This window comes from Suncus etruscus, chromosome 5 (assembly GCF_024139225.1).
Source record: "Suncus etruscus isolate mSunEtr1 chromosome 5, mSunEtr1.pri.cur, whole genome shotgun sequence".
Lineage (NCBI taxonomy): Eukaryota > Metazoa > Chordata > Mammalia > Eulipotyphla > Soricidae > Suncus > Suncus etruscus.
In genome coordinates, this window is record NC_064852.1 from 62,235,555 (window position 1) to 62,379,733 (window position 144,179).

Sequence of the window (144,179 nt, forward strand, 5' to 3'; positions counted from 1 at the left end):
TAGTGTTATTATGCAAATATATTCTATATATTTATTTTGCTTTTAAAATATTAACAATTTTTATAATCATAGAGTAGCAGAAGCTCTTTTAACCAGTCAATTTTTATGGAAAGGAGCACACACACATATATGTAAAATAGACTAAATAAGGATGACATCTTGTAATTATAGCAACTAGCACATTGTTTCTATCTAAAATATCAATAACATTTTTTAGAGATCAAATGGCATCTCACTGACCACTTATTCTACCAATTAAAAAAGTTAGAACTATTATTTCTAAGTTATTGCATTTCAGAGAAATAGTTTGAAGATGTTAAATTACAGGTGATAATGTGTTATGTTAGAATTGCTGGATAAAATAAACTTGAATGAGAACCGTAAAGAAAGACTTCATCCTAGGCTGCATTCGTTGACCTGTGAAGATACCAAGATCTCTAGATACAAAGGTCTTATTTTATCATCAATGATGGAGCAAAAAGTTTCCATACACCACAAAAAAACCTAGGGGAGAGTAAATCAACATGTATGGAGTCTATAGTTATTCCCATGACAGTATGCTTCAAGAGCAGAGAAACCTTGTATCTCTTAGGCCAAGGGAATTCCCTTTCTGATCTCCCCTAATATTTACTGTGCTTATGCAAAAAAAAGAAAGAGAGAGAACAAGCACAAAATAATATTTTTTGGTTTTGTTATTGTTGTTTGATTTTTTTCCATTTTTTGTGCTCTGTTTTGTTTTTATTTTAGGACCATGGTTATTGTGTGGTGGTTGTCTTTATTGCTGTGGTGCTTTTTGGATTTTTTGTTTGATTTTTATTTTTGTATTGTACTGTTTTTCTTCCTTTCTCACTTTCTTCTCTCGAATTGATTTTTATAGCCTCTAGAAGGACTCCGCCTATTTTTTGCTTGTTTTATTTTTGCCCCATTTTATTTTTTTCCTTCAAACAGAACCACATAACTTGAACCATCTTGTTCTGCCTCACAAATTAAGGGGGGAAATAATGGTGGGTACCAAGACCAAACAGTTGTATGATCATCAAGTAGAAATACAAAAATGATCAGACTTAAACACCAAACTTAAAGCCAGCTACAGCAGAATTGTTACCCAATCTGCAACAAGCTAGACATAGAGGAGACCACGTATTCTAGCAGCCCAGTGGGTAAAGGAGGAGATATGAGATGCATGCTGGGAACAGGGGTGGAGGGAGGACAACAATTGGTGGTGGTAATGCCCCTGATTCAATGTCACTATGTACCTAAAATATTACTGTAATAAAAAATTTGAAAAACTAAAAAATAAACTTGAATGTTGGTTTAACAATGAATGATATTAAAGTACAATGGTTATATTTTAAAACAAAATCCTGCTTGAAACTGCCATTGAAGTGTTGACAACCAAGTCAAATTTGGTTAAAACTTAAAAAAGATCTTTTTCAGGGTGTACTCACACTAAAAATTTAAGTGTGGACTTGGGATTTAAATCTAATTTGATTTATTTGCTGGGTGATCCTAATTATAGAATTAGAATGTGATTTTTTTCCTGCAAGCATCATTTATATTATGGAGTAAAACAAACAAGCAAATGAACAAGATAAATATTATAATGAAAAATAGGACATAATGCTAATGCACTGATCACTTCTTTCAAGGGTGAAAGAGTTGGGAAGAGAGCTTGATACACATGTATACTAAAATTAATAGTGAAACACTTGAAGCCAACAGAAGAATGGCAGAGGGCTTAGTAATGCAGAGACCCTGGGTGAAAATAAATTTGGCACATGTAAAGAACAGGGAATAAGGTCTTCTGTGAGAAGAAAGGGCTGTAGGCAATGAGATCAAGAATGCAGGATAGAATCTGATCTTAAAATTGGCAATTTGAAGGTTGGAATTTCTGTTTTAGTTTAGATGTAATAGGGAATCATGGAAAGGCCTCAATCAGATAAATAAAAAACTCTGAAAGCTATGTAAAAATAGGTTATATCAATGCTAGCATAGATGCAGGGTGAGTTAGGACCTTATTACAGAAGTATGGAATGATAATGATTGGGATAAGATGAAAAAGTACTTCAAGTACTAGCATATTTCAAAGGCGGAGACAGCAAGAAGTACTGTTGGCTTTGACGTAGATTTTGAGTTAATTTTTTGCTTGTTTGTTTGTTTGTTTTTTGGGTCACACCCGGCAGTGCTCAGGGGTTACTCCTGGCTCTATGCTCATAAATCACTCCTGGCAGGCTAGGGGGATCATATGGGATGCCAGGATTCGAACCACCATCCTTCTGCATGCAAGGCAAATGCCCTACCTCCATGCTATCTCTCCTGCCCCAGATTTTGAGATAATATTAATGTGAGCAATGGGATAAACGTTAGTGATGTTCACTGGGATGGAGAATTAGTCATTTAAGGAGGAAATGGATCATTCTAAAATTTAAATATATTTTGTGTGAGAAGTCTTTGATTATCAAAAGGTAACAGTGGAATAATCTCAGACTGAGAGATTAGGGTGAAATTGAAGTAAAAGCTGAGGCAATCAGAACCTCATGGGTTACAAAAAATAATTTAATTATTTTTAGTCAGACAATATCTGGAAGGAGTTTTTAAAATATAGGTATAAAGTAATTTAACTTTTATTTTAAAAGATCACTTTATCAGATGGAAAATAATTGGTGGATGGGTAAGATGGTAAGTTTAGGATTCTTTATTTTTTTAACATAATTTTTATTTTGATCATAGTGGCTTACATATTGTTGACAATAATATTTTAGGTACATATTTACATAAAATCAAAGGGGATTCCCATCACCGGTTTGTCTTCCCTACTCCTCCATTTTTGTCCTACCACCCATATCCTCTTCCTTCACCCCCAGGGCTGATAGAATATGTGGTCCCCTTTGTACCTATCCTATTACTTCGTAGTCTTACACCTGTTTGGTCCTGATGCCTCCTTTATTTCCCCCTCTAGTTGGGAGGCAGGAGTAGGTAGTTCAAGTTATGTGGTTTTGTTTGAAGAGGAGAAAAGTGATAAACTGGGGTAAAAGTCTAATACGCCGGAAATAAGCAAAATTCTTCTAGAGGCTCTCGTCATCGGTTTGAGAGATGAAGGAGAAAAAGAAGGTGAAACACTCCACCCCTACGAAATGAAGTGTCAAATATCTATTAAGAGTTCCAACGATAACGCTAAGCACCACCAAAACAGAACAAAACCAACAAACAAACGACTAAAAAAACGCCGTGGTCTTGAGATAGGCACCATGGCATAGCACATGAAGAGGGAAAAGAAGGGGCCAGAGAGATAACATGGAGGCAAGGCGTCTGCCATTCATGCAGGAGGTCATCGGCCCGAATCTTGGTGCCCCACATGGTCCCTCGTGCCTGTCAGGAAGTTTAGGATTCTTAACTCAGAGCTTCTTCACCTCTGAGAGAACTTTTTTATGTTTCAAAAGCAGTGCTCAGAAGGTTAAGGATAATTTCTGGTGACATTTAATCAGACTAGATGATTCAATACTAGGAGTCAAGGATATGAAGCTGATTTGACCCTGTAGTGCTGAACCACTAAGGCATCAACTAAGGAAACAAAATTCAAATTGCTTTCCAGAGGACAGAAGATTCTGAATTTCTAGCAAACTCCTAAGGACACATATAAAGTTGGTTGTGGATCATACTTAGAGTAGCAAGGTAGTAGACCATTTTAGAACTAGTGAGATATTGGTGGCTTAGAGATTCAATAGATCAAAAAGGTTGGAGATAAGCATGTAGATCTGAGGCATAATATAATATAGGATATGTAATAATGAGGTATCACAAAAAGAAAAGTTGCTGGATTATATGTAAAAATTATAGAAATGGAAAAATATGACTCAAAATTATAACTCAAATAACTGGAAGAGTCTTAATGTCATTTAATGAAGTGCATGATTTGGGGGATGAGAGGAAATGAAATATGCTTTGGTCACATTGAGGATGAACTATTTATAAAGTAGCAAAATGGACTTGCCACATACTTGAATATCTAAATCTACTATTTAAACATATAGGCTTATTAAGCATCAATTTCTAAGTCAGGTAACCCATAGAAGACAAAAATCCTGGAGGTTTATTGCATGTGAGGCTTTGAGTCTAATATTTGGTACCACAGCAACACAAAATAAAACCCCAAAAACTCACGCAGAGGAAATTAAAAACAATGGAAGTTGCATGAGGGAAGAATATAGACAAAGGAAAGAAAATAACAGAATTGAGTGAAAGTAGCATAGGTGTGTATATGTGTATTCAGGAAAAAAACAAACAAATATACTCTCTAGATCAGGTCAAATACTTAAAAGTGCATCACTATTTGGAAAGTCTGCTCAAAGAGTAAGGCAGCACTTCCGTCAAGGACCCTAGTTAGAGATGTGTATGATTTGACTAAAGGAGTAGCTGCCCCTCAACTCCTCTGGCTCATTGATGTCAAGGAATAACTTCAGACTCTCCACATTTTAAAGAGAAGTTAGAAATCCAGCTTACTTACAATACTTACTTACTTACAATACTGTGTTGGACAAATACTTACAATACTTACTTACTTACTTACAATACTGTGTTGGACAAATTAAATATGTTACTGGAGGGAACATAGGCCATAAGCTTCTAGACTATAGCCTCTGGCATAGATCCTGAAAAATATAGATTTAGCATTAGCTGTTTTTATTATAAATTTGGGGTGTGACTGGAAATTGTAGATGTATATATCCAATCTCATAGAGATATATGTAATTATCCTGAGATTCAAATGGGCTTCTGTAAAATAAAAATATAACCATGGATTGGTGAGACCATCCCAGGCACTGTGTTTCTAATCCCTTAGGTGGACAGGTGTGATAAAGAAGGGTAGTGGTGGAGGAAAAATACCAAGCCAATCAAAAAATTCATTGAAGTTAGCCTGCTTTTACTTCATGGTCTCTCACTGCTATGTGCTGTCTGTCTGCCAAGTGCCCTTTCTCTTGAGCTCAAACTCAATACTTTTTTTTGGGGGGGGGTTGGGGTCACACCAGGCATTGCTCAGGGGTTACTCCTGGCTGTCTGCTCAGAAATAGCTCCTGGCAGGCATGGGGGACCATATGGGACACCGGGATTCGAACCAACCACCTTTGGTCCTGGATCGGCCACTTGCAAGGCAAACACCACTATGCTATCTCTCCGGGCCCACAGTACTCTTTTCTTTATTCAAACCAACTCCCAATCCCAGGTGAGGGAAGGTCAAGTCAGACACAAAAGCAACTATCCGGTGGGCTTTTACTTCTTAAAGAAATAGATTAGGGAAAAAGGAAGTTGGGGGAAAACCTTTGTTTAGGCTTTCACCTTACAGGTTTGCAGTTTTGAGTAACTTCAGCAAAGCTTTACCCACACATTGCCATAGAACTGTGTAATTCTTCACTCTTGGTGATAAGTAATTCTTGTGACACAAGAAAATCAAACTCTGTTTTTCTCTTTTTAAAAGGAATGTCTACATAAAACTCTAGGTTATAAAGAAGTAAACTTTGCATGGGACCTGTGCATTGGAAACGTGGTTCTTCTTGGAAATGTGATTTAGGGAAAAGTTAGCAGCCTAGATAATAAGATTTCCACAGCCATGTAGGGGGTTTAAATACAGAGATCTTTAGAGGTTTCCCTGGAGAATACTTGGGAAGATTTCTGAACACAAAAGGGATATAATATGTGGTTAAGTTAAACATAAAGACTAATTTAAGAAGACCTGATAAGAATCCATTTGTTTCTTCAACATTGGACAGATGTCTTCTAATTTGGGGGCCAGAAGGTAAAAATCATGATCATTATTTTTTTTTAAAAAAAGGAGAGACTAACATAAATAAAGGGTAGATAACTAAAGGTTCTCTCTGTGTGTGTGTGTGTGTGTGTGTGTGCGCGCGCGCACACGCGCGCTTGTGCGTGCATATGAGTGTATGTGTGTTCACTTGCAAATAGTCTTTGCATCTCTAGACTCATGGCCATCTTGGAGCACAGTAAGGGTGGAAGGTAATAAAACCAATTGTTTTGATTCAAGGTACCTTTTTAAAAATTAAAAGCCCTATTCATGATTCCCCAAGTTGTCCACAAGAAAACAAATACATGCCAAATCTACAGTGAACATTATATAATTTTCTTGTTTTTTTAGCATCCTGGCTCCAATGTCCCAATCTGTGATTCAATTATCCTAATGGGGGAGGAGAGAGAAAAGGAGAAAAAGAGAAAGAGAGAAAGAGGAAGAGAGGGTGAAAAAGAAGGAGAGAGGCACTTGCAATTGGCAAGAAAAACCCAGTGCAAATGATTCTGTCTACCAATCTAAACAGAAGATTTTTATTTCTCCTAACTGCAAACAGAAATGTAAAATTCATAGGGATTAAAACATATAGTCCACCAATTGTACTGAGTAGATAGTCAATCATTTTTTCTCCTGCCACTTTTTTCCTCATTTTCACTGTTTGTGTGCGTGTGTATATGTATGTATGTGTGCAGAGGAGAAGGAATAACACCTACTTGTGCTCAGGGCTTCATTCTGGCTTCGTGCTTAGGGATTATTCCTGGCAGTGTTCAAGGGGCCTTATGCAGTGCTGAGAAACATCTTAATCCCTGTACATTTTTCCAGACCGCTCATTTTCAGTTTTTAACCAATCTCCAATTTTGGAATCCAAACTGTACCTCTCCAATTATTCAGTAGATCCCTCTTTTCCCAAAATACAAACTTCATGACTCCAGAGTTCCATTCTAATATCCAAGGATTCAAGGAGGAAGCCAAATCACATTGAGCAGGCTTTTTTTTTTTTTCTGGGAAACCCTGACCTTTGTTACACTTCATAAATCAGTTTGTAAGCATGACCCATTTAATCTTCAAACTTTTATTCACATACCATATGCTCAATGTAAGACATGATCTTGGCCCATGTGGGCCTGGTCTTTTGATGGAGAAGATCTGACTTATAAACAAAAAAAGTGCCATAAAGCATTGCAAATATGTATTGGGTGGCAGATGTTGGAGCCAGATCACCCTCACATCTGGAAAAAATAAGAATTGCAACATTTTTTGAGCAATGTCTCACCCCCAAACTCTGTCCAAGTGCTCAGCATGCTGGACACATGCAGCAAGATGGTGGCCTTGTTTCACCCCACACCTGTAGGAGTTGGGGTCTTCCTTGCTTCCGTTTGTCTCTTTTTCTACAATAGACAGGCTGGAGATTCTGGAGCTCATCATCTCTCTATCTATGGTCTTGACTGTGGTGTTAAACTTGGTGAACCTTGTTGTAGAGGCTATAGAAAAAATACTGGCTGCCCTTAAAAAAAAAAAAAAAGGTCAACCTTAGTCAAAAAGGGTCAAGTCTGGTGACTAGGTTTCATTTGGCAAACTGAACAAACAACTTTTTTTCCTGACAGTTTCTGAGGGAAACACCACTCCTCCAGCTGACAGGGCTGGGAAAGAATGGCATGCAGGCTCCTGTTTTCACACAGTACATCAGGTCTAAGTGAAAGGTTTGTGCTGCTGCCAAGAGCAGAAAATGATGGCTGATGTCACTTTGGGAGAAGATGCTATAAAGCTGACCCACGTTCCCAGAGAGCTTGGAAGACTGAAATGCTCACTAGGGGGCCTCTAGGACATCTGGTTGGCAAGACCCAATTCAGTGCTGCCTCTTTCAGGCAACTCTCAAGGCTGTGGGGATGCCTTGCATGCTTTAGACATCTGGGATGTTACTAAGTTCTATAGCTTAGTGAAGAAGAATATGGTTCTTTAAGTGAAGAGTAAGTACAGAAAAAATGAAGACTTTTATAATGGACGTTTGTCATTGGGACTTCCAGGGTTTTAATTCAGTGAACAGTTATCTAGCCTGGTGGTTAAGGCAGGTTAGCCTGACTAGTGCAACCAGCAACAGTCATGGGTGAATGCTTAGCTTACACCATCATCATCTGACCTAGTTATCATAGCTCTGAGGATCCATAGTTAGCCATACGTGTTTAGTTCTCCTGTAGACCTGCTCTGCTGCTGTCTTTGTCTTCATCTTAAGAGCTATCAGGCCATCCACAGAACTCCAACTTTTTGACTCCTTTTTTTGGTTCCTTCATAAGGGATCCTTTTCTTTCCTGGTATTAAATATCACTTAATTTTCTCATGATCTATCTGGCCTGCATGTTCTTGTGGAAGCTTTCCCTCTTTTGGGGGGCACTTATCCTCAATTTAATGCATCATTTTATAATGATAGCCCAACAAAAAAGGTTTAGTAGCCTCTAATCAGAACCCAAAGAACCTGAAGACAATTAGGTATGTATGTTGGAGTGGTGGCAACTGGGGCAAACTAAAGTGTATGGCAATGTTAGAGTCTGTTGCCTTCTGGTAAGTAGGGTCCACGATACCAGTTCTTCTGATTTTCAATGAGAAATTAGAAAACTATATTTTATAATATTTTCCCATTGAATGTTTTATTAAGTTAATATTTAGACATGTTGATAAAAAACAAGCCTGTGTCATCTTGGCTGCATTGGAATGAGTTTCTGAAATCACCCTCCCTGAATGATTGGCCATTGTAGCCATTCCAGGTAATATTTGCATAAGATCTAGATGTAAATATAAATATATTATATTTATTTATTATATTTATTATTATTTATCTATTTATTATTTATATTATCGTAAGTTATTATATTTTATATATATATAAATATAATGACAACCATTATAAGGAGAAATGACTGGAGAGAAATGGAGCAAGGCACTTGCTGGTTCAGATGTGTCCTCCTTCCTCTTTCACACCCTCTCAAAATTCTCTATGTCTGTTTCTTTCTATTAATCGTGGCTGTACTACTTAATAGTTGCCCTAGACCCACCATGAGATGCTTTACAAACTCCTCAAAGCAGGGTATATGAAAGAATCAGCAACCTTCTTGGACTTCTATTCAACAATGCTTTCCAGTCTCACCCAGAAGCACAATGTATCTGACAATTCTAATTTTTCCCATCTGTACCAAGGATTGAGGACAGCTGGTTAGGGTTTTTCCTGGAGCCTTGGACTCCACTTTTCAGATAAGATTTATAGAAAATCCCACATGCCAGGATTACTGCTCCTCTTCTACTGGCATGGCTGGGAATCTGGACAGACAGCTGGCCAAAGGCCCCCAGGACTGACCAGTTAGTCCTGGAGACCGAGAGCCCCCCACGCCAAGCTGGCTTTCAAGGCCAGGTCTGGCATCTGAGCTCTGGGGGGGATGGGAAGAGGCAAACTCCTCCCCTATGCTTTTTCATACTGGAAAGGGAGGCTGCAGCTGGACCCAGAAAATCCCACATGCCAGGATTACTGTTCCTCTCCTACAGGTATGGCTGGGAAACTGGGCGGACAGCTGGCCAATGGCCTCCTGGGTTTGACCTACTAGTCCAGGAGACCAAGATCCGCCCATGCCAAACTGGTCTTCAGGGCCAGGTTTGGCAACTGGGCTCTGGGGGGAGGCGGGAAGAAGGAAACTCCTCCCGTATTCATACTGGACCCCCTGCAGTGGTGTCTTTTCTTACTAATACTCATTTTTATAACCACGCGGGCACATTTGCATTTGAGCATTATCTAAAAATGTTCTTCATTCTAGACGTTTCCTAGGAAAGGAAACGGAATACCAAAGATTTGGTTGATAACACTCAAATAGATCTTTAAAGTCAGTCTTTATGGACGTGACTTTCCGCACTGACTCCAAGCCGAAATCACAAACAATTCATATATATGTATTGTGTATAGCCCCTGTCATGTATTGCCTCTCCCCTTCCCCTGTGTCTCCTCTACCCCCTCATTTTTCAATCCTGATCCATTATCTTCCCCTACTTTAACCCTCTTTACCCTCAGTTTCTAACTCGGTAGGCACCAAGATTAACCTCCTGCCCCAACAGACCACCTTCCAGCTCCTCAGTGAAAGACACCCTCTGGGTCCCCGTTCTCATGCATTGGCAAAGAACTACAATCAGCATGCCTTAATGCTTGATGGCCCCTCTCACCCCCACCAAATTGTGGACTGTTGCACGATACAGGAATCAGCCTCAGCAAAACTCCCAGCTCAAAGACACTATATGGTCTCGTAATGCAGCAAAGCATCTCTCAAACTCAATTCCAAGGCCTGTGAATTGAAAAGTACCTTGGCTTTTACTCCCCACAAGAATATATCAAAAGACTTAATTGGGAGTCTTATATTGCCTATTGGAAGCTCAATACCTGTATAACAATACATGTTAAGATGTGTATACCTAAAAATACAAGTAGCCTCCTCCACCACTTGTTTTATTCGAATACCTTTTCTTTTAAACTCAGTTTTATTTATTTGCTCTATTTTAATATATACATTTTTTTCCTCTATCCTTACCATTTTCGGTGCTGCTTGGTACAAAATACCTTGACTGGGATAAAAGCTCAGAACAAAACCAGACGACAGAGATTGTGTGTGCAGCCTGTCATCCTTACCCAGAATAGCACCAGCAACACAGGACACCATACGTTTTTGTATGGGCACAGTAAAAAAGGGGGAAACCATTGACACAGAAACAAGATCTTATCTTTTAGGGATAAGAACTCGTTTTTTATAGCAGAAGGGTGCCTCCCATCCTGAACATGTGTCATGTGGATACAACCAGTCCCCAGTAGATTGGACAGTGTTAGTCCAATCCAAAACCCCAGATCTCCAACGTAGAAATGATACAGCCCCAGGCAACACCACTAGGAACTAAGGTCCATTGGGAGATTTATAACACTACTCTGGCACCAACTTGTGCCAGTTTTGATATGACAACAAGGAAAGGAAAACTTGACCTAAGACCAGGCTGTCCTATCACATCACCTAACACTAAATGGAAATCAGAAGAGCTATCGTCCTTTGAACTGTGAAAAATAAGAGCACCAACAACAGAAAACTGACTTTTACAACTGTGACTTTACAGAGCCTACCTTGGGACTAATAAGGAAAATGCCACCCTAGGCTGTAGTTCAGGACACATAAACAACAACAACAACAACAACAACAAGATGTCTTATTGCAGAGGTCCAACTTGGACAACAGAGACTGAGCAGAACGTTTGGACCCATAATATCCTAGGCTTCAGCTTAGGGACTGAATGAAAACAGGGAGCAAGTGTTACAGAAAACTGAACACCACAACAACGATGGATAGGAACCTCTAGAACCTAGAGACTCTATCCTAGACCCTGACCTATAACCTGCGCAAATACCAAGATCGCTAGCTACAGAGGCTTGATTTTCTCATACACAACTGAGAGGAAACTTTCCTGGCATCACAAAAAAAGCCTTCGGGATGGGGTAATGAGTATATATGGAGCCAGGAGTTGATCCCATGATGGTTTGCTTCAAGGATGAAGAAACCCTGAATCTCTTAGGCCACGGAAATTCCCTTTCTTCCCCAATGCTTACTGTGCCTATGCAAAAAAAAAAAAAAAATGGGGGGAACACCAAACCCTACCACTCCAGCACCCATACTTTTTCTTGTTTTGTTTTGATTTGTTAGTTTTTGACTTTATTTTCCTTCTCTTTGTTCTTCCACTTTTCTCTTTCTTTTTCACACTTGTGGTTATTATTTAGAAATTTATTTTTATTTTTATTTGCCGGGTCCATTTTTTTTCTTTTTTCTTCCATTTTTCTTTTTCTTTTTTCTCTTTTCTCCTTTCCTTTTTTGGTAGTTGTTACCAATTTTTTTTCTCCCCTTTTTCTTATCCTTTTTTATCTCCAATGACGGTGGAATGGATGCTCAATCTACAACAAACTGTAAAGTGGAGACCAGTTGCACTGGCATACTGGGGGGTAGAGGAGGGAGATGTGGGATGCATGCTGGGAATAGGGGCGGAGGGAGGACAGCACTGGTGGTGCGAATGCCCCTCATTCATTGTCACTATGTACCATAGTGACATGATGCAGTGAAAAATTTGTAATGCACTTTGGTCACAATAAAAATTAAAAAAAAAAGATTTATATCACCTTATAATTGCATAAAATAGATATTTCTCTTTAAAAATATTCTCTTTCTTATGAAACCAGAGAGGTAATATAGGGAGTAAATTCTTGGCTTAAAAATGACAGGGCAGGGGTTTGACATTTTATTTTCTAGTATCCAGAGAACCACCGGAAGTAATTCCCAAGAACAGAATCAGGAGAAAGCTGAGCACTACTGAGTATGGCTCTAACACAATAACCAAAGTATTCCTCTTTCAAAATATTTATACTAATTTTATTTTCAGGTATGAACCATTACCAAGGCATATTCCAGGTTTAATTTGTAGATAGATTCCTTATCTTCCGATACCTTTGGTTGTTATGGAATCTTTCCACCATTGTCTACCAATATCTACCAATTGGGATTGTCTACAAATCCCAGAATGCTATTTTATTTGCAAGGAACATCTTTGCAAATGATATTAGCTAAATTAGTATCAATTCCTACTGGAGAACAGTCACCTCTACAACCATTACCGGCCCTGTATAGATACAGAGAGACATAGAGAGGAATAGATTATAATAAAAGCAGAGATTGGAATGTTGTGTCTAAAAATTCAGGGAATAGATGATTATCAGCTACCACTGAAGTTTGGGGTTAGGCCTGAAATAGACTTGCCTGTTTTATGCCTGACCCAGGACAGAAGAACCAGCCTTGCTGACACCTTGATTTCAGATTCTTTTTCAAATGGTAAAAATAAAAAGTTCTGTAATATAAGCTATACAATTTGTGGGCATGTATTGTGGTGGCTCCTGAAACTAATATATGTATATAATTTTTGCTTGTTTTAGGGTCATAGACAATGGTGCTCAGGGCATAATTTTGGCTCTGTGCTCAGGAATCACTTCTGGCTGTGTTCAGAGGACTATAATTTGTTGTTGGAGATTATCTTGGCTCATCTGAGTGCAAACCAAGTGACTTAATTCCTATACTACATGTATATATACATATCATATTATTGATGATTCTTTAAAAATTCATTTCTGGAACTGAAGATATAGATAAACTGGCTGAGCATATGCTTTGCAAGTAGGAGGTCTAGATTTGATATCCAGCATCTCATGGTCCCCTGAGTACCACTGACAGTGATCCATGACCACAAAACTGGAACAAGGCCTTGAGTACCACCAGATGTAGCCCTAAAGAAAAAAAAAAGATCATTTCTAATTCCTAAATAATCTATATTTCCCTTTTCTGATTATTTTTGCCTTTCATTTTTTATTAAGAGTTTTTCAAATAATTGGTAATCCTTATCTAACTTTTCACTTTTAAGAGGAGGGAAGTAAATTTCAGTCAGAAGCTCTATATATTTGGTGAGACATTTTGCCAGTGGACTTCTCTGTTCAGCAGTTAGACAGTAGGCTCATTTTTACTGAGAAGGAACCCCTGAACTCAGCATATTCCTGTGGCATTTCTGTGAGACTATTCAGTTTATCTCAGGAATTGTTCTTAAGCATCTTTTAATCATGAGTTAGGCTGCCGGAATTTTTTAGAATAGAAGGGAAAAGTTTTGAGAATAGTCATTAGTGTACAGCTTCTCAGTGTCTCAGGGTCCTCAATTTTCCTATGTAACCCCGCTTGGGTGAGTCTCAGCTTCAATATCCTCAAAGAAAAAGCTAGACTTTGCAATCAAATGGTGAGAGGGGTGGTATTTCAGCTATGAAGATATATCAAAGCTCCAGCTATTCCATCAGTGACTCACTAACCCACGCAATTACCTTCAACTTTTCACTTCATCTCTTCTTGTTGAAGTTCAAACTTTTAAAGTTCTGAATATTTCCAAGGGTTTTGGGGGTAAAGGGATCACACTTTTCCTAAAATTCCTCCTCCATAGTCTCTGAACACAGATTTCTCCACTTTATATCACAAATACTCCCTTATCTGTTTCTGAAGCCTTTGGAAATGTTCTGTCTTCTATTATTTCTTCTTTGTGGTCTGAAATCTTTGCAATTGATCTTAGCGAAAAGGCCGCAGAGCAATATGTGGTCTGAAACCTTTGAACAGCTTTCTTTTGCTGATTTTCTACCGGCTGGGAGAGCAACTGAATTCCTATGGTTATTTCATTGAACGAAAAAAAAAACCCTTCAATTTTCAAATAAAAGCTTGCTTTAGGTGCTGGAGAGGTGGTGCAGTGGTAGGGCATTTACCTTGCATGCGGCTGACCTAGAAGAGACTATAGTTTGATCCCTGGCATCCCATATGGTCCTCCATATGGAGCAAGGAGCAATTTCTGAGCCCATAGCCAGGAATAACCCCTAGACTCACCAGGTGTGGCCCACAAACCGAAAAAAAAAAGATTATTTATCTGGGGGGGGTGTTATAGTCATCTTGCTTAGGGCTTACTCCTGGCTCTGTGCTCAAAGATAATTTCTGATAAAGTTTGGGGGAACCATAGGGTTTTCCAGGGATAAAACTCAGCTCACTTATGAGCAAGACAAGTGCCCTACCTGCTGTACCATCTTTCCAGCCCCAAACTCACATCTTAAGACTTAGCTATATCCTAGTCAAATGAAAAATACTTATGGCCATGCTTAAGTAGCAACACAGAGTCTAAAGCTCCAGTAGTGAGTGGAAGAGTGAGTGGAACTTCTACTCTCAGGATGGACTAGAGGAAAAGGGCACCGTAGCCATTTATTGTGCAGGGAAAAGAGTGATAGCGGGCTCTTTCCTCCTGGAGCCTGTCAACAGTAGATGAAAGAACTTGCCAGAGGAAGCAAGGGAGCTTTGACCTCAGGAGTCCCACATAGTCTTCTTTTTTGTTCTTTGTTTGTTTGTTTGTTTGTTTGTTGTTGTTTTGGTCACACAGGCAGTGCTCAGGGGTTACTCCTGGCTCTACGCTCAGAAATTGCTCCTGGCAGGCTCGGGGAACTATATGGGATGTCGGGTTTGGAACCATCATCCTTCTGCATGCAAGGCAAACACCCTACCTCCATGCTATCTCTCCAGACCCCCAGATAGTCTTCTTAACACAGGAGGAGCTTTGAAGTTGTTGTAGTGATCTATTTCAGCATTACAACTTTAAAAAAATTAGTGTAAATCAAGATATGATATTTTAAAAATATACTTGTACAGCACTAACAATGATTTAAAATAAAATAATTTCAGGTACACAACAATACAATTTATAACATATATAACATTATCACCACTGAAATTCTAACTTTCATCCATTATCACAGACGTGATCTCTTTTGCTCATTATATAACCCCCACCCCATACCCCTTTTCCTCTTGTGACTACCAATTTTCTCTGCATCTCCTACTTCTTTTTTGAGTTGCTTTGTTCATTAGTTATATTTTATATTCCACATATGATTGAAATAATCTCTTTGGCTTTGCTTGTCTGATTTACTTTACTTAGAATAATATCCTTTAGGTCCCTCCAGAACTGTGAACACTTACATAGCATAGTTAGTAGGCCAAGAATTTGGAAGTTGTGCTGAGAAGTTCTGGTTTATGATCTCTTGTGAATTGCAGGCCTGGAGATTTGTCAGAGCTAGAGCTTAGGTCAATGGAAAACTTTCCTACTGTCAAAGGATCCACTTTTTGTGGGGAGGGGGTTGTTGGGGTCATATCCATCAGTGCGCAGGCTTACTCCTAGCTATGCACTTAGGGATAACTCTTGGAGGGACATGAATAATCAAATAGGTCCTGGGACCCAACTTGGTCTATCAAGTACATTAGGTAAGCACCTTTCCTTATATACTATTGCTCCCATGCTCACCTGCTCCAAGAGAGTCAGTCTAGAAGCTGACGTGAATGGACATTCAAGGAAAAGTCCATGACAAGAGTGGAAACAAAAATTAGACTATGTCAGAGGTCTGAGTAGAGTTCAAGCTGAAGGAAGCAATTTCAAAAGTCAGGGGTGAAAGGGAGGAAGGAACACTTGGATTTCCAGATGGGGCGGGCTGATTCAGAGCTGCTGTGTCTGGGTGGCTGTTGAGAGCTTTTCTGCTCTGTTGCGGTTGTAATTACAGCATCTGAAAGCTTGCGTGACATTGCTAATTTTAGAGAAAATGGGACACTGATATCTGTAAGAACACTCAGGCTCAGGTTGCTGATTAGTGCTTCCACTTATCACAGAATCAAACCCCGAAATAGTGTAGGCATTAGGAAATATTATTATTAGAAGAATGTTCGTAACGATGGAAATGAGAAATGTAAATGCCAACTCTTTAGAGAGGTTTAAAGAGATTAATTGGAATAATAAAACAACTGGAAGTCAAATTGGTTATGGAACTGTGCTTCGAAATGATGAATTCTATTTGAAGTCTGTTTTTCTTTGGCACATTCTCTTTTTGGGGACAAAAATGTAAAATAAATTAGTAAAGCCAAGTGGTATATGTGAGCTCCTCAAATCCATGAAAGGTTATATAATATAGGATATGCTGACCAAGTATATGTTGTAGGAAGATACATTATTTTTAAAGTAAAAAAAGCTATTCTATGAAAAATCTAAGCTAGATATGTAAGCAAACCTGTGTTCAGAAAGTGAAGCCCAGAAATTGGTCATCAAAAATCATTTAGGGGAAATTTCTTGTAGAAGTTCTGGCTATGTTTCTGCTGAAAGCAGAAAAACAATGTCATCAATTTAAGATCACAACTTGAAATAGAAAATTTTAGAAAAGGCATTGAAAGATAAAAAAAAATAAAACAGATAACAAAACTGGAAAAAAACAATTGAATAATATTGAGGCTCAGAGTAAAAAATTCAAAAGTTTATTGGTTGGTTTTGATAAGAGAGAAAATTCATGAACTAAATTGAAACTTTATTTTTTGTTATAATAGCTTGAAACAAGTTTCTCTAAAGGTTATATCATCACATGGATGCAGACTGAAGTTTTCAGACATTATAGTGATCATAGTTTTTGTTTAGAAGTTGATCTGCCAAAAAGGCTGGCAAGAATAAAAATTTTGAAGCCAAATGGAACTGGGTTGGGTCTGTATATCTTTGTGCACACTTTAATTTGAAGTGTCCCGTTTTTCTGTGTAAAATAGAATAGCAGGTTAAACTTTCAGGATTGCTATGATTAACGAGGTAATGTACATATGGCATCTTGACACTTCTTGTATTCTCAGAGGGCCTCTTTTTCCCCTTGCCTAGAAGGGAGAAGTACTTGTAGAAGGAAACTCCTGATAGAGTGTGGTCATCACTCCAGTTGTCTGGGCCCCAAGTTTTAGGTCTAAACCTAAAACTAAGGTATTACCTAGCACTTCTCTAAAAGATCAGAAGTTGTCTTACTGAACTGTCTGTGACTCCAGAACACTTCACATGGGTTTCTGCAACATGTTTTAGATCCCATGTTGAGAAAGGAAAATTTCTAAGGCAATGAGGTCTAAGCAGAAGCATTGTGTTTACTATCTGTGATTCTTAACAGAAAATCAAAGTTGTTGAGTCATTTGAATTTATAAAACCTTTGCAGGGCTGGAGTGATAGCACAACAAGGTAGGGCATTTGCCTTACACACAGTTGAACTAGGTTCAATTCCCGGCATCCCATATAGTCCTCCATTGATCTCCAGGAGTAATTTCTAAGTGCAGTTCCAGGAATAGCCCCTAAATGCCTCTAGGTGTGGCCACCCTGCCAAAAAGCCAAGAACAAACAACAACCACAACAAAAAATCTTTGCAGGCATCCTGATATGTACCCTTCCTGACTGTGTGACTTCAGGAAAGTCCCTGGACTCCTCTTATCCTGAGATTTAAAGTGGGTATCACCATGGTCCCCAGTTCTCAGGGGTGCTGGATGAGTTGGTGTGTAGAAACAGAATGGAAGTTTTGGCACAGACAGCTCACTCACTCAGCACCAGATAAAAATTAATCTATTAAACAAGCAACAAATGAAAGTCCTAGTCCTTTTAAAGTGTCGAGGGCAAGTGGCAGTTTTTGAATGAAACTCCTAGCACTGTGGGGACTGTTGGCTCTCAGCCCTGGCCATATAATTAATCACAGTACAGTGAACTCTCGATTATCTGCACTAGTGAAGGGCAGAGGCATGGATAATACAAAACAAGGGGCAATCTAAAAGTCATTTATATCTTTGGCTTTGGAATGATGTCAGAGAAAGACACAAGTCTCGAGTATGTGTATGCACACACACATAGTTTTTCCCTGTCCTGGCAAAGGTTTTACAATTTAAATCGCTATCAGATATGAAGGCTTTTGCGGGGTAAGTAATAAGGAAAGAGACATTTGACATTTAAAAAAAAGAAGAAGAAAAAGAATATTATGTACTTTAAACATTTAAAAATATGCATTTATACATAAAGATATGGCTCATAAAATACACTTAAAGAAAGAAAATTTTATTTATTAATAGTTTATTTTCATTCCCTTGAGAGTTAACTTAATACACAAATAAAAACACAGTAGAAAAATTAGTCTTATTCACAGATCTTGGTAGCAAATGATCTAATTATCTACATGCCATACTACTTAACTAAAAACTGGATCCTGCACTGATTAAAGATAAGATATGATTCACCCTTATATTTCTTCAAAATAGAGGTGGACACATCATAGGAGATCAGGAAACATTGAAAGTATTCACTGATATCTTATATTCACTTTATATTTTATATAATTTATTAAAAATTTTTATTGGAATCAGAGATATAATACATCAGGTAGGGTGCTTGCCTTGTCTGTAGCTGACCCATATTCAGTCCCCAGTATTGATCACTGTCTCTCAAGCAGGAATGATTCCTGAGTGCAGAGCCAGTGGTAGGTAAGCTATAAGTTCTACTAAGGCTGGCCCCCAAAAACAAAAATATTGCATTTTGGTTAAAGTAAAATGATTATAAGTACCCATGTGCTATATGTTGTATGGCTATAAGTGCCCATGATTTGATGTACAAGTTACTAAAGCTTCACTACCACCGAAGTGCCCATGATCTCCCAACACTTATTGGACTGTTGTTGTGTTTTACAAAGTCTTCTCTTCAGTAAGAATGGCATTTGGAAAAGAAAGCAGCCACCCAGGCAGAGATTTCAGAGTTGTCCATTCCATCTGAGATGTTTTTCAACTTTTACCTTTTTAAAGATCATCATCTCTTTTGCAGAAGTTACTCTAATTCTTGTTGTTGCAATATTTGATGGTAAAAGTAAAGATGAAGAGGAGTAAAGACTAAAAAATGATCATAGAGGTGAAGATTGCTGTTTTTTACCTTTCATGTTAAAGGTTCCCAGATAAATCTCCATGCTAAAGGAAACTTTATTCAGCAAGCCAATATTTGTTCAGTATCTCATAAGCTAAGGTTAAGTCCTGTGCTCTTCAGGGAAATAGATGCTTTTCCAATGTGGTTTACCCCAGAATAATACTTGTTCTCCAAGCAGCACTGAGTGCAGCTCTGGAGGCTCTGAATCACCTAGAGGCTCTCAAACACTACCACAATGGCAGGTCATGAACCACAGCAACACAGGGCCCATTGTACTTTATGTGAGCACATTGAACAATTGGCAGGACAATGGAAGGATGAGTTGGCCACAGAGTCCCCTGTGTGTTTTGAGCATCCTTGAGAGACTCTCATGCATTCTACTTCTTTCCTCATACCAAAATTAAAAAAATAAATAAAAAGAATGGAGAAATAGTGTTTTGTCTTTTTTTTCTTCTTCAAGAAGATAGCTTGGGAACCAGAGCAGTGGTGCAAGCAGTAGGGCGTTTGCCTTGCAAACGCTAACCTAGGACAGACCATGGTTCTATCACCCGGCATCCCATATGGTCCCCCAAGCCAGGAGTAACCCCTGAACATCACCAGGTGTGGCCCAAAAGGAAAAAAAAAAAGAAGATAGCTTGATAGAAGGATCATGTCTAACAATGTTGACTAAATATCATCCACAGTGCTGCTTTTGAGACAGCTCAGAGAAAGACTTCATCAGTGTGTGCAGACTGAGGAGGATCATAGTTTGTTCCGTGAGTGACTTATTGAGGTATGAACTGAGATATGTGCCTAGAGGGTAGATGAGCTGCAGTAATAGGAGGAAAATGAGTAAGAGCCAGAGAGCCATTTGGCCCTTCATTCTTATCTCTGCACCCATGTGAATTGATTTATTAAAGGCTGATTGCTGGAACATTTTCCTGTGTCTCTTCAAAGTATATGTGACAAATCCACTCAGGACAGTCTTTTATGCCTTTCCTTTGCTCTGCAGCACCCAGAACAGGTCGGGGTATAGAGCATGCACATTCTATGTACATGTTCACCAGGGGCTAGCTGTCTACATGTGGCACTGAACTATGGGGCCACTAGTCATTTTTATAAGGTTTAGAGAAGGAATATACTCTTTATCTCACTCACTAACTCACTCTTACACATGCTTTCACCATTCCATTTGTCCATTGATACAAAAGTCAGAAAGACAGTCACAGGCTAACCCTTTTCTGTTTTGGATTTGGGGTTTCAGCTCCATGCTCAGAATCATTCCTGGTAGCTTGGGAGACTCTTAGTGGTACTGGGATCAAACATAGGTCAATTACCCACAAAGTAAGTACTTCACCATCTGTACTATCATCTCAGTCTCTGACCCAATCTTGAGAGAGAATTCATAAGCCAGTTGTATCTGTAGAGGTATCTTAAACAAATACCTAGCTTTACCTGCATCCTCAAGCATGGCTTCCTATGGTCAGTACTATCTACAAGAATCTAAAGCCTTGGTTTTCTGTTCTTTCCTCGGGTTCTTTGCTTCCTATCTCTAGTTGGCTAAAAAAAAGATGTTGATGTTCTATCAAGATCCCCAGGGTTGACAGTAGACAGGAAAGGTTTATCCAGAGATGTCATCTTCAATGGCAAGTGCAATGGCAATGGGAGATGGGAGGGGACAAAAAAGGGGTGAAAGAAGTTGCCCCTTTCTGTTTATCTAAGTCCTGCCTGGATACTTACAGGCGTTCTCTTTTCTTCAACCGGTTGGAGAGGTGTTTTCTCTCCACCACTAAATATTTAGTGCAGGGCCCCAGGAAGCAGAGGAGGGAGGGGTGCATCGAGAGGACCTTTGCCTCCCACCAAGGGAGTGTTGGGGGACTAGAAAGGACCCCGGCACGACATAAATATTTCCTATTATGGAGAAACTAAAGTCACAATGGAATCCGTCATGCTTGTGATATGAGAGATGGACAATATTTCGGGCCGCTGCCATGCTGGCACCTGAATGGAGTTTATATTTTGTTTATGGAGCTGAATCCGAAGCCTTTTATTTTTTTGGCCCAGCCTGTGTAATTCTTCTTCATGGGAGCTCGAAATGGCTGCGGAGCAGCTCAATATTCCATTTATTTTATTTATAAAAGAAATTCAAAGGCTGAAAAGATGAAGTAATTGACTTACTGGGATGACAGTTAAACCCACTAAATTTAATCTTATCCTCTCAAGTACAACATATCGCGCTTACAAATTATCGCCAGGCACCAGGCAGCCCCGCTCTCCTCACCTAATGCAAATGGAATGGAGGCCTCTGTTATTGTATTATCTGACTTTACTATCAGCATTAATCCGGCTTAGCTCACTTAATGATGCCACTTGTGGCACTCTGAAGGCAGCGGAGAAGTCTATAAACTACTTCCATTAAAATGCAAATCGGGCCCGCCGAGAAAATAAGTGGCACAAAAAGTGGGAGCAGCGGGCGGCGCGCGGCCCGGCCAGCGCTGCGGCGCGATCCCGGGATAATGACTGATGCTGTGATTACTCGGCGCGCGCGGCCCCCAGAAACGGAGCCAGCCTTGCACGCCGCGCCACAAAAGTGCTCCAACAAGCCGGGCCATTTCATTTCTGGAGAGATTTCTATTTTTTGTTGTCAGGAAATGAACAAATACTTATCAATGTAAAAACTGCTATCTCCCATCTCGCTGCCAGGTTTTTCATACTGATATTATTTGCACCCCATAACACAGGAAATGAAAATCTTCCCGGCCTTTCACGTCGCCACTGTATCTGCAAATCCTAGGCTCACAGGCTGGCCTGCCTCCCCCACCCTGCAACACACACACACACACACACACACACACACACACACACACACACACACACACACACACACTCTCTCTCTCTCTCTCTCTCTCTCTCTCTCTCTCTCTCTCTCTCTCTCTCTCTCTCTCTCTCTCTCTCTCTCAGGCCAACAGAAATACAAAACAAAAATATAAACATAAACAATGAACAACTTTGTGGCTTGGGAGAAAGAAGATATTCCAATGCTAGAATTTTCCAAGACTCCCCCACCCCACCCCACCCACACACAAAGGGAGGGTCCCTTCCATCCAAGTAAGGGGAGAAGTTGGATGAAAGGATGAAAAGGTTCCAGGCTGGGGGAGAATGGCACTCAGCTGGAACATCTGTTTTACTAAAACAATCTGACCCCCCCCCTTTTTTGTGGGGGGGGGAAGGTATTCTCTTTCAGCATGAGGAATCAGGGGCCTCAGGTCTTGTGCTGACTCCCAACAAAGCCTAATAAAACACGAGCAAATGATCCCATGTCATATTTTGATTCCCACATTTATTTAAAAGGTTTCTCTCAAGTTCTCCTGTGTCAGTTCAGAGGGCCCAGCCTCTCTGCTTTTATATAGGAGGGCCCCCAGGACCTGCTCGGCATAGCTTGGTCCTTCTATTCTTGAAGGTATCAGAGTCCATATTTCTCACAGCGTCCCCCACCCTGACCTGCCTCTGTGGTCAGGCACTCCAATAGGTCTAGATTTATGGTCTTCACCATCAGATCAATACTACACTTTAAATATTACAATGCTTTTGATAGAGACACTGTTTAAACAAAAACATTTTATTCTGTCATGGATGCAATCAAAATTGATTTGAGTTCTCTCGTTGGCGAACTCTCCACCACTCTGTATTTTCCATGTCTGAGGACCACGGGGAGAGCTGGTTCTGCCTGAAAGGCCAAGTGGGGATATAGCTACAGTGAGTGAGCAGGTAGGGGTACCTATTCCAGAAGGTAGAGACCACACAGTGACTATCTCAGTCATATTGACTCTTTCTTGATCAGTGTGGAGGGCAGAGAGAGCCTGTGTGGAAGAGGCTATTGAGAAGAGAATGAAATTTATCATGAAGCTTGGGAACCAGTCCTCAAACCTTCCTCTACCCTCAATTCTCTGTATACTTTCACTATACACTTACCATGCTGCCTTGTAGCTTCCTAAGACCTGGCTACACTTTTTTCCCCTAACTAAACAATGCCTGAAGAAGAGATTTGCATGTGTTTGTTTTTCTAGACCCTGGTACTTCCTACTATAGATAGCAGTGTGTCCTCACAGAAGGTGTGTTGAATGACTCTAAAAATAAATATGTGCTCAGTGTTCTGTTCTTATCCTGTGTCTGTAACCATGGAGGGAGGAGGGGAAATGCCTCTGAGCACAAATAGCATGTTGGTGGACAATTCCACACAGAGCAAGGTCTCTTCAGTCTTGACTAGATTTGTACTCTATCAGGTCATACCTGTTTTGGCCCTAACTTCTTGTGCCTTTTAAGAGTTAGTAAATAATCCTCTGCCTCAGTTTCCTCATTCCATATTTGGGAATGGGAAATTTTGTCATATGGATCTGTTGAGGGACTGATGGATACTGTGTGCTAATGACTATAATAGGAAGCATCAGTGATGACTCTGGATCAGAGGAGGCATGTATAGTAACAACGGATCATAGGTTGCCTATTACTCATTCAAAAGAAACAAAAATAAAAAATTCTTCTGCAGCTTAAAAGTTCAAATTGAGGGGCCAGAGAGATAGTATGGAGGTAGTGCATTTGCCTTGCATGCAGAAGGATGGTGGTTCAAATCCCAGCATCCCATATGGTCCACTGAGCCTGCCAGGAGCAATTTCTGAGTATAGAGCCAGAAGTGACTCCTGAGCACTGCTGGGTGTGACCCAAAAACCAAAACCAAAACTAAAAAGTCCAAATTGAATAGACTTATTTTCTTAAAGTGTTGACACATGTCTTTTATCAGTGACTCCAATGTAATAGAAACAGTATATCCAAGTTTCACAGTGATGTTCTGTCCCACATAGACTTGTTGTGTGTCTTCAATATTCATGGAAGACACTAGTGATGGCATACAGCAAGAAGAACATGATGAAGCTATCCAGAAACCTCTATTCTAGGTTGAGTGGTAAAGACAACAAAAAATTAACAAATAAAGCTAAAATTGCAAATAGTCATGAAAGAAATAGAAAGAGTGATGTGACAGCGAATGTCTCACAAAAATATATTATTGTTTCTGAATAATTGACTTCTCAAACAAATGTAGGATGGAAGCAAATGACATTGAAAACAGTCAGTTCCAGTTACTATTACTATGTACAAAATACCCCTAAACTTGCTTACTTAAAATACTAATATTTTGTTCTTGAGTTAGCAATTTGTTGGCATCCACCCATCTATTCTACTCGTCATCAGCATTGCAGATCAAAGACTGGACAGGGGTATCTGGAAGCTCTAATTTATACATTGGGGTGCCAGCTAGGAATTAGGACCTTAGTTAAGGCTGGGGTCAGCATTGGGGCTGGTTCCAAGGGAAGCATCCTAGGAAGTAGCCAGATGGAAGCTGTATTGCCTTTGATGAACTAGCCTTTGAAGTTCGACATCTTCACTTTTGTTGCACTCTATTAGGAATAGGCTCTGAGATGCTCTCAGGTTCAAGGGAGAGGAAATTGACTCTGTCTTTCCACATAAGTGACTAACAATATTTGGACATAAATCTATATTACCCAGATTCTCAGTGGGATCTATAAAGCACTAGTCAGAGAACTTTATTAAGTCTATTTTTTGCAAGGGAACGGGTAGGTGAATGTTAGGGACACAAATGGCCGTACTTCTTAAATCTTCTGACTTTGTGCTCAGGGATCATTCATGGTGGTATTTGGAAAACCCTTTGTGTTCTTTGGGATTGAACTGGGAGTGGCTGTAATACTCTCTTTCCATCCCATTTTACCTTTATACAGGCACCTCACAAGTTCCATCATGACACTTGCACTAACCTTCTGAATCCACCTCCTACACTTTGCTTTCCTTTTTGTCATTCCCTCTCTCCTTGTATAGGACATCAATGATCTTCTAGAAAAAGCTCTTTTTCCAAATATAGAAAAATCTGTATCTTTTTTCTTGTTTTAATTATTTCCTAAAACTACAGGTAGAAATTGAATTTAAAGATGAGATCACTTAGCATTTATTGAGTTTCTACTGTTGCAAGTTCACTATAAGTATCACATTATTTATTTATTTATTTATTTATTTATTTGGTTTTTTGGGCCACTCCCGTTGATGCTCAGGGATTATTCCTGGCTATGAGCTCAGAAATCGCTTCTGACTTGGGGGACCATATGGGATGCCGGAAATCAAATTGGGGTCCTTCCTGGGTAGCCACGTGCAAGGCAAAGTACTGCTTGCGCCATCACTCGGCCCCAAGTGTCACATTTTTTAAATTGTCATTCTCACAATAACCTGGCAATTTACTCCTTGACCATTGAACAGATGAGAAAACAGAAGCAAAATAATTTCCTCTAGGCTCCTAAGAAACCAAAATTTATCTGCGTGGCATATGAGCTCTTTTGACTTTCTATTAACATACATAAAAACTCAACCCTATCTTGTCTTGGTCAGTTCAGGTCTCTCTTGCTCTCTGACAGTCAAACCAATCAGTAACATCACAGTACTAGTCTGACATTACCATAGCATTAACAGGCCTATGTTAAATGGAAAGTTTTGTTTGTTTTCATTTGCCCGAGAGAGAGTCTGGGTCAGACACACCTTAGAACTAATTTTTGTGGTTTCTTTAGGCCACTCAATTACCAACAGTGGAAAGTAATGCTTTACAACCTTAGCAGAGTGAATTTTAAAGAGCTCAGTGGCCTGGAAGTTAGGTAGCTTGGCTATTCTATATTATTAGTTTTAAAATAAAGTTCAGTGGGTCTGGGTAAAATAATGATTACATTTTCTCTCCTTTCCTAGATAGATCTATTTACAATGTGTCTTTGTTGCTCCAGCTATATAAAAAGGTGGGAAGTTGATTTTGAATTGGTTTTGTGTCTTCTTTAAACCAATATATGGAAGCATTGACTAATAGAAATACTAAGATAAAATCGGAAGAGAGAGGCCCTTCAACTTCTGCTTCTCCTTCCTTGGAAAAAGCTGGGTTGAAAGACCGCAGAGGATGGGAGAACCAGTGGTCTCAGTTTTCTCAACTATCCCAGCTAATCTCAACCCCGGCTGAATGTTGCTGTGAAAGTGACAGCTAACCAGTAAACTCACAGAACCTTAGTAAGGGTAACTTGTTACTGTTTTAAGCCACCTAGGTTTTGATGTGGTTGTATAGATAGCACTACATCACCTGGTGAGAGTCCACAAAGGAAAGCAAATTTGAAGGTCTTGGGGATGATATGTATGGAAATGGACTTTGACTGTAGGAATTAAATAGAATAGGATAAGAGAGCAGACTCATTTTCTCCAGGAATTGGAAACAGTTGGAAGAAAATAGGCATAGAAAGCATGCTCTGGTCAAGAGTTAGTATTCAAATACTGAATAAAATGAGAATCATAGAACCATAGACTTTCATAAATGGGAGGGCCTTCTGGAACCATGTGATTCAAGGATGAGAAATAGGTTTCATCATTTGTTAGCCCCAATTGATTGGTAGTGGCTGCCTGGAGTGCTGTGCTGAGACTTTTGAAGTTTTATCTATTTTCAACAGAAAAGAAGACTGTGATTGATTAGTAATGTCTGCCATGGGTGCAAGTCTTACTTAATTATTATACTGTGCAAAACTCTTTCTAATCTCAGCACCTTTATCTCTGCTTCACAGTCTAATTGGAATGTTTCTTCCCACCCACATGACTTTATACTTTTGTCTAACTGGTTCATGCTTGAATTTCACCTTTAATGACACTTTCTTGGAATGACATTTCTTTTCTGCTTAAAGCAGAATAGTATCTATTAGTACCTCTTATTGCACTCATTGTAATGTGTTACATATTTGTGTGCATTTGTTTTCATTCCCTTTCCTTAACTTTCTCAAAATACATTCATTAATGGCAAAATTACTGAGGGCATAACCATCTCTAATTTTGTGCTCAGCTCTTATGCAACACCAAACACAATCCTGGGACACGATATAAACTCACTATTTGTGAAAATATTTACACAAAATACACTATTTGCGTAAATAATGATTGATGAAGACACCAAACTTGGATAGCCTGAATCATTCCAACTTTTTCCTTTAACTTGGAATAGATAAGCTATATGATTTGGCTCCATAGTCTAATTATTAATTCCTAGGGGCCAGAGTGGTAGTACCGGGGTTAAGACACTTGCCTTTTATGTAACTGATCCTTGTTCCATCTTCAGTACCACATGACTCCTCAAGCACAACTTATGTGGCCCTGGAGAACCCAAGTACTAAAAAGTGGGGTCCAGCTAATTCCCAGCACCACAGGATTTGAAAGAACCTCATCAATAGACCTTGAGATTGAATCTCTGACAGTTTTGCCAAGAATCATAGTAAATGGTACCCAGCACTCCTGAGAATCACTTGAATGGAAGTAAAAGCCCCTTTCCTCACAAGAAAACCAATGTTAATTCCTAATTCAGTTTTCTTTAAAAACACTAGGCTTATAATATTCACAGGCATATTTTAGAAGTTACAAACTATAAAAAAAAGGGGGGCTCAGATGGTGCTAAGATATTTAGATTGTGCTAGTGAAGCAAGCCAATTGAAAATCAAGTTAGCTGAAAATAGTCAACTTAGCTAAAATTTGTTTCTTTGAACTGACCATGTTGTGACAGGTACCATTTAATGGTACCTAGGGTAGGGAATATGAGGTGATACTGCTTTAGGTTTTTTTTGTCTATTCATGATGGCATGTTCAGAAGCTCAAATGGTATAGCTGTTAGTAACATAAAGCCCCAGGGGAATGTAATGAACTTTAAGTGTCCCAAATATCTTTTAGACACTAACATTCTGAAGAGAAAAATGAATATAGAAAGTAAGGACACAGTTTTCTGTGAAACTAAATTCTAGAAGCAGTAGAAATAATTAATTGGCAAGAATCCAAAGCAATCAATGTATTTGATGTAGAAAACTTGTGATCATTTTAGACCTCCCCAGATAGTGGTTTCCTTCCTTAGCAAAACTTTTTCTTCTGAGAAATAATCAGTGTTTGCCTGTCATCAGTCGATTTCTCATTGAGCTGCAGAACTGATTGAAGAAAACACTTGTCTTCAATGTTCTTTTGTGGAGTTTTGTTTGTTTTGTTGTTTTTGGTTTCATTTAGTGGGGGGGGGGACACATCCAGCAATACTTAGGTACTATGATTTTCTCTGTGCTCAGGAGTACCCCATGATACACACTGCCCAGGAAACCATATACAGTGCCAGAGACCAAACTGGAATCACCTGCATGCAAGGAGAATGTCTTTCTTCCTGCCCTCAGTATATTTTGGACAAAAAAATTCTGTTAAGTTTTATGATAGCTGCATTAATGATGACCTCAATCAATTACTTACTGACTTTCAAGGAACAGTGAGAAATTTTTAAATAATTTTAGTATTGCCCTAGTTAGAATCTTGATTCTCAAATTTGGAAGATAGAGTTCACTGACAAGAGTACATGCTTTGCATGTACTGAGTTTGGTCCTGAGCACCTCATAAACTCCCAGCAGCACTAGAGCTGAGTAGCACTTTGTCACTGGCAGGCCTGAGCATAGATCTGCAACAGTGGGGCAGAGGGAGGGTTCCCTGAAACCTCTAAGCACTGCTTGGGATTAATAAAAATAAAAGCAAAAAACTCAATAAAAATAATTAGAATTAGATGATTAGAATTTTCTCTTTAATGCTACCCTTTAGGATAGGGTTGGCACCTTTTCCTCTAAAGATGGTCTCTATTTGAAACTTTGCAAGCACATATGTCTTCTGCAGTTGTGTCATAAATGTGTGAAAACAGGGAATGTGATTTACAAACATAAGATTGGCTATGGTCTGCAGTGGGAGTTTTCCCATGGAACTAGTGTCTTTTTTTAACTCTGAAAGATGAACACTTTAACTGCTAATTTCCAAAACTTTTCTTCTCCTCTACTAATGTGTAATTAATCTAAGCAGCAAAGTATAGCCATATTTCTATGATTTTTAAATTGTTAAAACAAGAAGACGAGGCTCATTGTACCTCTAAAATGCAGGAAGGAACAGTGTCTAATCTAAGACACTATTAAAAATTAAAGCAATGTATAATTTCCAAATCCTGTTTCTCTGTAGCAGCCCTCTTGCATTTGAAATTTTTGAGTAGAATAGCTATTATTTCCCACTGATGAACCAAAAATGGGCTGAAGATATTTGCATACCTTTTTTACACACAATATACACCAGTACTCTAACCTTTGATTCTTCTTACCAAATTCCATTTAGTTTGTCATTAATTAGTAAATTGTTATGTGAAATGCTGCAAAGCATTTTGGGTAAAACAGCCAGCATGACGATTATTCTTCTTGGAAGCTATCTAAAATTGTTACTTCTGAGCAATTTCCATAAAAATAGAAGGGTCTTTGGAGCTGTTCTTTTAAAATAAGAATAAAATGAACCAAATGGGGGTGAATAAATAAAGGCAATAATAAATCAAGGACAAAAGACAAGAACTAGCCACCCCCCAAAAGAAAGATACAGGAAGAAATTATATTAGTTTATTTTTGCAGAAAGAAGATGCTTCTTCAACTTTTCTTTAAATATGTGATAAAAACAAAACAAGTTGAAAACAAGTCTAAAAGTCAACCTTTCGAAAAGCAGTTTATATCTGCCTTAAAAACTGTCAGGTCCTTAATCTACTCTCAAAGCCTTAATCTATGAGAGAAGGGGAAAAATCTTGGTAAAGAACAGGCAAGTTCAAGTTCCTTCATTCTTTTCTGTTACCCATTTTGTCAATGTTATGATCACTTTGAATAATTATTGTTGCTTTTCTCTTTCTTTGACTTGACTTCTTTCTTGCAATCCTTTAATTTTTCTCTCCTTTCACTTAAACTTTGGTAGCATGCTTCCTCTGGATAGAAGGGATTTTACCTTCAGGTCTTTTCCAATGTTTAATTCCTTCTTATATTAAGCTCCACAACCAAACCCAAATGAAAGAAAGAGGAGCCTTTTTGACCCTCTTCCCTCCCTTTCCTGCTTTCACTTCTCTGGGGTTTCAATGGTTGATTGAACAGTGTGTTAGGTTCACTGAACTTGGTCTTGGCTCCAGTTCCACCCAGAGACAAAGTAGGCTACCAGGCCAATTTCCATATGAAAGAAGTTGAAATCTCTTTCCCCATTTTGGAATTCCAGGCAGCATCCCAGGCTCTGACTTCTCAGACTCAATGTTTACGACCAACTCCCTCCACCTCCAATTCCAGCCCTCCCCTGATTTCCTCCCACTCCCATTTCTCTGTCCCCAGATCCCTTTCCAGATCTCCCAGCATTCATTCCTCTGTGTCCCCGAAAGCGACTGTGAACAGAGCTCCAGAGCAACTCCATGGTGTAAGAGAGGGATTTGTTTATTAGAGTTGGAGCTGGGCAGTGGGAGGCGGGAGATCTCATGCAGGATAGGGAGAAAGGGAAGAGTCAGTTCTTATTAGGGTTGAGTAGAAGAAAATTATATAATTCCCATTGCCAACTATTTAGAAACAAATATAGCCCCATTAAAGATTGTATCCTGTTTTCTGTAAATCTGGTTTGAGATCTTAGGCAAACTGCCTCCGAAATTACTACTTTACTTCCAAGATGTGGTTTTGCCAAACTGGAAAATGACAACAGAAGAGTTTACTTCTTTTCAATGCCCTTCTTGTGTAAGCAAATTACTTCTTAGGGCCCTTAAAATGCCATTAACAAAATATAATATCCCTAAGTTGGAAAGAGCTCAGGATGCCTGTCTCTGTTTGAAATCCGCAGAAACGTGGGTGGGTTGACAAATAGGAGCATCATCCTCAGATCTTCATCCACTGCAAATCAGAATGAGTTCTAAATTTGCTGGTGACCAAATTAATCTTTATTTGCTCATTTGTGCTAATACTGGTTTCTGCTTAGAGCTCTGTCCACTACTAGTACTTACTACCTGGTCACATTTTAGTTATGATATGAACAATTACTATCCTTCTCCCTTTTATTTGGGAATAAGTTACAGTGATTTATAGACTTCCTGGGGTGAAGTAAAGCTGTAATTGTTTTTATTATGAATCCGAAAGACACCCACTTCCCTACTGAGGTGCAGTCACATGGAAGATTAACAATATGGTGATAATTTGGACACCATAATCTTCTCAGAGAAGTCCCTCTGTGAGTATGAGGACCTATATATACTTATACATACAAGTGTGTCTGTATATGTGTGTATAGCTCTACACCTTTGTATTTTTATGACAATACCTACATCTATGATCAAAGGACACGTGTGTTTATAGCATATTTTCAGCTCTAAGTGCATATGTAGTGTGTATGCATGTGAAATATACTCATGAATGTGTACCTTCATTTGTACAAATAAGCACTTATGTGTGGCAGAGAGTATGTGAATGTGCAAATGAGGATGTTTTAAGCCCATGCAATAAGACTCCTAGAATCCTCCTAGCAGCCGCAGGCTTTCAAGACTCTTTGTTATAGTTGTATTCCCAGCGGACTCCAAACCTCAGCCTCAGCCTAGAGGTGCAGTATGCTCTCCTGAAAGGAGAAATTACTGAAATTTAGAAAGTCTGCTTTGTGAGGCCAAAACCTACTAAGTCCTATTGGCCAAGTCCCTGAAAAACAGTCTGGACATCACTGGAGATGTAGACCCTAAGCAAAAACATATGTGCTTGTGTCTGTCTTGAAATCATATGGTCTTTAAGGAAATGGATCTATCTCTGTGGAAGAGTAAGGGAAAAAAGTGCATCAGCTACACTGCTTGTGTTGAAGGTGTCTGATGTCATTTATTATGCTGCCCAGGTACCTTCTCTATGGATTATAATAAACTAATCAGACCTTTCTTTATCTTCCAGACCCTTTATTGTCCTGCACTTGCCTTTTGTACTGAATTCATAAATAGAAGGGTAACAACAAGAAAGAAGAGTTTTAAGTATTTTGACAGTGTTAGTATTGATCATGAAATAGATTAAATGACAGCTAGGAGGAATTTCTTCATGGGATCAAATTCTTTCCCTTCTCTCAAGCCCCAGAGACAGCCAGCAGCAGTAGACACCAACATTTGTCAATGCAACAATTTCAACTCTTGAGCAAAAAACCTCCCATCTCAGAAATTTTGCAACCAACAAATCACAGCAGTTTGTCCTTAAATTTATCCTGTGGCAACATTTTGGCAGGATAGCCGGACTGTGGGATAAGGAGATGAAGAATTTTCAAGAATGTATTTCCCACCCCCAACTGCTGCACACTGAACAGCATTGTCCAGGGAGAGGTGGTGATGATTAATCACATCCAGCTACCCCGAAACCCATTCACCCACCCTTTTTTTCCTCTCCATTCCTTTCCCTTTTTATAGGTTTCTATGACAGGGGCAATGATTTATTGACTACTTGAGGATAACAGATATCAGGTCTTAGGTCCAATCTAGTTTAGTGTCTTTTAAATAAACAGATCTGGCCTGACCTTGGCCCTTAATGGCATTGCCTTTTTCATGGCCTTTGTCCTGAATGGTTTTTCTCAGCTCCCAGATCTTGTTTGCTTGGTCCATGACCCTTGATTTGCTGTCTGACTGGGCACAGAGTCTCAGATTTGCAACTTAGATGGTACATGTTTTTCCTGGTGCTGGTCCCAGCCTCCCCTTTTCAGTGTTAAGGATTAGCCCTGGGCCTCACACATGTAAGACAAGAGCTACTACTGAGCGTTGTTAGTGTAGTTATATCTCTAACTGAACTCACCACTCTTTGTGGTAGGCTTCATATCTTGGGCCGGTCCTTCCAGCCCTCATCTCTATTGTCTCTGGGTATTACAATAATGTCTTTTATTTTTCTTAAATCCCACAGATGAGTGAGTCTCTTCTCTGTCTATCTCTCTCCCTCTGACTTATTTCATTTAGCATAATAGTTTCCATGTCCATCCTTGTAAAGAAAAATTTTATGACTTCATTTTTCCTGGTGAAGGGGGAGTGTTCTTTTTTATAACTGAAACCCAACTACAAACATGTTTATAATCATGGTGTTTAAATAAAGATATTAATTTTAAAAAATTAAATTTTAAAAAAAAATTTAAGAAAGAGAATGTCTGGGAGGAGAGTCCGGGAGAATTGACAATCAGATAGAAGGTAACATTGGAGTAGTAGTGAAGGAGAAATAGTGAAGTCTTGAGCATTTTGTTGGTGTTGGAGTGCAGTAACAACAACAACAACAACAAAAACTAGCTCTTGCTGAACTACAGTTTTGGCCCTTCCTACTTTTCCTCTTGGCAATAGTGCTTACAAGTCACTCTGCTTATTCTGTTAATGAACTCAAGAGAAAGTATTTTGCATGATCACACCCAGCACCTCTCATGGGGTTTCACTGGTCCCAAGATGGCACTACAGTTTCTAGCCAGTTCTAGCTGGGAATTAAAATTTAACTTAATATAAATTTAATGTGAAATCAAGAGAAATAGATTTATGGCTTATTAAGCAGTTAGGAAAGGCCAAATACTGTGCAAAGGAGCTTATATTTATTACTTAGAACTTACCAAAGTATGTGTCATTGTTTCCAGTTAAACTTTAGAGAGGTCAAATACAGGAGAGTTGAAACAATTTGCCTGAGGTCATTCAGAACAGCTAATGAGGAAAACAATTAGAATTTAACCCCACATCAAACTGTTTTCTATTATCTTGTTAATAATTCTTCAGATAGCCATAGTAGTTGCTGAGCCTTTATACCTACGAGGCTCTATGCCAAACATACTTATCTTTTACACTTTTATTTTTATATCCTTTTTTATAATTACAATTTGAGATATAATGATTGCACCATAACATTTTCCCTTTAAATATGTATATAGTTCAAAACTTTACAAATAAACTCTCAATGTTGTACAGCTATCACTGTCTCTACTTCTACCTTTTCTTCACTACCAAAGAAACCCTACAATCATTAGCAGAGACTCCCTATTTTACCACCCACTACCCAGCCTCCTACAACTACTAATTTTCTTTTTTTTGTGCCAGTGGATGTATTCATTTTGGACATTTCATGTAAATGGAATCATACAATGTATAATCTTGGCACCTGACTTCTTTCCTTCAGCCTGATGTTGAAGCACAGATTTGATTTCCATTCTTTTCCATGTCTCAATAAAGTTCCATTGTATGGCTGTACCACTTATTTTTTTAATTTTTGAATTGCACATGCTAGTATGTACTGCTGGAAAGTATATTTCACACATATTACTATAAGGTGCATTCTCATCATATAACTTTGTTTTTTGGGGGATATGTGATGAGGAGAGTCTAAGTCACATTGAATATGGTGGTGCTGAAGGGCTATTCTTGGGTCTGTGCTCTAGGGTCACTCCTGGCAGTGTTTGGGGAACCATATTCAGGGCCAGGAATTGAATAAGGGTTGACTGCATACAAGGCAAGTGCTTTAACCCCTGTACTATCTTCCAGGCTGAAAGAGAAGTAGTAAGTCAGTAGGTGGAAGCACTTCAATTCTGCTGATCCTTGAGAAATCACAGCAGATTTAGTGTCGTAGGAGCTTGGAGCCAGCTGTGTGTTTGGTTGTACACGAGCAACTGGAGGCAGTTTTGAGGAGAATTGCTGAGACTAAGCAAGTGAGCGAGAGATTGACCTAAGGTGGGGAGGGGCTGGTGCCACACAGGCAGCCAAGTGAACATTCTTAGTGTTTTGCAGAAGTTGAACTTCACTTCTTAGCCTTCCTCCCCTATTTTGTCACAAAGGTAAGATTGTACATCAGGGATAGAGAAATGATACTTAAGCTAGCACCTGGGACTTATTCTGCCTACACCAAAACTTGTAAGAAATGTGGTGATAATTCAGCTCAACATCTGGATGCTTTGAAAAGTTCAGTTTTAAATTGTCAGTGGGGAACTTTTCATGTTGTTGATTGCTCTCATTTCTAGGACTCATTTCAAGCTCTTTTCTTCTATAGGAGATTTTATAATTTTTAATTTATTCATTTGGATATGGCTAAGAGAGGTTGAGGAGCTATTCCAATATCCAAAAGCCAGCAAAGAAGATGAGCTTCTATGCTTATGCTCCTGATATCAAAGTCTAAACTAATTACTTACCTATGATTACATTCAGATAGGTTCAGATACTGAGTTAAGAGGCAGGCATCTCTGTTTATTTGTATCTCAGGCACCTGGCCTTTCAATTTCTTACTCTGTCTATGAGGAGTATGGTCCCTCACTATATTTCTTTATGCAATGTAGATACCAAAGACAAAGCCAGATTTAAACAATAGGAGATGAGTGTAGCTTCCCAAGCAAACAACAGTTTAATATGTATTTTCCTTTCTAATTCTTAAATATCATGTCACAATCAAGTGGTCCAACTGCTAGTGTTCCTATTTAAGAAGTTACTTTTCCCTTCTAAAAAATGGTATCATTAAACAGAAAAAGATATAGTTTGTAACTGTTTGAGTTTCTAGCCTTTTGGCTCAGAGGATTTGTGGAGCAAGAAAAGACCTGTGTTCACATGCGCATGTGTGATGTGTGTGTGCCTACGTATGAGCTTGTGTGTGCATGTACACATTGAGTCTGTTATTGGAAAGGAATGAATACGCAGGAAATGGGAAGTGGTCTGGCACTGAAAATCTCTTGTGGGTCTGGTGAAGTCCCCGTGGAAGCCATGCTACAGGGGTTTGTGTTGCCAGGGGTACAGGGTGGGGGAAGGGGCCTCCTCTGACCTTTCTACCCCGAATTCTGGCACCAACACTGACATTCCAAGCATCCTCTCCGAGGGCACTGCTTGGGGTATGTGCTGCTCACATCAAGTCAGGAAATTTCATCCATATGTTTCTGATTCATTTACACTCATAAAAATGTGATTTTCAAGAGCTACGTGACATGCAATAAGCTTTCAAGGCCTTCTCTCCTGCTCTGTGTCTCTGCTCAGAGGAGCGGACAGATCCATTTGGCCAAGAGAAAATGTATTCAAATTGCGGATGCCTCAACCTCAGAGGTAAAAACACCAGAGAGGCTCTCACAGATGGTCCCCAGCCAGCGGAAGGAAACTCCCAACAATACACCATCAGGCTGAATTTGTGCCCGAGATCTGGCTTCTCCTTCCCCAAGGAGCACTGATTCAATAGCCCGATGATAATGATGGCTTTTTTTTTGTTCTCTTGCTATTTTTATTTTCTCTATTTCTCATCCTTTCATTAGCTCTCATTACCTTCAGAGCATTGATCCTCCTGCTCTGCTTACTGTTAAAAACATTGCAGCTCTTCTTGCATCTTTGTTCTTTCCAATTTGCTCATCATGAGCCAATCATTATTTTGCTTCTTTTTGTTTTGTTGTTGTTGTTGTTGTTATTAAATGAGATATTTAAAATTGTCTGTATTTAGTGGAACTCTATTTATTTTTATATCCTCACTGCCTGTAAGACTGTAATGCAAGAACTGCATCTTGGGTGTTAATGAGTTTACCTACCCTTGCCATACATGATTCCCAGTCTGGGTTTATCTTGTGCTCTGCTGGCTTGCTGTGCTAGAGTTTCCTATTTCCTGCACCTGGAGATGGTGGGTGAAATCTTGTGCATCATTTCTCAGTTGTAGGAAACAATTCAGTGACCCTGTTTTACAGTGAGGAGCTGATAGGACCTTTTAGAGGCCCCAGGTTGGGAAATTGATCCCACCCCTCCCATTTTCTGGATTTTATTACTTTGAGCCTTGGTTTTCTCCTCTTTATAGGGAAGATGACAAAACTCTGTTTCTTGGAGTTGCTCTAATGCTTGTCCTTGTTCTAATTGTTTATCTATCTATCTATCTTCATGGCCTGGCATCTTACTGGGAATAAAGAAGGTATCATTTTATTTTAATGCCAATGTCCTAGAGCTAAAGGCCATGGGCATAAACCTTGTTAAGTCTATTACTCCTGCATTAGAAGAGAATGTAGAATGGGAAGCCACTGGGAACCCAGTAGGAAGGTATTTGAAAAGATTTATGAGTTTTAGGATTAAGTCATTTGTGAGGAGTCATTTTGGGGGAGTCTAAGCAAGTATGGATGAGATATTTCTATGTGGATATCTAGGTGAAGAAACATTAAGTAGGTAATACTTACAGTCTATGGATCAGTGTGTTTAAATTTCTCCATGGGTTCTCTGTAGATCAGTGATTTTTAAATTGTTATTTTCATGGACCAAACCAGGTCCTTAAACCAGTAGTTGAAAAATATTTTTTAGCCTCCTCTATTGTCTCTGTCTTATTTTTGATAATTAACTTCCTTCCCCCATCCCCAATTCTTACACTACGTAACACAATCCTATTTCCCTGATTTTTCCTTTTCTTAGCTTTTTGGTGGGGAGGAGTTGGGGCCACACCCAGCAGTGCTCAGAGGTTACTCCTCACTCTGCATTCAGAAATCACTCCTGGCAGGCATGGGGTACCATATGGGAAACCAGGGATTGAACTAGGGTCCATCCTGAGTCAGTTGTGAGCAAGGCAAATGCCCTATCACTGTGCTATCACTCTGGCCCCCATTTGCTAAATTTTTTAAGTCTTTCTCACTGGCTAGACTTAAAAACAGATCCACATTAAGGTGATTGGCCTTTGAGTCCAAAGTCTTGGGTTGTTAAGACTACCAGTATCAGTCCCAATATTAAACTATGTAACTCTGTTCTATACTCTGCCTGGCTCTTTTATGGTTCCTTATTAATATTTCCTTTATGGTTGTGATCCCTTTCACTTAAAAAAATAAGGGTATAATGAGAACATGTTCACCAAAGAATAATCCAGATTTAGAATGACTCTGACTAATCTCAAGGAAGATATATGGATGGAAAAATCAACCTTGTTGGAAGTTTATCTGGCTTGAAGAAGGAACTTCTCTGGTTCTTAAACAGGCCATCATGGTGTGATGCTTGAAACTCTAGAGAAACTATTTCCTTCTTGGTCTCCAAATATTTAGCATGTGTCTCTATTTAGTGTATGGTCTGTAAGCTACAGAGTTATGTCCACTCTTTTGAAATCTACTCATACTCATTAAATTCTTCATCATGGTTTTGCTTCCACTCTATCTAGTCCAGTTACATCAAGTTTTTAGCTGTGTCTTGAACTTCATTTATTCTCTTTTACTCTCCTTCTGGATCCTAATTTCCCAAATGTTCTTTTGCTCCCAGTATGAAGAGATTACATTTTGTGTCAAAAAATATAGAAAGGAGCCAGTTATTGGACTGCCTTTCATCATTCTATTGTTTTTTTTCTTTTTTTGGTTTTTGTTTTTTTTTTTTGGTTTTTGGGCCACACCCAGTAACGCTCAGGGGTTACTCCTGGCTATGCACTCAGAAGTTGCTCCTGGCTTGGGGGACCATATGGGACACCCGGGGATCAAACCGCGGTCCGTCCAAGGCTAGCGCAGGCAAGGCAGGCACCTTACCTTTAGCGCCACCACCCGGCATTCTATTGTTTTGTCATTCATGCCATTTTTTTTATCTTCTCCATTGAAAACAGGATATATTCTTCTTCCTGTGTAAGGCTACCTTTCCTCTATTCCCTAAAAGACCATTTAAAATTTTTGTTTTTCAAAGTCTTTGGATGGTGTAAACATTATTTTTAAATGTCTCCATTTTCTCCCAACTGACTTAAAATATCAATTTTATTATATATGAATTTCCATATGTCAAAGAAGTTTAGAATGTTTTATTGTAAAAGATAAAATTTAAAACTAGCTAAGTAGAAAATACAGATTTTAATAAATAATAGAATATGGCAATAGAGACAAGAATTCAGTGTTAATAGAATTCAACTTTCATGTGAATAGGGTTACTGGATGTTTTAAAGAAAATCAAGGAATGGTGGAAATATGTGTAATCAGTAGAGTCAAGGCTCAGGAGTGTGAAGCAGATGAAAAATTATGAAAGGGGAAGAGAGTTTTTTCCTTGTAAATCACATCTAAGTTTCTGTCACCTATTAAAATTAGGCTTCTACTCTCACAAAACCTAGGAGACAAGGAAAGTTTTATCTTTATGCATTGGCTGAAACAATCAGATGTTTCAGCTGTCTTGAGTTCTCATGGAGGCTTAAGGGATCTGAAGTCATTTCCGTACTGTGATGGTAAACTGTTAGAATCTAGAGTCTGTATAGAATTCTGTATAGAATATAAGAAACTAAGTGACTAAAACAAAGTAAGAACAATTTTAGAGATTAAAAGATTAAAGCAGTGATTATTAACATTGGAGGATATTCATTTGGATGAAAGGGACTAAGATATAGATTTCTAGTTATACATTAAATAAATCTCAATATATAATATAGAGAATATATAATATAATACAGAGAATGGGGTTTGGGGACAATAATTAAAGTATTACAAAGTGAAAAATTGCTAGGAACAGATAAAAATAAGAATTACTGTGGTGATCATTTTGTATTATATACAAATGTAAGAGCCAGAGAAATGGTATTGTAGGCACTTACATTAGATAAAACTCAGATTCGATTCTTGGCACCATATATGTATCCCCAAGCTCTCCCTGAGTACAGACTAAGAAGTAAGTCATAAGTACTAATGGTTGTGACTCACCCACCAAAAGAGTATATGTGTCAAATCATTTTGACATGGAAAACAAGTAATACTTTATGTATAAAATTATGTTTTATTTAAATAAAAAAAGAAACAGTCTTTCTTTTCAAGTTTGCTCAAGTCATTTACTAGGTTACTGTGATGACTAGCATAAAAATAGGGTCCAGAGTAGCCTGATTAATATTTGGTCAAAGATAGAATCTTTATCACTATGCATCATTGTTAATTGTCAGTGCCATCATGTTCTAAGTATCATAGCTTTATATTAGATTTCGTATTAATAGGTTATGATTTTTTAAAGATATACTCTTTTTACCAGCGTGTAATTTCTGTGAAGTGAGGATTTTGTTATTTTTGCTTACCATTGGGTCTCACATATGATGGAATTCAACACTCTTTGTTCAGTGAGAGAACTTCCTGTACTTTTAATCTCCTCCTTTTAATTGCTTTCCTTATCAGCATTTGAACAAGCGCTTTCATTAAAAAAAATTAAATAACTCTCTCTACCACATATACTCTCCTGTTACAGCTGTTTTATTCTCTAATTTCTTTACAGTTATATTATTTTGTACTGTTTTCTAAAATATGTTCTTATTCCATTTTCTTCCTACTTTCTGTGGTCTGACTTCTGTCTCTGTTATTTCTTGAAAATTCTCCTGCTTTAGGTACACAAGCTTTCTGCTCCTTAAATATTCGGATGCTTCAAATCTCAAATTAGATGCCTCCCCTAATACAAGAATCATGCATTCATTCACTCACTTCTAATAAACTTTCTATCTGCTTCCTTTAATTATGCTTAATTGGGTTAACTATGCCTTTTTTCTTTTCAAAATTGTTCTCTCTCTCTCTCTCTCTGCTTACTATCCGGAATCAGGCAGATCCAACATTCCTCAATAGATCCTTCGGCCTCAACTTACAGTACCTAATACCCAGATAGTCAGTAATTATTCCCTAAATATATTTGCAGGTGCTTCTCTTTGTTGGTTTAGGTCATAGTCACTGTCTGGTTCCTAAAACTACTCTCCTTTATATGCCTTCCTTCTTTGTTCCCAGAGATTTTCTTTCTTCTAGAGTCAGAAAGAAAACTCTATTCATTTTCTCCCACTTTAAAGCTATCACTAGCCCCCAAGTTTCTGTGGAATTATGCTCATCCCTCGAAGCAGTAGTTGTTTTTTTTTTTTATCTCTGATCTACACTTTAATAGTAACAGAAAAATTTACAAAGTCATTTTGAGACTTATTTTTCTTGATCTGTACAATGGCATGGACATAATGCTTGTCCTTCCTATTTATATCAAGGATGTCTGCAGGAACTGAAACAATGGCACAGTGGTAGGTCGTTTGCCTTGCATGCAGCTGACCCAGGACGAACTTCGGTTCAATCCCCCACCATCCTATATGGTCCCCCAAGCCAGGATCAATTTCTGAGCATATGGCCAGGAGTAACCCTTAAGTGTCACCCGGTGTGGCCAGAAAAATCCCCCTCTCCCCCCCAAAAAAGTCTGTGAACAAACATAAAGTGTTTATGAAGCACGGAGTAAAAATGCACTCAATGTGTGCCAATCAGTGGGTGAGTAAATCATTTTTGTCACTCTGTGGGCTATTCAGACCTATGAGATAGGGAAGGGAAAAGGAGTGAGAAGGGGAGACAGATCTCTAGCCCCTTACATTTGAGGAGATTCTGCTTCACAATCTGGGATCAGCATGTTTAGTGCTGACTTTCCTTCTCCTCAAGTGTCTTTATTGTATCCATCCGTAAATCCAGCTGTGGAAGAACCACTTCAAATAAGCTTTCCTCAGCGTATATCACCACCCCCTGCAGAGGGTATGTTCTGTGAAGTTAAGGAAATAAATATAGATTTTTCTAGAGGGGGAGAGAGAGAAAGAACTTTCACTTTTATTCAATTATCACTTCAGCAGCTGTCTACATGGTTTTGCAAATTCCTCTCGCATCTCTCGATGGATTTTCCATTGTTAAAATTTCCGTCTTCACTGGCTGACAGAGACTGGTTTCTAGTGCCAACAATATGTGATGTCAAAATAGAGAGATCTGTGACACCAGGATCTCTTACTCCACATTAATCTCTTCATTATTTCTGACAGAGACATTAGAACATCATCACAGATTTAATAGAGAATAATGGTTATAAAATTCAAATACCTTTGGTTTGATCTGGGGTGACTATAGTCTAAACTTTTAATATAAAATAGATATTCTGTATGTGAAGGTAAATGAGCTTGAACACAGTCTCATATAATGGCTATCACAAAGGCATTGCCTTCACAATAGGCAGTGAAAAATGAACTTTTCATTACTGTATATGATTGACATCTTTTTGTGTCCATTCATGGCTGCAAAAAATCCCAGTGTCAGAGCAGAGAACATGAAGAATTTCTCCAACAGCTGTGATGGAGACTTTAAAGCAGAAGTTAGGGAAGCTTGAAGTAAAATGTTTCCAAAAATGCACAGCAAAATGAAATAATTTTGCACCTTGCTGTTAGTCAAGATGTTTCCTTCTGAGGCATTTTTTCACTACACAGTGATATCTACATGATATATGTCTTTCCAATAGCCACAGGTGGTAGGTGTCTGTTCCACGGATTTCCCTTTAAATGTTTCCAGCAGGCCCCTATGGAGCTAAAGAAATGGAGAAAAATCACTATTCAGTTCTTCAGCTCCAGGCCACTCTGGTTTCCTAGAACGAACTTATTTCTCTTTGCTCTCTTTTTTTCTTTCTCTCCCTTTCATTTTCAATCTGTTCCTCTCTCATTCCTTGTTGCCTTTCATGTGGGTTTTGTATCTGGACTTCACTTTCCCCAGAGTCATCACCCATAATTGTTCCTCAAATGATGAGATTAAGTCATGGAACTCACTTTATGGATGGGAAATGGTCTTAGAAAGGTCAGATGAGAATATCATGCTAGCTTCCCAAGTCAATAGTTGGGGGGAAAAACAGGAAAAACAATTGGAATGGAGATAGTTACTTTTATGGTTCAATGCCAGACTATTTCAGAATACATGAAAATGAAGTTACACAGGTGTTGGTAGTTTCCTGTAACATGGACTTTAAGAATTTCTTCATTTCAATGTTTCTGGGGAGAATTCTGCTCCTGACTCTAACAAGAATGAAATATTGAGACTTGACAGGAAAATTTATTACCACAATAGAAAAAAAAAGAAAAAAAACTTACAAAATCTCTTAGAAATCTCATCATCATGAAATATAATAACATATCTTGCAAAAGCATGAGTGCTCTAACCGGTTTCTAACAGATCAATTTTCTATCCAGGTTTACAAGAAAAATAAAGGCCATTCTAGTATGTAAATTAAGATTTTCATACTTTGTCTAGTAAGGTGCTGGTCTTAAGTAGGGACTTGTAAGAAAAATTAGCTTATTCTTCAAAATCAAACTGCTAAATTACAGTTTTAAAACATAGTTGTTTCTTAGAATTGCTCTACTACACCAGTGACCAGTGTGAGATATTCTGCTTATATACAAGGAAAGAAACTAAAGAAAAAGATGTTAAGGTCCTAAGGAATATAATTACAAAGAGTAAAGACTGATTGGAGGGCCTACGAGGGTTGTTGCTCATGAGATAGCATGCTAATATTGCTCTAATTATGAATATATTAAGTTCTTAATAGTGCTGAATGATTTGTACATGGTATTTTTAATTTTTAGTTAACATTATTGGTGAAGGAGAGCTGGAACAATTTTCCTAAAGATGTTAGGGTGATAGGAAAATTCTTTAGATCTTCCAGTGATACCTATGATGTTTAAACTCCTGTGCAATCCCATACACTTGGTTGTTAGTAGGATCAGCACTATTCTTTCTTCTAAAGAAGCTAATATTAAAAAGTAAAGTAAGAGCATTTTTATGATTTGATGACAGCAGGCAGTTATTTTGAATTTCTCTTTTTTATTTTCTTTTGATTTTTGAGTCATATCCAGTGGTTTACTTCTGGGTTTACTTCTGGCTCTGAGCTCCAGGGCCACTCCTAGTATTGCTAGGGGAACTGTATGTGTTGCCAGAGATTGAATCTAGGTTATCCACATGTAAGGCAAGCATCCTATCTGATTTACTATCTCTTCAACATCTTGATTTCTCCTCCCTCATAGTATGTTTTCTGTTTTACTTTGTTTTGTTACTTCTGTTTTACTTTGAGTGTGTGGGGGGGGGGAGGATTTGGGCCACACCCGGCAGTGCTCTGGGGTTACTCCTGGCTATCTGCTCAGAAATAGCTCCTGGCAGGCACGGAGGACCATTGGGATGCCAGGATTCAAACCAACCACCTTAGGTCCTGGGTCGGCTGCTTGCAAGGCAAACACCACTGTGCTATCTCTCCGGCCATACTGTTTTATGTTTTTGATGCTATATTTTGATTTTTCTCTATGAGAAGTCCAGATGAAAAAAACTGAGGTAAATTCCAAAATTCTAGAAACTGAGATGTTAGTCCAACAGTCTACCTGGAACTAAGTTCATTCTATAATGACAGAAGTAAACTTACAAGTGGAATTCTTAGTAAGATCTAAATATGGAACAAATGCCCCTAGTATTTGCTTTGTTGTGACCTGTGAAAGACCCTGAGACAGAATCATCCAGATGAGATTCCTGACTGAGAAAATAAAAGTGTACTATTTTAGAGTTCTATGTTTAAAACATGATGATTCTTGCAGGAATAGATAGTGATTTAGCCATAAAGTGGCTAAGCTAGAATATTACTGCATGTTGCACATGGCTAAATTAGAAGCTGAATCTAAAACTTATTTTATCCTCCAACTACCATCTTTCTTCATTAACTTTAAATCCCACTCAATATTTATTCAACATTTTCTGTGATGGCCATCATGTTAGATATTAGTTATACAAAGGTACTGTTAATTCTCTTGGAGGAAGAAAATCTAGGTAAACGTATACAAGAATTAGAAATTGAATGGGCATTGCCTCAAATAAAGGATAATCAAGGAAGAAGAAGTACGAAGTCCTCAGTTTGGAAATGGTGTAAACATGGATATGTAACCTGTAGTTCAACTCGATTTGTAAGGAAGAGGTCAGCTGGACCAGTGTGGAGGGAGCCCATCTTGAGATTTAAAAAATGACCCCAGAGAAAAACTAGAAAATCTCCATTTCGTTACATATAATATATATACACTATATATAGAAACATTTTTTATAAATAAGAGGATTATGTTTATAGATAGCATTTTCTGATTACTGGTCTCTAAAGTCATATTTTAATTGATACTAATTAATTTATTTTTAGAGGGGTCTTACTCTCTCACAAACAATGCTGAGGAGGCTCAAGAGACTCCTCCCAAGAGGCCCAATGCAAGTGCCTGAGGATGTGGTGTCGCTCTGGATCTGTGGTACCAACCCATACCTGAGTTACCCCTATGAAGATGGGAAGTGGGAACTTCCAGGGCTGCACTTACTGTTGCTTAAGGGACCATTTAGTTTTGGAAATTAAAAAGGGTTGGCCACATAAAGGGTTGGTCATATATAAACCTCAACCTTAGTATCTCTCCAAAACCCACATCTATTAATTTTTATGATTATATAATATTTCCTCAATGTTTTTAAAATATTTTAAAGCATTGTAATATACAAACTTATTAATAGTTAAATTTCAGTTATATAATGCTCCAACAGTAATGACACCACCAGTGTCAACTTCTCTCCACCAATGTTCCCAGATTCCCTTCTATCTTCCAATCTGCCTCCTTGATGGGCATATTTTAAAGTTTGTCTTTGTAGTTTGGCTTTCATGCTTATAGTGTTGTTAGTCATGTGGTTTAAATATATACATATGCCTCATGTCTGCACCATTGATATGTTAATGCACCCAATTTCTTCCCTATCACCTTTTATTAGCCTCTTCTTACTCTCCCCTCTATTTCTTTCCTTCCTTCTTCTATGGTATATGTATTTTTAATGAACAATGCAAAGTTTAATATAGAGTAGTTTATCAGTAAGAATCAATAAAATTATAAATAACTAAGTGACTAAATAAATAATAGGTTACAAAAGTTGTCTTTGGGGAGGACAGTGGAAAGAAAATTACTAGAAAATGGGTGCTAGATTATTGCTTCTAATTGTGTGCTTTTATCTTTGAGTCTTGAAATTCTATATTGTCAATCAAAGAAAATAAAATGCTAATTTTGTAAAAGGGAAGCAAATATCTATATAAAATTGAAGAAGAGACTTACCTTGTTATTTAAACACAGTCTTTTGAGTGTATATGCATAGGGCATGGATTGGAACAACAGATGATTGACTCCATTCAGTGATCTTTTAATGTTAGAAGGAATACTAGTGCATGACTTTGAAAACTATTCAATTGATATAATAAAGCGTATAACATATGCCAGTGTTATCAGGAAGTAAATTTTTCTACATAAGAGAAATGTAATATGACAAGATGTTTCTGACTCAGTTTTTAGACAGTTCTGAGCCTGGAAGCAGCTATTTATTTTCTCTTACCAGAAAGAAGTACTTAAAAAAAATCTAATCAAGTGATAAAGGCTTATTTAAAAATCGCCAAAATGGCATTGCTTCATTCTTCTATTGCTGATAGCTCTTAGGTAGCAATTAATATTTTTTACCTCCTGTTCACAATGGGAGAAATAGAGGATAAGTTTGGAGAGCATGAGGGCTGCCAGATAGTAAAGGACATCAAAGATGTGTTATATAATAGTTGATCAATGGAGAGGAACAGCCGAAGTTTACAGAAACTTGAGGTACTGGCTGTTGATGGCAACAAAAAATAATGTTTAGTGAAATACATGCACTGTACTTCTTATGCCACCTGTTTCTAACACTAGTGTTCATAAGTTCCTTGTTTGTGTTACATAATTCATAAGAAGAATTAATCAAAAACTTTTTTTACTTCATTTAAAGAAAATGATTGCATAGCTGACATAGTTGACCATAATATATTTGTTTCCAAGTAAGTGAAAGCAAACTTATTGAAAAAATAGAAAAAAGAAGACAAAAAATTTATAACAAAGAAAGAAAAAAGTACAGTAGCAAGCACAATTGTGAAAATTACTGTAACTCCAACAAAGCCATTAATACAAGCCCTTGTTAGCTGGTTATTCTGTTAAGTTTGCATTTTTTTTTATAGAAATGACAACATCAAACAAATAGTCTAGAAATTCAGAGCACTATTACTGAAACTAAGACTAAGACTTTTAAGGATATATACTTAAAGGTCCGACATACCAGAAGGAAGATATGGCAAAAGGCTTCCTGCACTCACTCCATAAAGTCCTGGTAATATAAGTTCCCGAAGGATGTACCTGAAATTTGGTCAGATTGGTGTTCCCAAAGGGAATAGTAGGTAGGTGATGAGGTGGGACATCAGAAAAACTGTGATTGTGGGTGATGGAGGCAGCAGGCGTGGCTCCAGCAGGACAGGTCAGGAGTTTTGCCCACCTTCTCTTCCCAAGATGGCCAGTTTTCTGCTGTGTAGGCTCGTGTACCCATGACTTTTCACAACTCTCTTTCTATGTATATATGTATTTGTATGTATATATATACATATATATTACTTAAAGCCTTTTTAGTATATATATATATATATATATATATATATATATATATTAGGTTTAGTATATTTAGTATATACTTTTTGGGACACACCTGGTGGTGCTCAGGGTTTACTCCTGACTCTACACTCACAAATCACTCCTGACAGGCTTGGGGGATCATATGGAATGATGGAGATCGAACCTGGATTCATCTTGTTTTGACCAAGTGCAAGGCAAACACTTTACTGCTAAGCTATCGCTCTGGCCCCTAAGTAATATTTTTTCCACAAAAAGTATCAGATAGGAAGCCGGAGAGATAGCATGGAGGTAGGTCATTTGCCTTGCATGCAGAAGGACATGGTTTGAATCTCGGCATCCCATATGGTCTCCTGAGCCTGCCAGGAGCAATTTCTGAGCACAGAGCCAGGAGTAACCCTGAGTGCTGCCGGGTATGACCCAAAAACTGGGAAAAAAAGTATCAGATAGGTATAATTTTTACCTTGTATATATGAGAACATCTATTCCACCCTTCATTGATATTCATTGATAAGTTTTTTTTGGGGGAAACACAGAATTCTAATGTAATTACTATTTTATTTTAGAATAATGATAGATTGCCCCTTGCCCCTGACATTCAATATAATTTTACTTGAGGGGGCTTATTTTCTGTTCTTTCATTGTCATTTCCTCCCTTTTATGTCCTCTTTTCTTTTTGACTTGAAATACCGTTTTGGCAAAATTTGATATTCTGAATTATTTGTATACATTTCTTCTTTTAAATATTTTCCTATATACTATATTTTGATATATATTGCTAACTTTCCCTAGGAAATTCTTTTAATTCTTTAAACGTTTTAAATTTAAAACTTTGGGGAGTTTGTTACAGTTCTGGGATCACACCCAGAAGTTCCCAGGGCTTACTCTTGGCTCTCCACTCAGGGATTACTCCTGGCTGTGCTCAAGTGATCATATGCGATACTGGTGATTGAACCTGGGTTGGATTTGCAAGGCCTGCTGTACTTCAACCCCAAATCACCATATTTTAAGTATCCATTATTTATTTTAAAACTTACCTGATTCAGTCTACCTAATCTTAGTCTATATTTGCTTTGTACTACTTTAAGCATTCTTCTCTCTTTCTTCTAAAATCAGATATATTTGATGTTCCCTTTCTGTCTGCTGATTTCCATATACAGCTTCTGTTTATTGATTTTGTAGGTGTTGGCACAGAGATGTTTGATACAGATGGTTAACCCCAAATTTTCTCTGCTCTCAATTAAGTCTGATATTTTATACATACACAAAGACATTTTGCTTTTCATCTCCAAGTGGGGTGGTTTCCTGGAATATATTTTTTTGTGTCTGTGGCAGTTTCATAGCTTTACATTGCAAAGTTCTGGGGGTGGAAGAGATTATGTCCCTTTTCAAAGAAGAGCTCTAAGGAGCTTTCTTCAGTGATGCTGGAACCCACACAGAAGGTTCTGTGCTTGGCCCAGGTATATTTTTTCTGCCTAGAATGGGTTATCTGGTCAATCTCTCTATGCACTGTGGAAAGAGTGCATAACAAAGACAGTTTGGATATGGTTATTATAGAGATGATTTATTGGCATGATTCTGATATCACTAAGAAAATTCTATCTGCAGTCATCCCTCATCAATTCTAAATACACTATTAAGGTAAGTTACTAATTAAGAATTGATGGGTTTTGGTAGTTGGGATTGCCCTATAATTAGTCCCTCATAGGTAACCTGACATTTTCTCTAGAATGTGGGAGGTTTTCCTTTGCTTTCTGCTTTAGTGTCTCAGCAGGCACAAATATTAAAAGCATACCCAAACCTCCTTTAGCATATGCTGGCACAGAAAAATGCACTCTCTTGCATGGAGCATTCACAGTGGGACACTTTTTTCAGACTACAATCTTCAGGATTCCAGAAGATATAATTTCTGTTCAGTTCTATTCCCCAGTCAAACTAATGTCAGTGACCAGAAAGAGAAGATAAGAAGACTAATGGTGAGAGTGTGGGAAAGTGAAAAAGGATGAACAGAGGAGGGAGGGAGAGTAGAGGAATATTTGGGGCTGAGAGAAGTCCCTAAGGAGAACTCTCACAGGCCAGAAACCTAATGCTGGTACTGTCATTATCCCAAATCCCAAACTTTTGTTTTTTGTTTTATTTGTTGTTCTTGTTTTGTTTTTCCTGAGAATAATATGTCTGAGGCAATAGATTAAAATTTCTAAGCTGTCATGCTTTGTGGCAACAAGAAAAATTGAACACAAAGATGTCTCTGATGTGTGTAAAGTTCTGCTATGATTCCAACTGCAGTTTGAGCACCGTAGTGAGAGCAATTAAGCCTTCACTCTAAAAATGGTTTACCCTAAAAAAACTTCTGGTTCTCTTCAGCAGAGAACCTTTTTGACAGTTGCAAATGCTCAGTTAAAGCAGGCCTGTGTCTGGCAATTAGATAATACTTTGTTGGCTGGCATTCTGTCACTCCTGGGGTGACCCAGCCCCAGCAACTCTGCCAACCATGCCATCCAGAAGACAGAGGGAAAGACACCGGGTCTTGAGAAGGAAGTCTCACTCACACCCTGCAGTCCTCTTTACAGAGGAGGTCCTGTTACAGGAGAAAAAGAAACAGTCTCCTTGGCATTAAAACAAACGAGAAAGCCCGCTTCAATTTCGGCAGAGAAAAGACACCCCATTTCAGCACTCCAGATTCTAGCATGTGCCTGCAAGAAGAAATTTCCAGATGTCCAGGACATTTCTATTAACATTGTAGAGATCTTTGGAACTAGCAGGTTTTTTTTTTTATTATTGTTACTCAGCTCTTTCAAGCTCTGCTAGAGAGTGCTTTCAGCACATTATTTTATTCCATCTTTACACCCTTCTCAGAGAACATCTCCATCTCCCTGACTTGAGGAGAAGAACCTGAACATGAATGTGGATCTGATTGGCTCCAGAAAGCATTTTCTTCTTCCCAAATTTATGCTTATCTGTGAACAGAACATATGTCAAGCAATGGCATTAAAACCTCCTTTAACTATTAGTTAGCAGACTCTGGGAAATGAAATTTCTTACAGTTTTAGTTTTTTTTTTAACTTAGTTTGTTTCATGAAAAAGAAAACAATGAGTTTATTAATAATATTTTTATAAGCACTATGATTACAAATATGATTATAGTTGGGTTTCGGTCATGTAAAGAAATGCCCCCCTCACCAGTGCAACATTCCCATCACCAATGTCCCAAATCACCCTCCTCCCCACCCCAGCCCCACCTCTACTTTAGACAGGCTTTCTATTTCCCTCACTCATTCACATAGTTATGATAGTTCTCAGTGTAGTTATTTCTCTAACTGAACTCATCACTCTTTGTGGTGAGCTTCATGTTGTGAGCTGAACCTTCAAGCCCTCCTCTCTTTTGTCTCTGAGTATTATTGCAAAATGTCTTTTATTTTTCTTAAAACCCATTGATGAGGGATACGATTCTGTGAATATCTCTCTTTCTCTGGCTTATTTCACTCAGCATAATAGATTCCAAGTATATTCATGTATAGGAAAATTTCATGACTTCATCTCTCTTGATGACTGCATAGTATTCCATTGTATATATGTACCACAGTTTTTTTAACCATCCATCTGTTTGAGGGCATATTAATGGTTTCCAGAGTCTGGCTTCCAGAGTCATAGCGCTGCAATAAATATCGATGTGAGGAAGGGATATTTGTATTGTATTCTTGTGTTCCTAGACCTAGGGTATATCCCTAGGAGTGGTATAGCTGGGTCGAATGGGAGCTCAATTTCCAGTTTTTGGAGGAATCTCCATATCGCTTTCCATATTGGACTAGACAGCATTCCCACCAGCAGTGGATAAGAGTTTCTTTCTCTCCACATCCTCGCCAGCACTGCTTGTTCTCATTCTTTGTGATGTATGCCAATCTCTGTGGCATGAGATAGTATCTCATAGATTTTTTGATCTGCATTTCCCTGATGATTAGTGATGTGGAGCATTTTTTCATGTGCCTTTTGGCCATTTGTATTTTTTCTTTGACAAATTGTCTGTTCATTTCTTCTCCCCATTTTTGATGGGATTAGATGTTTTTTTCTTGTAAAGTTTCATCAGTGCTTTTTATATTTTGGATATTAGCCCTTTATCTGATGGGTATGAGTGAATAGTTTCTCCCACTCAGTGGGTGGCTTGACTTCTGCCTTTTCTATCTGGATGCCCTTGATATGTTTTTCTTGCCTAATCGCTATAGGAAGGACTTTCAGTACTATGTTGAATAGCAGTGGTGAGAGAGGACAGCCTTGTCTTGTACCAGAATTTAGAGGGAAGACTTTTAGTTTTTCTCCATTGAGGATAATATTTGCCATTGACTTGCGGTATATGGCCTTAACTATATTGAGAAATGTTCCTTTAATTCCCATCTTGATAATTTTGTATCAAGAATGGGTGTTGGACCTTATCAAATGCTTTCTCTGCATCTACTGATATAATCATGTAATTTTTATTTTTCTTGTTGTTTATGTTGTGTATTATGTTGATAGATTTACACCATCTTAAACCATCTTTGCATTCCTGAGATAATACCTACTTGATGGTAATGAATGATCTTCTTGATGAGGTACTGGATCCTATTTGCCAGCATTTTGTTGAGGATCTGTGTTCATCAGGGATATTGGTCTGTAATTTTTTTTTAGGCAGCATCTCTGTCTGGTTTTGATATCAAGGTGATGTTGGATTCTTAAAACCTATTTGGAAGTGTTCCCATTTTTTTAATTTCATGAAAGAGTCTGGCCAGGATTGGTAGTAGCTCCTCTTGAAAGGTTTGAAAGAACTCATTAGTGAATCCATCTGAGCCTGGGCTTTTGTTTTGGGGCAGACATTTGATTATCGTTTTAATTTCCTCAATAGTGATGGGGGTGTTTATATATGCTATATCGTCCTTATTCAACAGTGGAAGGTTGTAAGAGTCCAAGAACTTGTCCAGGTCTTCCAGATTCTCATGTTTAGTGGCATAGAGTTTCCCAAAGTAGTCTCTGATTACCCTTTAAATCTCTGCAATATCTGTTGTGATCTCCCCTTTTCATTTCTAATATGGGTTATCAAGTTTCTCATTCTCTTTCTTTATGAGTTTTGTCAATGATCTAGCTATCTTGTTTGTGTCTTCATTGTCATTGTTTCCAGGAAAGTTTTGATTTCCTCTTTGATTTCATCTCGAACCCACTGGTTGTTCAGTAGTAGGCTGTTTAATTTCCAGTTGTTAACGTTTTTCTTTTGTGTCCCTTTGTAATTCACATCTAATTTCAGAGCCTGTGGTCAGCAAAGGTAGCCTGCAAAATTTCTATCCTCTTGATTTTATGGAGGTATGTTTTATGTTCCAGCATTTGGTCTAGCCTGGAGAATGATGCATGTACACTGGAGAAGAATGTATATCCAGATTTCTGGGGATGAAGTGTCCTATATATATCTACTAGGCCTCTTTCTTTCATTTCTCTTTTCAGGGCTGGTATATTTTTGTTGGGTTTCAGTCTGGTTGACCTATCAAGTGTTGACAGGCCGTGTTGAGGTCTCCCACAATTATTGTGTTTTTAATGATGTCCTCTTTCAAATTTGTCAATAATTGTATTAGATAATTTGCTGGTTTCTCATTGGGTGTGTATATGTTTAGTAGTGTGATTTCTTCCTGTTGCAAATATCCCTTTATTAGTATTAAGTTTCCATCTTTGTCCCTTAGAACTTTTCTGAGTCTAAAGTTTGTGTCATCTGATATTAATATGGCCACTCAAGCTTTTATAAGGGTGCTGTTTGCTTGGATAATTTTCTTCCAGCCTTTGATTTTGAATCTATATTTGTTCTGACTAGTCAGGTGTGTTTCTTGTAGGCACCAGAAGGTTGGATTCATCTTTTTGATCCATTTAGTCAAGCCATACACTTTTAATTGGTGCATTTAGTCCATTGACATTGAGGAAGATTATTGTCATGGGATTTAATGTCATCTTTGTGTATAAGTTTGGTGTGTCTGTTGGTATGTCTTTGTCTTAAAGTAGACCTTTCAGTTTTTCCTTTAAGGCTGATTTTGCATCTATAAAGTTTCTGAGCTGTTTTTTATCCGTGAAAATATGTATCCTTTCTTCAAACCTGAACATGAGTCAGGCTGGGTGTAGTATTCTAGGTGAAGCATTCATTCGTTCTTGTCACAATATCCCACCACTGTCTTCTGGCTTTGAGAGTTTCTTGTGACATGTCTGCTGTAAATCTTAAGGATTCTCCTTTGAATGTAATTTCCCTTTTTTGATCTTGCTGCTTTCAGTATTCTATCTCTATCTTTAGTATTCATCATTGTGACTAGGATGTATCTTGGGTGTTTTTCTTCAGGTCTCTTTTAACTGGTACTCTTCAGGCATGCAGGATTTGATTGCATGCAGTCTTTAGCTCTGGGAGTTTCTCTGTGATGATATCTATTTTCTCCATGTTATGGTGGGATTCATCAGTCAGAAAGAGTGCACAACATGAAGCAAATTGGAGTGACTGGGATCTTCTGGGGCCTCTAGGAAACAGTTTTTGCTGGACCCTCCCTAGCCCTCTCAGGAGAGCTTCAGAACACAGAAGAGTAGAGAAATACATAATGTGATAGGTCCCCTTCATCTCTCCCTGAATTTTAGATTTTTTAATTTTTAAAATGAAAAAAACAACTGTACCAATGTTGGGATGTCTGAGCTTTTTTTGGGTTAACTGTAGATAGAAAGAAAGATCTATATATATATATATATATATATATATATATATATGTCTACATTTATATCTCAATTCATTCCCTGAATATAGAATGGATAAGTGTTAAATGATTATGAAACAAGAATAGGATTATTAAGTACTCATAACCTTACTATAAGCAAGTTTTCTAAGCATTGACAGTATTATTTTTGCAGGCATAAAGCTGGGAAATTTCTTTGTGAGGGGCAGTTCCCATAGAGGATGCTGAGCAATTGGCATCCCCACAACTAGATGCCATCAGCAACCTCATCCACTGATGTTAAGAGCCTACTCTGTTACATTGACAACTATAGTACATATAGTCTTTTTGGTTTGTTTGTTTGTGGACACTCCAGGAAGTGATCATAGCTTATTCTTTCTTTGTTCTCAGGAATTTTTCCTGGCAGTGCTGAAAGGACTATCTGTGCTACCAGGGATTGAATCTAGGTCAATTGCATGCAAGGCAAATACCCTACCTGATGTATTTTCTTTGTCCCCACAGTTTTATCTTGAACACCATAAAGAAGCAATTTGGAAATTATAAATAGATACTTATTTAGAATGCTAGTAACAGATAAATATTTTAGGGGGTTTGGGTCTCATATCCAAACATGATCAGGTTTACCCCCAGGTTAGTGCTTGGCTCTCATTTTTAGGTCTCCAAAGATTCTGGTTCCATAGTAAATAATTTAGATTCTATGTGTCTCTGCTGCAATAACTTAATTCTGCCATGGAGTACAAAGGAGGCAATAATGATACCAATAAAGGTTATTGTGTTTCAGCAAAACTTAATTTTTGATGTCATTTGTTGAATCCTCCAGAACAAATGCAGAAGAATATTAACAGAGCATCTTCTTTTAGACTAGTAATATAGTCTTGCATTTCAGAGGGGAATTTAACAGTCCTCTGCCTCAGAGGCTAGTAATGGTGCCCAATATTACATAATTAAATTATATTATAATTTAAAGGTAATATCATAGTAGTCCATCTTGACTCTCACTAGTATTCTCTTCTGAAGAGTACATTCCATTAAGAGGACTACACAATCCATTTGTTTCCAGAGAAGATAAAAACTTGAATGAATCTCTTTTTTCAGAGTGATTCTTGTCTTTGTTGCCACTGAGTAGGCCACAAATAAGAAAGCGAGACAGAAGAACAGAACTGGAATGGGGGACAAATCTACACGATATGTAGAAGGAGTAGTCCTAGACACAAATTGCTTAAATCTACTGACAAAGGCTACCTCCAGCTTAAATCGAAAAGGAAATGGCCCAAAAGCCAACATTGTTATTTGATGAGGGTGTAATTAGACTTACAAATAAAGCTTTATTAATAAGGAGCACTGAAATCCTTCTTTAAATAGTACCTACAGCCATGTGTCAACTGTCTACACATCAAATCGTGCCCATTGCTATCATGCTAGTGTGCTCCATATCTGTTTCAACAGACCACAAACACCAGGCTGCACAAGCACACTCTCATGGTTCTAAGCTACCCTTAGATTGTTTTTTGTTTGTTTGCTTGTTTTTTGGCCAAATGTGTAAAACAGGGTCATTGATGGAAAATAAAGAGTCAGTTAGGTTTGTTTTGTATCCACTAATTTCCTTGTATTTGTTTTTAAATCTTATTTAACAAGGAAATATTTAAAAATATTTCTTGTATGAGGGCATGCCTTTCTTTAGAACTGACTAGCACATCTTGTAAATGTGACTGTCAATGAATATAAGCAGTTCTCATAGATGTCTTAAATAAAAGCTCTTTAAAAGGACTGACTTAGTTGTTATAACTGTTTTTGCTGGATTTTTCCCTTTATTTCTGCCTGAAACTTAGTTGAATGGGCTTGTATTTCACAACCATCATGTATTCAAGCATCTGGATTGTTAGTATTAAAATGTTACCACAAAGCCCTGGATACCTATTCCTAATCCTAATATTGTAAGAGTGGAAAACAAAATTACATTTTGTTAGAGATTTTTGTATAACACCTGCAACAGATTTAGAATAACAAATTCTCTTTATTCTTGACAAAAAGAGGTAAATCTGTTTACCAATATTTTCCAGCATATAAGACGACCCTTCAACCCCTAAAAACTTTCTAAAAGTCTTAAAAGTAAGTTGCTTCTTAAAAGTAAGAGGGGCGGATCACTCATCCCTGAAGCTGGAATAAGTTTCAGCATCCTGTATACTGGCATATAAAATGACCCCCGACTTTTAGAAAGTTTTTTATGGGTTGAAGGGTCATCTTATATGCTGGAAAATATGAAATATGGGTAGTCGTTTTTTTGTCCTCTTTTTCTTTCTTTCTTTCTTTCTTTCTTTCTTTCTTTCTTTCTTTCTTTCTTTCTTTCTTTCTTTCTTTCTTTCTTTCTTTCTTTCTTTCTTTCTTTCTTTCTTTCTTTCTTTCTTTCTTTCTTTCCTTCCTTCCTTCCTTCCTTCCTTTCTTCTTTCTTTCTTTCTTTCTTTCTTTCTTTCTTTCTTTCTTTCTTTCTTTCTTTCTTTCTTTCTTTCTTTCTTTCTTTCTTTCTTTCTTTCTTTCTTTCTTTCTTCCTTCCTTCCTTCCTTCCTTCCTTCCTTCCTTCCTTCTTTCTTTCTTTCTTTCTTTCTTTCTTTCTTTCTTTCTTTCTTTCTTTCTTTCTTTCTTTCTTTCTTTCTTTCTTTCTTTCTTTCTTTCTTCCTTCCTTCCTCTCCCTTCCTTCCTTCCTCTCCCTTCCTTCCTTCCTTCCTTCCTCTCCCTTCCTTCCTTCCTTCCTTCCTCCCTTCCTTCCTTCCTTCCTTCCTTCCTTCCTTCCTTCCTTCCTTCCTTCCTTCCTTCCTTCCTTCCTTCCTTCCTTCCTTCCTTCCTTCCTTCCTTCTTTCTTTCTTTCTTTCTTTCTTTCTTTCTTTCTTTCTTTCTTTCTTTCTTTCTTTCTTTCTTTCTTTCTTTCTTTCTTTCTTTCTTTCTTTCTTTCTTTCTTTCTTTCTTTCTTTCTTTCTTTCTTTCTTTCTTTCTTTCTTTCTTTCTTTCTTTCTTTCTTTCTTTCTTTCTTTCTTTCTTTCTTTCTTTCTTTCTTTCTTTCTTTCTTTCTTTCTTTCTTTCTTTCTTTCTTTCTTTCTTTCTTTCTTCCTTCCTTCCTTCCTTCCTTCCTCTCCCTTCCTTCCTTCCTTCCTCTCCCTTCCTTCCTTCCTTCCTTCCTTCCTTCCTTCCTTCCTTCCTTCCTTCCTTCCTTCCTTCCTTCCTTCCTTCCTTCCTTCCTTCCTTCCTTCCTTCCTTCCTTCCTTCCTTCCTTCCTTCCTTCCTTCCATCTTTCTCTTTCTTTTCTTTATTCTTCAATTTCTTTGCCATATCAGGCAGTACTCAGGGATTTTTTCTAACTTTGAGCTCAGTCTTTAATGCTGGCAGTCCTCAGTGCCCTAAGGGGTATTAGCGATTAAGCCCAGGTTAGCCATAGTCAAGACAAGTGCCCCCCCATTCCCATGCTATATCTCTACCAGTTTCCAGTATCTTTAATATGGCTAATCCTGCAGCCTGTTTTGTCCAATAGAATATGGCAGCAGTGATAATCTTCCAGAACTGACCTTTCAAAGATAGGGAATGTATACCTTTGTCATAAAACCACCTCTTAAAACAAAGGCAATATGCTAAAAGAATCCCAAGTTATTTTAGGCAACATAGAAAAATTGAGACCCTTTAACCTAGCCCAGCTCTAGCAGCTACTGATTGACAGAAATAATATTCAGCCAAGCAAAAGAACATTTAAAAATATTTAAAATAGTGAAACCTCCATACATTGGAAGCCCTTGTTAATACCACACAAAGCCAAAAGACTGCACGATTGAGGTCAATCTTCTAGATAATTATGTTTCATTCTTTATCCAACTGTGGACCTCTTCCAGCCTTGTTTTCTGAGGCAAATTTTCCTACTAGCTAGCCCTCTTGTGACATAATTTATGCAATTTTCATAACCTTCCTGAACTATTCTAGAAGCCCACAAGAGATATGTACCTCCAGTTAAGAAAGATTGCTTTAGCTGATAATACAAAAGCTTCATGTATGTGAATGAATCTTCTTAGTTGTACCACTTCATTAATTTTCCAAATAATTTTAGTGTTTATTAATATAGTAAAGAGTTGTTATATTTTAAAGCCTGCCAATATAATATCTGAAAATTGGAATCATGGAAGCTACAATTAATATTGCAACCCAGAGACCAGAGAAATAGAACAGTGACTAGGGAGCTTTCCTTGCATGCAGCTGACTAGTATTCGATCCTTGACTTTTGTATGGTCCCAGAACCTGCTAGGAATTATCCCTGTGTGTAGAGTTAGGAGTAGACCTCAGCACTAGTAGGCATGCCTAGAACAAAACAAAACAAAACAAAAAACACAAACCTCATATTAAAGAAAAGATGTAGCTTGTTACAGAAAAGGTAGTCACAAAACACCACAAAAATCAAATATCAAATATATTTTGATAGTCTAAATGCATATTTTGAAAGTCTGATTCAAGAAATAAGCATAAAAATTGACTTATGAGTGGTCTATCAGGGCTAAACAACAATGAAACCATTCTACAAATCTGTGGCATGATTATAAGGTATATGACATACCTCTACACTTGGAAAATTACTCCTGTTGTTGAACTGATTAATGAGAATTTAAAAGTACATGAGGAAACATGTGTTCTACTTTTAGAATTTGCAGTGAGAGAAACTACAGTTAATGCTATGTAATAGAGAAAGGACTTGGAATGTAATATATTTAAAAGTAATATCTTTAAAATATTCAAAATTATAAAAAAATATTAACTATATAAGGTAAGGTGGGGGCACTGGGAGTAATAAGAATCATCAACAACATCATAACAGAAATTCTATAAATAAAAATAGTTGCTAGAAAAAAATTTCAATGAGAGCACATAACAGAAATTCTATAAATAAAAAATAGTTGCTAGAAAAAAATTTCAATGAGAGCACCAAACAGGCATGACTTGCAGGTAAGTGTCATGCGCAAACACTAACACAAAATTTGTGAGTTTGCAGCTAAAGCTGAGAAATCACTTAAAATCTAGCACAGTTAACTAAATAAGTACAAGTAGAAATAAGTAGAAATAAGTACCTTGTATAACATTTTTCTGAGAAGTTCCAAGACAAGTCTAATGGGATTTCCAGAGAATTAAACAATAAGTGCAGCAGGTTATATAATTTTCTCAGAAAAAATAACTGCCTAGCTAAATTTTTTTCCTGTGTCTATTTTCCTAGAATAGCATTTATTGTACAACTGAAACCATAATGGAGAATATGTTAATCTTTGTTTTTTATTTCTGCAGGTCCTTTTCCTTCTCTGTGACTTTGCTTACTTTTTTTCTTTTTTAAAAGCTTCTACTTATTGGGGCTGGCGAGGTGGCGCTAGAGGCAAGGTGTCTGCCTTGCAAGCGCTAGCCAAGGAAAGGACCACGGTTCGATCCCCCGGCGTCCCATATGGTCCCCCCAAGCCAGGGGCAATTTCTGAGCGCTTAGCCAAGAATAACCCCTGAGCATCAAACGGATGGGGCCCGAAACCCCCCCCCAAAACAACAAAAAAACAATGTGAGCTTTCAATAAAGGGTAGATCATTATTAAAAAAAAAAACCTTCTATTTATTTATTTAAATTAAAAGCATATTCTTGCTTTATTTAACTACTGTGGTTACAAAATTGTTCATTGTTAGGTTTCAGTCTTTCTGGAGACACTTAAAGCTGAGGCAAAAACACAGACAAATGTTTTGTTCTGGGCCAGAGAGATAGCACAATGGTAAGGCATTTGCCTTGCATGCAGAAGAAAGTGTATACCATTCTTCAACGATGCACCTTTCCATCATTGGTCCCCTGTTTCCCCTCACCCCAAACCCTCTACTCCTGCTTTGCTTTAGGGAAGGCAAATAGCTTCTCTCTCTCTCTCTCTCTCTCTCTCTCTCTCTCTCTCTCTCTATATATATATATATATATATATATATATATATATATATATATATTCTCTTTTGACATTGTTATTTGCACCATTGTTAATGAAGAGGTGCCTTGTGTGTTAGTTTCTCCACTTTCAGTGCTGAGTTCTTGTCCAGAGTGATCAGTTTCAACTATCATTGCCATAGTAGACCCTTCTCTATTCTAGCAACACTCACTGCTCTTTGTGGTGAGTTCTCTACCCTGGGTTGGACCACCTCACCTTTTGTCCTACTGGGCTGGATCTCCTCACTTTATTGTCTCTGGTTTTATTACCATATTATCTCTTGTTTTTCTTATATCCCACAAATGAGTGGGATTATTCTGTCTATCCCTTTCCTTTTGGCTCATTTCACTCAGCATAATGGTCTTTATATCCATCCATTATAAGCAAATTTCATGATTTCACCTTTCCTAATGGCTGTATAGTATTCTATTGTGTAGATGTACCACAGTTTCCTTAGCCACTCATTTGTTGTCAGTTTCCAGACTCTGGCTATTGTAAATAGTGATACACTGAACACAGGAATGCAGAGGGCATTTTTGTATTGTTTTTGTATTCCTGGTATGGTATGGTATGGCTGGGTCATATGGAAGCTCAATTTCTAGCTTTCTGAGTAATGTCCATGTTGTTTTCTAAAAGCGATGGACCAGTCTGTATTCCCACCAGCAGTAAATGGGAGTTTCAGGCTATCTGAATCTATCTCTAATGCCTGCTAAACTCTTCACTTCCTAGAAGTCTCCTTTGATCAGAGACTTCTATTAATTTAAAATGCTACAACACTAATTAAAATCCACCTCATTATCTGGCCCTTAAATTGCTGGTTTTAAAAAGAGCAATTTAGGGGTCTGGGGTAACAAAAAATAAAAAGAGCAATTTGGAATTTTATGTTAGGGGCTCCATTTACATTTCTCTAAGTTTTTCTGCCATTTATTTGTTCTTAGTAAAAGTTACTACATTAATCAATGACCACTCCTCTGAAGATGATGAAGAGAACTATTTGGGAAAATAATGTGTGTTGAAAGCTTTAGTGAAATTGTACCTGGGTTGGGTGTGTGCAAGGCAAGCACCTAACCTGATTTGCTATCTCTCAAGCCCTGAAAAATTTAGTATCATCAGAATATTACTGCAACTAGGGGCCGGGCAGTGGCGCTAAAGATAAGGTGCGCCTGCCTTGCCTGCGCTAGCCTTGGACGGACCACGGTTTGATCGCCAGGTGTCCAATATGGTCCCCCAAGCCAGGAGCAACTTCTGAGCGCACAGCCAGGAGTAACCCCTGAGTGTTACCGGGTGTGGCCCAAAAACAAAAAAAAAACAAAAAACAAAAAAAAAAAACCAAAAGAATATTACTGCAACTAGACCTCTACTAAGTAACAACTATTACTATTATATCACAACTATTATTTCTATTACCACTACTAATACTATAATACCCATCAATGTTTCACAAAGTCCTCAACATAAAACACAGAAAAAAATTTTTTCCTATCTTTTTAATAACATTTATTTAAGCACCATGATTATAAACATGTTTGTACTTGGCTTTCAGTCAAAAAAAAAGTAAACTCTCCTTCATCAGAACAACCTTCTCATCACCAAAGTCCCCTATCTCCCTCCTCCCCTACCCCCTGCAAGTATTTAAGATAGGCATTCTATTTCTCTCACTTGCATCTCTCATCTCTATTGTCTCTGTGTATTATTAACATATTGTCTTATTTTTTTTAAATCCCACAGATGAGTGAGACTATTCTGCATCTATCTCTCTCTCCCTCTAACTTATTTTACTCGGCATAATAGTTTCCATGTTCTTTTATAGGAAAATTTCATGTCTTTATTTTTCTTGACTGCTGTTTAGTATTCCATTGTGTATATGTACACAATGTATATGTCTCTTTAGCCACTCATCTGTTGTTGGGTCTCTGGGTTGTTTCCAGATTCTGGTTATTGTAAATAACACTGCAATGAACATAAGTATGTAGAGGACATTTTTGTATTGTGTTTTTGTGTTCCTAGGGTATTGTGTTCCTAGGAGTGGTATAGATGGATATTATGGGAGCTCAATTTCTAGTTGGAGAAATCTCCATATCACTTTCCATAAAAGTTGGACTAGACAGCATTCCCACCACCAGTGAAAAGAGTTCCTTTCTCTCCACACCCCCGCCAGCACTGCTTGTTTTCCTTCTTTGTCATGTGTGCCAATCTCAGTGGCGTGAGGTGGTACCTCATAGTTGTTTTGATTTGCATCCCTGATGACTAGTGATGTGGAGCATCTTCTCATGTGCCTTTTGGTCATTTGTATTTCTTCTTTGAGGAAGTGTCTGTTCATTTCTTCTCCCCATTTTTTGATGGGGTTAGATGTTTTTTTTTTCTTGTTAAGTTCTGTCAGTACCCCTAAGAGCAGGTTGTCCTATCCCACCAGCTAATGATAAGACAAAATCAGAAGACTTGTCACCCTTTGGTCTGTCCAAAAGCCAAGATTGCAATCTACAGATGACTGGCTGATAGAACCATGACCGGACTGTATATATCCTGGGACCAATAAAAAAGCCCTAGTCTAGAGTTTGAGCTATGGCCTGCACAACAACCATAATCTCCAGTTCCAAAGGTCTGTCTAAGACAATTGCAACGCAATGGGTCTTCTGGAAACATCCTAGGATCAACGCAAAGACCAAGACCACCAACCACAGAAGACGGATTAAAATGACACTGAGGAGCAGAACTTCTAGAACCACAAAAAAAGACTTCATCATAAGTTCCACTCTTGGACTTGTGTAGATACCGAGATCTTTAGATACAGAGGTCTGATTTTATCACCCAAGATGGAGCAGGACTCTCCCAAACAGCATGAAAGCACCAAAGGGAGAGTAAATGAACCTGTACAGAGTCTATAATTAATCCCATGATAATATACTCCAAGGGTGGAGAAACCCTGTAGCTCTTAGGCCAAGAAAATTCAATTTTGAATGACCCCAATATTTACTGTGCCTGTGCAGGAGGGAAAAAAAAAGCACAAAACAATTTTTCTCCTTTTATTTTATTTGTCTATCTAGTTTTTGTTGATTTCTTTGTTTTGGTGTGGTTATTGAAGTTTTTGTCTCCATTTATATTTATATATTTATTTTCTTCCTTTCTTTTCTTTCTTTATGTGCTCTGCCATGTTTTTATCTCAAGATCATGGCTTTTATGTGGTGCTTACCTTTATTGTTGGAGTGCTCACTGGATGTTTTATTTATCTTATTTATCTTTTTGTACTGTTGGGGTGATTCACCTTTTTTCCCCTTCGTCTCTCAAACCTATGATGAGAACCTCTAGATTCTAGAAGGACTCCGCCCATTTCTGGCATATTTGACTATTACCCCAGTTTATTACTTTTCTCTTCTTCAAACAAAACCATGTAACTTGATCTATCTAGTCCCGCCTCCCAGTTACAGGAGGAAATAAGGAAGCTACCAAGACCAAACAGGTGTAAGACCACTAAGTAGCAAGTTAGGCACAGAGGAGACCATGTATTCTTGCAGCCCGGGGGGTGAGGGAGGAAGATACTGGAGGTAGGATGGGAACGGAGGTGTGGGGAGAACAATTTAGTGATGGGAATCCCCCTGATATTAAGTTCACATGAACCTAAAATATTATTGTCAACAAGAGCTTACTTTAATGCAAAAATTGGAGGTGGTAGGAGAACAACTTTGGTGGTGGGAATTCCCCTGATTCAATATCAATATGTACTTAAAATATTACTGTGAAAGATATGTAAACCACTTTGATCAAAATAAAAATTATTATAAAAAAAGTTCTGTCAGTACCTTTATATCTTAGATATTAGCCCCTTATCTGATGAGTATTGGATGAATAGTTTCTCCCATTCTGTGGGTGGCTTCATATTCTAGTCACTCTTTCCTTTGAGGGGCAGAAGCTTCTCAGTTTAATATAGTCTCATTTGTTTAACTCTGCTTCCACTTGTTTGAACAGTGGTGTTTTCTTCTTGAAGATTCTTTTAGTCACAATGTCATAGAGTGTTTTATGTATGTGGAACAGCATTTTCTATTGAAATTTTTGCTTTTTAAGTGATTATTATTAAAATAGAACAGATAATTGTGAAAAGACAAATTAGAAAGTAAAAGAATACTAGAGGAGAAAAAATATTGTGTGCGGCAAGGAAAGAAACCTTGATTTATGCTTTCATTGTAGAATGCTGTTAATTTTCTAAAAATTAAAAGGACACAAAATATCTCAAAAGTGACATAATGTAACTTAATTTCCTGGGAAGAAAAACATTTAAGCTACTTAGTGTTATAAACATGTAGAGGCTGCATGCCCAAGAACAAGAGGGTCAGATTTGTCAAGTTCACAAACCACTTTCCTGGATCTAATCACCCTTTCAGTGAATCAGGTTCTTTTGAATAATTGGGAATAATTTCAGAGGTCATGGAGGCCAAGAGCCTTCTCAGGTTTATATAGTCTGCAACTTAGTCTAGATGAGAACTAGGAATGCTTGAACTCAGCAATTTTTACTCCTCTCCTCCACAACTTCTGAAAAGGCTAGGGAAATACCTGGATCAAAATCTCCGCAACTATCAATACGTGTATAACCTTTGATCCTATTCACAGATCAGTTTAGTTAATTTCCATAGACTTCAGTTTTTTACCATCTTAAAAGAAGCATTCATTTAATTCTAAATTTCTCTAATATTCTAAGATGAAGTTTCTATCTTCCCTCTCTAAAGACAGATTATTATTTTATTGATTAATTTATTAACTTAGCTTTCTATATTGTGTGTGATACATTTGATCCAAAATGTCTTACTGTGCATATTAATGTATCTAGCTTTCAACTTTCTTGCTCAATCAATCACAAAACACCTTCATCCTTCTTAGCAAGTCTTGATTTACATTTGATACCAGTCCAACCTTATCTTTAATAAGCTCACTTATATAATTTGCATATAACAAATAAATTAGTTCTTTCAATGGTTATTTATAGGGTTCAAATGCCATAAATCAATCTAGAAAAAACTTACTACTAGAGGCCTTCTGGCTAAATCGGGAACAGAATATGATAAACAAATTATAGTTCATTTCTCTCAAACCCATTTTGTTTTTACACTCATAGAATTTCATCTGTAAACCAAAATTAACTGTTAGACCTAGATCAGAAATGAAAGGAATGCTATAGTTTTGATGCTTTAGCATCCATTCTTTGATTATTTTTAGCATGTGTTCAAAAATTTGTGATGTTTCTGTTCTCAACTACAAACATACCGGTGTAGTAGTACAAAGCAGGTACACAGTAGAACTAATTTTTCTTCTGACTCTGCCATATAATATCTGTAAGTGTAGGTGTAATATGACACAAATTCTCTGTAGCCTCAGCTAAAACTGAAGAAGAAAGATGCATGGATAAACTTCAAGTGGTCTATGATACTTAATATGACATAAAACATTTAAACATATTTATACATTTTTTCTTTTTTATAGAGAGATGCATAAGTTAATTAGAACCTTTCCCTAACACCAACATTTTAAGAAAAACAGGATTATAGTGATAGTTCAGTGGGTAAATTGTTTGCCTTGCATGTGCCCAATCCACTTTCAATCCCTGGAACCCCATATGAACAAATCTTAGCACTTCCAAGAGTGATGCCTGAGCACAACCAGGAGGAAACCCTGAGAATTGCTAGGTGTGGCCTAACTAAATACATGATATAAAATTATATTATAATTAATTTCTTTTTTAGTTTTTTGCTAGTATAACTTGGTTTTATTTTATATTTATAAAATATCTATTATATAAACATAAATTTAATATTGAATATAAATTTCAATAAGTTAGAATTTGGAGCATTTAAATGTGTTCTCTAAATGGAAAGTATTTACAAATCACATACATATTGAAGGTATGATTAACTTTTGTTTGTTTTGAGACCATATCAGGGGTGCTTAGGACCTACTACTGGTTCTCTGTACTCAGGGATCACTCCTAGCAGACTTGGGAGATCATATGGGGTTTTGGAGATTGAAACCTGGTCAATTGTGTTTAAGGCAAGTTCTTACCAGCTGTACTATTGCTTTGGCATAAAATAATTAAAATATATATGTATATAGATACATATATGTATCTTTCTTTTTCCTTTCTTTTTTAATTTTTAAATATATTATTTAAACATTATGGTTTATGAATAATAATGTATTGTTCATAATGCAGTGATTTCAGACATTCAATGTTCTAATACCAATCTTACTGCCAGTATAACCTTCCTTCTACCATTGTTTCTGGTTTTCTCCTCCAAACCTTACCCCTTAATAGGTATAAAATATTTTATTTTATAATGCTTGTTACAACTAAATGAAAAATAAAATTTGCCAAATAAAAAATAAATGGAATTTTCAAATTATAAATCAGTAAAAGAAAATTTGTGGAAACTGTTATCTCACAATGGGATAATTAAATCATTGAAGATTTACTAAGCTATTACTTGCTAGTTCAGCCTTCTGTATTATTGTTTTTGTTTAATAGACAGATGACTTCTATACTAATTTCTCATCTAATTTTGTATGCTTCTATTGGGTTGTTAGTACTATAGAATTTGGAGTTGCCATGTGGTCACATATGTGGCTATATATAGCAGAAACCTCAAGGTTGCAGAGCAATAGGAGAGGTAGGGCAAAAGAAATCTGCCTGTTCCCACTCTGAGAAGACCCCAGAGTTTTCTGTCCCCAAATTGGCATACCTGGAATTTTCATCAGTTTGATGTCTGTACAGAGATTAGTAGTGAAGCAATAAATTTGGGCTGTTGGCATGGCGGTGACATTGGTGTGTAGGTGTAGCTGGTGCTTCAGCTGGGTGAGGACTCATCCTTCTCCTGAAGATAGCCCAGAGTTTTTAGCCAGAGGAACAGTATATTTGTGAATTTTAACAGCTTGGCTTGCTAAAGCAAAAGCTTCTGAGATTGGTCATTTAACTTTTAATAAATTATCATGGGATAATTGGTCACATATGAAAAAATCAAATTATCACATCAAATTACATATCATAAAATTAAAAATATATTAAAATTATAAATGTGACAGGCAAAATAATCTTTTCAAGATATAGGAGAATAGCCATGTTATGTTACTAACAAGACAAGTTACATGTCATGGAGAAAAACAAGTAAATATTACTGTACTAAAATTGCAAATATCTGTATGAGTAAAACTTCTAAACAAACTTTTAAAACACACAGAAAATTAGAAATAGGTATTTTAAAAACATGTAACTCAAAATTGTTAGTATTTTACTATATTAAATCATAATTTCTAACATTAACATAAAAGAGATAAAACAGAAAATGAAAAGTAATCTGAAGAGCTAGTATAAGGTAAGAGAATTTTGAATGGTTTCCATTATTGCTGTAATTTTTTAATGGGAGGACTCTCAAATGATGTTCTGGAGGTTTAGCAGACTTTCCTATCAGTATGTGTGGTCCTTAGGACTGCACCTTACAAAGCATGGGGATCCATATAAAGCTGGGAATTGAACCAAGACCCATCACCAGCAAGATTATGCCTTTCCCCAGATACTAACTCTCTAGGGTTCAGTGTCTCTTTTATTTCTAATGTCTGCTATTTCTATAATCCTTATATATTTTGTTATTTATTTTAAAATACATCTGTGCAATTTTCTATGGTTATTTAATTAAGAAAATTCTTTTTAATCCACTTATTTGGGACATTTTGTTTCATCTCTTGAGGCAAGCACTTTGATTTTAAATTGCTTAATATATTCACCAGCTTCTAGTACACCACTGAATAAAAACAATAAAAAGTATGTTTGTGTATATTTGCTGATCTATACACACAGAATAAACATAAAATATGTAGGCATAATATTTGAGTAGCTCTAAAATTTGGGTGTACATTAAATTTATGACACTTGATCCCCATCAATGACACAATATTTAAGACATGGCTGCTTTTAATTGCACAAGTATGAGCTTGGTTATCCATATCACTTCAATAGAAATTAGGCTCTGTTGGCAATTTTTTATTGAAAATATTGTACTTAAGTATATTTTAAAGGTTTCACTATAATTTAACATTGCTATAAAATTTTATGTGAATTAGAAGACATGGAAGCAAGGTGGCAAAACAAAAAATAAATATTCCACACTGATTATTGGTAATAATTCCACAGATTTTGATAATTTGAAGATCAAATACTTTATAGGGTCTTGGAAAAAAAACTTTCACAAGCCAATGAAAGAATAGAAAGTTTTGTCCCTGAAATATAAATAAAACGGTGTCTATCATAGGGCATGCAATGAAACCTAAGGCAGAAGGAATTGCTAAGTCTCAGAAAAGTCACAGAAACAAAGGGATGATTTCACAGATTCAAGCTGCCTCCTATTTAATAACCTTAAAAAATTAGCATTAAAACCTAAAGGGCACTAGTTTCCAGTTAGTAGCATAGCAAAATATTTTAGACACACTGGTAGGATACTTTTTAATAAATTCTGCTTCTTCAGTACACTTAGTGACACAGTGGATGATACTATGTGGACAAACACAAATGTTTACTCTGAAGTTAGATTGTGAATGAGAAGATAATATGGAAATGTCATTGCTTTTTTTTGGTATATGTAATAATAAAAGTTGATTTAAAAACTTGAGTAAATAGAAATAAAATAGTTTAAAAAACTATACAACAATGGTAAAAGATTTTTCAAATTGAGCCATAGTCATCTATAAATAAATAGCATACTACAGTTAAAACAACAAACATGATTGTTTTCATTAAGTGGTGTTTTGTCTTTTCACCAAAGCTACACTGGTCTTGCAATTGACTTTGGCAAAGAGAGTACCATAGAAGTTTTAAATTAGTTAAATTCAGTGACCAAGAAGCTTTAATGTGTCCTCTTTTGGAACATAGGCACCATTCTGTGAAAACTAGTCTATATTACTGGAGAAGTGTGAGGTCACAGAAAGGAGAAATGAGGCACTTTGGTTATTGTGATAGGGGTCTTTTACAAATTGTTTCAGTCTAATTGACCTAAGCTACATGAGAAACCTCATCTACCCTGTATAGAGCAAAACTTCCCAGCTGAACACAGCCAAGCCATGAAATTATAATTTTGTAAAAGTAATAATAAATCACTATTTTAAGAACAAAAGCTTAGGAAGTAATTTCCTTTTGTTTGTTTGCTTGTTTTTTGTTTTCTCTTGTTTGGAGGCCATACCTGGTAGTGCTCAGGGGTTACTCCTAACTCTGCACTCAGAAATTATTTCTGGCAGGCTCTGGGTATGGACCATATAGGATGCCAGGAATTGAACCTGGGTTGGCTGTGTGCAAAGCATATGCTCTCCCCACTGGGCTATTGCTCCAGCCTCAGAAACTAATTTCCTATGCAGTAATAGATAACTAAAACAGAGCTTTGTCCTAAAAGGATAATATTTGTGTGCTACCACTACAAAAACCTCAATCATTTGATATTGACTTTGTGAAAGAATATATAAAAGATGCTGTAAGAGAAGCAGCAAGGAGATAGTAGAAAAGCAGCAAAAAGTCTCTTGATGAAGACCAGAAAGATGGTGAATATACTGGGCAGATGTAACTGGAGAAAGGGAAACTGTAGCTGATGAGTGTAGAAGTATGAATAAAATTACCATCTGGGTGACTTGGGGAAAAATAGTAGATTAATGGGTAAAAATGTGTAGAATATTATGCTGGCCTAAAAGGACAGTAGATAGGCTACTTGCCTTGCATGTGTTCAAGTCTGCTTGAGTTTAGGTTCTGCATATGGTCTCTCTCTCTCTCTCTCTCTCTCTCTCTCTCTCACACACACACACACACACACACACACACACACACACACATCCATCAGGAGTACAGAATTAGATGTTAGTTTTGAGCATCTCTGGATATTGAGCAAAGTCTCCCTTCCTCAAAAGAAAGCATAAGAATATATCTAGGTAAAAGTACATTCTATAACCATAACTCAATAGTGAACAACTTTATTTGTGGGGGAAAAAACTGTAGTATAAACAACCCTGTAACCACAGTGTTTAAATAAAAAAAGTTTAAATAAATATTGCATAACAACAAGAATATATGTAGCAGAGAGTTGAAGATATCAACCGATTTCTCTTGAAATAATAATAAGACCAGGGAAAACTCAAAAGGCAGACAGGAATTTCTAACATGCACCAGACATGAGCACTACCAAAGTGACCCTGTGGCCTTTGGTTCAAGCAGCACCAGCTAGTTTGAGCTAAGCACTAAGCCCTCAGGGTTGCAGAGCTAGACAAAGTATTGCCATGCTTGGTTCCTGAGCCCTTGAGTGCTGTTTTGGTCCCTTGAGTCTGTTTTGACTGGGCCCTCAAATAAAAAATAAAAACATAATAAGATGTAAAAGAAAATTGAATTTGAAATGAATTGGGAAGTTTTTAAGCATTATTGAGAAGACACATTTTCTCTAGCCTGCTGGAAGATTTTTGAGGTAAGATATAATCTAATGGAAAAGAATGAATATAGAAAAATTGCAGTAAAATATCCTTGGGTTAAAATTAAACCAAGATATAGTGCACAGATTAAGCCACTGCTATGCATGAAACCTACCCTAGTTCCTTTTGTGGCACCACTTATGATTGTGGAGAGTCATTAGAACTAATCTTGTGGGGCCAGAGCGGTGATCCGGAGCGGTAAGGCATCTTGCTTTACTGGCGCTAGCCTAGGATGGACTTCGGTTCAATCCCCCGGCGTCCCACATGGTCCCCCAAGCCAGGAGCGATTTCTGAGCACATAGCCAGGAGTAACCCCTGAGCTATGGGGTTATGGGAGCTAGGTGTGCTTCCCCCCCCCCCAAAAAAAAAGAGAGAAAAAAAATGAACTGATCTTGAGCACAGAAACAGAAAGAAGTCTGAGGTGTAACTCTAAAATAAAAAAAACAATGACAAAAATAGAGTGTAACTGAAAGGCTTTTTGGTTATATTTTAGAAAAAATTAAAGTAGTATTGGCAAATCTTTAAGAAATGGTAGGAAGAGCCTGGGAAAGAGTACAGGGGGTTCAATATTTTGCATATTTTTGCATATATTTTGCATGTATCAGATCCCAGTTTGATTCCTGGTCACACATTGCCTGCTGTGACCTTCTTTTCTAGCACTACAGCATCCCAAAGCACTAAACTGTGACCCTGTAATTCTTTGAGAAACTCAAGAAACAAAAGTAAAAACATAAAAATTCAGAGCTTCTAAAAGTTCTAAGGCAGTGTCTTTAAGCAGAAATATTTGTCTCAGAATCAATTATGCAGCATTGACACATAGAATAAACTCGGTAAAATTTATAGAAGATATGAAGTTTTTTTTTGTTTTGGTTGTTATTGTTTGTTAACTATTTGAGCCACACTGGCTTGCTTAGGTGTTACTCCTTGATCTGCTCTCAGGAATCACTCCTGACAGGCTCAGGGGACCGCATGAGATGCAGGGAATCAAATCCGGGTCACTGTGTACAAGACAAACACCATACCCACTATACTATCTCTCTGGCCCAGAAGATAAAAAAGTTCATAAGAAGATTGTATTTATGAAAATAGCACCAGTTTGACATAAAAGAAATAGAGTCATAATGAAAAGAAGCCTGTTAAATGACCAAAAAAGAAGTCTGTTGCAAATATGGGCCATTTTTATGCAACTAAGAGTCTAGAGGAATTAGAAAACAAAATCTCAGGAGAAACTGACTACCACTTCTCTCCAATCAAAATCTGAGTTAAGGAAGACAGGAGCTAGTTATTCAGACAATTAGCTTCCAGTCAAGTTAGAACTGCAAGTAGGATCTGTTGTCTTCCCAATTCAAGGGAGGGACTTACTATTCTCTCCAAGATAAAACAATAAATTATGTAAAGTAAAAAAAAAAACAAACAATAAACAAAAATACAGGAAAAGAAAGATTTCCTAACATTCTAACTGCAAATGTTTTTTTATTTCTTTTTTCTTCTTTCCTTCTTTCCTTCCTTCCTTTCTCTCTTTCTCTTTCTATTTCTTTTCATTCATTCATTCATTCATTTGCAAATGCTTTTCTATTGGGAATTTGCTTGGTTGCTGTAAAACTTTTACTTTTTATCCAAAAAAAATTTTTTTTTATTTTTATAGTTCAATAAGTGGCTCATTTCTTTCCATAGAGGAACAATGACCTGGAATACCTTTGTATACCATTTTGCTGACATCATTTCTTTTTCTACATTTTGAATATGGTAGTTATTTAATCCATGTCTTACCATTTTATTTTATGTACTTAAGAGCAGATTATTTATTAATTTATTAAAACAATTAGTTATTATTTATAATAATATTTTATATTAATGATACTAATATAATATTCTTTTTAGACTAGCATCTTTAAACACCATGATTACAAACATGTTTATAGTCGGGTTTCAGTCATAAAATGTCCACCCTCCTTCACCAGTCAACACTTCCCACCACCAATGCCACCCATTTTCTTCCCCACCTTACCTATCTTTGAGACAGGCACTTCTCTCACTACCATTGTCATGATAGTTGCTAGTAATAGTTATTTCTCGAACTGAACCCACCACTCTTTGTGGTGAGCTTCATATCTTGGGCCGGTCCTTCCAACCCTCATCTCTATTGTCTGTAGGTATTAGTACAATAATGTCTTTTGGGGGGGGGGGGCACACTGGCGATGCTCAGGGGTTATTCCTGGCTGTGCGCTCAGAAATCTCTCCTAGCTTGGGAGACCAGCTAGGACGCCCAGGAAGGAACAGCAGTCTGTCCTAGGCTAGCACGCTCAAGGTAGACACTTGACTGCTTGCTCCACTGCTCTGGCCCCTGTCTTATATTTTTTCTTAAATCGCATAGAAGAGTGAGACTATTCTGTGTCTATCTCTCTCTCCATCTGATTTATTTCATTCAGCATAATAGTTCCCAAGTCCATTTATAGGAAAATTTCATGACTTCACTTTTCCTGACGGCTTCATTATATTCTATTGTATATATGTATCACAGTTTCTTTGCCTCTCATCTGTTGTCAGGCATTTAGATTGTTTCCAGATTCTGGGTATTGTAAATAGTGCTACAATGAATATAGGCATGAGAATGCATTTTTGTATTCCTAGGGTATATTCCTAGTGTAATGTATCCCTCCCCCCCCAATGCCCTAAGCTTTCTGTTGAATTTTTTTTTTTATTTAAACACCTTGATTACATACATGATTGCGTTTGGGTTTCAGTCATGTAAAGAACACCACCGATCACCAGTGCAACATTCCCATCACCAATGTCCCAAGTCTCCCTCCTCCCCACCCGACCCCCGCCTGTACTCTAAACAGGCTCTCCATTTCCCTCATACATTCTCATTATTAGGAAAGTTCAAAATGTAGTTATTTCTCTAACTAAACTCATCACTCTTTGTGGTGAGCTTCCTGTGGTGAGCTGAAACTTCCAGCTCTTTTCTCTTTTGTGTCTGAAAATTATTATTGCAAGAATGTCTTTCATTTTACTTAAAACCCATAGATGAGTGAGACCATTCTGCGTTTTTCTCTCTCTCTCTGACTTATTTCACTCAGCATAATAGATTCCATGTACATCCATGTATAGGAAAATTTCATGACTTCATCTCTCCTGACAGCTGCATAATATTCCATTATGTATAGGTACCACAGTTTCTTTAGCCATTCGTCTGTTGAAGGGCATCTTGGGTGTTTCCAGAGTCTTGCTATGGTAAATAGTGCTGCAATGAATATAGGTGTAAGGAAGGGGTTTTTGTATTGTATTTTTGTGTTCCTAGGGTATATTCCTAGGAGTGGTATAGCTGGATCATATGGGAGATCGATTTCAAGTTTTTGGAGGAATCTCCATATCGCTTTCCATAAAGGTTGAACTAGACGACATTCCCACCAGCAGTGGATAAGAGTTCCTTTCTCTCCACATCCCCGCCAACACTGTTTATTCTCATTCTTTGTTATGTGTGCCATTCTCTGTGGTGTGAGGTGGCATCTCATCGTTGTTTTGATTTGCATCTCCCTGATGATTAGTGATGTGTAGCACTTTTTCATGTGTCTTTTGGCCATTTGTATTTCTTCTTTGTCAAAGTGTCTGTTCATTTCTTCTCCCCATTTTTGATGGGGTTAGATGTTTTTTTCTTGTAAAGTTCTGTCAGTGCCTTGTATATTTTGGAGATTAGCCCCTTATCTGATGGGTATTGGGTGAATAGTTTCTCCCACTCAGTGGGTGGCTCTTGTGTCCTGGGCACTATTTCCTTTGAGGTGCAGAAGCTTCTCAGCTTAATATATTCCCATCTGTTAATCTCTGCTTTCACTTGCTTGGAGAGTGCAGTTTCCTCCTTGAAGTTGCCTTAATGTCCTGGAGTGTCTTGCCTATGTGCTGTTCTATATATCTTATGGTTTTGGGGTTGATATCGAGGTCTTTAATCCATTTGGATTTTACCTTCGTACATGATGTTAGCTGGGGGTCTAAGTTCAATTTTTTGCAAGTGGCTATCCAATTGTGCCAACACCACTTGTTGAAGAGGCTTTCCCTGCTCCATTTAGGGTTTCCTGCTCCTTTATGAAAAATTAGTTGATTGTATGTCTGGGGAACATTTTCTGAGTATTCGAGCCTATTCCACTGATCTGAGGGCCTGTCCTTATTCCAATACCATGCTGTTTTGATAACTATTGCTTTGTAGTATAGTTTAAAGTTGGGGAAAGTAATTCCTCCCATATTCTTTTTCCCAATGATTGCTTTAGCTATTCGAGGGTGTTTATTGTTCCAAATGAATTTCAAAAGTGCCTGATCTACTTCTTTGAAGAATGTCATGGGTATCTTTAGAGGGATAGCATTAAATCTGTATAATGCCTTGGGGAGTATTGCCATTTTAATAATGTTAATCCTGCCAATCCACGAGCAGGGTATGCATTTCCATTTCCGCATATCCTCTCTTATTTCTTGGAGCAGAGTTTTATAGTTTTCTTTGTATAGGTCCTTCACATTTTTAGTCAAGTTGATTCCAAGATATTTGAGTTTGTGTGGCACTATTGTGAATGGGGTTGTTTTCTTAATGTCCATTTCTTCCTTATGACTATTGGTGTATAGAAAGGCCATTGATTTTTGTGTGTTAATTTTGTAGCCTGCCACCTTGCTATATGTGTCTATTGTTTCTAGAAGCTTTTTGGTAGAGTCTTTAGGGTTTTCTAAGTAGAGTATCATGTCATCTGCAAACAGTGAGAGCTTGACTTCTCCCTTTCCTATCTGGATTCCCTTGATATATTTTTCTTGCCTAATCGCTATAGCAAGTACTTCCAGTGCTATGTTGAATAGCAGTGGTGAGAGAGGACAGCCTTGTCTTGTGCCAGAATTTAGAGGGAAGGCTTTTAGTTTTTCTCCATTGAGGATAATATTTGCCACTGTCTTGTGGTAGATGGCCTCACCTTTATTGAGAAAGTTTCCTTCCATTCCCATCTTGCTGAGAGTTTTGATCAAGAATGGGTGTTGGACCTTATCAAATGCTTTCTCTGCATCTATTGATATGATCATGTGGTTTTTATTTTTCTTGTTATTGATGTTGTGTATGATGTTGATAGATTTACGGATGTTAAATCATCCTTGCATTCTTGGGATGAAACCTACTTGATCGTAGTGGATGATCTTCTTAATGAGGCATTGAATCCTATTTGCCAAGATTTTGTTGAGGATCTTTGCATCTGCATTCATCAGCGATATTGGTCTGTAATTTTCTTTTTTTTTAGCATCTCTGTCTTGTTTAGGTATCAAGGTGATGTTGGCTTCATAAAAGCTATTTGGAACTGTTTCCGTTTGTTCAATTTCATGAAAGAGTCTTGCCAGGATTGGTAGTAGTTCCTCTTGGAATGTTTGAAAGAATTCATTAGTGAATCCATCTGGCCCTGGGCTTTTGTTTTTCGGCAAACTTTTGATTAACATTTTAATTTCATCAATGGTGATGGGGGTGTTTAGATATGCTACATCGTCTTCATTCAACCATGGAAGATTATAAGAGTCCAAGAATTTATCCATTTCTTCCAGGTTCTCATTTTTAGTGGCATAGAGTTTCTCAAAGTAGTTTCTGATTACACTTTGAATCTCTGTCATATCAGTAGTGATCTCTCCTTTTTCATTCCTAATACAAGTTATGAAGTTTCTCTCTCTCTCTCTTTCTTTGTTAGGTTTGCCAGTGGTCTATCAATCTTGTTTATTTTTTCAAAGAACCAAGTTCTGCTTTCGTTGATCTTTCGATTGTTTTTTTGGTTTCCACTTCATTGATTTCTGCTCTCAGCTTTGTTATTTCCTTCTGTCTTCCTATTTTTGGGTCCTTTTACTGAGCACTTTCTAGTTCTATTAGCTGTGTCATTAAGCTACTCAGGTAAGCTCCTTCTTCCTTCCTGACGTGTGCTTGCAAAGCTATAAATTTCCCTCTCAGTACTGCTTTTGCTGTGTCCCATAAGTTCTGATAGTTTGTGTCTTTATTGTCATTTGTTTCCAGGAACCTTTTGATTTCCTCCTTGATTTCATCTCGGACCCACTGGTTATTCAGTATGAGGCTATTTAACTTCCAGGTGTTAAGGTTTTTCTTCTGAGTCCCTTTGGAATTCACAAATAATTTCAGAGCCTTGTGGTCAGCGAAGGTAGTCTGCAAAATTTCTATCCTCTTGATCTTATGGAGGTATGTTTTATGTGCCAGCATGTAGTCTATCCTGGAGAATGTCCCATGTACATTGGAGAAGAATATGTATCCAGGTTTCTGGGGATGGAGTGTCCTATATATATCCACTAGGCCTCTTTCTTCCATTTCTCTCCTCAGGTCTAGTATATTCTTGTTGGGTTTCAGTCTGGTTGACCTATCCAGTGTTGACAAAGCCGTGTTAAGGTCCCCCACAATTATTGTGTTGTTATTGATATTATTTTTCAGATTTGTCAACAGTTGTATTAAATATTTTGCTGGCCCCTTATTCAGTGCATATATGTTTAGGAGAGTTATTTCTTCCTGCTCTACATACCCCTTGATCAATATAAAATGTCCAACTTTGTCCCTTACAACCTTCCTGAGTATAAAGTTTGCATTATCTGATATTAGTATGGCCACTCCAGCTTTTTTATGGGTGTTGTTTGCTTGGATAATTTTTCTGCAGCCTTTTATTTTGAGTCTATGTTTGTTCTGATTATTCAGGTGCGTTTCTTGTAGGCAGCAGAAGGTTGGATTGAGTTTTTTGATCTATTTAGCCACTCTGTGTCTCTTGACTGGTGCATTTAGTCCATTGACGTTGAGAGAAAGAATTGTCCTGGGATTTAATGCCATCTTTATATCGAAATTTGGTGTGTCTTTTGGTTAGTCTTGTCTTAAATTAGGTCTTTCAGTTTTTCTCTTAAGACTGGTTTTGTGTCTGTAAAGTTTCTGAGCTGCTTTTTGTCTTTGAAACCATGTATTCTTCCGTCAAACTGGAAAGTGAGTTTTGCTGGGTATAGTATTCTGGGTGAAGCATTCATTTCATTGAGTCTTGTCACAATATCCCACCACTGCTTTCTGGCATTGAGTGTTTCTGGTGACAGGTCTACTGTAAATCTCAAGGATGCTTGCTTGAACTTAATTTTCCCTTTTGATCTTGCTGTTTTCAGAATTCTGTCTCTATCTGTGGGATTTGTCATTGTGACTAGGATGTGTCTTGGGGTGGTTTTTCTGGGGTCTCTTTTGGTTGGTACTCTTCGAGCATGCAGGATTTTATCACATATATTCTTTAGCTTTGGAAGTTTCTCTTTAATGATGGTCTTGAGTGTTGATTCTTCCTGGAAATTTCCTTCCTGGGTCTCTGGGACTCCAATGATTCTTAAGTATTTTCTGTTGGTCTTATCATAGACTTCTATTTTCATCTGTTCCCATTCTTTGACTAATTTTTCCATTATCTGCTCATTTGCTTTGAGTTTTTTTTTCCAATCTCTTCTGCTGTATGGAATTGTTATGTATCTCATCTTCCACAGCACCAAGTCTATTCTCAGCTTCTGATACCCTGTCCCAGAGCTTATCCATTTTGTCATTCACTTCGTTTACTGACTTTTTCAGGCCTGTTAGTTGACATGTTATTTCAGTTTGGAGTTTTGTGATTTCTGTCTTCATATTTTCTTGGTTCTTATTAGTGTTATGTTCAACTCGATCCATGGTTTCTTTGAGTTCTTTGAGCATCTTCCATATTGCTAGTCTGAAGTCCTTATCTGAGAGGTTGATTAGTTGGTTGGTCATTATATGGTCATCAGAATTGTTATCTTCATTCTGTATGTCTGATGCTGGCCTGCATTGTTTTCCCATTGTCACACTTGTATTGTGGGTTTTTCTATGTGTTGTGGTGATATTCATTGGCTATATGATGCAGGCAGCACACTCCTCTAGCTCCGCCCTTTCTGGATGGGCTGACTTGCCTCTAAGGGAGGGGAGTCCTCCGTGGATGAAGCCTCACACTGGATCAAATCTTAGGCCCAAGCATACAACAGAGAAGACAGTCCGGAGAGAATTGCTTGCTTCTGTGATATAGCACAGTTCTTAGTGTGATTTTTTTCTTCTTGTTGCGATGGTGTTCTTTTCTTAGAAAGAGCGCACGGCCGCGTAGCGAAGCAAAGCCAAAGTGCTCTGCTGGAGCCTCTTTTGCCCCACCCCAAGAGTTTCACGCAAGAGGACAGTAGACAGACATTTACAGGTAGCACTCACCGTTGGGCCCCACTGGGCAGGCGTAGATTCGTCGCTTTTCCCCGCCTGATGTCCCAAACAGGGGACCTGGCTTCTGCAACAGTCTGCCGGTTTTTATGTTCTGGAGTCCCGCCCTGGAAATGGCCTCCGGGAGAGCAAGTTTCTGGAGCCTCTTTTGCCCCACTCCCAAGAGTTTCACGCAAGAGCACAGTAGACAGACATTTACAGGTAGCACTCACAGTTTTTCACAGTTGGACCCCACTGGGCAGGCATAGATTCGTAGATTTTTCCCGCCTGATGTCCCAAACAGGTGACCCGGCTTCTGCAAAAGCCTGCCGGTTTTTATGTTCTGGAGTCCCGCCCTGAAAATGGCCTCTGGGAGAGCAAGTTTTCTGGAGCTTCTTTTGCCCCACTCCCAAGAGTTTCACGCAAGAGGACAGTAGACAGACATTTACAGGTAGCACTCACAGGTTTTCACAATTGGGCCCCACTGGGCAGGCGTAGATTCATGGATTTTCCCCGCCTGATGTCCCAAACAGGGGACCCCTTCTGTTGAAATTTTAATATTACCTGGATGGTCAGACCCATCCACACCTGGGAAGGGACTGAGATTTTGAATAAAGAATAAAAAGGGATGGCTTGGGGGAGGAGAATGGAGATACACACATGAATGAGGAAGCAGAAAAGTCTGAAAGAGGGGCAGCAAAAAGTTTAGCAGAAAAGCCATATAAGGAAAAACACATGGTAGATAGGGCCATGAAATAAAGCAGCAGACGAAACTTTGACTTACTGCTTGTATTATTTCTCTGCCATTATCCTGCATCTTTAGATCCGTTAGCCCAGGGGTCTTAAACTCAATTTACCTGGGGGCCGCAGGAGGCAAAGTAGGGGTGAGGCAGGGCCGCATAAGGGATTTCGCTTACTGAATATTCACAATAAAAAATCCCATTAGTAAGGAAAAATATCGCATTAAACTTTTGCATACCCCAAACGGAACTGCTCGGGGTATGAGAATGTTTAATGCGATTTTTTTCTTACTATTCAGTAAGCGAATAATCGCGAATACTGCAATATTTGAAGGCCGGCTGAGAGCCACAATATGTTGTATGGAGGACCACAAATGGCCAGCGGGCCAGGAGTTTGAGACTCCAGCGTTAGCCTAAAGGGCTATAGGTGCTGTGCCAGGGGCGGCTTCACCCAACACGTGGACTTTAGACTTTATATTTAATCAACACCCTAGCTTTGCTGGATGATATGGGAGTACAATTTGCAGTTTATTTGAGAAATATCCATATTGTTTTCCATAAAGGCTGAACTAGACACCATTCCCACCAGCAGTGAATGAGAGTTTCTTTCTCTCGAATCCCTGCCAGCACTGATTGTTCTTGTTTGTGATGTGTGCCAGTCTCTGTGGCATGAGATGATACCTCATTGTTATTTTGATTTGCATTTCCCCAATGAATAGTGATGTAGAGCACTTTTCATGTGCCTTTTGGCCATTTGTATTTCTTCTTTGAGGAAGTGTCTGTTCATTTCTTCTCCCCATTTTTGATGGGGTTAGATTTATTTCTTGTTAAGTTCTGTCAGTATATTGTATTTCTTAGTTATTAACCCGTTATATGACGAGTATTGGGTGAATAGTTTCTCCCATTCACATATTTCTCCCTTCGCATTCTAGTCACTATATTCTTTGCAGTGCAGAAGTTTCTCACGTTAATGTAGTCTTGTTTATCTCTGCTTCCACTTGTTTGAACAGTAGTGTTTCCTCCTTGCAGATACCTTTACTCTTAATGTCACGAGTGTTTTACCTACATGTTCTTCTATATATATTATGGTTTCAGGTCTGATATTAAGGTCTTTAATCCATTTGGATTTGACCTTTGCACATGGCGTTAGATGGAGGTCCGAGTTCACTTTTTTGTTTGTGGCTGACCAGTTGTCCCAATACCACTTGTTGAAAAGGCTTTCTTGCTCCATTTTGAGTTTCTTGCCCCTTTATCAAAAAATAATTGATCGTTTGTCTTGAGAATATTTTCTGAATACAGAAGGCTATTCTATTGATCTGAGGGTCTGCATTTATTCCAATTCCTTGCTGTTTTAATGACTAATGTTCTGTAGTATAATTTAAAGTTGGGGAAAGTGATGCCTCCCATATTCTTTTTCCTAAAAATTGCTTTAGCTATTCTTGGGTGTTTATTGTTCCAAGTGAATTTTAGGAGTGTTTGAACCACTTCATTGAAGAATGTCATGGGTATTTTTACGAAAATTGCATTAGGTCTGTGCAATGCTTTGGAGAGTATTTCCATATTAATGATGTTAATCCTTTCAATCTAGAAACAGGTTATGTGTATCCATTTCATTGTTTCCTTTTTTCTTTCTTGAAGCAGTGTTTTGTAGTTTTCTTTGTATAGGTCCTTCACTTCTTTAGTTAAGTTGACTGCCAGGTATTTAAGTTTCTGTAGCACTAACATAAATGGGATCGTTTTTTAAATGTTCATGTATTCTCTTATCATTATTTGTGTATAAGAAGACCATCAATTTTAGCAAGTTAACTTTGTATCCTGAAACTTTGCTATATGAATATAATGTTTCTAGAAGCTTTTTGGTAGAGACATTTTTTAAAGTTAGGGTTTTTTTTTAATTTACAAATTCCAGATCTACAGTGTTGTACCAGGAGCCTCTGACACACAACTAAAATAGATGTGAATGATAAAGTTTAATATTTGAGCTGTCAACACTATGGAATAAGATTGTTGAAGTATTTGCATGTTAATGAAGAATATTTAAAACATGAAGAGTTGGAAAAGATCATTAGAGAATATTTTGTGGTTGACCATTTTCAAAGATGCCTGATCAGACATTTCCTTGGGAACTTGGGAGATGGTTTTGAGAGATGAAGTTTATGCATGAGACTAAAAATTTTATTTCTAGTAATTTATGCTCCCTCAGCCCCACTGGGTAAGGCCCTGCTGCACTCCAGAATCACTGGGCTGAACAACACAGTACTGGACCCTAGTAGATGCGCACAGTTAAACTGGAGTATCACCCAAGTGTACAGGGTCCCTGAGCAGTGATTTGTTACACCCATCTTTCAAATTATTTTTTTCTTATGCATACATATTCTTGCTTATATCTAGAGGAGTATATATTTCAGTTTATTGGTTTGGGATGATCTTGCAATTTACTTGGTACAATTAAATGCAGCTAAAATGACACTCTTAAATTACAACACCAAGACTTTCAAAGATTCTGTCTTTTACTTTTAACTTTTATGTCATACATTGTGTAGAGTTTTGAGCAAAGTCACAAAATTTTTATATAGTATATGGAGAGAAAGACTAAATAGAAGAGCACCAAGATCACATGCTGAGCTACATTTGAACATATTCACATGGATGGAGCAAGCTTTGTTTAGAAAAAATTACCCCCAATGAGTCTAGCTAACAGCACATATAGCTTTTCTCTCAGTCTTGAACAAATTTCACAGTCATAAATAAATACGAATTGTTGCTATTGTTATAAGTCACTAAGTTTTGGGTTGAGGATAGGTGGGAAGGAAAATAGGTATGTAACACTGCCACATTAGTTATCTGAGACAACTATTTAATGGATTTTTATGAGTAATTTAGACTAAAATATTTTTCTTCTATATAGTGGACCATATAAATTGGCTCCTGTTTAATAGCTCATATATACCTTATCATTTTGTTATTAAAACTAAAAGCTATAGAAGAGCTACACAATTGGGGGTACAAAATTCTAGGCATTAACATTTTTATCATGGCTTCTGATGGTCTCTCAGCCATGAGACCATATCAAGTGATTTCATATTTCTGAGTAGAGTTTTACTTTCTGTAAAATAAAGATAATATATATATACATATATATGACATAGATTTGAGGTAGGATAAGCTTGTGTGCTAGAATAAGGAGTTTGCTGTATATATCATACATATATATTTATTTACATAGCTTTATGTAGTTATGTTGGTGTATAAAGCATTTAGCACAAGTCCTGGCAGTAGCAGACAAATGGTAATAACAATGAAACTCTCTTCTCTTGTACGTATTCATAGACATTGAAATGTCACTAGATCTCAACAGAAATAAACTAATGGAAAATGTATAGGCATTTGGGGTTATTAATTGTTCTTTTAAATGTATGGCAACTTCATATTTAAATAACATATAATATATGACAACTTTATATTTATACAGAGAATAACATATATTCTCTTTATATTTATAAAAAGAATAATATAGTTGTTGACCATCTTCTAGCTAAATATATTGTTGTTATTGCTCTCCTCTGGACTGGTATCTTCACCTAATATAATTTTTGGTCATATCCAGGGGATTATACTTTTATCAAATCTTGTTTTTGGTCTTGGTACCTTCATGCCAACAAACCACTTTTGGGACCCTATCCTCATTCACAGAGAAAAATAATAATGCCAAGCTCTATTTCAACTTCAACAGATGCACCAAATTCAGTGTTCATGTTCAGTTAGCTACATCTCCCCACCTTAAAATATTTTTATACATTTTAAATAATTTAGTATTATAAAAGCCATTATTCATATTTTTTATTCTTTCCAAACAACATAGATGGAGAAATGTTTGAATTCTAAGACTTAAGTAATCTTGAAACAGTCTGTTTCTATCTTCTTTTCACACAATTGATTATATATCTTGTTTCAAGAAGTTTTGGAAAGTAAAATATCTTCCATTTTGCTTAAATAAACTTGGTCCTTAGTTTGCAGCAAGCATTGTGGTGTGTTAACATGCTACTTTTGACCTGAAGAATTTAATTAACAATCTTCATTTAGCCAAACATACCCTGACTTCACTTTTTTTTTTTTTTTGCTCTTGAGTCAGAGTTCTAAATATTCCATGAAATAGCCCTGTGCTAAAGAACATGGATCCCTTCCATTTGGTGGTGGGTGGACTCAGTCCTTTGCATTTCTTACATATATAGTTATATATAGTTCAACCTTTGACAGAATGGATCCCTTCCATTTGGTGGTGGGTGGACTCAGTCCTTTGCATTTCTTACATATATAGTTATATATAGTTCAACCTTTGACAGAATTAGCTAATTTTAAGTGAAGAGTTTACACAAGACTGATATCTAAAGTTCATTTTTCTTTTGTAAAACTAGGGAGTTTTTCCCCCTTGATCATGGTATCCACATAGAGCACATTGACGATTTAGGCAGTATAATTCAATGGTCAAGAATTCAGATTCTGGAAAAAAGAATTTAAGCTTTAGCATTTGAAGTGGATATGAATAATGTTCTGCCAATGATACAACAAGGAGTCAATTTTATTCAACCCTACCCAATATCAAACTTCTCTTAGTTTGCTTATATATAAGATGAAGATAACGATAATTCCACTTTATAAATGTAAGTTTCATATTGATTGTCTCTAGACCACACTCAAAAACTAGTTTGAAACTGGAATCTAAAAGAGCAAGAAACATTGTATTAAAATGTGAAGTAAATGCACCTGAAGATGGTCTAAAAAGATGCATTACTTTTTCATAACAAGTGAAAATGTACCTGTTAGTACTCCTTCAAATGAAACTAGAAGACTTCTACTTGGATGAGTGCCCGACTTGTCACTAGTAGATATATAGAGTTCAAAATAGTAATATCAAACTTTAGCATAAGCATAATTCAAGTTTAGAGACATTGAGCTGAATATTGAATGAAAATCAAATAATAATTTTTTACAAAATAAAAAGTAAAGTATAAAAATAAATATATAAAAATAAAGATATATACAAAATAGGTCTTTGTCTTTATCATCCATATCTAGTGTTTTCAATGGCCTTCTTTTGATGAAACATTTCTTTTAATTAATAAAACTTGGTGGGACAAGTGTTTGTTATCTATAAAAATGTATAAATACACAATACAAAATTAGTGACCAAAATTTCTATGCTAATAATACATTAAAATATATAAAGAATAAAAATTTTTATATAATCAACAAATAAAAATAGTTTTTTATATTCCAAATAACTTATTTTGTACACATCCCGCTTGGGAGCTCTTGGCTTCCTTAGAATTGAGCAAGAGTAAAATGGTTGATTATAAAAACAATGCTATATCAATACATACTTGTGAGGAAGATAAAAATCCAAAATAGTAACAGCACAAAATACTGATGAGAACATAAAGAAACAGTAATTCTCATTCATTGCTGCTAAGAATACCAAATAATATAGCTATTTTGCAATAGACTCAGACAGCGTTTTACAAAATTAAACATAGTATTATAACCCAATCCAATAATCATACTCCGAGGTATTTACTTAAATGAGGCAAAAACTTATTTCTACTCAAAACAAAAGTATGCGCTTAAATATTTATGGGAATTTTGTTCATAATTGCCATAGCTTGGAAGCAACTAAAATATTTGTCCTTCAATATTGGAGTATAAACAACCTGCGGTAGGTAAATCATATAATGAAACATTTGAGTAGCATAAAGAAGTAAGCTATTAAATTTACAAAAAAACACATGAAGGAATTCTAAGTTATTTCAAGGTAAAGAAGATAATCTGAGGGAGCAGAGCAATAGTATAGAGTTTAGGGCACATACAAAGCAATGACTGCATTTGGTTCAATCCCTAGCACTGATGGTTCTGAGCATTATACAGTTTGATTGCTGTGGACCCCTGCACTGCAGGGAAAAGCACCACTACCTAAATTGAGCCATCAGCCCCTGTGGACTAATACCTGGAGCTGCCCCAGAAGACCACCTAAGAAACACTTGGAAAGCCTAAACCAAAAGTAAAACATACATATTGCATGGAATTCTGGGAAAGGTCATATTGTGATCCTATGGACAGTAAAAACGTTGGTTATCTGGGGTAGAGGAATGAATAAGTAGCACACAAAATATTTTCAGAGAAGATTCCTGACATGAATTTATCAAGATCCATAGAAAGTACAAAGCATTAAAGTGAAGATTATCTAATGTAAATTCAGACTCTAATAATGCATAGAAATTATTTCAACATTCATATCAAATGCATCACAGGAAAACAAGATGCTAAAAGACAAGTTGTGTGAGGGAAAGAGGCCATATGAAAAAACACTCTATGGATAATTTTTATGTAAACCTAAAATGCTTTAAATTTTTTTATTGTAGGGCCAGAGCTATAGCACAGTGGTAGTACGTTTGACTTACACGCGGCTGATCTAGGACAGACCTTGGTTTGATCCCAGGTGTTCCATATGGTCCCCCAAGCCTGGAGTGATTTCTGAGCACATAGCCAGGAGTAACCTCTGAGCATCACTGGGCAGCCCCCCCCCCCCCAAATAAAATCTATTGTAAAGCACTGACTAAAGAAAAGTAGTAGTTTTGACTAGGTTTAAGTTGATAGTTATTTAAGAATAATGATAGATTGGATTGAAGATCTGGGAGGCCATATTCACAACACAATAATATTACAACATAACAGCACAACAGAACAAAATTCTGGACAAATTTGTCTATTAAACAGGTCAAATTGGAATCTGTTCTCCAACCCTTTCAGTCCATGATCATGGAAAATTTCTGAGGCTATCTTATATCATCTGTAAAATGAAGTTGACTATTCTAGCTAACTCCTAAAGTTAATATAAACATTAAACAGAAAATCTCTAAAAGTTTGCCAGCAACCCCAATGAATGATAGCTTTTGTTAGGGAAATCCAAGTAACTGTTCAAAGAGCCATCATTACATATTCTACCTTGGATTATACATTTATTAAAATTAAGAATCATGATGTCTATTAAAATTCGTCCAATGATACAACTTTACTGAAGCATAAGAAATAACTGGGAAGCATAATAGTTCTAAGGAGTGAAATAAAATGAATCTAACATAAATAAAAAGGAGTTACCTACCGGTTTTTCCCAATTAATTAGCATACACACATTCAATTATTCATACCTTGGGGAAGTCATTTAGGCAATCAGGTATGCCATAAATATTCATTTTATTTACCTTCAGTTTCTCTGTCATTAGAATGGGAAATTGGCAGTGTTTTTTCAATATATTTCACAACTGGTTGCTTTGAAAAAAATTACCCGCGACTAAATTCCTATGTCATTAATGGTGAAACCGATGCACCACATGAATGCTGATTTTATGAAGGACAGTTCGTGCTTGTTTTCATCTGCCTGCTTTGACCTCAGTCATATAGAAGAAACCTGAGCTCCAGGTGCAGAGGTGCCATTCTGACCTGTGGCCACTAGCATGTGCTCTTGAATAGCTTTTCATGGCATTCAGGTCCTGGGCCTGCAAGAACAGGAGAGGCTACACCTCTGGTTTTAATTTGTGAAAGGGAGAGAAAGAATGTGATATGTAGGTGTGAAAGCCTTGTGCCACCAACACAGACATGATCTCATAGAAGGGGCTCTTGAGATTCAAATGATGGACTCCACAATTTTCCCATGAGAGAATGTGCTTCAGGATGGGGTAGATGATTGTAGGACTCAGGTAATATGGTAACTCAGGGCTTGCTTTTCAAATACTTAGGATTTTGAGGTATTAACAGTGGATCCCATTGGAATGGGACCCTTGTGCCATGACACAGCTTGCATACCTTTTGGTTATTAGGTCAGTTTGCACTATTTATTGAGTGTTTATCAGAGTTTGAATCTGATGTAATCATGAACCCTCATTATAGTTCTGCAAAATACATGCAAGTGTTTTCACTTTACAGGAAAGACTAAGTTTTATATAGAACAAGAAGTAGATCAGAAAAATTACAGTTTAGTTTTCTTGTATGAATATGTTGCTTTGTAGAGGTGAAATATATGAACATCGTAATAGGTATGTGCGAGGTATTTTGTGTCTGCATGTTGGCTAACTTTCCTATTTCAAATAATTGTATTGACTTTTAAAGACTTTATACTCTTTGGCTCCCCTTATTAAGCCTTGCGCTCCTTTCTTCCAGCAATAGGAAACACACAAAAACAAAGAGAAGAATGGAAAGAAGAGAGAGAAAGAAAGGAAGGAAGAAAGGAAGGAAGAAAGGAAGGAAGGATGGAAGAATAAAGAGAGAAAGAAAGAGACAGAAAAAGAAAGAATAAAGAGAAAGAAAGAATGAGAAGGAAGAGAAAAGAAAGAAAAAGAAAGAATAAAGAGAAAGAAAGAAAAAGAAAGGGAAGAAAGAAAGAAGAAAAAAAGAAAGAGTAAAACTAACCTTTATTTTCACAAAGCAAATTACAAATGTTGCTTCCACCTCTTGCCCTCCCACTTGCAGACAAAGCTCTTTTCTCTGTGCTAAAGAGATACAGTATGTTAGCCAAACAGTACAAACTATCAGGACAATTTAGTTTCTAAAAAGGAGTGCAATCTAAACTTTTTTGATCCACTCTTGAAATAAATCAATATGATGCAGGATGGATTGTAAAAGGACCTTTGAGAAGGAAAAGATATAGAGAATACAGAAAGAATGGGGCTGAGACTTTCAGGAACTTTCCTATTCAGTAACTGGTAAGATGTAGAGGCAGGTTAGGGAAAGTTATCATAGTGGCTTAAAAGTTTTTTCTTGCCTAATGGTAAGGAAACAATTCCTGAGTGTCCTCACCTTCTTAAGGGATGGTGCTTTTTGTTTGAAGCTTAGCAAAGCTGTTTTGGTTGCCATGAAGACAGATTCTGTTGCAAGGATCTTTGTAGGCTGTGCTCTTTCTCTTGGAAGCCATGGCCCACTTGCAGCCAACAAACAGCATGAGTGGTCAAGTCTTCCCAAAGCCTGGCTGCTCATTAGAGCCATCGGTTAACCCCCTGCCCCTACCCATTGCCTACTTATTGTAATTAATTTTATGGCCCCTTTAAAAAGGGAGAGAGAAAAGAAAAGGGAGACCTCTACATTTTATGCTACATTGCACAAGCAATTGAAAGTTGCAGGGAAAGAAGAAAAAAAATTCAAGCACCAAATGTTTAGCAGGCTTTTCTTCTATTTTAAATGAGCAACCTATTTAAATCAATTATCAGCTCAAAATGAGCAGGCTGATCTAATTAGTCTTGGCCCCTGGTGAGTTAATGAATGAAAGGGAGGTGCCCATAGATGTGGGTTTTCTTTCTCTGGAGCCTTCGAAACTGACCACAGGAACATAGACCCGCTTCTGGATTGTGAGTCTTAGCAGGTAAAATTATAGGAAGAAATAAAAAGACACAAAGAGAGGGAGACAAGAATAAGAGCAGTAGAAGGGAACTTATTAGCCCCTCCACAGAGTGAATGAATAAGCATTTATTTTCAGTTCTGTTTTACCAGATTGTGATCTGGTAAATGATTACCATTTCCTGAATAGTTCCAAGTTTTAAATAAATCAATTTGTATTCTCTTTAAGCATGTCTAAAATAGAGCAACATATTGACTTCTGAGAAAAACACGTGGCTTAATATGACAACAGAAGCCCTGAATCTGGGCTCATGCAACCTTCTTTGCCTTTGCCCCACTCATGCCATGCCTTTTATTTAATCAAGATGGCTTCTCCACCCTACTCTGTTAATTAAGAAATTAATATAAGAAGCAGGAATGAGAACTATGGTGAACAATAAGTTTATGAATGTTAGATTGGAAAGCTTCCAGTTTCCCAGGATTAAAAAAATAGTTCTTTTCTAGTATTCTTCCATGAAAGGAAGCAGATATTTGCTTTTTGGGTTATGACATTTCTTATCCCAAATGTTAACTCCTTGGTAAATGTTACAGGTGTTTATAGGTTGGGAATTTGATGTCTGTTACTTTTTTGGGTAGCTTCTTGCTAGCAGAAATTACATGAGCTTTGAGGTCAGAACTGACAAAGTCTTCTGTTTAAGTGAATGACTTAAGAAAACTTTCCTGAGCTCTCTGAGTGTCAAGTCTCAGTTTACAATGAGAATGGCCTCATTTTGCTGTCCTGCAAATTGAGATTGGGGTAGAGAGACTATTTAGGTTCCTTGAAACAAGCTGTGATGGCAGAAAGAGAAAGCCTTGAAGGATTGCTATAACACATTCTACTAGGTGTGAAAGAACCATTATTCATAATTCCTTAATATGGTCCCTCACTTCCAGCCATACAGATTTTATGTTTCAGAGATTTGGATAGTTCGGTATCATCTTAAAACATATTGGTGTGCTAATTTATGTGATCTGATACTTCTTTGCTGCAAAACAACTATATTATATTAAATTTTAATTACTTTATTGAAATACAGTAGTTTACATAGTTGCTTATAATAGATTTGTTTTTTTGCATTCTATGTTCTCAGCACCAGTGAAAAATTCCCACGGTTACTGGTCTCAGAATCTCATCTACCCCAAGTCTACCTCATTGTTAGGCACTGAACCACTTACTACATATAGATTGTTTACAGCTAAGTGGAAATAGAATTATTGGAAGAAACAGTAGCAAAAGAAAATTTGTAAAAATCATTGTCTCATAATGGGGTCATCGTCTGAACGTTTATTAAGCTGTTTCTTGTTAGTAGATCATTCTGTGATTGTTTGTTGTTGTTGTTGTTGTTACCCTTAAGTGGCATATATGCTACTCTGACATCCAATTTGGTATGTTCCTGCTGGGGTATCACTATTGATAAATTTGGAGGTACTACATGGTTGATATGTTCCAGAAATTCCAGGATATGTGGTTGACATGGTGGTGACTGTGGGGCATGTTTGTGGCTTCTAAATATGGAAGGGTTGAGGGAGGCTTCCCATATTTTTCTGAGAAAATCCAAGAGATCTCAGTCCAAATATTGGCATACCTGAAGTTTTGGTTTATTAGGTGTCTCTACAGAGATCAGTGGTAAAAGTGGAGAAGTTGGGCCCTTGGTGTAGCAGTGATTGTGGTTTGTGGATACAATTGATGAGGCTTCAGCAGGACAGGGACTGAGTCCAGCCCTCCTCCTTAGCTTGCCCCAGTTCTAAGCTGTAAGACTGATGTATTCATTATATTTTGTGGCTTGGTTTACATCTCTTTCAAGAGTAAAATAAGTCAGTGGAGCTGACCAATGAGCAGACATGCTATTCAGGAAATTTCAATGAGTGAAATTTTTAACAAAATAATTAGAAATATTAGCTTTTATTGAATCTAAATCCTACCAAGCATCCAATCTCAGCTAGGAGAGAGATGTTGCTCATGTTCTCAGCCATTGCTTTAGGGTGGAAAAACTTGCAGAAGAACTGCAAGTTGCCGTTTTGGAGATAAAAGGGATACATTTTGAAAGATAAGGCAAACTTTGCAGAATCTCATGTGAACTGAATTTTGGCTTTGTGGGTCAAAGAGTGGGCGTGAGAGCATTCGGGACCACATATAGAAGAATGCTGGAAATAATGTGGTATTTTTAGAGAGCCCAGAAAGATAGAAAAAACGCAGCCAGGAATGCAAACTTTGTAGTTCATCATAGTTTCAACATGGGTTCTTACAATGATTTATTCAATTAACCTCTTGCCTGTAAACCCCCCCTCCCCATCTTTCAATACGCAGAATCTGAGAACAATAATTATAACTTTGCCAACGAGAAGCTGGGTAAGAATTAAACGTTGAAAAATCTCACTATTGGAACCAAGTAATTTTTAAACATATAATTACCTCTTTTATTATACTTTGATTAGATTAAAATTAATGCATTATTAAGTCATGATATGTTCAACCATCTAGACCTCTGTATAGACACAGATAGCAATTCCTTTTTTTCTTCTTTCTCAGGTCTAAGTTAATTAAATTCCCTTTAATTATAATTTACTAAAAAGCTTCACTTTTGCCACTATTATGTCTTTTGAACTTTGAAATTTGAAAAAAAGGGACCTTAAAACGGTCTTTTACAGGAGAAATGAACTGTCAGCGAATTCAGGCAAAATTAATTATTTCAGCTTGATAAACCTTTTCATCTATTTGACTCCTTATACAGAAAAGCCAATTAATAATGTCAAACATGCTTTGCCTCCAGGGACCTGCAAGTTCTAATGAGTCTGTTTACTGTGGAGTGGCTAGCAGAATGAGCTTCATGTAGAAATTTTCTAATCGTGCCACACCTGTCAAGCTCAGTCTCATTATCTGTGTACCAAGGGCAAACCTCATTTTGTCAGGAGTGGTTTTCGAAGAACTAACAGATGCCTGGGGGAACATGCAGGACTGTCCGCCAGTAGACGAGTCACTTAATTACCAATCAGAACAGCCAGGGTGAATGCCTAATGCTCCTTAGACCAACCTTCTCCATCCCAACTCCATGAGCCCATGTTATCAGAGACTGGGAGCTGGGTCCTTCCCCACGCGGATGCTCATCTACCCAGACCTTTTTTTCTCCTGTGTGCTTGAAGGTGATGATTGATGAGACACCTCTGGAAAGAGTGATTAATCAAATGTGTATTGTACCATCAGTGAGGCCGTCTGGGAGGGGGTCCTTGGCTCCACCTGTCTGGAAGCTGATAATTATTTGGTGGGTGGGAGTGATGGTTGTAATGGAGAGACCAGAAACAGTTGCCCCTGTGTGGACCTCCTAGCTCCTTTCATACTGCCTACGGCCTTTAAATAATTCACACAAAATGCAAATGCTTAGATATTTGACGTGTAGAAAGAGGGTCTGTCTTTTGGAAAGTGCAGATACTTTAGAGCAGTGTCCATTATTTATTTATGCACCTACAAGTCATCAGTGAATCTTCTTCAAACCTATGCTCTGATTCTTAATGGATCTAAGTCTGAGAATACTCATTCTAACCACCCCAAATTTGATGCCGCAAGACTTCGAGCTGCATATCAGGGTCAGGGTGGAGATTAAGAATCATAAATTAGGGGCAGGAGTGATGGTACAGCGGTAGGGCGTTTGCCTTACGCTGCTAAGCCAGGACTGACCAAGATTCAATCCCCCGGCGTCCCATATGGTCTCCCAAGCCAGGAGCAACTTCTGAGCACATAGCCAGGAGTAACCCCTGAGCGTCACCTGTGTTGCCCCCTAAACAAATTTAAAAAAAAGAATCATAAGTTCCCACCTCAATAAAATATTACATAAGATTCAATGCTTTCCTAGGCCCTTCAGGTCAACAGATGAGCTCCTTCATGCAGTTTTCTGGCTTCTGTCTCACCTTCCATTTTCACGTCCTTATTGTTCCTTCATAGTGGCCGGTTGGTGCTACCTTCCAGATTCCAACCCTCTCTTTACTCTTCTCAATGTTTCCTCAAGACTCTGTGTAGGAGGCTGGAGAGATAGCACAGAATAGGGCATTTGCCTTGCACGCAGCTGATCCAGGACAGACCTTGGTTCAAATCCCGGCATCCCATATGGTCCCCGGTGCCTGCCAAGAGAAATTCTGAGCACAGAGCCAGGAGTAACCTCTGAGCACTGCCAGGTGTGACCCAAAAACAAAAAACAAACAAACAAAAAAAAAAACCTCTGCTTAGGCATGACTTCCAACAAAGAGGTTTTTTTTTTACCTCACTTGAACCAAGTGAAGAAAATCATTATATATTATTTATTATTACTGTCTACCGATTTTAGTTTCCACATGTTTCAAAGATTCACCTCCTCTTTCTGAACTCCATATCTTCTACCTTAAAGATAGCAATCATTATTTTTATGCTATTGCAGCATTCTTATTTTTCTCTGATGGCACTCTCCTTTCTAATTCATCTTTAATACTGTCAACAGAATCATTGTCTAAAATTGACATCCTCCAACTCATCAACCTTGCCAGTTTCCTCATCTGTAAGAAAAAATTATACTGTCTGTCAAATTCTGAAGATCAGTAATGATGCCATCAGTACTCCTTTTTAGTCTCCTGTTTACAAAGAACTTGTAGAAATTTAGATTCACCAGCTTTCAGGTAATTTTTTTCAATGTTATATCACACACAAGAAAGGACTGGGATTAAAAAGCAGATTGGAGAAGCAGTCAGACTCAAAATTTAGTTACTGAAGAATCTTGAAAACAAAACTCAAGTCTGATGTTTAGAGAAAAATCATCTATTCTTGATTTGACTCAGTTCCCATTTCTGTAAGACTAAGGAGAATATGGACTAACCAATCAGTATGTTTAGAGGTAAAATATAATAAACAACTGCTATCATTACTGCTCCTTAAAGTTACTTGTAAAAGGACTTTGAAGTGAGAAGACTGTCATATGCATGCAAAATATCAGTAGTTAAACTCATTTATTCACAAATATTTTCCTCTGTCTTTTCTAAATAAGGTAGTGTCATTGTACCATGCACTTAACATCTAATAGAAATAAGACAGTTCATGTAAAATAAAGCAGTGAATATTGAGGAAATCAAACATAGTTAAATTTTTCTTTCATTAGCTTTATTTCCCCCAAAACTGTTTCTGGGGAAATCTCATATATCTAAGTCAGAGCCTTCTAATTTCTTAGCCCAAAATTGCAAAAGAAAGCTAGAAAATGGAGCCTGATTAAATCTGTCAACACTCTACTAGATTGCTTCTTATGCTTCTCTCCTGTTGAATGTTGGGGCAGGACACAGGCTAGACACATGAAACTCTTCTGTCCTGTGTGTTTCCATCAACCAAGTTGTCATAAGACCTTTAAGTTGTGGACCACCAGGAAATAGCATATGTAATCTACAAACATTTTTTAAAGTTTCAAGAAGTAAATTACATTGTCCTTTCAATACAGTGAAAAGGTTTAGTCTGTTGTTAAAGATGATGGTTTTTATATTTTTGTCAATATGTTTACCAAATAATAAATGCCTAATCTTGTAAAGACACTCAAGAGGGAATAAGATCTTGAACAGGAGAAAAAGTAACTTTAGAGCTATAATATTGGTTCAATGATATTATAAAGTGTTTTGTGAAGACTTAAGTTTCCAGGAAATGCCTTGGGCCTGTAAATAAAGTCTATCTACCTTCAATTCTATAAGTTTTGCTCAGATCTCTTGTATAGTAGGGATCCTTTAAAATTTTATTTGAAAAGGGACATTGGCTTTGTTTCTATAAAGGTTAAAAACCATTTTTCTAGATCAAATGTCAATGCTAATGAGGATGTGCAGACCAGATATTTTAAGGTCCTCATACACAGTTTTTGTCTATGTCATATGCTTACCACCACCAATATGGTTTCTTATGCCCTAAAATTGTATCCCACCAATAGCTTCTCTATAATCCCTGAGGATTTTATGACTTACCAAAAAAAAGTAAATGAGTCCCAGCTTATTATTGGCATCATTACTGATCAGAATTGTATAAAAACTTAAAATATGTCAAATGTACCAAAGCCTTTAACTTGAATTTTATTAAATATATAGAATTCAAAAACTGTAATGCTCATGCTCTTTCTTGAACCAGGACTCTTGATAAAGAGTATCAAAATATATTTATTTATTTATTTATTTATTTATTTATTTTAAACTTTATTTATTTATTAATTGGTTGGTTGTTCAGGAGTTGCTCCTGGCCCAGCACTTAGAAATTGCCCCTGGCAGGCTGGGAGACCAAATGGGTTTCCAGAAATCAAAACAGGTCCCTTCTCCAGGTTGGCCACATGCAAAGCAAATGCCCTACCACTTTGCTATTTTTCTAGTCCCTATTTTGTTTATTTTTACTTACTTTATTTTAGAAAACATTTAGCCCAGCTTTCCCATATTTTTTCTATTTCTTCACTTTAATATGATTAATAGGTCCAACTGGCTACTTTTAAATTCAATTAACTATTCATTCAATAAAGGAACTATACCTTGGTACATCTTTGAGCAATGAAACTCTTTAAAAATTAGTCTAGGATAGTATATTATGGACATAGAGAAATATTTATTAAATATATGGTTTATCACAAGACATATATATTGTTCAACTGTGAGCATTAAGAAATGAGAAAGGGAACTATTTTATTACCAAGACAGTATAGAAGTAAAGACCAACAAGAAAACACAGACATAACATAGGTTAATAAGTGAAATTACAGGATACTCTATACACTGTACATGTAGCTATACACTATATGCAATATAGGCACAAGTTTATCAATAAAGACTTCACAGAAATGGTAAGTTAATTAGATCTCCAAGAGTGAGTGAGAGTTCTCTGGTGGCAGCTTCAGAAAGAAGAAAGTTTCTAGGCACTTTTCTTAGGTTGAACAACTAGGCATTTATTACCAAAGTGTCATGAAACTAGTAATCATTGAAGTAATGTCATAAAATGGTTAGGGATACCAGATTGTATTTAATTTTTTGATTTGGGCCACACTGGAATTGCTCAGCATTTACTCCTGGCTCTGCTTTCAGAAATTACTCCTGATGGGCTCAAGGTACCATATGGGTTGCCAGGGATCAAACCCAGGTCAGCAGCATACAAGGCAAATGCACTCACTACCCATTGTATTATGGCTCTGGCCCCTGGGATACATTATATAACTGCTTGATTTTGGAATAGTTGTACCAATTTTTTATAAGTGAGCCTATGTAAATTACTAATTTGGGTTATTATTACTTACCTGTGTAAGTTACAAGTATTTGGGCCTCAGTTTTATAATATGTAAAATGGGTATTATAATCATAGCAGTCTTCCTATAGATGGTTTATTCTTCTTTAAAAATTAAAAGTCAAGTATAGGGGCCGGAGTGACAGGACAGCAGTAGGGCATTTGCCTTGCATGTGGCCAACCCCGGATGGACGCAGGTTTGATTCCCAGCATCCCATATTGTTCCCCGAGCTTGTCAAGAGCAATTTCTGAGCACAGAGCCAGAAGTAACCTCTAAGCATTGCTGGGTGTGGCCCAAAAACAAAACAAACAAAAAATGTAAGCCCCCCCCAAAGTCATATATAATCTACACTAATTTCTCAAGACTACCAAATGGTGTATAGTGATTAGTGTATATGGCACTGTTGTGGACTCATATAATCTTTTCTTATCTTAATATCACTACCTTTTACCTGCCTTTCTGTCTGCTACTAGTATTGACAGTATATTAAGTAACAGTGACTATTATATCTCAGCCAACTATCAATAGCTCCTGGTTCCAATATGCTAAGCATTGCTTGACTACACAGTGCCATTTGCTATGAAACAGTGTACATGTTTCTTAGTTGGTGCCTTTTCCCCTAGACGACTTAAAGATGCAGTCCAGAATAAGAATATATTAATTGTGTGTTTAAGGTGACTAATATCGAGGCAGGCATGGAAATTGAAGTTTAAACAGTAAAAACAATACTGCTAAGGCAAGGCTTTCAAAGGAGCAGGGCAGGCAAAAAGGACTTGTGAAGTTGGACAAGGATGGTATAAGTCTCTTCAGAAAGGTGGTGGCACTAAAACACGAACAGCAGTGCATGAAAAGCACTAGAAGCATCAGGTGATGTCATAATTTATTTATTGATTTACTTAGTTCCTGTTGGGTGCATGGAAGAACTTCTAGATACTTAAGTTCTTCTGGGACGTAATGTGGCGTTGGGATCAGATTCTAAGCTAATAAGTATATAGCATGTTAGATTTTTAAGACCTCTAAAGAAATATGATAAAAGAAAAAGGATATAATAGTGATAATGATATCATTATGGGAGACAGTTCTGAGAACGCCTATCTGGTAAGGTGAATTTTGATATGACACTGGACTGAATGAGTGTGCGAACTGAGCTGTCATTGGGAATGATTTAAGGCAGAGGAACTACAACGGTTTTTCTTTTTTTCCCCTTTATTTAAACATCTTGATTATATATATGATTGTGATTAGGTTTCAGTCATGTAAAGAACACCCCCTTCACCAGTGCAACATTCCCATCACCAGTGTCCCAAAACTCCCTCCATCCCACCACACCCCCACCTGTACTCCAGACAGACTTTCCAGTTCCCTCATTCATTCACATGATTATGGTAGTTCTCTGTGTAGTTATTTCTATAACTGCACTCACCACTCTTTGTGATAAGCTTCATGAAGTAAACTGGAAGTTCCAACCCTCCTCTCATTGTCTTTGAGGATTGTTACAAAAATAAATTTTATTTTTCTTAAAACCCATAGATGAGTGAGACTATACTGCATCTCTCTCTCTCTCTCTCTCTCTCTCTCTCTCTCTGACTTATTTCACTCAGTATGATAGATTCCATGTAAATACATGTATAGGAAAATTTCATGACTTCATCTTTCCTGATGGCTGCATAATATTCCATTGTGTATATGTACCACAGTTTCTTTAGCCACTCGTCTGTTGAAGGGCATCTTGGTTATTTCCAGAGCCTGTCTATTGTGAATAGTGCTGCAATAAATATAGGTATGAGGAAGGGGTTTTTGTATTGTATTCTTGTGTTCATAGGGTATATCCCTAGGAGTGGAATAGTTGGGTCGAATGGGAGCTCAATTTCCAGATTTTGGAGGAATTTCCATATCGCTTTCCATAGAGGTTGGACTAGACAGCATTCCCACCAGCAGTGGATAAGAGTTCCTTTCTCTCCACATCCCTGCCAGCACTGATTGTTCTCATTCTTTGTGATGTATGCCAATCTCTGTGGTGTGAGATGGTATCTCATCATTGTTTTGATTTGCATCTCCCTGATGATTAGTGATGAGGAACATTTTTTCATGTGCCTTTTGGCCATTTGTATTTCTTTTTTATCAAAGCGTCTGTTCATTTCTTCTCCCCATTTTTTGATGGGATTAGATGTTTTTTTTCTTATAAAGTTCTGTCAGTGCCCTGTATATTTTGGATATTAGCTCCTTATCTGATGGGTGTTGGTGAATAGTTTCTCCAACTCAGTGGGTGGCTCTTGTATCTTGGGCACTATTTTTTTTTTTTTTGAGGTGCAGAAGCTTCTCAGCTTAATGTATTCCCATCTGTTGATCTCTGCTTCCACTTGTTTGGAAAGTGCAGTTTCCTCCTTGAAGATGCCTTTAGTCTCAATGTCATGGAGTGTTTTACCTATGTGTTGTTCTATATACCTTATGGTATCAAGTCTGATATCGAGGTCTTTAATCCATTTGGATTTTACTTCGTACATGATGTTAACTGGGGTCTATGTTTGCTTTTTTGCAAGTGGCTAACCAGTTCTGCCAGCACCACTTGTTAAAGAGGTTTCCCTGCTCCACTTAGGATTTCTTGCTCCTTTGTAAAAAACAATTAGGTAATTGTATGTCTGGGGAACATTGTCTGAGAACTCAAGCCTATTCCACTGATCTGAGGGTCTGTCTTTATTCCAATACCATGCTGTTTTCATAACTATTGCTTTGTAGTACAGTTTAAAGTTGGAGAAAGTAATGCCTCCCATTTTCCTTTTCCCTAGGAGTCCTTTAGCTATTTGAGGGTGTTTATTGTTCCAGATAAACTTTATAAGTGTTTGATCCACTTATTTGAAGAATGTCATCGGTATTTTTAAGGGGATCACATTAAATCTGTATAATGCTTTGGGGAGTATTGCCATTTTAATGATGTTAATCCTGCCAATCCATGAGCAAGGAATGTATTTCCATTTTCGTGTGTTCTCTCTTATTTCTTGGAGCAGGGATTTACAGTTTTCTTTGTATATAGGTCCTTCACATCTTTGGTCAAGTTGACTCCAAGATCTTTGAGTTTTTTGGCAATAATGTGAATGGGATTGCCTTCTTGACTTCCTTCTCTTCCCTATCATTATTGGTGTATAAAAAGGCCATTGATTTCTGTGTATTAATTTTGTAGCCTGCCACCTTGCTATATGAGTCTATTACTTCTAGAAGATTTTTGGTAGAGTCTTTAGGGTTTTCTAAGTAAAGTATCATGTCATCTGAAAACAATGAGAGCTTGACTTCTTCCTTTTCTATCTGGATTCCCTTGATATCTTTTTCTTGCCTGATCCTTATAGCAAGATCTTCCAGTATTATATTGAAGAGGAGTAGTTAGAGTAAACAGCCTTGTCTTATACCTGAATTTAGTGGAAAGGCTTTTAGTTTTTCTCCTTTGAGGAGAAAAGTCATTGGCTTGTGGTAAATGGCTTCAACTAGATTGAGAAAGGTTCCTTTTATTACCATCTTGCTGAGAGTTTTGATCAAGAATGAGTGTTGGACCTTATCAAATGCTTTCTCTGCGTCTATTGATATGATCATGTGATTTTTATTTTTCTTCTTGTTGATGTTGTGTATGATGTTGATAGATTTACAGATGTTAAACCATCCTTGCATTCCTGGGATGAAACCTACTTGGTCATAGTGCATGATCTTCTTGATGTTGCATTGGATCCTATTTGCCAGGATTTTGTTGAAGATCTTTGCATCAGCATTAATCAGGAATATTGGTCTGTAATTTTTTGTTGTTGTTGTTGTTTTTTTTAATTTATTTAAACACCTTGATTACATACATGATTGTGTTTGGGTTTCAGTCATGTAATTTTGTTTTTTGGCAGCATCTCTGTCTGGTTTTGGTATCAAGGTGATGATGGCTTCATAAAAGCTGTTTGGGAGTGTTCCTGTTTTTTTAATTTCATGGAAGAGCCTGGCTAGGATTGTTAGTAGCTCCTCTTGAAAGATTTGATAGAATTTATTAGTAAATCCATCAGGGCCTGGGCTTTTTTTTTGGGGGGGGGCAGATGTTTGATTAATGTTTCAATTTCCTCAGTATTGATGGGGGTGTTTAGATATGCTACATCCTCCTTACTTAAATGTGGAAGGTTGGTGTCCAAAACTCTTTACATTTCTTCTAGGTTCTCATGTTTATCAGCATAAAGTTTCTCAAAGTAGTCTCTGATTACCCTTTGGATCGCTACAATATCTGTCATGATCTCCCCTTTTTATTTCTAATATGGGTTATCAGATTTCTCTCTCTCCCTTTCTTTGTGAGTCTGTCAATCTTGTTTATATTTCAAAGAACCAACTTCTGCTTTTGTTGATCTTTTGGATTGTTTTTTGGTTTTCCACTCCATTGATTTCTGCTTTCAGTTTTGTTATTTCCTTCTGTCTCCCTATTTTTGGTTCCTTTTGTTGGTCATTTTCTAATTTTTTGAGCTGAGTCATAAAGTTATTTAGGTATGCCCTTTCTTCCTTCCTGATGTGTGCTTATAGAGCTATAAATTTTCCTCTCGGGACTGCTTTTGCTGTGTCCCATAGATTTTGGCAGTTTGTGTCTTCATTATCATTTGTTTCCAGGAAAGTTTTGATTTCCTTTTTAATTTCATCTTGGACCCACTGGTTGTTCAGTAGCAGGGTGTTTAATTTCCAATTGTTAAAGTTTTTCTTCTGTGTGCCTTTGTAGTTCACATTTAATTTCAGAGCTTTGTAGTCAGCAAAGGTAGCCTGCAAGATTTCTATCCTTTTGATTTTATGGAGGTATGTTTTATGTGTCAGCATGTAGTCTATCCTGGATAATGAGCCATGTACATTGGAGAAGAATATGTATCCAGGTTTTTTGGGATGCAGTGTCCTATATATATCTACTAGTCCTCTTTCATCCATTACTCTTTTCAGGGCTAGTATGTTTTTGTTGCGCTTCAGTCTGGTTGACCTATCAAGTGTTGATAAGGCCGTGTTGAGGTCTCCCACAATTATTGTGTTATTATAGATTTCTTCTTTCAGATTTGTCAGTAACTGTATTAGATAATTTGCTGGTCTTTCATTGGGTGCATATATGTTTAATAGTGTGATTTCTTCCTGTTGCACATATCCCTTAGTTAGTACATAGTGTCCATCTTTGTCTCTTACCACTTTTCTGAGTATAAAGTTGGTGTCATCAGATATTAATAAGGCCACCCCAGCTTTTTTGAGGGTGTTGTTTGCTTGGATGATTTTCCTCCAGTCTTTGATTTTGAGTCTATGTTTGCTCTGACTATTCAGATGTGTTTCTTGTAGGCAGCAGAAGATTAAATTCCTCTTTTTGACCCATTTTGCCACTCTGTGTCTTTTAATTGGTGAATTTAATCTATTGACATTGAGGGAGATGATTGTCATAGGATTCAATGTCATCTTTGTAGATAAGTTTGCTGTGTTTGTTAGTCTCTCTTGTCTTAGAGTATACCTGTCAGTTTTTCCTTTAAGGCTGGTTTTTCAACTGTGAAATTTCTGAGCTGTTGTTTATTCATGAAGCTATGTATTCTTCCTTCAAACTTGAATGTGAGTCAGGCTGGGTGCAGTATTCTTGGTGAGGCATTCATTTCATTCAGTCTTGTCACAATATCCCACCACTGTCTTCTGGCCTTGAAAGTTTCTTGTGACATGTCTGCTGTAAGTCTTAGGGATGCTCCTTTGAATGTAATTTCCCTTTTTGGTCTTGTTGCTTTCAGTACTCTATCTCTATCTGTGGGATTTGTCGTTGTAACGAGGATGTGTCTCAGAGTGTTTTCCTTTGAGCTGGTACTCTTTGGGCATGCAGGATTTAATTGCATGTAGTCTTTAACTCTGGGAGTATCTCTTTGATGATGTCTTTGACAGTTGATTCTTCCTGGAGATCTCCTACCTGGGTCTCTGGGACTCCAATGATTCTTATGTTGTTTCTGTTGAGTTTATCAAAGACTTCTATTTTCATCTGTTCACATTCCTTGAGTACTTTTCCCATTGCCTGTTCGTTTGTCTTAAGGTTCTTTTCTAATTTCTTTTGTTGTGTTGAGTTTTTCTGCATCACATCTTCCAGTACTCTGATTCTCTCCTCAGCTGCTGTTACCCTGCTGTCGAGGCCATCCATTGAGGTTTTCAGTTGAGCTACCGTGTTTTTCAGATCTTTTATTTCTGTTTGGAGTTTTCTGATTTCTGTCTTTGTGATTGATCAATGCTTTTTGAGTTCTACAAACATCTTTCATATTGCTATTTTAAGTTCCTTATCGGAGAGGTTAATCAGATGGTTGGAATTTATTTGGTCGTCTGAGCTTTCATCTTTATTCTTTGTGCCTGGTGTTTTCCTGCGAGGTTTCCCCATTGTCACGCTTGTAGTGTGGTTTTTCCTGCATGTTGTGATGGGGTTCATTGGTTAGAAAGAGTGCGTGGCCGCAAAGCAGAGTGGCCGTGCTCTCCTGCAGCCTCTAGATGACAGTTTTTTTGGAGGGGTGTGCTTCCTAAGCCTCTGAGTAGAGCTTAAAGTGTTCAGGGAAGACAGACAAGCAAAACAAAGAGTTCCCTTCAAGTCCTCATGGTCATCCAAGGCACAGCAGGAGGGCAGAGCCAGCCAAGAACTCTCTGTAGTAGGGAGGATCACCCGTAGGAATGCTGATGAAATCCAGGCTCAGGCGGCTGGAAGCACTATGGCCCAAGATGGCTTCTGCACCCTTCTGACACCCATCAGAAACCAGCAGGAATCAGTGTGTGTACGTCCTGACCCACCTCTGAAGCAGACAGGATCACCAGCAGGAACACTGATGAAATTCAGTCTTAGGCAGCTGAAAAATGCATGACCCAAGATGGCTTCTGCACCCTTCTGACTCCTGGCAGAAACCAGCAGGAATCAGTGTGTGTATGTCCCGACCCACCTCTGAAGCAGGCAGGATCACAGGCAGGAATGCAGATGAAATCCTGTCTCAGGCAACTCTGAAGCAGGCAGGATCACCAGCAGGAATGCTGATAAAATCCAGTATATATAAGGGTTTTTCTTATTGACAGCCTTCAAGATGGCCCTCAAAGATTCAAAATCTTCCTGATATTTTGTCTACAAAAAAACAATTCAATAATTTTAATTGACCATGAAAAGAAATACATAATTTCTTACGACATAAAGAGACCTGACTTGTATAGCCAATAGAACACCATGGAAGAGTTTCATGTTCACTATTAGGTTATAAAAGACACTTCAGCTTCCTCCTAATTTTATTTCTGATCACTCAGTTGGGGAAAAAAAACCAACTTCAACCTCAGGAATCTCTGCGGAAAGTTCTACATGTGGTGAGAAAGTAGGGACTTCCAACAACTAGCATCAACTTGGAAGCAATAAGTATGAGCCATTTTGGAATCAGAATTTTTAAAACTATTGGAATATTTAGCCTTTACCCTAAACAAATATGCTGCATCAAACGTCATGCTCAACCATTATAGTTCCCCTTTTTACTTATCAAACCCCACTTTGTTTGGAAGAACCTCTGTATAGGCTCTTTTCCCCAACCAATTCTCCACCAAGGGTAGTTCTATCTTTCCAATAAAGAATTCAGTCCCCAAAAGCTCCCCCCACCCATATGGTGGAAAGATACCCAGACTGTGTTTCATCTTTCTTCAGCTTTGTTTGGATTATTTCCTGTAGCAACCCTCTTCCAGACCACTTCCTCTTTTCCCTTTCAATTGAGGCGTGACGATTTATCCACACTTCCACACAAACCTTTGTGATGAAACCTGACTTATACATTATCTGATAAACTTGTAATCTCCTGAGAGATCCACAAGCCAGTGCTACCAAGGAAAGCTATTCTTACATTACTGATCTCTAGATACCATGAAATAAAAAGATGTTGATTGACTGTTTAAGTCACCTGAGTTTGAAGTGACTTAAAAAGTTCAGCAGAATTAGTAAGAATGAGGTGTCAGCATTTTGGGATCATTATTCAGTATTTCTTTCATTTGGAACAATAAACACCCTTGAATAGCTAAAGTAATCATTGGGAAAAAGAATATGGGAGGCATTACTTTCCCCAACTTTAAACTGTATTACAAAGCAATAGTTATCAAAACAGCATGGTATTGGAATAAAGACAGACCCACAGATCAGTGGAATAGGCTTGAGTTCTCAGACAATGTTCCCCAGACATACAGTCACCTAATCTTTAATAAGAGAGCAAGAAATCCTAAATGGAGCAAAGAAAGCCTCTTCAACAAGTGGTGTTGACACAACTGGTTAACCACTTGCAAAAACACGGTTAGACCCCCAGCTAACATCATGTACGAAGGTAAAATCCAAATGGATTAAAGACCTCAATATCAGACCTGATACTATAAGGTATATAGAACAACATGTAAGTAAAACACTCCATGACATTGAGACTAAAGGCATCTTCAAGGAGGAAACTGCACTCTCCAAACAAGTGAAAGCAGAGATTAACAGACAAGAATATATTAAGCTGAGAAGCTTCTGCACCTCAAAGAAAATAGTGCCCAGGATACAAGAGCCACCCACCGTGTGGGAGAAACTATTCACCCAATACCCATCGGATAAGGGGCTAAAACCCAAAATATACAAAGCACTGACAGAACTTTACAAGAAAAAAAACATCTAATCCCATCAAAAATTGGGGAGAAGAAATGGACAGACACTTTGATAAAGAAGAAATACAAATGGCCAAAAGGCACATGAAAAAATGCTCCACATCACTGATCATCAGGGACATGCAAATCAAAACAACTATGAGGTACCACCTCACACCACAGAGATTGGCACACATCACAAAGAATGAGAACAAGCAGTGTTGGCGGGGATGTGGAGAGAAAGGAACTCTGCTGGGAATGCCATCTAGTTCAACCTTTCTGGAAAGCGATATAAAGATTCCTCCAAAAACTGGAAATTGAGCTCCCATTTGACCCAGTTATGCTACTCCTAGAAATGTACCCTAGAAACACAACAATACAATACAAAAATCCCTTCCTTATACCTATATTCATTGCAGCACTATTTACCATAGCAAGACTCTGGAAACAACCAAGATGCCCTTCAACAGATGAATGGCTAAAGAAACTGTGGTATATCTACACAATGGAATATTATGCATCCATCAGGAGAGATGAAGTCATGAAATTTTCCTATACATGGATGTACATGGAATCTATTATGCTGAGTGAAATAAGTCAGAGAGAGAGAGTGAAAGTCACAGAATTGTCTCGCTCATCTATGAGTTTTAAGAAAAATGAAATACATTCTTGCAGTAATTTTCAGAGACAAAAAAAAGAGGAGGGCTGGAAGTTACAGCCCACTTCATGAACCTCACCATTAAGAGAAATAACTTAGAGAAATAACTGCATTGCAAACTATCCTAACAATAAGAATTTATGAGGAAAATAGAAAGCTTTTCTAGAGAACAGGTGGGGGCGAGGTGGGGAGGAGGTTTATTTGGGACATTGCTGGTGGGAATGTTACACTGGTGATAGGGGGGTCCTCTTATATGACTGAAACCCAACCTCAATCATTTTTGTTACCAAGGTGTTTAAATAAAACATTATTTAAAAAAAAACAAACAATAAAAAACCAGTATTTCTCAAACTAGAATCAACTATCTGCCCTCTTGCACCAGGAAAGGATCTATGTAAGTGGTAGCAGCCATGTTGCAGTTAGGGAGCACTTTCTGTTTGTTTGCTTAATGAAGACATATTTCCTTCAGAGAGAACTCTAGTGTTATTCTAAAAAAGGAGTAGGACAAATAAGCTTGGGAACCTCTGACATAGAATCTGTAATGAAGGAAGAAGAAACAAAACAAAAAAGATTTAGAAATATGTAGACAAATTACTAGTAGTTCCACACTCAGAGACAAATACTAACATTTAGGGTTAGGTAAGTCCAGTTTTTCTTCTAAGCAATATTTTCCATTTAGAAAATCAGATTAGTACTTAATTGCATATAAAATCTTCTTAAATTGCTTTTCTTTCTCTAATATATCATAGACACCTTTTGTGTTTCATGTCTCTCGACAAGTTATTTTTAATGGTTGCAAGAACATTACATTTTTATTGTCTCATAATGTATTTAATGAGACTTTATTACTGCACAATGATGTTTCCAAATTTTCTCGTGATAAAGTATCATGCAATAGGCATACTTGAAAACATACCTTTGCACACACCCATGATTATCAGGATAAAATTTTTACAAATCGCTTATAGGATGTAAATTAAAATGTAATTTATTGAATTTAGAGCAAAAGCATCAACAAGGTTATTAAGATATATGGACAAATTTCTTTCCAGAGAGGAAGTTCCACATTGATTCCTATGGTGCTCCTCATTTCTCTATTCCAATTACCAGCATTGGAGTTGGTTTTAAAATTTTAAAATCCTTGTTAGTTCTTGCATTTTGAATCAAATGTGAAATGCTGTTGATGATTCACTAAAAAGTGCCCAAGGAAAGCTTGGTGGAAAACATGTACATGGTCATTAACAACATTTATGAGATTCTCAAATACCTAAGTCTCGTCAGTAACATAAATATTTGTTCAGACACTGTACTGCTTATGTGCAGAGTAGGAGATTCTAGGAGACACTTCACTCCAATTATTACATTTTAATAATCTAGGGAGACATGGATGGCTTAGGAGCAATGACAATGCTAGTCCAGTATTTTTATTGTTGTTCCTGATGATGACAGATGGAGGTTCAAAAGATCCAGCCCAGTTCACTATGGGGCCACTGACTAAAAGTTTTGTGAAATGACTGGGGTAATTCTGTGAGGTTCCTGGAGCAATCCAAAGTCACATGATTTAAACCTATGTCAATGCAGAATGCATCACCAGAATGTCTGGTTGCCATCTGCTCTTGATTTGCTGTGAAGATACATTTAGATTTTTCACAATTATGTTATAATTTTGGAATAACTTCAATGTTGAGGACATGGGTCACACAACAACTCAGATCACTCACTTACTTTAATTATGAGTAGACACACCTGAGACTTGAATCAAAGGAGGCTGATCTGTTATTTGGATCTTACCACTTCTAGTGTCTTATCATTATTAAGTATTTCTCATGTTTTTTTGACTTGGTCATGCCTCCATCTCTTCTATTTGCATTGCATTTGGAATCTAACATGGTGTTAGCAATAGAACATCTAGATGAAATTAAATGTCTGGATGTTGGTATCTTCTCTAGTTTGGGTGATCCTTAAGAATATCAGTGGTCCTTAACTCATCTGTGCATAGTGTCTGGTATTATAATAGCTTCACTTTAAGTGTTGCCAACTAACTGATGTAAGGAAAGTAAGGAAAGAGAGAATGAAGAATATAAAAAGGAGAATGGTAAAAAAAAAGATGGAGTTGAAATCTGCTTTTATAATTTTTCTCCAGAATCCTAAAGACCATAGTGACCTGGCAATTTAGTTTTATTGAATTGCTTGTGAAAAGCAGACATTTAATCAGTAATTCTGAATTCACAGCAGTAGTAGAATCAAATGCTGGTCTGCATCTCTGGGACCATTCTCGTTGGTATTTGGAGCTTTCTAGAACATCTAGGGGATCCTGGTAACATGAAAAGTGTTGACAATGGCCCCCAGAACTTCTGGATAGTTGGTGTTTAGATTTGCTCCTTCCACTCTGCCCTCCAACTGTACTTAATTTTTATTATCTTTGAATCCATTGAGACCTTGGTGCAGCTTCTTATGTTCCTGAAGAAAAATCATTTCAGAAAGGAACCTGCCACTTAAAAAAGAAAATGAAAAACCAAACTTTGCTATTAAAAAGTGCATTTACCTAAAGTTAAAAGGGGGTGGTGAAAGGACAACCCTGGCGGTGCAAATAATCCTGATTCATTGTCACTATGACCTTAACTATTACTGTGAAAGATTTGTTATTCACTTTTGGTCATGATAAAATTGATTTAAAAATACAAAAAAAGTATCATCCTTTCAAATGTTCTCTTTAAAATCGTTTTCAAGGTGTGGGGGACTCGAGAGATAATACAATAAGTAGTATGTTTGCTTTGCATACAACCAAACCAGGTTTAATCCTTCCTTCTAGGTATGGTCTCTGGAGTCCCTTCAAGAATGATTCCTTATTGCAGAGCCAAAGGTAAGCCCCGAACACAGTCATCTGTGGCTCCAAAGTTAAAATAAACAAATAACCCCTTCCCACATTTTTTCAAAACAATTTTAGCACAATAATGCGTCAGAATATTTTTGTTGATTTATTTTCCCTCCCTTCCTTTCTTCCCTTTTCCCTCATTTTTTACTTCCTTTATTCTCTTCCTTCCTTTCTCTTCCCTTTTTTCCTTTTCTTACTTTTTCTTTTTTCTTTACTTTTTCTTCCTTTTCTTTCTTTCTTTTTCTTTTTTTTCTTCTTTCTTTTTCTTCCTCCGTTTTTCTTTCCTTCTTTCATTTTTCCTTCCTTCTTTTTCTTTCTTTCTTTCTTTCTTTCTTTCTTTCTTTCTTTCTTTCTTTCTTTCTTTCTTTCTTTCTTTCTTTCTTTCTTTCTTTCTTTCTTTCTTTCTTTCTTTCTTTCTTTCTTTCTTTCTTTCTTTCTTTCTTTCTTCCTTCCTTCCTACTCTTCTTCCTTCCATTCTTTTTGCTTCCTTCTTTCCTTCCTTTCTTTCTTCCTTCCTTCCTTTCTTTCTTTCTTTCTTTCTTTCTTTCTTTCTTTCTTTCTTTCTTTCTTTCTTCCTTCCTTCCTACTCTTCTTCCTTCCATTCTTTTTGCTTCCTTCTTTCCTTCCTTTCTTTCTTCCTTCCTTCCTTTCTTTCTTTCTTTCTTTCTTTCTTTCTTTCTTTCTTTCTTTCTTTCTTTCTTTCTTCTTTCTCTTTCTTTCTTTCTTTCTTTCTTTCTTTCTTTCTTTCTTTCTTTCTTTCTTTCTTTCTTCTTTCTTTCTTTCTTCTTTCTTTTCATACTTATACAACAGATTTATGTTGAAGCAAATGAGAGAACATTCTTTTCTCTGGTGTGGTTTAGTATAACAATTATTACTAATCACAGCAATAATGATGCACATTCAACTTGAGTTATAAAAAATTAATAGCTATCTTAAGACTATAAGGGTGTTCTGCTTTTGTAATTCCCAGAGCATACTCACAGACATGATCTCACTGAATTTTCATAGAAACCAGATATGGAGCAGATTTGAGCAGTTGGTTCCATTTTCAGGTGGGATAGAAGTACTGCAAGTACTTTGTTTAAGGTCACACAGTACATCAGAGGTTGATGGAAAGGGTGAGTCTGGGCTTTAGTCTTACTATACCTCTGTCTTTCAGAATACCTCTGACAATCTCACATGACTGCTTATAGCCTAAATATTAGATTCCATGATCAGGTATCTGAATTATTTTTTTTCTTTAGAACCATCATGACAGGAACAAGGCCCCATAGCACACTCTTATTATATCAAGCCTTCCTGGACTCTACCATGAAATCTCGACTATGATAGGACTCAAAGTGAGTGAAAGACATGTCTTTTAATGATCAGGCTAATTTATAATCAGCCTAAGATTAAATGGAAATCAGCCATAAGATACAGCTGGGACTTACACTTGAGACAACAAACCTGATTTTAAATCAAACTTTGCTTCTTAATGATATGAGACTTTGTTGTACCTCTTATCATGGAGGTACAACCTGGAAACTAGATTCAGCACTTGAAAACAAACTCAAAAGAGAAGGGAATGAGGAAGTCTATGGATCCTGACAAACTGGTCTTTATCCAGGATTGTAGAGTTATTGTTTATGGCCAATAATATGACAGACATTTTAAATCTTTATTCCCACAGAGTCATGTAAAGTAACTATGACTAGCTTCATTTACACCAGGAGTTTAAGACTCTGAGGTGTTAATTCATTTAAGGTCACTTTATGGAGCAGTGTCAAAATTTAGGCTTGGTTCCCAAAACTATTAGAAGTATTTCTCAAAGAATGTTTTTTGCATCAGAATCCACTTGGGGACTTGTAAAATGCACATTCCTGTGTCCTATATCTCCTTTAAAGTTCTGGAGTGATGAATCTAGACTGTATGCAAAGATTGCATTTTACCAAAACCTTCCAGGGAAATAAGGTGATTTTGACAATCACTAGAGCAATGATTTTCAGCTAGAAGTCACACACTCTCTGTGATTCCTTAGACATTTCAAGGAAATACAGGCAGGAAAATCATGTAAATGGTGGTCCTTGATATAAAACTAGAGAGCCAAACAATAGTATGGGGACTATACTGGAAGCATGGGAAAGAGCTGGCCAGAGGCATAGCTAGAAAATGACTGAGAGGTTGTGAAAGAATTGTAAGTTCTTTTCTTACATTATAAGGACCAACTCTAAATCGCCCATCTCTTCACATAATTACTTTTGTGATAAAAGGCAGAAACAAGCTTTCTAGAGATTTATATAAAGGATAAGGACAAGGAATGAGTTAGTAGAAGGAAAACAAGAAGATTTCAGTGTCTTCTAATAGGTGGTTTGGGCGTGGCCAGAATTATGAAGTTGCCAATTAAGTCTCACCTAGTTTCTTACATGTAACTATTGAAGAATTGGAAAGCAGGCCTCAGGTTAATAACACATTTCTGACTAGCTCTTGAGCAGATTGAAGAGGAAACCATTCAATGGTTCTGGAAAACTAGTTTACTCCGTGTGGTATATATACTTCTTTTTTGGTGTAAAATATCAAGGATAGGAAGATTCCTGGAGTCCCGATTATTGTTGAGGGACATTCAAAACCCTTATTTGTCCACCAGTTTTTTTTTTTCTTTTGACCAGTGCCTACTCACCAAAGGTCAGGCAGAAAGTGTAAAGACCTAGGTTGATTCATTCTTCCTGGGGAGGAGGGTTAGATGACTTCATGCAGGGGTAGAACGTCTTTTACTGACTTGTTCTCACAGGGAAAAGTGGTGGCTTCTGGAGACTGGTTCATCAGTTGGAAATGTTTATGGGGTTCTTGCAGCAAGTTTGGTATATTATTATCTGAAGTTGACACTAGCCTCACAGTATCAGTTATCACCCATCAACTAGTTTCTGTGTTTCTTCACTAATCTTCAAAAGTGGTTTTTGCTCCACGAGTCTCAAAATTAGCTTTATTCATAGTTAGATGCAAAGTATAGTGTTCCAGATTGCTTTGGTACTAATTTGTCCCTCTTCAGCTACTATCTGTGAATTTCTGAGATCCTTGTCTTTTTAAGAGGCTTATATTTCTCATCAAATTGACTATCCAAGAGATCAGATGTAGGTAAGGATATTGCTCTCTTGAAAACTCTGATTCAAGCCCATAAAACACATACTGCTTCTCTTATTTCTAGAACTTTACAGCAATCTTGATTTTTTTCAGTTCCTCTTCGAATCTGAGAGTTCAGATTACATAAAATATAGGAAAAACATAATATATGTAATATATATAATAATAAAACAATATAGGAATTTTTACCCAGACAATTTTGGTGCAAGTCTCAACAGAACTATTTACTTACTATGAGGCATATACCTCAATCTCCTAGGGACTCATTTCACTTGTTTGACATAGAGAGTTAAGATAATGCATATAAAACACATTATAGAGAGTAACATATTATACATATTCATTAAAGATTTACTGAGTCCATTTATTGGGTTTATTTATATATGTATTTTATCTATGCCAGGCCCTAAGCTAGGCACTTAGGACATAGACCCAAGTTTCATAATCCTGATGAATAATAAGTTAACAGCAAGAGAACAATAGAGAACATGCTAATGTAAGGTGTACTCTGGAGCTCATTTGTCTATGAGAAAGTCTTCAGAAAATTAGGCAAAACATTTCCACTGAAGTATGTATTATCTAGAAAAGGCCATTAGAGAGCTTGGATTTCTAGTTACAAGTATTATTCACCACAAGCAGTTATCTGGTCTGCTCTTATGCTTGCTAGGGCAAGAGTGGTGAATGTAAGACCAGTTTTGGCTACCTTAATTTCCAGACCTGTTGTCAAACCAAACTTTACCATTTGGAAGATGTTGAGTGAAGTGAAGCATGGCTGGCATTTCCACAACACTTGCTCTCTTACTTCCAGCTGTGTGACTTTGACACCTACTTAACCAATATTAACTTTAAACACACACACACATACACACACACACACACACACACACATATATATGGCTTTTAACTCTAAAGATATTTGTGAAGCGACTGAAAAATTTCTCTCCAAATCTTTCAATGATCAGTATAGCCTTATCTTGTTTTTTTTAACAATTTTACTTATTTTACTATGCTAAATCTCATGTGTTTTCACTTATTTAAGGTAGAAAAAGTATACTAGAAAAAGTATCAGAATATACTTATTGACCAGTCTCAACCCAAGAACTGAATGACTCTATTATTGTCTCAAAAAAGTTAAATACCATTAATTTTATTGAAGAAAATAAATTCTGTAAATCAAAATATTTATAACAGTAAATTTTCAGTAAACTGAGGATAAAAGTTCAAACCCATCTCTTTATCTCAGGTGCTTTATACCAAGACTGATATTGTTAATTATAGAGTAACATATTGTACATATTCATTAAAGAATATGTAATTACCTAATGAATAATGAATGAAAGATAAAGCTCAAACAAATGAATAAATGAGTAAATGAAATAAAATGGCAAAAGAACGAAAAGGTCATTGTCACTAGGGGTTTGCCATATATTAAATTCTGTGCTGGATGCTTAAAAATATTCATAAATAAAAATTTTCTTTTAGAGAAAGAAGAAGACTATATAAAAACCTTAATGACACAGCTTTTAAAATTAGAAAATGATCAACAAAAGGAACCAAAAATATATAGGCAGAAGGAAATAACAAAGCTTAGAGAAAAAAATCAATGAAATGGAAATCAGTAAAACAATCTGAAAGACCAACTAAAGCAAAAACTGGCTATTTGAAAAAATAAAAAGATTCATAAACCACTAGCAAAACTCACAAAGAAATGCAGAGAGAAACTTAATAAATCAGATTAGAAGTGAAAAGGGCAGATCAGAACAGACACCGCAGAGATTCAAAGGGTATTCAGAGACTACTTTGAGAAACTCTGTGCAACAAAACATGAAAACCTGGAAGAAATTAATATTTCTTGGACTCTTACAATCTTCCACAGTTAAACCAGGATGACCTAGCATATGTAAACAGACCCATCACTCCTGACAATATTAAAATGGGAATCAAAAGTCTTCCCAAAAACTAAAGCTCAGGACTAGATGGATTCACTAACAAATTCTTTCAAACCTTTCTTTTTATATTTATTTTCTTTTTTTTTTTCTTTTTGGTTTTTGGCAGGCTAGGGGAACCATATGGGATGCCAGGATTCAAACCACCATCCTTCTGTATGCAAGGCAAATGCCCTACTTCCATGCTATCTCTCCAGCCCCTCTTTCAAATCTTTCTTTCTTCTTTTTATGACCTTTTTTTAAATTTTTTTTATTTAAACAACTTTATTACATACATGATTGTGTTTGGGTTTCAGTCATGTAAAGAACACCAGTGCAATATTCCCATCACCAATGTCCCAAATCTCCCTCCTCCCCAACCAACCCCCGCCAGTACTCTAGACAAGCTTTCTATTTCCCTCATACATTCTCATTATTAGGATAGCTCAAAACGTAGTTATTTCTCTAACTAAACTCATCCCTGTTTGTGGTGAGCTTCATGAGGTGAGTTGTAACTTCCAGCTCTTTTCTCTTTCGTGTCTGAAAGTTATTATTGCAAGAATGGCTTTCATTTTTCTTAAAACCCATAGATGAGTGAGACCATTCTGCGTCTTTCTCTCTCTCTCACACACACTCTCTGACTTATTTCACTCAGTATAATAGATTCCATGTACATCCATGTATAGAAAAATTTCATGACTTCATCTCTCCTGACAGCTGCATAATATTTCATTGTGTATATGTACCACAGTTTCTTTAGCCATTCATCTGTTGAAGGGTATCTTGGCTGTTTCCAGAGTCTTACTATGGTAAATAGTGCTGCAATGAATATAGGTGTAAGGAAGGGATTTTTGTATTTTATTTTTGTGTTCCTAGGGTCGTATAAGAGCTCGATTTCCAGTTTCTGGAGAAATCTCCATGTTGCTTTCCATAAAGATTGAACTAGACGGCATTCCCACCAGCTGTGGATAAGAGTTCCTTTCTCTCCACATCCCCACCAACACTGCTTGTTCTCATTCTTTGTGATGAGTGCCAATCTCTGGGGTGTGAGGTGGTACCTCATAGTTGTTTTGATTTGCATCTTCCTGCTGATTAGTGATGTGGATTATTTTTTCATGTGTCTTTTGGCCATTTGTATTTTTTCTTTGTCAAAGTGTCTGTCCATTACTTCTCCCCATTTTTTGATGGGATTAGGTGTTTTTTCTTGTAAATTTCTGTCAGTGCCTTGTATATTTTGGAGATTAGCCCCTTGTCTGATGGGTATTGGGTGAATAGTTTCTCCCACTCAGTGGGGGGGCTCTTGTATCCTGGGCGCTATTTCTTTTGAGGTGCAGAAGCTTCTCAGTTTAATATATTCCCATCTGTTAATCTCTACTTTCACTTGCTTGAAGAGTGCAGTTTCCACTTTGAAGATGCCTTTAGTCGCAATGTCCTGGAGTGTTTTACCTACATGTTGTTCTATGTATCTTATAATTTCGGGTCTGATATCGATTTAACCTTCGTACATGATGTTAGCTGGGGGGTCGAAGTTCAATTTTTTGCAAGTGGCTAGCCAATTGTGCCAACACCACTTGTTGAAGAGGCTTTCTTTGCTCCATTTAGGATTTCTTGCTCCTTTATCAAAAATTAGGTGATTGTATGTCTGTGGAACATTCTGAGTATTCAAGACTATTCCTCTGATCTGAGGGCCTGTCTTTATTCCAATACCATGCTGTTATGATAACTATTGCTTTGTAGTACAGTTTAATGTTGGGGAAAGTAATCCCTCACATTTACTTTTTGCCAATGATTGCTTTAGCTATTCTAGGGTGTTTATTGTTCCATATAAATTTCAAAAGTGCCTGATCCACTTCTTTGAAGAATGTCATGGGTATCTTTAGAGAGATCACATTAAACCTGTACAATGCTTTGGGGAGTATTACCATTTTAATGATGTTAGTCCTCCCAATCCATGAGCAGGGTATCTGCTTCCATTTCCTCGTGTCCTCTCTTATTTCTTGGAGCAGAGTTTTATAGTTTTCTTTCTATAGGTCCTTCACATTTTTAGTCAAGTTGATTCCAAGATATTTGAATTTGTGTGGCACTATTTTGAAAGGGGTTGTTTTTTTTTTTGTTTTGTTTTGTTTTTTTTTGGTTTTTGGGCCACACACAATGGTGCTCAGGGATTACTCCTGGCTGTCTGCTCAGAAATAGGTCCTGGCAGGCACGGGGGACCATATGGGACACCGGGACTTGAACCAACCACCTTTGGTCCTGGATCGGCTGCTTGCAAGGCAATCGCTGCTGTGCTATCTCTCCGGGCCCAGGGGTTGTTTTCTTAATGTCCATTTCTTCCTTATTACTATTGGTGTATAGAAAGGCCATTGATTTTTGTGTGTTAATTTTGTAGCCTGCCACCTTGCTATATGAGTCTATTGTTTGTAGAAGCTTTTTCATAGAAACTTTAGGGTTTTCTAGGTAGAGTATCATGTCATCTGAAAACAGGGAGAGCTTGACTTCTTCCATTCCTATCTGGATTCCCTTGATATCTTTTTCTTGCCTAACCACTATAGCAAGTACTTCCAGTGCTATGTTGAATAGGAGTGGTGAGAGAGGACAGCCTTGTCTTGTGCCAGAATTTAGAGGAAAGGTTTTCAGTTTTTCTCCATTGAGGACAACATTTGCCTCTGGCTTGTGATAGATGGCCTTAACTATATTGAGAAAGGTTCCTTCCATTCCCAGCTTGCTGAGAGTTTTGATTAAAAATGGGTGTTGGACCTTATCAAATGCTTCCTCTGCATCTATTGATATGATCATGCGATTTCTATTTTTCTTGTTATTGATGTTGTGTATTATGTTGATAGATTTATGGATGTTAAACCATCCTTGCATTCCTGGGATAAAATCTACTTGGTCATAGTGGATGATCTTCTTAATGAGGCATTGAATCCTATTTGCCAGGATTATGTTGAGGATCTTTGCATCTGCATTCATCAGCGATATTGGTCTGTAATTTTCTTTTTGGTAGCATCTCTGTCTGGTTTAGGTATCAAGGTGATGTTGGCTTCATAAAAGCTATTTGGAAGTGTTCCTGTTTTTTCAATTTCATGAAAGAGTCTTGCCAGGATTGGTAGATGTTCCTCTTGAAAGGTTTGAAAGAATTCATTAGTAAATCCATCTGGGCCTGGGCTTTTGTTTTTGGGCAGACATTTGATTACTGTCTTAATTTCCTCAATAGTGATGGGTGTGTTTAGATGTGCTACATCCTCCTCATTCAACCGTGAAAGATTATAAGAGTCCAAAAATTTATCCATTTTTTCCAGGTTTTCATTTTTAGTGGCATAGAGTTTCTCAAAGTAGTTTGTGATTACCCTTTGGCTCTCTACCATATCAGTAGTGATCTCTCCTTTTTCATTCCTAATACGAGTTATCAAGTTTCTCTCACTCTTTCTTTGTTAGATTTGCCAGTGGTCTATGAATCTTGTTTATTTTTTCAAAGAACCAACTTCTGCTTTCGTTGATATTTTTGTATTGTTTTTCCGGTTTCCACTTCATTGATTTCTGCTCTCAGCTTTGTTATTTTCTTCTGTCTCGCTATTTTTGGGTCCTTTTGTTGAGTACTTTCTAATTCTATGAGCTGCGTCATTAAGCTATTCAGGTATGTCCCATCTTCTTTCCTGATGTGTACTTGCAAAGCTATAAATTTTCCTCTCAGTACAGCTTTTGCTGTGTTCCATAGGTTCTGATAGTTTGTGTCTCCATTGTCATGTTTCTAAGAAGGTTTTTATTTCCTCTTTGATTTCATCTTGGACCCACTGGTTATTCAGTATTAGGCTGTTTAGCTTCCAGGTATTAAAGTTTTTCTTTTGTGTCCCTTTGTAGTTCACATATAATTTCAGGGCCTTGTGGTCAGCAAAGGTAGCCTGCAAAATTTCTATCCTCTTGATATTATGGAGGTATGTTTTATGTGCTAGCATGTAGTCTATCATGGAGAATGTCCCATGTACATTAGAGAAGAATGTGTATCCAGGCTTCTGGGGATGGAGTGTTCTATATATATCTACTAGGCCTCTTTCTTCCATTTCTCTTTTCAGGTCTAGTATATTCTTGTTGGTTTTCAGTCTGTTTAACCCGTCAAGTGTTGACAATGCCATGTTGAGGTCTCCCACAATTATTGTGTTGTGATTGATATTATTTTTCAGATTGTTAACAATTTATTAAATATTTTGCTGGACCCTCATTCGGTGCATATATGTTTAGGAGAGTGATTTCTTCCTGCTCTACATATCCCTTGATTAAAACAAAATGTACATTTTTGTCCCTTATAACTTTCCTAAGTATGAAGTTTGCATCATCTGATATTAGTATGGCCACTCCAGCTTTTTTATGGGTGCTGATTACTTGGATGATTTTCCTCAAGCCTTTTATTTTGAGTCTATGATTGTTCTGACTATTCAGGTGCATTTCTTGTTGGCGGCAGAAGGTTGGATAGAGTTTTTTGATTCATTTAGCCACTCTGTGTCTCTTAACTGGTGCATTTAGTCTATTGACATTGAGAGAAAGAATTGTCTTGGGAGTTGGTACCATCTTTATATCAAAGTTTGGTGTGTCTGTTGGTCAGTCTTGTCTTAAAATAGGCCATTCAGTTTTTCTTTTAAAAATTGTTTTGAGTCTGTAAAGTTTCTGAGCTGTTGTTTGTCTGTGAAACCATGTATTGTTCCTTCAAACCTGAACTTGAGTCTTGCTGGGTGCAGTATTCTAGGCAAAGCATTTATTTCATTGAGTTTTGTCACTATGTCCCACCACTGCCTTCTGGCCTTGAGTGTTTCCGATGACAGATCTGCAGTAAATCTCAAGGATGTTTCCTTGAATGTAATTTCTCTTTTCGATCTTGATGTTTTCAGAATTTTGTCTCTATCTGTGGGATTCGTCATTGTGACTAGGATGTGTCTTGAGGTGTTTTTTCTGGGGTCTCTTTTAGTTGGTACTCTTCGGGCATGCAGGATTTGATCACATGTTTTCATTAGCTCTGGTAGTTTCTCTTTAATGATGTTCTTGACCATTGATTCTTCCTGGAGATTTTCTTCCTGGGTCTCTGGGACTCCAATGATTCTTAAGTTGTTTCTGTTGAGCTTACCAGAGACTTCTATTTTCATCTGCTCCCTTTCTTTGAGTAATTTTTGCATTGTTTGATCATTTGCTTTGAGGCTTTTATCCAATTTCTTCTGCTTGTTATTTATCTCATCTTCCAGTGTACTAATTCTATCCTCAGCTGATGTTAACACATGGGAAATCTCAATCATGTTTTTCTTCAATTCATCTACTGAGTTTTTCAGACCTGTTCTTTGACCTGAAATTTCAGTTTGGAGTTTTCTCTTTTTTATCTCCATATTCTCTTGATTCTTATTAGTGTTCTTTTCTATACTTTCATTGAGTTCTTTGAACATCTTCCATATTGTGACTCTAAACTCCTGAGAGACTGACTAATTGGTTGGTCATGTTCAAGTCATTGTTGCCATTGTCATTCTTTATGTCTGGTGCTGGCCTTTGTTGTTTCTCCATTGTCACACTTGTATTGTGGGTTTTTCTACATGTTGTGGTTGTATTCATTGGCTAAATGATGTGCACGGTCATTAAGCAAAGCAGAGTGGTGTGTTCCTCTGGCTTCACCCTCTCTGGGCTTGTAAAATCACCTCCACGGAAAGCTCCAGGTAAGGCGAGCCATCCCTAGATGAGTCGCACACAGGTTGAAATCAGGTCAAAAATGGAGCACAGCACAGAAGACAGGCAGATATAGGTGCTGGCTTCTGAGTTCCAGCAGAGTTCAGCGGTTTCCCCTTTCTGGGCATGTAAGCTCAGCTCCAGGGTATTCTCCAGGGAAGGCGAGCTGTCCACAGATGAGTCACACACAGGATGAAATCAGGCTGAAAATGGAGCACAGCACAGAAGACAGGTAGATGGGGTGCTGGCATCTGAGTTCCAGCAGAGTTCAGCGGCTTCCCCTTTTCCAGAAGTCAATTATTGACCCTTTGCATGGATTATTAGGTATAATTCTAACATGGTGTAACATTACATTTTCTCTTTATTATTATTTATTTGAATTCGGCCTTAGCTATCTTGCAGTCATTAAAGGAATTTCTGTACCAAAGCAAGCTGCTAGAAGTTCTCTTTCAAATCTTTGAAGAGAAATTACTACCAATTGTTTTCAGGCTCTTTCATGAAATTGAAAAAAAAAAAACATTCCTAAATAGTTTCTACAAAGCAACATCACCATAATACCCAAATCAGACAGAGATGTTGCAATAAAAAGAAGGAGGAGGAGGAAGAAGAAGATGAAGGAGGAAGAGGAGGAAGAAGAAGATGGAGGAGGAGGAGGAAAAAGGAGGAGGAGGAAGAAGAAGAAGAAGGAGAAAGAAGAAGAAGGAGGAGGAAGAAGAAGAAAAAGAAGGAAGAAGAAGAGGAAGAAGAAGGAGGAGGAGAAGGAGAAGAAGGAGAAGAAGAAGAAGAAGAAGAAGAAGAAGAAGAAGAAGAAGAAGAAGAAGAAGAAGAAGAAAAGAAGAAGAAGAAGAAGAAGAAGAAGAAGAAGAAGAAGAGAAGAAGAAGAAGAAGAAGAAGAAGAAGAAGAAGAAGAAGAAGAAGAAGAAGAAGAAGAAGAAGAAAAGAAAAAAAAAACTACAGACCAATATTCCTGAAGAACACAGATGCAAAGATCCTCAACAAAATTCTGGCAAATAGGATCCAATGGCTCATCACCATGACCAAGTAGGATTCATTCCAGGAATGCAAAGATGGTTTAACATCTATAAATAAATCAATATAATACACCATAGCAATAAAAAGAAAAATAAAAACAATATGATCATATCAATAGATGCAGAGAAAGCATTCAATAAGGTCCAAGACCCATTCTTGGTAAAAACTTATCAAGATGGGAATGAAAGGAACTTTTCTCAATATAGTCAAGGTCATCTACCACAAGCCAATGAAAATATTATTCTCAATGGAGATAAATTAAAAGCCTTTCTTCTAAAATCTTGTACACAACATGGCTGCCTTCTCTCAACATTCCTATTCAACATAGTGCTGGAAGTACTTGCCCTAGCTATTAGGCAAGAAAAATATATCAAGGGCATCCAGGTAGAGCAGGAAGAAATCAAACTCTCACTGTTTGCAGATGACATGATATTATACTTAGGAAACCCTAAAGACTCTACGAAAAAGCTTCTAAAAGCAATAGATTAATAAAAACAAAGTAGCAAGCTACAAAATTAACATGAAAAAATCAATGGCCTTCTTATACACCAATAATAATAGATATAAAACGGACATTAAAAAAACAACCCCATTCACATAGTGTCACACAAATGTAAATACCTTGGATTAAACTTAATCAAAGAGGTGGAGGACCCATACAAAGAAAACTAAAAAACCCTGCTTCAAGAAATAAAAGAGAAGAGAAAGAGAAAGCATAGGCAGCTAGGATGGATGGAGGGTAGCTAAAGAAAGTTTATTAATAGTGCTTAGCTTAGAAGCCATGTGGAGAAATGCACATGGCAGTTAGGATGGTGAAATAAAGCTGAATTTCTCCTGAAACTTCAGAAAAAGAAAAACAAAACAAAAGAGTACTCATGGAAATGGAGACACATACCCTGCTCATGGACTGAGAGGATTGACTTTATTAAAATGGCAATACTTCCCAAAGCATTGTACAAATTTAATGCAATCCCTCTAAATATATCAAGGACATTTTTCAAAGAAGTGGATCAAAAACTTCTAAAATTCGGGGTGGAAGAGATAGCATGGAGGTAAGGCATTTGCCTTTCATGCAGAAGGTCATTGGTTCATATCCTGGTGTCCCATATGGTCCCCCGTGCCTGCCAAGGGCTATTTCTGAGCAGATAGCTAGGAGTAATCTCTGAGCACCACCGGGTGTGCCCCCCCCAAAAAAACTCCTAAAATTCATTTGGAACAATAAATACCCACTAATAGCTAGATCAACCCTTGGGAAAAGGAATATGGGAGACATCACTTTCCCCAATTTTAAATTGTATTACAAAGCTGTAGTCATTAAAACAACATGGTATTGAAAAACGACAGACCATCAGATCAGTGGAATAAACTTGAGTCTTCAGAGAATGTCCCCCAGACATACATTCAATTAATTTTTGATAAAGGGGCAATAAATGTAAAATGGAGCAAGGAAAGTCTCTTCAACATGTGGTGTTGGGCCAACTGGTCAGGCACTTGTAAAAAAGCAAACTCAGACCTCTATCTAACAGAATGCACAAAGGTCAAATCCAAATGGATTAAAGACTTTGATATCAGGCCTGAAACTATAAGGTACATAGAAGTACATGTAGGTATCACACTCAATGATATTGAGACTAAGGGCATAGTTAAGGAGGAAAGAGCACTCTCCAAAAAAGTGGAAGCAGAGATAAACAGATAGAATTATATTAGCTGAGAAGATTCTTCCTTCAAAGGAAATAGTGCCTAAGATACAAAAGCCACCCACAGAATGGGAGTAACTATTTACCCAGTACCCATCACATTAGGGGCTAATTTCAAATATGTACAAGGTGCTGACAGAACTTAACAAGAAAAAACATTCAAACCGATCAAAAATGGGGAGAAGAAATTTCTAAGAAAAAATACAAATGACTTAAAGGTACATAAAAAAATACTCCATATATCATCAGGGAGATGCAAATCAAAACAACAATGAAGTACCACCTCACACCACAAAGATTGGTACATATCACTAAAAAACACGAACAATTGGTGCTGGTGGGTATGTTGGAAGAAAGGAACTTGGATTTACTGCTGGTGGGAATGCTGTATAGTCCAAACTTTATGGAAAACAATAAGGAGATTCCTCCAAAAACCGGAAATTGCACTCCCATATGATCCAGCTATAACACTCCTAGGATATAACCTAGGAACAATACAATACAAAAATCCCTTCCTCACACCTATATTCATTGCAGCACTATTTACAATAGCTAGACTCTGGAACAACCAAGATGCCCTTCAACAGATGAATGGCTACAAAACTGTGGTACATAAACACAATGAAATATTATGCTGCTGTCAGAAGAGATAAGTCATGAAGTTTTCCTATACATGGATGTACATGGAATCTACTATGCTGAGTAAAATAAGTCAGAGGGAGAAAGATAGACACAGAATAGTATTACTCATCTATGGGTTTTAAGGAAAATAAAGGACATTATTGTAATAATTCTCAGAGACAATAGAGATAAGGACTAGAAGGTCCAGCTCACAATATGAAGCTCACCACAAAGAGTGGAGAGTGCAGTTAAAAAAATAACTACATTGAGAACTATCATAACAATGTGAATGAATGAGGAAAGTAGAAAGTCTGTCTCAAATACAGGCGGGGTAGGATGGGGAGGAGAGAGATTTGGGGCATTGGTGATGGGAATGTTGCAATGGTGAAGGTGGGTGTTCTTTATATGACTGAAACCCATCTACAATCATGTCTTTAATCAAGGTGCTTAAATAAAGATATTTCAAAAAATAAAATAAAAAAAGAAAGAAATGACTGAAGGAATTGTAAGCATTTTCCTTTTAGTAAGATATATCTCTCATGATTGATATCCATTATTTTTTTCTATATAAAATCATCATCTACCTACTTATATTTATCTATTTTTTCTATATGGGCATAATATAAGCATACATATGTTTTTATATATATTTTATTTGTTTGTTTGTTTTTAGTTTTTATACATATTTTAAAGTTTGTAAGGTTGTGAAGAACACCTGGAAATTGGAAATCGGAGAACCTAGGATTTGTATTAAAATCTACAGATATATTTAAAATTCCAGGTGACTCAGAAACCTTTGCTGTAATATGATTTAGAAATGAGGTAGTTTAACTAGCTTTGATTTAGAGAAAGGCTAAAATGAAATAGACAATAGGATATGAGTTAAGCATTTGATCAGGGGATGAATCAGGGGATAAATAGATATTATACAAGACTGAATGGTAGAAAAAGTTTCTTTCACTTCATTCCATTTTATTTATATATTTTAAAGAACCAGACAATTAATACAGCTCTTCTAAGCTGTATAAGCACACATATTTAGAGTTTTGTCATGAATTCTTTGTTTCTCAAAGTTAAAAATTCTCCTTTTTTTTCAATTTCTTATGGTGGATTAATAGTTAATGAAAAGATAACTAACTTTAGCAATTTAATAAATAGCAATGTATCTCAGTTAGAAATTTTAAAAATAGGAGATTTATTAGCCTAATTAGTACTCATATTTTGTCACAAAAGAAAATATGACTGTGAGAAATTTATTTTGACTGTAGTTTTATACTTTTTCATAATGTTGTTTATTTCTTTCATCCTTTTTTTCTTCTTCCTTCTTTCCTTTCTTCCTTTTTTCTAATTTTTTCCTAGTTCATGGCAAGAGTACAATGGCACCTTCACAGTATAAGAACCACTGGCTGGAAAGAAATGAAAGAGGTGACCCATAACAATCCCATCTGTGACACTGTCTGACTCGCGCTATCTTTCTCGCCCACACTTTTCGTCTTTGGGGGGTTGGCCAGAATGTGTCTCAAATGAATAACCACTGTCCTCCACTTCTTTCTCCTCAGTGCTTGTTTGTGCTGTCAGCCACTGTGTACCCTCAAAAAAGATTTGTCCTAAAAGAGTGATGATCTTGAAAAGTAACACATGTAAATAAATAAGCATTTTATTTAACATTCTTGCGATGTGATTTTTTTATTGTTGTGTATACTTATAACCATTGCTGACATCTATTGAGAATGAAATTTCTGGGGAGGGAGCAATAGCACATTGTGTAGGGCATTTGCCTTGCACGTGGCCAGCCAGGATTCAATTACAGTATCTCATATGGTCCTTTGAGCCTGTCAGGTGTGACATAAAAAAATGACAACAACAACAAAATAAAGTTTCAGTGATACTTCTGATGAATCCTTTCCAAAATTGCATTTTGTTTCTGTAAATATAAAATGGCTTTTATGCAGTAACAATTTTCTTGATTTGTGCCTTCATGCCAAGAGCGAATGGAAGCTAGTCACGATCTAGGTGAAGTCCTTGTGGTCTTTGTAGATGACCAGAGAATAGACTTATGATTTGCAAGAGAAAAGAGACCTAGAAGAACAGGGTTAGGGGACATATCCCTTAGAATACATCCAACTTTATTCAGAAATTGGTTTTGAAGATTATTGGTAAAGTATGTCTTCATCCCAGAGAGTTCCTCCCCACACTATTCTCTCACAAGGATCATTTGACTCTTGTCTGCAGAAAACCTTCCTTCCAGATTTTGGAAACAAACCTATTTGCCATTGAAGGGATTTGACAAATGAACCAATCATTATGGAACTTAGCATTAGCAAGGGCATTCAAAACGTACTGCTGAACATGTGTCACATCAGCTGGAACATTTTCTGATCAGATGGACCATGGTCTGATGTGCCACTTATCTAATAAATAATTATTTAATAATACCTGCTTGACTTACTGGGGACTCAGTATTCATACTTTTGCCCCAGAGTTTACAGCCTCTGCAGGAAAGCAGCATGGCAGTGGGGAATGATGCAATGTTCGTTCAGTAACATTGTCCTCAGTGTAGCAATGCATAGGTCCAGGAGGGTATGAAGCATGTAAAACAGTTTCTGCTACCAACTTCACGCACTCAAAGTGCATCTGACTCTTCTCTCATCCTTCATGCATGCTCCCATCACAAAATGCAACATCTAGAAGTCCTTTTACAGTTGGGGCAGCTTCCTGCATCCTTATCCTGCTCCCAAATCAAAAACAGACCCTTCAGGTCACTGAGTTTTTTATTTTGGCTCTTTGTGGGTCTTTTCTGGGTACTATTCCCAATCTGTATAGAAGTGAGTCGTGAATGATGAATATTGTAGATCATCTTGTTTGTGAATGACACCTTAATATGCTGGAAGTAATAGGAAGCCATATATCTTTACAGAAGAATATACTCAGTTCCTGAAACAGCTTAATAGACTCCACAACCCCCTTCAGTTATTGCTGAGGCACATCAAATGAATTTTACCAAAAGACATTATGGCTTTTGACCAAAACTAAAATTTCCTGTCTCTTATTTCCTGTAATTTCAAATTTATTTCCCTTCTGTCCTGTAACTTGCAAACCTAAATCCCCAAAGTAAAAGAGGCCCTATACCTTGGCTTCTTCCATTGCCAGTTCTATAATAAATAATTAATATCTTACTGTTTTATGGGGTTACTTTGCCTGAAGCAAGGATTTCAAGACAATGCACACTCTATGGACTTTGGAGAATGCTTTTCTAGTTCTCAAGAAAGCTTATATTGTCAGTCATTTTAAATTTTAATTAAGATGTTCAGAAAGACTGAAAAAAAAACCTGTAAAAGAGTCTGGGTAGTTAATAACTAGTATTTCTGGAAGCAAGTACTTATTTTTACTTCCATATAAACTGGGACATCTATGAGCTTACTTCTCTAACCTAGGATCACCCTCTTGTTGCCCACTCAGCCTTAGGTATCTGCCAGTTATTTGAGTTATTTGAAAAACCTTGTCTACTTTATTTTTCAGAAATCTCCTTTTGCTCTGTTCCTTTAAAGCTGCTGAAATATGAAAGACTGTGTCATTTGGTCCTTTTCTTTTTGACTTATTCATTATCTAAGTCATAAATTCCATAGATCATGTTGCTTGTGAGTGGCATCTTGATATGCTGAAAGTAATATGTCAAAATATTTTGGAAAATGACGCCCTGTGATTCTATATTCTACTTGTGGAGGTCTCCAATACACATTAGACCTTTAAAATCCCTAAGAATCTTGGGAAGATTTGTATTTTAAATCTTCAGTTTTTTTAAACAGAAAACTATTTAAACTCAATAACTATATATTATTAAATATAATTTTTATTTTGATCATAGTGGCTTACATATTTTTGACAATAATATTTTAGGTACATATTAACATAATATCAGATGGATTCCCATCACTGAATTATCCTCCCTACACCTCCGTTCTCATCCTACCTCCCATATCCTCCTCCTTCACCCCCGGGGCTGCTAGAATACATGGTCCCCTCTGAGCCTGGTTTACTCCTTAGTGGTCCTACACCTGTTTTGGTCTTGGTACCTCCCTCGTTTCTTCCTCTAACTGGGAGGCGGGACTAGATAGTTCAAGTTATGTGGTTTTGTTTGAAGAAGAGAAAAGTGATAAACTGGGGTAAAAATCAAATACGCGAAAAATGAGCAGAGTCCTTCTAGAGGCTCTCATCATCAGTTTGAGAGACAAAAGGGAAAAAGAAGGTGAAACACCCCAACAGTACAAAAAGAAGTGTCAAATAAAATATCCAGTGAGCACTCTAACAATAAAGATAAGCACCGCATAAAAGCCATGGTCCTGAGATAAAAAACATGGCGGAGCACCTAAAGAAAGAAAAAAATAAAATAAAATAAAATAAATAAATAAATATAAATGGAGACAACAACTTTAATAACCATACCAAAACAAAGAAATCGACAAAACTTAGATAGATAAATAATTGTTTTGTGCTTTTTTTTTTCCCTCCTGCACAGGCACAGTAAATATTGGGATCATTCGAAAAGGAATTCCCTTGGCCTAAGAGATACAGGGTTTCTCCACCCTTGGAATATGTTGTCATGGGATTAACTATAGACTCCGTTCAGGTTCATTTAGTCTCACCTCGGTGCTTTCGTGGTGTTTGGAAGACTTCTGCTCCATCCTGGGTGATAAAATCAGATCTTTGTATCTAGAGATCTCGGTATCTGCACAGGTCAAGGGGTGGAACTTATGATGAAGCCTTTCTTTGTGATTCTAGAAGTTCTGTTCCCTCAGTGTCATTTTAATCTGTCTTCTGTGGTTGGTGGTCTTGGTCTTTATGCTGATCCTAGGATGGAGCCTAGGATAGCTTCTCGTTATGTTTCCAGAAGACCCAATCTGTTGCAATTGTCTTAGAGGTACCTTTGGAACTGGAGATCATGGTTGTTGTGCAGGTCGTAGCTTAAACCCTAGGCTAGGGCTTTTTTATTGATTACAGGATACATACAGTCTGGTCATGGTTCTATCAGCCAGTCATCTGTAAAACACAATCTTGGCTTTTGGACAGACCAAAGGGTGACAAGTCTTCTGATTTTGTCTTATTGTCAGCTGGAGGGGTAGAATAACCTGTTCTTAGGTCAAGTTGTTCCCATTTTCCCCGTTGTCAGGATATCATATTAGTGCTGGCACTTGTTGGTGTCTGAGCAGTATTAAAGATGTCCCGGATGGGATTTGTTTCCTGTAGCTGTTGTGAAGAACTGTGTAGTTTTTATGTCTGGGATCTAGGGTTCAAGGATGGATGTATGGTGTCTAATCATCTGGAGTCTAAGTTGGGTCCATGTGACATATTTTCAAAGTTGGAGATGTCGCTGTATTGTAAACAAGTATGTGTTCTTATCCCTAGTAGATAAGTAAGATTTCCCCTTTTTTAGTGTGTCTTTGCAGGGGGAAATGGTGCTACATTATATTGCCGGTGCATTTGGGGGAGGAAAAAGAAGAAAATGGAAACAGGTCACACACCCAAAAAAGATAAATATAGAAATAAAAATATAGTGCTTATATATATATATATATATATATATATATATATATATATATATGAAAGGAACAAAGATTTAAAAAATAAAATAAAGTAATTAAAGAAACAAAATGATGCTATAGACTATCTTACATTTGGGGAAAAGCAGATAAAAAGGTAGTGCAATACAGGACTTATACTTATGATGGAAATATAGGATTCCCTATTGTCTTTTGAGATTTTCTTGTGGTGTGTGGGTTCCCAGGCACCTTTTCATCACACACCCTCAATAACTATAATTTATTGAACTTAAATTACTCCTCTGAGAGGCAGATTTGGCATTTGCATTCAACAGTTATTTCTATAACTAAAGTTAGAGGATTTGTATCTAAAGGAAGTGGTAGTTTCTAAACATTGGCTCAGTTTTTTGACATTTATTCTTCATGGGGTCTAAGTCACACCCCTTAGTTGTAGATATACTTGTAGCTGTTACAACATATAGAATATTGTCTAAGGGTGCCAGGCACATAAACTATGCGTGCTCGCCTAACTGCTATGTTACACTTAGAATTCTAAATCACCATGAATGTCTAACTAATATAGACTAAATGTCAAACTGACCTAGATTGCATGAGAATAAAGTTACATAGATCCATTTGTCTTCTCATGTCTCAAAGATGTTAGGATATAAGTTATGTTATCTTGCATTTACCAGAAACAGAAAACCCTAGCTGAATATCAATAGGGAGAATCTCAGATTAAGTCATGTAGAATAGAAAGGAACACATATGTGAGTGTTGTTTAATTCTTATCCTTAAAATCATAAAATTAAAATAAATTAATCTTTAAAACTCTAAATTCTTGGGCAAGAGCAATAACACAAATGGGTAGGGCATTTGCCTTGCACATGACCTACCCTGGTTCTATCTACAGCAGGGGTGGCGAGCACAAGGCTCTCAAGCTGCATGCGGCTCCTGGCCAAAATGAATGCGGCTCTTTGCCTCTTATCATTATTTTGTTTACTGTGGCTCTTTGCCAAGTTTGGATTTTGTTCTGCTGCTTCTGAGGAGGGACCTCTGAAGTGAGATTTCCGAGTGCATAGTCCCACCCCCAGGCTGCGTCCTCCTGTCTCCCATCCCTCAGAAACAACTGCATGGGCCAGCAAGCGGGGGGACACGTGTGTCACATGTTGTGTCATATCTGGCCGTTAGTTCTGAGTGTGGAGGACGCAGCACACCCTCACCATCACTGCAGGATTTTGACCCTCACTCAAAATGGCAAAATGCAAAATGTGTTTCATATATTATTGTTAATTTTAGATGCTTTTGTGTGAGTGTTTGTCTGTTTTGGCAGGTCACTGCATGGTGTGGCTCTCTGACTCTCACAGTTTAAAATGTTAGCTCTTTGTGTCGAACTTGTTCGCCACCCCAGATCTACAGCATCCCTTATGGTCTCTTTACCATGCCAGGAGTAATTTTTGAGCTCAGAGCCAGAAAGTAACTCCTGAGTGCTGCCGGGTGTGGTCCAGAAAACAATCAAACAAACAAACAAACAAGCAAACAAAAAACCAAAACACTCTAAGTTCTAAATTGGTTTATTATGTAGTGTTATATAGCTAGAGCGAGAATGGCTAAATTCTCAAGTATAGAAGAAATACCTAACTACTTTGTCTGAGATGTTGCATAGCTAGTATTTTCAAAGTCGATCAGGAAAAGCATAGAGTATGAGAAAGCATGACCCTAATGATAAATGGAGTCATTGGAAAAACACTAAAAATAAATATGATCACAGGGGACAAAAAGTTGAAAGCAATAATCTTTGGGCCATCATTTCTTACCTCGTCTTTGGATGTGCTGCCTACAATAGAGTTGTGCTAGACTGAGACAGAATAAGTATTTGGCATGAGTGTTAATTATCTGATACAACCATCAAAGAATCAATCATATTTATGCCTTGGGTTAGACAGAACATGAAGATTCTAATGTCTTAGGCCTGAGGAAGAAAAGTAGTGATGAGAGTAGAAAATTTATAGCTAAAAGGGCCAGAATTCTTCTCTTTGATTCTGAAACTGTTGTGTTTGGAAAGGGAGGCATGACATTGTCCTCTCATAGGGGCTTAATTATCAATGTTAATGGGAAGATAATAGCATTATAGTAAATTAGAAAACCATTAAGCCCAAATTGCTTTTAAGATTTTGTTCTCAGTATACTCAGAACTACCCAATGGTATTATAAAGAACATTGTTTTATACGTCTAATCAATGTTTAATTTTTTTCATGTAAGTTCATCCCTCTTTGCATGCTATTTAAATGTATTCATCAGAAACAACTCCTCCCTTTGAAAATCTTCCTATTTATTGCACTCTCAGGCTGCTCTCAAGTAAGTCACATGAAAAACATTTAATACTGAACTTTAACATGGATTAAAAAACAGAATGAAAGAGAACATGAACCAGTCACTCAGACTTAACAGGGTCTTGTAAAAGTGTTTCATACATCCATCCATCACCATACAATTGCTACACTTTAATAGGTAAATTAGATCAACTGATTAAAACCAGACTTTTGATGATAAGCCTGATAATGATATATATGTATGTACAGTGTTCATGAAATATATTATGTTGTAAACAAATGTTACCTAAGTAAAAATTAATTAAAACAGTTAAGTTGAGGACCAGATGTCAGTGATTTAAGTGGTAGAGCACACGTTTAGAATGTTCCACAATGGTATGATTCACAACATAATATAGTCCCTAAAGCATTGTTGGATGGGGCCATAGTCCCCAGATTAACCCCACAACTAACAGAAAAATAAATAAAATAAGTGACATTTAGTGCAATCACTTTTCTATTTAGTTATTAGAAATTGACACTGCCACCTCTTTAATACCTACCAATCTAATACATTCTTTGGATCACTCCTCTTGCTCAAACATTCATCATCCCTCTTACTTAACATTTGCCTCCTGACTCATTTTCTCATTCTTATCCAGCTGTTGCTGGAGGGATTTTTCTAGAGCACAGCTCTGATGTATAATGTTGCTGAGTAAAACTCTTCTCATTGCTCACAGATAAAGTCTAGGTCCTATAAAATTACAATATTAGTCATGATCCAGGAAGGAAAAAGAAATGGTTCTGGGTTTTCAACTAAATGGAACTTAATGAATGGTAGTTCAGCTAATGAAGGTGCTAAGAAACCAAGTAAGTCTATGGAGAGGGGGCATAAGAAAAGAAGAGGTGTGAGCTGAGATCCATGAGAAGGCCATTAGCTGGATCTTCTGCCATAGAAAAGGTGGGAAAGCCACTCAGTGCATAAAAACACCAAGTTAAAGCAATATCAAGGCTTCTGTCCTCTTTCTACCCTGTAGTTTTATACCTGTGACTTTATTGTTTCACTTCCCAGAAAGCCAATTGGCAGAAGATTGTAGTCTGCAGTTCCCTGCAAAGTGAGGAAAGGTGGCACTAAAAGGAAATGGTGAGCATGATGAAGTAAGACCTTCACCTATTGTCTCTTTTTCAGAAAAACCTTCTTCACTGCTTCACTAACCCCCTATTGGACGTCTATTTTTAAAAGCGAGCCAATAGAAAAGAAACAAATGAAAACAAGTGATTCTGCCTGGATCATTCCTGTGTCCCTCAGAACACAGTATTGCTGTATGCTCTGCTTCCAGAAACAATGGTCTACATTTACTTAGTTTTCATCTTTATTTTTTACTGTTTTCTCAACTTCTCTTCACCTACAGCTGTACTAAACTACTCAAAGCTCCCCACTATGAAGTCATTCTCTTTCCAAGTAGGTTGTCTCACTCTTTCTACTTATAATCTCCTCCCACTTAATCCAATTTGAGAATTTAACTCATCTTTCAGAAACTATTTTATCATATTAAGCTTTTCCCTCTCCAAATATGCTTATATGTACTTTTATGTCACATTTCTTTATCACATTATTCATCACATTACATTAGAAAGAAAGCTTTGGTTTAAAGTTTTTGTTTGTTTGTGTTTATTTTTTTGTTTAAACCCAGCACTCAGGGCTACTCCTGCTCTGTGCTAGAATTTACTTCTGGCAGGCAAATGGATTGAACCTGGGTTTGGCCATATGCAAGGCAAATGCCCTATCCACTATTATTGCTCAGGCCCCAAATCTAATATTTTTATAATTGTGAAATTTTCATATTTTAGTTTATAGGATGTGGAAGAGGCTTTTAATGGGTAAAATTTAAAATCTTGACCTATGACACAGGTTGGGCATTGGTGAACTTCTAGAGCATTTTGGGCAGAATGGTAAGTTATCAGAATTTTTTTCTTTTAGGGATTCATAAAAATTTTGGAGAACAGAGTTGCCATCTTTAATTTCAGTATAAAACAAGTAGAATAAAAGAAATCTTCTTTGCTCCCTCTTAGGAGAAAAAAATAACTAGCCTGAGAATCAAGCTAAAAGAGAAAACTTGACTTAGTTATTAAAATAGATATTTGTGACACTGCTTGAACATCTGAATGTAAGTGTAACCTTAATGAGATTAACATGTCAACATATCATATGTCAATATCAGCAGGCAGCTTTTTAAGAAACAAAATAAAAATTTTCACTGATGCATCTAAAATATTTATTCTGTTACTGGAATTTAGAATATATATTCATAAGATTTATGTTAGACATTGTGTCAGCTCCTCTGTCTTAACAGAATTTATATTTGCCATAAACTATAAGTATTTTGCTTATATTTATTCAGTTTGTTTTATGCAAGTTTTCTCTACAAACTAAAATATGTTTACTGTTAATTTTAACCTTTTTTTTTTTTTTGGTTTTTGGGCCACACCCGGTAATGCACAGGGGTTACTCCTGGCTATGTGCTCAGAAGTTGCTCCTGGCTTGGGGGACCATATGGGACGCCGGGGGATCGAACCGCGGTCCGTCCAAGGCTAGCGCAGGCAAGGCAGGCACCTTACCTTTAGCGCCACCGCCCGGACCCAATTGTAACCTTTAATGTCATAAAATTTTATGACAGAGGCACTTGCCTTGCACACAACTGAGCCAGGCTCAATCCCTGGCATCCCATATGGTCTTTGCAGCCTTGCCAGAAGTGATTCCTGAGTGCCGAGCCAGGAGTACAACCAGGTGTAGGAGAGAAACAAACAAAAAGAAACAAAAAGTGCATTGTTTTGCATTATGTGCATATGCATGTACATATTTTACACTATTGCATTCTGATTGTTTTCCTTCTCTTTCAACTAAAATTAAAAAAAATTCACCCATTACCTTTCAATGATTATCTCTATTATGTCATAAAGTGAATTCCCTCTTTCTTAGCTACTATTAATTTTTAGTATGAACAGTATTGAAATAAATAACATCTTTATTTTTAATTTTTTTTTTTGGTCACACCTGAAAGCTCTTAGGAGTTACTCCTGGCTCTGCACTCAGAAGTTGCTCTTGGTAGGCTTGGAGGACCATAGGGGACGCCAGGATACAAAATGGGGTCCTTCCTGTGTTAGCCGCGTGCAAGGCAAAAAAAGACCTACCGTTGTGCTATCACTCCAGCCCCAATACATAATATCTTATGCTCCCCTTTTCTACCTCAACAAATATTCACTCCAAGTAAATATCTGTGAAATAATTATTAAGCTTATATTATTTTTGTATTTTAATCACACCCAATGGTGCTCAAGGGGTTACTCCAGACTCTATGCTGAAGCATCGTTTCTGGTGGGACTCTGGGATCATATGGGTTGCAACCCAGGTCAGCTGCAAGCAAGACAAATGCTCTAACTGCTGTCCTATCACTCCAGCTCCTGTATCACTTTTTATATGCTTTTTCCTATCCCCCAAATTCTCTATGTTATACCTACATTGTTAAAGCATTTTATAAAAATTACATAAATTATGTCATATTTCTGCTCTTTTGGGATTAAATATATTCATTGCTCACCACTAGACTTCATGTTAGTTATTATTCCAATCACTGGTAAAAAAAATCTGGTGATAAAATCTCTTTGTTCCTATAATTTGTACTTGAAAATCAATTTAGAAATATATGTAATATTGTTCTCACACTTTATCCTCTTGACTATTTAACTAAGTTAATTTTTGTCTTTTGTTCTAAGGTATTATTATTGTTAAATATGAGGCCAATCTGATTTTCTTTCCTTTTTAGATTGACTATACATTCCATACCTAGCCAGGATAGTTTAGTTTACTTCTGCTATCCAAGAATGATTAGTGGTGCTTCCGCATTCATTCTCACCAGTGTGCCAGTTTAACTAATCTATTATATACTCTCTCTGCTTATAAGTAACATGTTATTTTTGACTGCATGCTCAAAAGATTTTTGTTTTCTTGTAATCTCATAGTTTTGTTAGAATATTTGATATTAAGAGAAGAAAAACTTGGTATCAACTACTAAAAAAAATCACCAAATAATATCCACAAGAGTGAAAGAGAAAGAAAAAAGTGGAAGAAAAAGGAGAAGGAAAATAATATCAAAAACAAATAAAACAAAACAAAACTAGAAAAAGGAATGCTGGAGTGGCAGGGTTTGATGTCCCCCCCCCACTTTTTTTTTTTTATCTCCAACAGAATAGCATAACTTGAATCATTCAGCCTCATAAATTGAGGGGGGGAAATGATGATACCAGGACCAGACATATGAACATGTAGTGCAAATAAAAAATGACCAGACTGGAACACCAAATCCAAAGTCAATGACAGAAGAGATACCCAATCTACAACAAGCTGTAAAGTGGAGACCAGTTACACTAGTATTCTGGGGGGTAAAGGAGGGAGATATGGGAGACATGCAGGGAACAGGAGTGGAGGGAGGACAACATTGATGGTGGGAATGCCCTTCGTTCATTGTCACTATGTATTGTAAATAATTAATTATGTGAAATGCACTTCAGTCACAATAAAAAAAGCATATTTGATATTAACCATTCATTATTAATTTTCCCACTATAAATATGACCTTTTAGTATGCAAACTTAAGATGAGTTTAACTACTTAAACATTTAAAGTTTCAAATATTTATTTTGCCCTTTTTTTTTTAAGTGGATATCATACCTTCGTTGCTCAGATCTTAATTCTGGCTCTGCTCACAGTGAGCATTCTCCATGATGCTCAGGGGGAACATGTGGGCTGCTGGGGATCAAACCTGTCTGCCATGTCCTGTCCTGCCATGGACAGGTCTTGTGCCCTGTCCATAGTACTATCATTTCAGTCCTAGGTTTTGAATAATTTGTGTATATGTAATTTTTTGCTGTTAATTTCTTTCAAATCTATCTTTTAAAAGTATTTGGATCATGTTCATTTGGAACTTTTTTTGCTGAGCCAGGAATGTAACTCAGTAGTAGAATGTATGCCAATATATATGAATCCTGGGATCTGATGGCAACATCAAAATATGATAAATTAAAATAAAAAATAAGAAAAAGATAAATGATGCTATATCACAAAGAAAGAAATTATTAAAACATTTTTCTTATTTTTGTTGATACTGTGTTTTTATACTATTTTACTTCTGATGTGCTTACTTTTGAAATATATTTTATTTAAAATTTTTTCTTTTTTCTTATTTTTATTAATATTTTTATTTAAACACCTTGATTACAAATATGATTATAGTTGGGTTTCAGTCATGCAAAGAACACTCCCCTTCACCAGTGCAATATTCCCATCACCAATATCCCAAGTCTCCCTCCTCCTCACTTCACCCCACATATATTCTAGACAGGCTTTCTACTTCCCTCATTCATTCACATTGTTTAAAGTTTTTTCTTAATTCGTTTTAGAATAATTCTTTTGAAGACTTTCTATTGCTGAACCCTCACAGTAGTGACATATTCCCATACTGATTTATGCTAGTCTTCCATAGTTTTTATTCACTTATTTCCTTAGCTCAACCTTCAATTAGTTTGTAAATTTTCTCTTTTTATGACCTTATTTTACAGGTTAAAAAATTCTCTAGGGATGTTCTTAAATCTATCATGTATCCTCTTTCATTTCCACATAATTTTGTAAGACATGGTGTTAAATTTTTGTATGGCATTAAATCTTATTCTATTTGGGTTTGAGGAAGGTGTGTGCTTATTTATTTGTTTGTTTGTCTGTATGTTGGTCCTTTTGCTTCCTATTCATGGGTAGAGAGGAATCAGGATAGTTTTACTTCCTTCATGACTCTGAGACAATCCAACCAAATTATATGACCTCAATAACATTCTCAAAAGATTTTTCAAAAATTTCTCAAAAAAACTCTTCAGGCTTTCTGAGGTTGTTCCTAAAATGAAGAAGAGAATATACTTGGCATCAAACTGCCACCAGTTCAGGCATTTCTCTGAGAGCAGACTACACTTCAATGAGATCAGAGCAACTACCTTATTATCATTTTTGACCTTGATGCTTGTTGCTTCATTTTACTTATGAACTAACCAGTCCACAATGAGGACTTCCACTTCCTCTTCTATTATTAAAACAGCTTCTCTTCTCCAGATGGGAGTTTCTTCTTTCTGTGAATATCTCAGAGAGGTCAAGGACTTGATTAGATTAAGCAGCCTCAGGCCTTCCCTTAAGGCTCAAAGCATTTTAACTTACAAATTGAAGACTCTAAAATTCCCTACCTAGCATTCCTTTGATTGTTGTGTTCTGAAACTAGTCAGTTGAGTCTTTTTGAGGGTATGGGCAAAAGTGATATCTGTATTCCTTGAAGTTTTAGAATCTTTTCAGAAGATTTATTCTGTTATAAATTGCTTCTATTCTGGATTTTCTGTAAGAATATTGTTATTAACCCCAGTCATTTGTAACCTGGAGTTTGTGTTTTATTTTCTTATATCACCTTGTTGGAACCATTTAGAAGGTATTTTTCTTTTGTTATTCCAATTGCTCTTTGGTTGTGAGGACACCATGGGAAATTTAAACTTTATTATGTCACTACTATCTTGCCTCTCCTATCTCCTTAAAGCATTTTAAATGGAAATTGAAGAGAGTCCACCAATTTAAAGATCATTTATTTTTCTTTGCATCACCTTAAGTAGAAAACAATTTTTGAGGACTTATTGCCAGCACATAGTAAGAGCTTCATAAATATTTGCTAAATATAAAAATAACTAAATTTTTATTGAATAAACCCTAAATGACAATACAAATAAATTTATCTCAGAATTTTCTTAGAAGGAAAAAAAAGAAATGACTTGGGGATAAATTATTAAATATTGTTTGTGATTTATCACAAAAGCAATTGCTTATCTTGTCTATGATTGTTCTGGAGTTTTAGGTCTTACAAAGTTTTCTTTTGCTTCTGGGTTCAAGAAACTACTGTACAGGCAGTCTCACATTATCTCAAGGTGTAGAAGGTATTAAGGGAAAATATATGAAAATAGATATTAGATGATTATAATAACTCAGATAGGTGAACAGATATAGATACCTGTTAAGCCTTTCTTCAACCCCACCTTGTCTCTTCTCTTGCTCTGGAATTTCACCTAGAGATGTCAATGGCCTGCTGCCCTGGTAATCATTAGCCAATGCCCCTCCTAAGAGGAACTTGACATCTTTGGGCAAAAGAATGAACTTCTGCTCACTCCTCCTAAGGTTCTTGCCTTATTTAAAAAAGGACAAGCTCACCACTCATCATATAATTGGACATTGTGTTTGAATCTAGACTAGGGGTTGGTGCATTCTACAAGCCCTACTTTCCATATTGACCCTACTCCTAAGGTTCCTTAAACTTCCCTAAATTTCCCAGGGCTTCCAGTTTCAGTCATATGACAGAGCTAGTGCTCCAGCTAGATGAAATCAATAAACCTGATTTGCTTTTGCAATCTCTGAAAATTTGTGATTTTTATTTGAGATGGTGAGCTTTCAGGGACCCTTAACAAAGGAAGAGTAGAGGTTTCAGTTAGAAAGATTACTAATTAAAAATCTTGAACCTGCAACTCCCAGCTATGTGACATGGAGAAAATGACAGTCTCTGACCATCTCTTGTCTCATTCATCAAGTGAGTATAATGTTTACTCACAGACCAATTATAAGGATGAAGTGAAATAAATGATAAGAAAATAACCAGAATAAAATAGTCACTTGTGCGAAGCCATTGTCCTTTCTTTTTGTCTTCCTGTCATAAACTTTATTGGTGTTTTCTTGATGTATGTTTTTAAAAATGCATTTTCTTTATGATTATGTATAAAAAAAGCTTTCTTTGATTCTGATAAGTGGAATTTAAAGTAAGAAAATTGTTTGAAGGGAGTTTTGGAATTACTGAGGTTCATATTTACTTTTTTAAACTTTTTCTCTCTGTTTTTGTTGTTGTTCTTGGGTAATTTCATGACCAGACATACTTTTCATAAAAGAGGCTTCTGTAGGGAAGCACTTATGGGTAAGGAGGAAAATAGTAGCTTAAATAACACAATTCTAGGAATGACTTCCAGAGGGACTTCAAAGCATATTCTGCTTTTCCACTTTCTGGAAGAATAAAGGGAAATTTTTTCTTTAACCACTCATTCTAGCAGCCTGGGGGGGTGATGGTGGGGGGTATGGGAGGCAGGATGGGAACAGGGGTGGAGGGAGGACAATTTGGTAATGGGAATTCTCCTGATTCAATGTTAATATGTACCTAAAATATTACTGTGAAAGATATGAAAGCCACTATGATTAAAATAAAAATTATATTAAAATACTTTTATTTGTCTCTTTTTTCAAATTATTTTTGTCCATAGAGGCCTGGACTTCTAAACAACATTGTGGTAGGGAAGCTGTGATCCAAAGCTATTTTTGTTTATTTGTTTTTTTGGATCACACTTGGCATTGCTCAGGTGTTACTCCTGGCTCTACACTCAGAAATCACTGTATACTACGTAGTTTTTCTTGTTCTTAAAAATCAGATAAGTAGAATCACACAATATGTATCCTTTGAGTTTTTTCTTTCAATAAGAAGAGTATTTTTAAAGTTTTATACCTTTAGGTTTCTAGTATCAACTCAATTCTTTGTAATTCAAAGTAGTTTTTATTTATGAGTTTCTCATGTGTTTCATTTTTTTTACAATGATCCTTAAAGTTGTTTATAGGTTTTGATTACTATATAAAATTTGGTTGTTATATAAAATTGTATATACATTGTTATGAATAAATAAAAAAATCGCTCCTGGCAGGCTCTGGGGACCATATGGGATGTCAGGATTTGAACCACAGCCCTTCTGCATGCAAAGCAAACATCCTACCTCCATGCTATCTCTCTGGCCCCTGATCCAAAGCTATTTTGATTGGCTATCAAAAGGGTCTCTGGAATTGGAAAGAAATTATAGGTCTTCTTAAAAATTATAGGGGCTTTATGCTAGAGTTGAAACTGAATCTACCTGGACAAGAGATGAGCTTACATGTACAATGAACTACAAAGTGACTACTGGTGGCAAATCTGTTTAAACCAGAGTATTCTGAGGAAAAGTAACTCATGCTTCTAGAAATAATGGTATGATTCTAGCCAAATTCTGAAACAACACTTCTGCTGAAATCATTGAACATAGAATCCATGGGGTGCTATATACCACAAAAATGTAAACTTAACGGAACATAAACTCTCTCTACATGTATGTTTATATATGTACACATATACACACATATTTTAAGTGCTTTCACTCTCTGAATTCTATTTTGTACATTTTATATGCTTCTCTGTGTTAAAAAAGAAGTCTAAAGTTATGGAGTGTATTTTGGTATTTTGTTCTATTCTAGAATGACATGAAGAGTCTTCTTTCTCCCCATTTAAGCAATATCCAGTAAAAATAAGAATGGGATGCGCAAAGTTTGCATTAATTTCTTCTTTTTGATCAGCTTGAATTAAATTCCTCAGTGAGGGAAGGAGAAGAACCATGTGTGTGGTCCCCAGCATCATCTGGGTCTCATGCTCTGGGATTATACAAATCCCCTGAGGAGAGCATTAATGCTCAGCATTTACCACATCTTTAGGGCTCCCTTTCTGTGACTGGTAGCCTAACGAACATCCACACTATTCCTCTGCTGCCTTCTTCTATTCTCTGTCTTGCTGCCTTCTACCAGACTTACTTTTTTTTTTTTCAGTGTCATCAATTACTGATTGAGAGTCTCTTTCCTTTTTTTTTTTTTTGGGGGGGGGGGCTTTTGGGCCACACTGGTGACCTCAGGGGTTACTCCAGGCTATGCACTCAGAAATGGCTCCTGGCTTGGGGGACCATATGGAATGCTGGGGGATCGAACCGGGTCTGTCCTAGGCTAGCACAGGCAAAGCAGATGCCTTACCACTTATGCCACTGCTCTGGCCCCAAAGGAGTGTCTCTCCTTTGTACCAGTGTATGCTTAGTATTAAGTACTCTGGTTGCTCAGGTCTTACCTATAGAGCATTGGAAAGGATGCAAGGTTTTGATTTTAATCCTATTCTGGCCATAAAACAGCTGGTGAGTCTTTTTTTTTTCTTTTTTCTTTTTTTCTTTTTGTGGTATTTGGGTCACACCTGTTTGACACTCAGGGGTTACTCCTGGCTATGCACTCAAATCGCTCCTGGCTTGGGGGGACCATATGGGATGCTGAGGGATCCAACTGCTGACGGTCCTACGCTAGCACTTGCAAGGCAGACAACTTACCTCTAGCACCACCTTCCCAGTCCGGCGTCTTTTAGAGCTTGGTTATTGACTAAATCTGTTTAGCCAGGAGTCCATTTCAACAGTGCCCCAGTGGTGGATCTGTAGATTACAAAACATTGCATAATGTGGGGTGACTTTCCATCAGATAGTCGTGTATGGAGAAATGATACATTTCCAAAGAAAGAACAACAGAAGGCAGATTTAGTCACATCAGCCACCTTTTCAGAGATCTGTAAAGGCACTGAGCAGAAATATCCTCATGCCTCATGCCTGGTTCTAGCAAGAGCTTCCCACTCCTTGTCCCTCAGTGGGAATATTTGGGAAGGTTCTTTTCCACTTGGACTCATTTTAAATTACATTCTGGCAGCAGTTAGATAAATTCTGTCTGTCTTCTGAGCCCTGGGCCCCCCTGAGATAGCTACTTATAATTGAAGAAAGAACAGAAACCAAAACTTGACTTAGGCAGTTTGGGTTTATGTGCTTTGTCAATTTACCTGGGTGGTTCTCCAGAGAACCAGGGGGATAAAGTTACCTAGGACTGAAAAATTAGGAGTGGTCCTTATCGTAGGGGTTCTGTTTTATACAAAATAAAAATGAACAGTCTACCTTTGACAGGATTGCTTTTTATACACAAAAGGTCCAGTTAAATAACTTGGAATCCATGTCTAGCCTTCATATAAACATCCAGCCAAGAGCCAATGGTGCATATTGACTTTGTATAGTGCTTTGTCTAAACCAGAGAAAATCAGTGTTCATTAGAGACTTAGGTTAATGACTTCAGGGCTTTCAATGTGATTTCCAAATGGGCAGGGCTCTGCTGTGGCTACAGACTATGCAAGAATTAGTATTCCCTATAGCATCCAAATTTTCCTGCATCTTATAGGTGGAAATGTTTGATAGATGCCTGCGTTTTAGAGGTCTCATTTCATATCCTCCATCTGAAGGCTCATCTGCCTCATGACTTTCATTTCTACCCCACTGTGAAGAGCTTTAGAGAACAGTCTTTTCCATTTATTACATTCTTTGGAGCACCTACCTGTAAATATATCCTTTATTTTCAATGCCTCTCAATTACTAAAACATAAAACCCCATCATCATCAGAAATGACATCATTTTTATTTTGAAAATGATACATTATTATTGAAGGATTGTGGATATAGCTGACTTGGGAGTATAATTGACTTAACCCATGCTTGCAAACTTAAGATAAAATCCTAATTCCTGAATACAACCTACAAAGTTCTATATTAGTTCTTTCCATGTATTCTGACATTCTCCTTATCACTTTGTTAGCTTCAGACTAGTTCTCTGTTGACTTCTCTATTAATAGAGTAAACAGCTAATAGTTTTACACAAGAATTTAGCAGAAAACAATATCTTAAGATCAGAAATTAGAAATGAGATGTATTTTTGTGGTACAAGGGATCAAACCCAGGGTCCCAAGGCCAGTCATTTACTGCTTCTACAAAATGTTCAACAGTAATAATAGAAAGATTTTTATATGGCTGAAGTATGTGCTGAATTTAAAGGCATAAATAGAGTTGCACAAAATGTGGGGGAAAGGTAAATGGAGATAATGTTTTCATTTAGACACTAATTTGAACATACTTGACCTTTGTAACATGTATATTTATTATATGCCATATTTACAAAATACAAACTTATTTAAACTACAGGCATTTATCAAAACAATCATGTTATAAGTAGAAACAATTCTCAAAATATTCTGTCTGGGGCTAGAGCCATAGCAGAGTGGGCTATATGTTTTCCTTGCACCCAGTTCAATCCCTGACATCCTATAGTATTAATTAAATTAATAAGAGTCCTTGATGGTGGTAGATGATGGTGGATGGATGTTGAGGCCTTCCTCGGTCAGGCCAGGCACCTGCACCTTCTTTAACCTGGAGGGTTTGAGGGTTCAGGATAACAGGGAGGACATGATCCACAGCAGTCAGTAGAAGTAAGGAGACATTAAGCTTTTTTTTTTTTTTTTTTTGGTTTTGGGTCACACTCAGGAGTCACTCCTGGCAGGCTCGTGGGACCATAATGGGATGTTGGGATTCGAACCACTGTCCTTCTATATGCAAGGCATATACCTTACCTCGATGCTGTCTCTCAGGCCCTAACATAAAGCTTTATTATTAATAGGCCCTAACTACCAAGTGTGGCTCCTAAGCTAAACAGCCTCTCTGTACCCAACTGTCTCTGATCTCTCCAGCCAGCCTCTTTCTTCTCAGGTTTCTTCCTCCATCTCCTCTCTAAATCTCTGCCCCTGAGGCAACCTATTTATTAGCAACCGCAGACACCCTTGCATTCAGCTAAGATAAGCAGAAGTTGGAGTCCACTGAGTCTGCCAGGAGTGATTTCTGAGTGCAGAGACAAGAGTAACCCCCAAGTGCCACCAGGTTTGACCCCAAAACCAAAAAAAATTTTTAATCTGTTGGATTCATGATAGAAATTAACTAAATGTAGTGGAAAACAGATTAATATATTTCTGAATGATACAAGAGTCAAAAAGTAGTGATAGGATATAGCAACATAGTTTTAATAATTTAATGTGAGTTACAATCTATAACACACTGTCAAAAATAGGTGAAAGAATAAAGAAATGTTGTATATATGCAAAGTTAAATAGTAGTCAATTATTGGCTATTTATATTGTTTTGGGGGGGCTATACTGGCAATGCTCGAAAATTATTCCTAGATTTGCACCCAAACAAACTTCTTTCAGAGTTTGAGGGACCATAATGTATATCACAAGGGATCATAAAGGATCGAACCAATATTAGCTGTGTGGAAGACAAGTATCTTCCTTGCTATATATATTATCTTTCTAGCCCCATATTGGCAATTTTTAAAATAATTTTTAATCAACTCAACATGAAATACAGTTAGAAAGTTGTTCATGATTAAGTTTCAGTCATAAAATGTCCAACAGCCATTCCTTCACCATTACACATTTTTCCTCCTACCATCTCTTTCCCAGCTCCTGTCCCCTCTACCTCTCTGGCATATATTTTTCTTCATTCTATCTCTTTTCTTTCTGTTTCTGTCTCTCACTCTCTTTCTTAATCAATTGCTTTTCCTTATATTTTTCTATTTAGACACTTGGGTTTGTAATATTGTTACTGAAGGGGTATCATGCATATCTCTTTACCCCTTTCAGCAAGCAGTTCTTGTCCAGAGTGATTATTTCAAACTATCACTGTCATAATGGTCCCTTCTCTGCCCTAACTGCAGAGAACTTACCTCCCTCTTTGTACAAAACTTCCTACCATGGATTAGTTCTCCTCTTGTTCTTTTTTGATGTGATGTGAGATGATATCTCATTGTTTTAATTTACATCTCCCTGACAACTAATGATGTGGAGTATTTTTTTATGCCTTTTGGACATGTATATTTCTTCTTTGAGGAAATTTCTGTCCACCTCTTTCCCCCATTTTTTGATGGGGTTAGACTTTTTTCTATTATTAAGATTTCCAGTCCTATATATTTTAGATATTCATCTCTTAGATGAATACTTTCTATCATGGGCAGTCTTTGTATCTTGGTCACTGTTTCCTTTGAGGTTCAAAATCTTCTTACTTTAATGTAGTCCCTTTTGTTTATTTTTGCTTCCTTGGCTTAATGAAAAGCAAATACCCTACTCACTATTGCTATTTGCTATTGCTCTGGTCCCAAGTGGTATTTCATTCTTTTTTTTTTTTTTTTTTTTTGGTTTTTGGGCCACACCCGTTTGATGCTCAGGGGTTACTCCTGGCTATGTGCTCAGAAATCGCCCCTGGCTTGGGGGGACCATATGGGACGCCGGGGGATCGAACCGCG